This window comes from Canis lupus, chromosome X (assembly GCF_003254725.2).
Source record: "Canis lupus dingo isolate Sandy chromosome X, ASM325472v2, whole genome shotgun sequence".
Taxonomy (NCBI): Eukaryota; Metazoa; Chordata; class Mammalia; order Carnivora; family Canidae; genus Canis; species Canis lupus.
Window position 1 is genome coordinate 89,478,286 of NC_064281.1, and position 144,179 is coordinate 89,622,464.

The 144,179-nt window shown below is 36.6% G+C and overlaps 1 protein-coding gene and 1 pseudogene across 4 annotated transcripts; one reads left to right on the top strand and one right to left on the bottom strand.

Annotated features, from left to right (window-relative positions):
* The first annotated feature begins 43,521 nt into the window (after positions 1-43,521).
* Positions 43,522-105,509, top strand: LOC112649444 (protein GUCD1-like). 4 transcript variants are annotated; one of them, XM_035712210.2, is made up of 3 exons: positions 43,522-43,852; positions 90,873-90,952; positions 98,945-105,509. In XM_035712210.2, the coding sequence occupies exon 3, from the start codon at positions 98,997-98,999 to the stop codon at positions 99,855-99,857; it is 861 nt and encodes a 286-aa protein (XP_035568103.1). In that variant the 5' UTR covers positions 43,522-43,852; positions 90,873-90,952; positions 98,945-98,996; the 3' UTR covers positions 99,858-105,509. The 4 variants fall into 4 exon arrangements, with proteins under 4 accessions (XP_035568103.1, XP_035568106.1, XP_048963410.1 ...); XM_049107452.1 differs by lacking the exon at positions 43,522-43,852 and adding an exon at positions 47,716-47,874; XM_035712213.2 differs by lacking the exon at positions 90,873-90,952.
* On the bottom strand, positions 74,759-76,101 carry LOC112649443 (F-box/WD repeat-containing protein 2-like; annotated as a pseudogene).
* Positions 105,510-144,179: the final 38,670 nt, after the last annotated feature.

Consider the following 144,179-nt stretch of genomic DNA (forward strand, 5'->3'; position numbering starts at 1 on the left):
AATATAACTATTGTAAAAACTCAGAAAATATAAAAATTGTGTGAAGAAGAAAATAAAAATCAAGTAGTACCTCACTACTTAGAGATAACCCATTGTTATTTTTAGTATATATCTTTTTCAGGTTTTCTGTACTTTTTCTACACTCTTGAAAAACAGCTTTCTCCACACATACTTTTTGCATCTTGTTTTTTTTTTTCCTTCACGTGATATTGAATTTGCTTTTTCTGTTTTAGTCACACTTCAGCCTGCTCCAACTTTCCATCATCCCAATGAAACTGATGAACCAAATGGCCACTTTGTTGTCTTCATCTTTCTCCATGACTCAAAGTGCATCGTATAATATAGTAGCCACTATCCACATTTGGCCGTTAAAAGCAACTCAGTTTTTCAGTCATGGTAGCCAATTTCAAGAGAACAATAGCCATTTGTGGCTGGTTGTACATGGGTCAGACAGCACAGATCTAGAATATTTCCATCACTGCAGGAAATTCTTTTGGACAGTGTTTTTTCAGCCCTCCAAAACCTATTTTCCTCTAAGTGTCCCTTAGTCTGGTAAATGGTATCAATGTTAGTTGTTGGCCTAAAAATCAAAAGTCATTTTTATTGATATCCTTCCCTCTACTGACACAGAGAATCTCTCTCTTATTTAATAAAGGAGAAATACTTAAATCATGATAGATGAAAACGTTTAAAAATAAAGTACAAATTAAGTGACAATACAACGAATGTGATGTTCACATCCAAAAAGGTTGAAGAGTAAACTGGACAAAAAGCAATATTTCATGTTCATAAACAGACATTCTTGATGGAAAATATACTTCAGATCATAAAGGGAATACTGGTGAATGTGCAAGAAGAAACAGCAGAAAAATCTACCTCAGGGGGTGGATTTTTTTCCTCAGAATTGAAATCATCAAGGTAACCAAAAATGCATAATATTTTTGTGCATTTAGATAATTCATTTAATCATCTTGTTCTAAAATATACAGTATAGTACCAGAAAACACATTATCTGTTCAAATACTAAATATCAACAGAAAAGGAGATTTAAAAAAAAAACTTCTACTATAGCGAAAAATTATAAAATACCTCAGAATAACTTTCGGAAATGTGTAGGATCTCCGGAAATCATAGAATTTTATTTTGGCAAATAAGAGAGAAAATTACTAGTAAATAAAATATGTACTACATAATTTGACAGGAGGAGAATTTGATGAACAGATAATAACTATCATCTCTAGTGCTAATTTAGTGGTGTCACTAAGATAATTTTGAACTTAATAATGAAGGGATCTTGCACTACCAGATTGCAAATATTTATGTATTGCAAAGCTAAAATAAGTCAAGGTGTAATTGATACAAGAGAACAAAAATTCTTATCTATATAATCTGTGTCTTTATCAATGTCTATGAACTTTATTATAAAGGTGGTTTATTCCACATTAGAAAATAATGATGAGCAATTTGTTAACACTTGTTAATCCTAATCATAGCAGGAAAAGTTGAAAAAACTTTACAAAATAAAACTAAGAATTGAACTCATATGTAGAATTTAAGAAACAAAGCAGATGAACATAGGGAAAGGGAAGGACAAATAAAACTAGAGGCAAATAGAGAGGAAGGCAAACCCTAAGAAACCTCCCATTTTTTAAAAGATTTAAAAAAAAAAATAAAAAAAAATTAAAAAAAATAAAAATAAATAAATAAATAAATAAAAAATGAAAGATTTTTATTTATTTATTCATGAGACACACAGAGACATAGGCAGAGGGAGAAGTAGACTTCCCACAGGGAGCCCGATGTGGGACTTGATCCCAGGACCCTGAGATCACGCACGACCTGAGCCAAAGGCAGATGCTCAACTGCTGAGCCACCTAGGTGTCCCAACCATAAGAGAATCTTAACTCTAGGAAACAAACTGAGGGTTGCTGGAGGGGAGAAGGGTGGGGGGATGGGGTAACTAGGTGACAGGCACTAAGGAGGGCACCTGATCAAATGAGCACTAGGCATTGTATGCAACTGATAATCACTAAATTCTACCCCTGGAACTAATAATACACTATATGTTAACTAAAATGAATTCAAATAAAAACAATTTTAAACCCTAAGAATTGACCATTAAAAAAATTCTGTATGTAAAAAGCTCACAAATAATTATACTAAAAAACCCAAAGGATATTGAAACATTTGCAACACTTGAGAGGATAAGGGTAAGTACCTTACCATGTTGAGTTCTAACAAATAAATGAGCACAGCTGAGACTATCCTAACAGAAAAAAATGTTTGTAGGACAAGACATGGAATTCACAAAAGAAGGAATACAAATGGTAAACCTACAAAAAATCAATTCCATATTCTTAGTAGTCAAATTTAAGCTAAAAGAACTCTGATAACGTTGCTTCTCTAGCTTCTCTATCAAAATGACACATGTTTCTTTATGATTAGGTATCCAGTATTGGCAAGAAATTGAAAATTTTCATACTTTGCTGGTGAGATTGTAATTTACCAGAAACTTTAGGTAAGGAAGTTAAATAATATATGCAAAAAGCCTTTAAAATATTTAACTATGAAAACTTTGACTCAGAAGTTCCAATGGGCATAAATTCAATGGAATTTAAAGGATAATGCTTCATTTTTCTGTCCAATATTTTTCATAAGAATTATGAATTTATACATATATAAACAAAGCAAGTATATATATGTATTTCATTCATTTTAATCACTACATATATATATATATTTTAAGATTTTATTTATTTATTCATGAAAGACAGAGAGAGAGGCAGAGACATAGGCAGAGAAAGAAGCAGGCCCCCCAAAAGGAGTCTGATACAGGACTCAATCTCAGGACCCCAGATTTACAACCTAAGCAGAAGGCAGATAGATGCTCAACCACTGAGCCATCCAGGTGCTCCTATACATATTTATATTTATATATATGAATATATTTATTTATACATGTATATGTATATATATGGGTTAGTACACAGTATGTTTATATATATAAAATATACAGGATCAGTGTGTGTACATATATATATACACACACACAGATATATTGAACACAGCAACAATATATATTTATATGTTATATAAATAACATTTATAAATATAAACAAACAAAGCAAGATCTATCCAGACTTGGTGATAGCCATTAAATAAAGTATCTACATTATACTTGTCCCTGCTTTGTCCAGAAGAATGATGACCCAATCGCCTTTTCAGATACATCAGGGCTCTTCTCATTTCTGTTCCCACCCACAGACTTTACTTCTAGAGTTCTACCTCTCAGGATATAGTATCTACTGTAGGCTTCTTGACATGCTGTATTCTGGCAATTGCAATTCCTGTATGGAATCAAGAAGAGTGGAGAGGTTGAGATAGTGAATAGCCCTTGCCTTGTCCCAAAAAGCAGCTCCCTTGAAACAGAGAGAAGCCTATCCTGTTCTTTGACTGGTCTGATCCTTGAGTCTCACATCTAGGGCACATATAACCATGAAGACATAAAGCACTTCCCACCTCTTTACAGGTTGGCATACTTCAGCTAATTGTTGCTTGTAACTCATCCCTTGATTTTTTTAAAGCTAAGTTTCTGGTAATACTGACAGTTCAAGGTTTTATTTTAGCTTATATCTTTTGGGGCATCCTTATAGGTATTTTGGTGGGAGATTGAGAGCAGCTGATTCGGAATTTGCTGGCCAAAAGCCATTATAATCTTAAAATTATGATCAATTGTCGATCTTTTTTCCCTGACTGTGAAAGAAATCTTTTCATCTTATGGAAGTGGGTAGAATAATTAAATAATCATTAGGCATTTTAAATATCTTTTGGGGAGAAAATAGAGTATAATTTTTATATAGCTTCATGAAGATATAATTTACATTACATGAAATCCACCCATTTAAATTCTACAATTAATTTTTAGCTGTTTAGAGAGTTGTGCAACCATCACCATTATCCAATTCCAGAACATTTCATCACCCCAAGAAAGAAACCCTGTACCCATTAACAATCACTTCCTGTTTACTCCTAACCCCCAACCCAAGCTCCTGGCAACCATTAACCTACTTTCCATCCCTGTGGATTTGCCTGTTCTGGACATTTCATATAAATTGAATCACACAATACATGTTTTTTTGTGTCTGGATTCTTTCATTTAGCCTAATATTTTCAAGATTCATTCCTATAGTAGCATGAATCAGTAAATCATTTCTTTTTACTACCAAATAATGTTCCATCGTATGGATATAAAATATGCATCAGTTTGTGAACATTTGGGTCATTTCCACTTTTGAACTATTATGGATAATGCCGCTATGAAAATTCATATATTTTAGACATATTTTTTTTGTGTACATACCTAGGAATGGAATTGCTGGATCATACAGTAACTTTATGTTTAACTTTGGGGAACTGCCAAACTATTTTTCACAGTGGATTCACTAATTTACAACCCCCCAGCAATTTCAGAGGGTACCAATTTCTCCACATCCTCACCAACATTTGTTTTTTTCTCACCAACATTTGTTATTTTGTTTTTCTTTCTTTCTTTTTTTAAAAAATTCTAGGGATCCCTGGGTGGCGCAGCGGTTTGGCGCCTGCCTTTGGCCCAGGGCGTGATCCTGGAGACCCGGGATCGAATCCCACGTCGGGCTCCCGGTGCATGGAGCCTGCTTCTCCCTCTGCCTCTCTCTCTCTCTCTCTCTCTCTCTCTCTCTCTCTCTGTGACTACCATAAATAAATAAAAAAAATTAAAAAAAAATAAAAAATAAAAATTCTAGCCATCCTAGTGTATGTGAAGTTGTATGTCATTATAGCTTCGATTGGCATTTCCCTGATGACTAGTGATGTTGAGCATCTTTTCATGTGTTTCTTGGCCATTTGCATATCTGTTCTGGAGAAATGTCTTTTCGTGTAAACAGAACAAAATTTTTACAATGTATGATATTTATTGTCAGCAACCATGAGTGAAAAGCTATCTGGAAAATACTCGAAAAATAAAATAAAGTAAAATAAAATAAAATAAAATAAAATAAAATAAAATAAATAAAATAAAATAAAATAAAATAAAATAAAATAAAATAAAATAAAATAAATAAAAATGCAGGTTGTTGGGATCCCTGGGTGGCGCAGCGGTTTGGCGCCTGCCTTTGGCCCAGGGCGCGATCCTGGAGACCCGGGATCGAATCCCACATCGGGCTCCCGGTGCATGGAGCCTGCTTCTCCCTCTGCCTGTGTCTCTGCCTCTCTCTCTCTCTGTAACTATCATAAATAAATAAAAATTAAAAAAATATATGTAAAAAAATGCAGGTTGTTTAGAAGGAAATGCATCATATCTTTCTGTTTTTATTGCATTTTGAAATTCCTTGTGTAGAGACCAAACCTTATCAGAGATACCATGTGAGATCATCAGAAAACATCCTATTTTTCGTCCTACATTCCTAATTATATTGGTCTGTTGATGGTAAGATCTCTTCATTTATGTTATCTAAATAAAAAGCAGGATCAATTTCTTTACTTTTAGAATTTTGAACTGTAAAATGCATTAGATATTATTGTGAATTTATGTTAAAAACGGTTTTGTTTTGTAAATCAAATTCATTTTTAACAGAGGAGGAGACTGAATCTATATGTGGCAGGATACTTTTTTTCCCTTTGTTTTTAAGGATCCCTTATCTTAAAGGAGATAAGGAAAGTATTTGGGACTGACCAACATAATTCATGTCTTAAATCTATTCAGTGCCTATTTCTATTAAGAAAATATGTTCTTTCTACCACTTTCTTATTGTAGCCTCTTTGTTGCTTCTCCCTTACTTTCTAGCTGAGACTAGAGGTGAGCCTGATTGGGCCATGTGTTCTTACTACCCCCAAGTGGCTTCTGATTGACCTACAGCTGGACTCAATAGCAACAGGAAGTTTAAGCAATTTGAGAAGGAACACATTTCATATTTGGACCAGTTTGACCCAGAAGAGGATTATTTCTCTACTTCTTCTTTCCTTCTGATTTAGCAAGAGAATATATGGACAGGTTGTTTAGAAGGAAATTCCGTTTGGATTGGCAACTGTTTAGAGTGAAACCTATAGTGGAAGCGAAATTCTTCCTGCTTTTCTTTATACACACAGGACTTTTCACTGTGCTCCAAAGGCTGCAGGGTGGGCTCCACGGCCCACACTCTATCCATCTTCCATTTCTGGTCCCTCCCAGACCCATTCATCTGCCTTCTCAGTTCATCCACTATCTGTGGCTACTTAGCAATTAGTCAGTAATAGAAATGTTTGCTTAGAGATGAGAGTCACTGTTCCCACCATTATTTTTCCAAGCATCTGTCTAATATTTTATCTGTCGTCCTTTTTTTTTTTTCTGTCGTCCTTTTTATGCAACATGACCTTTTTTCTCATTAATCAACTTGATCATGTATGCCTTCCTAGAAATCTCTCTACTGATTCCTGGTCTCAAATAAGAAATTTAAAATAGGATCTTTTTGAGGGTAAATATTAAAGGTGGAGGGGAGTATTTGAAATCACTTTCTGAATTCTTCCTCTCTTAATATGTAGTTAGTGAAGAAGATATAGTAGAAAATTCAGTGGTTCATTATTCATACGTATGTAGGTGTGGACGTGGGTGTAACTGTCTATGCTCTTCTCAATTTGCATTTAGTGTAAAGCACAGACACAAATACTTATTAACTGGAAGATTATTATTTCCTTAGTAATAAAAAAGTTTCAATCCCAGCCTGGAGGATGGGGAATCTAGGGTCACAAAAATTATTTAAGACAAAAACTTAATTCAAATGGAACTTGGCTGCAGATCCAAAGCTCCTCTGGTGTGCTATTATATGAAGGCTTACTTTCTGTTCCCTACCATTACCTGCAGGTGGCACCCTTTCCACAAACTAATTTCTCAAGACCCTAAAAGATAGGCACTCCCACCTTGCCAACAGAACATTTAACACTGAAAAGGTCAAACCACTACAGAAAACCACCCTACATCACAGAATATACTAAACAAGAAAATTTGGGTACTTTATGCACATCTCAAAGATGACAACAGAAAGAGAAAATGAGAGAAAAAAGAAATCTCATAGAGCTGCATACTGAAACTTCAATGAGAATCAGAACACATCAACAAAGATGAGCATGTCTTAAAGACTTTCACGCTTTCTCAAAGAATGAACTAAAACGCTTCGAAACTTCTGCATGCTAATAGGACCTGTGTGCCAAAAGGAGCTACCAGGGAACAAAGCATGTTGCTTCAAAAGAACAACATCTGAAACAGAGTTCTTAAGAAGAAATTATCTTAAAATGGTTATTGCAGTCCCCTACTTAAAATGATCCCTTTTCAGAGGTTCCACACCTCCTGCAACAGTTCTGGGTGAAGAGCAACTTCTAGTGTTTCAGCACTGTCTCAGGAATGTCAAGCAGCTCATTTGTTCCTGACCTCCCTCAAATAATGTGTTTTATAACCAATGAAAAAAATAAAAGCAAGTCTGAACTTTATCTACTCTTGAAGCTAACCCTGGATGTAACATGTGGTTGTTTTTTTTTCTACTTGAACCCACACAAGAACAAAACATCAGAAGCCAGGTTTTAGGGTCGGAAGTAGACATTATAATGCTGTGCTACATAGAGGTCAACATGAAAAGCCACTAATATTGTGACCCAGAATATAAAAAGTTTGAGATCAATTTGCTTGGTAATAGCAATATAAAAGTAAGTGTCTTCTGTGACCAACCTTCCATACCTCCCTCACAAATAATTCCCTAATTCCTTTGAGTGTGTGGTTTTATATTCATGACCACTGTGCAGAATTCAGGGCCCCGAAGGAAACTAGGCTTTGCAGGCCTATTCTGGTTTTGAAATAGAGAGTGAAGGCTGGGGTAAACACGAACCTGCTTTCATATGGAGGAAAAAAAAAGTCCCATTTTGTTTCCATTCCATTCCCTTTACTTATGATTATGTATTTAGGCCAAGATTGGCAAACTACAGCCCAGGCAAAATCCAGCCCACCACCTGTTTATGTAGATAAAGTTTAATTGAAACACAGCCAGGCCACTCATTTATGTATTCTCTATGGTTGCTTTTGCATCACAACTGCATGGTTTTTAGTAGTTGTGACAGAGATCATCATCATCTGGCCTGCAAAACTGAAAATATTTTCTTTTCCTGACTCCCACACTATGTGATAATACCCCTACCCCACCCTTCCGGAAAGTAAGTTGCATGGCAGCCTGGACTATATATATCTCACCTATTACTGTATTCCCTTCCCCTGACACGATGTCTGGCACAAAATTGATGCTCAGTAAATATTAGCTGAGTGAATGAGTGAATGAATGTTACCCTGAGCATGTTGTGGCATTAAGTCTTTCTCTCCATGCTGGCAGATGACAGTGATCCCACATTTTTCAGGCACCTATGTCACGAAGCCTGAACCAGAAGATTGGAAGAGAATCAAGGCTGGAGAAGCAACAGAAGCAGAGGCTTCACATTAGAATCACATCATTTGCATAGCACATGCACGCACATCTCTCTTAGATTGTGTTTACAACAATGATGGTCATCATTTATGAAGTCTTTGGTGTGGGTCAGAAACTTTGTGTGTGTTGTCTTATATGACATTCACAGCACTGTAGCACATGCACTGTTATGATTCCCATTCTACAAATAAGAAATGAAAACTCAAAGGTTAAATAACTTGATAAAGGGCACAGATAGTACAGAAGCAGGGTGACTCCAGGCAGTTTAATTCCAGAACATGGTGTTAAAGAAGCAGAATTTGTTGTTTAATAAAAACGTCTTTTGTTTTGTTTCTTTTGTTTTGTTATGATGGTCAGAAGAGTTGCAGAGATTTTTTTTACTTGGTCCACAGATCTGCAAAAAGCCTTTCTAACTATAAATACCAACTCCCCCCACCCTCCATTCTTGTGACAAGAAACAAGAAGTATCCCTGCACTAAGCTCTCCAGAAGGTAAATGCTGATGAAAGAGTAGGTCCTGAGGAGGTAAAAACGAATAATGGTTAATAATGACAGATGCTTCAGAGACAGTGATAAAGGATGTGGACACTGGATTTGATCATCTTTGCTAGAGCAGTTTCGATGCAAGGGTGAACTTTGATACCTATCAGTGGAAGGTTAAAAGGGATTGAATGTACCCAATCCAAAGACATCACAAGAGAAAAAAAGTGAACTACAGACCAATATCCTTTATGAATAAAGACATGACATATCCTAAACAAAATTCTAGAAAACCAAAATAAATTATGCAACGTGCAAAAAAGGAGTATGTACCACAGCCAGGTAGAATTTACCCCAGTGATGCAAGGTTGACTCAACACATATAAATCAATCAATGCAATATACCATACAAGTAGCATGGAGAACAGTATTCTCACTAGACATAGAAAAAGCATCTAAAAAGCATTAACATCTTTCATCACCTTTCATCATAAAAGCATTCAACAAACTAGGAATAAAAAGAAACTTCTTCAACCTGATAAGGGGCATCTAGGAAAACCCAGAGATATCAACACAGTTAATGCTGAAAGACCAAAAGCTTTCCCCTTAAGATCAGAAAAAAGACAAGGATGCCCATTCTTCCCAATTCTATTCAACATTGTGCTGGAGCTTCTAGCCAGAGCATTAGGGAATAAAAAGAAATAAAGAGCATCCAAATTTCAAAGATAGAAGTAAAACTATCTCTATTCACAGATTACATGACCCTGTATACAAAAAAGAAAGAGAAAGAAAGAAAGAAAGAAAGAAAGAAAGAAAGAAAGAAAGCCAACATAAGAAATCCACACAAAAACTATTAGAACTAATAAACAAACTCAGCAAAGTTTCAGGGTATGAGATCAATATACACAAATAAATTATACAACTACATACATTGTATACTTTGATATTGTATTCCAATGAAATTCCTATATAATGAATAATCGGAAAAGCAAATTAAGGAAACAGTTCCATTAAAAAATATCAAAAAGCATGAAATAGTTGGGAATAAACTAAGAAGGTGCAAAACTTACACAGTAAAGACATGGTTGAAATAAGTTAAAGACATATGTAAATGTAAAGACAGCTTGTGTTCATGTACTAAAAGAATAATATTGTTAAAATTGCAATACTCTCAAAATTTACTCACAGATTTACAGCAAATCCTATTGAAATCTCAGCTGTATTTTTTGTTGTTGTTGAAATGGACAAGCTGATCCTAAAGTTCATAATGAATCATAAGGGACCTGGAATAGCTAAAACTATTTTGAAAAAGAACCAGGTTGGAGGATTAACACTTCCCAACATTAAAGCTTAAGCTCCTCTAATATTACAAGATTATTTCGTAGTGGCATAAACATGGTGATAAATGAATAGAATTGAAAATATAGAAATAAACCTATACATTTACATACATTTGATTTTCAATAAAGATACCAAGACTTTACAATGGGGAAAGAAGAATGTTTTCAACAAATAATGCTTGGACAACTGGATATCCACATACAACAGGATGAATTGAGAACCTCACCATATATTATACAAAAATTAACTCAAATTTCATCAAAGATCAAAATGTAAGAGTTAAAAATGTAAAGCTGTTCACAGAAAGAATTAAGTGTAAATTTTCATGAACTTGAATTTGGCAATATATTTTTTTGGCAATATATTCTTAGATATGATACCAAACACACAAATAACAAAAGAAAAAATAGAGAAATTGGAATTTATCAAAATTAAAACTTTTGTGCTTCAAAAGACACTATTAAAAAAGCAAAAAGGCAACCCATAGAATGGTAGAAAATATTTGCAAATCATATACTCAATAAGAATCTAGTATCCAAAAAAAAAAAAAAAAAAAAAAAAAAAAAAAAGAATCTAGTATCCAGAGTATATAAAGAACTCTTACAACTCAATAATGAAAAGACAAATAAAAAACCTAATTTTAAAAGGAACATAGGATCTAAGTAGACATTTCTCCAAAGCAGATTATGCAAATATCCAATAAGCACATGAGAAGATGCTCAATATCATTAATCATCAGAAAAACGCAATTCAAAACCACAATGGGATACATTTCACACCTACCAGGTGTGTCTGTCAAAATGACAAATAACAAACACTGGCAAGGATGTGGAGAAGTTGGAAGTCTCATATATATAGCTGATGGGGATGTCGTAATGTGCAAATACTTTGGAAAACAGTTTGGCAGTTCCTCAAATTTTAAACATGGTTACCATATGACACAGCAATTCCACTCTTGAGTATATACCCAAGAGAACCAAAAATATGTCCACACAAAAACATGCACACAAATACTCATAGTAGCATTATTCACAATAGCCAAAATGTAGAAACAATATCAATTTCATCAATTGATGAACATATAAACAAAATATTGTATATGCATAAAATGGAATATTATTCAACTGTAAAAGGAATGAAGTATTGACTTGTATTATAACATGGATGAACGTTGAAAACATTATGCTAAGTGAAAGAAGCCAAATGCAGAAGGCCACATATTGTATGATTATATTTATTCAAAATGTCCAGAATGGACAATTAGTGGTTGCTGGGCTTGGGTCAAAGGGGAGATTGGGTAGTAACTGTTCATGGGTGTGGAGTTCCTTTCTGGGGTAACATCCCAAGACTGGATAGTGGTGATGGTTATGAATATACCAAAATCATTGAATGGTACACTTTAAAAAGGCAAATATTATAATAAGTTACATCTCAATTTTTAAAAGATTTTATTCATTTATTCATGAGTGACACAAACACAGAGACATAGGCCAAGGGAGAAGCAGGCTCCCTGCAGGGAGACTGATGTGGGACTCAAACCACTGAGCCACCCAGGAGCCCTACATCTCAATTTTTACAAAAGGAGTAGATCCTGAGGAAATGGGGAAAGAGCCATATATTGCAAGTTTAATCATTCTGAGACTAGGATATGGTAAAAGACTGGAACAATTCCTCGATAGAAGATCAGGGTCAACTACACAAATTACAGAATGGGGAATCTTAGCTGTGTTTGAAAGTGTAAGGAACCAGTGGAGAACCAGAAACTGAAAAAAAATTGGATGGAGACAGGGAACACACTTCTAATGGCTTATCTCTAATTACAGCAGAGCACTAGGGATGCATAAGTGCTGTTGGTTTCCTTTCTATATAGCGTTGGTAGCTTCTGACCTCAAATGGAGAAAAGAGCCAAATTATCCAATTAATCTTCCCATGTGTAATATTTACAGTACATACGCATGACTTAGTTTCTTTGTAGCAAATGCACACAGAGATTTAACGGCTGTTACTTTGTAATAGATATAAAATTGATAGCCTCAAAATAAATGAAAAGGAGAAAAGAATGAGTCAGACTGGGTTTACTAATTTTCCAATGTTGAAAGAGAAGGAAAAAGCCCTTGCAGATGCTGTATGTTCAAGCTGTATATGATTAAAGGCAATAAAGGCAAAATATTGTTATGCATTGAGAATAGCAATTTTTCTCATACCATTTCTCCAGAAAGTATAAGTCATTTATAATCTGTTTGCATAGTAAGGCTTTTTTTTTCTGTGTATATGACATTTTATTGATTTGCCTTGAAGTTCTATGGGAGTGAGCTGAGACTCCCCACAGCAGAAAACTGAATCCAGAGCTGGAAACAGATCCTGCAAAAGGAAAGAGGAAAACACAGTGTAGCCCAAAATGATGCAGTCTGGCCTCTTTCTGCATAGTGACAACACCACCTTTTCACATTAGTGACTTGACAAGAACCAGATCCCAGAAATCTGCCTGTGTTGTGTAAGGGAGGAAAAATAATTTTCCCTCCACCCTTCCATGTTCTTGGCTGAGAGCCCTCTATAATAAAAAGACAGATTAACAGGAGAAAAACAAACAGAAGTTCAATAACATGTATACCTCCCGTATATATAGGACATACTTAGGAAAACTGAGTAATTCTCCCAAACGGTGCAAGTCATCTCTTTCTACACCATCTCCAGGTAAGGCAAAAGACATTGTGCGTGGGGGCCAATTATGAGAGGTTACCAGGAAAAGCCCAGTAAGTATGGGTAGGGTTGTTATGCAGACTTAAGTCAATTACCTTCTCCACTGATAAGAGTTTCTAGAGATTTAGAGTCATCCTCCTCTTCCTGGTACAACCAGAATGACAGACAAACTTACAAATGAAGATCTCCCTTATAAGTGTAAATGTCTCCTACAAAAGGGTATCTTCTACTCATATTTTGGAGTTTTTACTTTGTCTACGATTTCTTAAAAGTAATCAGCCTAAAATAATCCTTATGCCGAAGAGTCATATTTTGGGCTGGCAAATTCTGCTCTATTTCAAGGTTGAACAAGTGCTGATTGTGACAAATACTGCTGGAGAAACCAGTGATTTTTGGATTGTTCAAAGGACAGTAGTTAACCAATAGGTGCCCTTTGTACTTTGAATATTTAACTAAGCAGTTTTCCCTTCACACTCTTAAGTCTTCAGGTAATATAGAAATATAGATAGACCCGTTATCTTGTCTTGGATTAATACATGCTACTATTAACAGGGCATTGTGAATGATGGGAGGCTAAACCAGCATTGATTGTTCAGGTAGATTCAATTCTCCCCACAGCTCCCTTACTAATTATAGTCAAATTTTAAAAACCCTATGGTACATCAGCAGAGGGAAGTGTACATATGTGCGTGTGTGTGCACTCATGTGTGCATGCACACATACACACAGAGATTGAGAGAGAGAAAGAGAGAGAGATGGATTTTGATTGTCACTGGAGCATTCTTGTTCTATCGCCCTATAGCAGAGCTGTGTGATAGCGCAAAGCAATCTGTATGTGGGTGTGCTGCCTGTCCTAAAATAAGCCCAAATACATTTGAAGACAGAATTTCAAAATCTTGAGAAGCTCTGAAAACTCAGCAGGATTGATTTTTAAGAACTTCTGATTAAGAAATGAGTTTTGTAAAACAGATTTCTGTCTAGTTTAGAAGACACTCTGCTGTTTAACTCTATTCATTTCAGGCTAATCGAGTTTGGCATTTCACTAATTAAAGTCATTTGGAGCTTTAGCACATTTTCAGAAATTTCAACAGATTGAAAATTCAAGGCATCTATACATTACTGTCTTCCTCTATCTTCTTAAATTAGGCTCTTTCTAATTATTCTTGAACAATGCATCTACTTCACTGGTACCTCACTGATTCTCATTTGCCATTAATAATTGTGGAATTATTAATTGTAATTAAAATTAATTATAATACTCTGAATGGAGGTAGGAATGGGAGGCAAGTTGGCTTTGGTACTTTTAAAATTCTTTATTCAATGCTTTTTATTTGTCTATTATTATTTTTTCTTCTTCTTCTTTCTCTCCCATTTATCATCTATATCTCTATCTACCGATCTATCTAGTGTTGGGGAGGAAAGATTCACCTGTATCTTTCAAAAGTTCTTCTGGCTGGCTTAAGCATTACATCGAAATGAGACAGATTAACAGGAGAATAAAGGGCACTAAACAGCAAAATGTTTGGTACTTAAATATTTGCCATACCACACAGTTGGGTCAGTGAGATAAAATTTACCTCCAGTAATAACCTTTATTTGGGGAAAGACCCCACTTTGCATTCTTCTAGGTAGCTAAAGAAAGGATAAGATTTCTCTTAAGCACACAGGGTCTTGATTGCCTTCAGCTCAAACTAGTCCCCATATCAAAGAGTTGTATCTTGGGAAGGCCTATTATGAACCCCTTTATCAGCTAATTAGCTTTCTCTATATTATGTCCTATGCTTCATTCCAACAAAGATCTTTTTCTTAGCTATTAACAAAGCCCATATTCTAATGTATAAGTATCTACAGGTTGTTTTTTTTCAAGGCCTTGATTTTTAAATTATTATTTTGATATAGCACTTCATACAAAATATATAAACATATGTAAGTTGTAAAGCACAATAAAATGAGAACCCAGAGTCCTCAACTCAAGAACTAGAATATTATCAACATTATGTCCACCTACGATTCCTCCTCTACCTTAATCCTCTGCTTCTTCCATAAGAAATAACCATGATCCTGGATCTTTAATTAATATTATCTTGCTCACTTTGCATTCATGTTGCCAAATATCTAGTTTTGCATGTATTTCAGCTTTAGAAATAGTATTGTGCTTTGTCTTCTTTTTTTTCATTATTATATTTCAAAGTTCCATCTAGGTGTTTGTGTATAGTAGTTCTTCATTTATTTTTTCCTGCTGTACAGCACTTAATTATTAATATGCTACAATTTATTTGTCTAGTCTATTGTTAATAGATATCAAGGTTAGTCTAGGTTTTCATTGTTTGCTTCTGTGAACAGGGGTGTTAGAAGCATTATTGTACATATCTTCAGATGCACAAGTGTAAGAATTTCTCCAAAGTATGTACATGCAAATGAATAGATTGGCTCTGAAGTAGCTTTATAAAGTAGTACACGTTGCTTAAAATACTGCCAGCAGTGGGTATTTACTACAATTTCTTTAAATTTTTACCAGTCTAGTGGGTGTAATGGTCTTAATTTGTATTTATTATTATTATTTTTTAAAGATTTTATTTATTTATTCATGAGAGACAGAGAGAGAGAGAGAGAAGCAGAGACACAGGCAGAGGGAGAAGCAGGCTCCATGCAGGGAGCCCGACGTGGGACTCGATCCTGGGTCTCCAGGATCAGGCCCTGGGCTGAAGGCGGTGCTAAACTGCTGAGCCACCGGGCTGCCTTCATTTTGTTTCTTTATAAAAATGCAGGCTGGGTGCCTAGGTGGCTCAGTGGTTGAGCACCTGCCTTCAGCTCAGGTTGTGATCTCGGAGTCCTGGGATCAAGTCCCACTTCAGGCTCTCCTCAGGCAGCCTGCTTCTCCTTCTGCCTATGCCTCTGCCTCTCTCTCTCTGTGTCTCTCATGAATAAATGTATAAAATCTTTTTAAAAATGCTTGCTAATATCTTTCCTTGTTTTCCATTGTGTTGTTCTTTCTTTTTTATGTTCTTGAGTTTTACATATTATAAATATATTAATAATAATAATCATTTTGATTAATCTATGTAGCATATATCCGTTCCCAGGAAGTGACTTGTTTCTTCATTCATTTTATGATATAATTTGATAAATAAAAGAATTAAATTGATGTAACAAAATATACTGATGTTCTTACTTATAGTAACCAAGTTTATCATTTTTGAAAATGATCAGCAGGTTGTTTCTTATTTAAAAATCTTTCCCTATCTTTAGTCGAGAAATTTATTCCCCTATATTTTCTTCTAAATATTTTTAAATGTTGGCATTCACATTTGAGTCATTAGTCCATTTGAAACTGATTTTTGTGAATGATGTAAGGATCCAATTTCTTGTTTTCATATGGAAAACCAATTATTATAACATAATTTGTTGAATAGTTTCTCCTTCACCCAGACACCTATAATACAAATATCTCTGCCATATAGTAAAGATACATACATTTTTTATCTCTGGCTTCTCTAATCTGTTCTAGTGTTTTATTTCTTTGCACTGTGCAATTTTTTAAAGTAAGTACTGGCATATAATAGACCATGTTTTACATCTTATTCCTTTTTTTCAAATATGTCTTAGCTATCATTAGTCTTTCCTTCATAGACTTGCATATGTCCCAAAGCACATGCCAGAAGTAACTCATCAAGTACCACAAAAATTATTAATGGAGTTTTGAACAGGGTTGGACTGAATCTAGACCAAATTCAAGAGAATTGAAATGTTGATAATTCTTAATATATCCATCAATGTGATACAGCTATCCATCTAAAAAATCTTGTTGGGGCACCTGGGTGACTCAGTTGGTTAAATCAGACTTTTGATTTTGACTCAGGTCATGATCTCAGGGTCCTGAGATTGAACCTCAGATGAGCCTCATGTCAGGCTCCATGCTCAGTGGGGAGTCTGCTTGAGATTCTCTCTCTCTCCCTCTGCCCCTCTCCCCATTCATGCTCTCTCTGTCTCAAATAAATAAAGCTTTAAAAAAATAAAAAAATTAGGGATGCCTGGGTGGCTCAGAGGTTGAGTGTCTGCCTTTGGCTCAGGGCGTGATCCCGGGGTCCTGGGAACAAGTCCTGCTTCTCCCTCTGCCTATGTCTCTGCCTCTCTGTGTGTGTCTCTCATTCTTTTTAAAAAGACAAATATATTATAGAAAGGGGAGGGAAATAAGACATAAAAAGAGGTGAGAATTCTACACTTCACCCAGAATGGTAAAATAAGGACACCAGTAGAAACCTCAATCAAGGGACGTTCTACAAAATACCAGTCTTTAGGAGCCTAAGGAAACATGATGGCTAAATGTATCATAACTTCCTGGATGAGACCCTGAAATTAAAAAAGGACACTAGATTTCTTTAAAACTGAGGAATCTGAATAAAATACAGACTTCAGTTTAAAATAATGTATGAATATTATTTCTTTCATTCCAGATATGATGAAAGGCCTCATTTCGCAGACTGGTAACACTCCGCAAACTCCAAACAAGATAAACGCACATAAAAACCTTAGGTTTATCCTAGCCAAACTGTGGAAAACCAGTGATGAAGGTAAAATCTTCAAAGTACTTGGAGGAAAAAAAGACATATTACCTTCAGAAGAAGAACAAAAAGATGGAGAAATGACATTTCAGTAGAAACTATGAAAAGCCAATGCATGACATCTTTAAAAATGCAGAGAGAGGGACTCGTGGGAGGCTCAGTTGGTTAAGTGTCTAACTCTTGGTTTCAGCTCAGGTCATGATATCAGGGTTGTGAGATCAAGTTCCGTATTGGGCTCCATGCTCAGCGTGGAGTCTGCTTGAGATTTTGCCTCCCTCTCCCTCTGCCCCTCCCTCTGCTCTCTGTCTCTGTCTCTCTCATATATATATAATATTTTTAAATGCATAGAGAAACACTTCTAACATAGAATTTTAAACCCAGGAAAAGTAGCATTCAAAAATAAATGAAAATAAGGGCATTATCAAATACGCAAAAGATAAAAAGAATTCACCAATCACACACCTGTATTTCAAGAAATACTAAATGAAGTTCTTTTTTAAAATATTTTATTTATTTATCCATGAGAGACAGAGAGAGAGAGAGAGAGAGAGAGAGAGGCAGAGAGACACAGGCAGAGGGAGAAGCAGGCTCCATACGGGGAGCCTGATGTGGGACTCGATCCTGGGTCTCCAGGATCAGGCCCTGGGCTGAAGGCGACACTAAACCACTGAGCCACTAGGGCTACCCTTAAATGAAGTTCTTTTGACAGAGGAAATAATTCCAGGTAGATTGTAATCCTTTACTTCCAAATGTTTTGACCTCCAAGTTTAACTTTTAGGCCTTTAATACTTTGTGGGAAAATCTACTGTCTTTACATAGACCTTCTGATGACTTTACAGTTCCTATGCTGCCCGTGCCTGTTTAACTATATAAGGATTTTCTGTACCAAGAAGCTATAAGACACAATCTCTAATCCTCCTGAACTGTCTGGAGTGTTAATCTGTTGTAATCTTTTGGATCTTGCATGCTAGGTGTTGTCTAAAGTAGATTCCATGTTTTCAGATGAATAGGCACTAATCCTAAGGGTGCTTTCTCAGACAAATAGAAGCTAGAGAGATATCATATTTTCCTTTAAAAGTGTTTGCACTTGAGATTAATGTGATGTTTTTATGTACTGGTGATAGTAGCTAGGAGGGTGTTGAATAATCAAGACTAACCTGATAGTCCCTCTGCTGGTAAGTGGTGCAATTTGACCAGTTAGTATCTAACATTTCAAATGTTCGCTACCATACAACATTTAACATCAATAAACATTCTTTAATCTACAGCTTTGAAAGAAATAACATTTTGTAAAACAAATGTCTCACATTTGTTCTTATTTTGGTTCTGTTAAGTTTCTTCAAAGTCAATTGATTTTGAACAATTTTCACTTATTAATAAAAGCTATCATTTTCAATTTTTTTATCTTTTTTTATCATTTTCAATTTAATGTATGAATCATTCTGCTATTTTGAAACTAAGCTATAGCAAATCAGTTTTCATGTGGGCATATCCTCTGTCCCCAATGCATAGAACCTCTATCCTTTGACAGAATTGATTACCGTATTGGAGAGGACATATAGGCTGAATACAGCTGCCTGCCTTGCCGTGGTATATGAAGTAGGTATCTAGCAGCCAAAGATCCTCTAATTCTAAGAAAACCCTTTTTAAATTTGCTTTCATTTGTTTGTAATCCAGGCCATCAGCATGGGCTGATCAACTGTTTCTTTTTAAAATTATTTCTTCATACACCATTTATTGAGAAAATGCTAACATAATATTAGATACAGAAAGGCCACTTTACTTTCATATAGGGAAGATCTGGATTCAAATACCAGCTCTGCTACTTATTAGCTAGTAAGTGAGATTTTGGGCAAACAAATACTATGAGACTCAATTTTCTCTCCTTAAAGATAGGTATCGCTACTCTAAGAACAAAGACACCTTTACCTAGTATTTCCATTCCAGGGCAAGCGAAAGCCTAAGAAAGTATTATACATAAACTTTCAGTCTGTGATTTTGCGTATATCATAGCAAGACTATCTTCTTATCTTATCACTTGAATGAAATGAAAAAGAGCCACAGGATTGACAGAAACGAACATCAATATTCATGATGCTATTACATGGAGACAGAGCATTTATGATATTTTCTTAAGCTGTTATGTCTGGTTTATAATGAGTATCCCAGAATAAGCAAAAGGCTAGACTTTCAAGTCTCCAAAGAACCATTCAGCTCTATGCATCTGTCTGAATTTAAATAATGAAGCTCCGCATGCACGAAAAGGAAGCTCAAGGCAAAGGGAGCTAAGAAAATAGTGTGCTCACATGGAGAGATTTTTAGAGCAATTCTTCTGCTTGTTAAAATCCAATGTTTGTAAATTCACAGAGAGATAACACCTATGACATAAACGATTGCTGGACGTACAGTGGGAAGATATTCCCTTGTGACTTCTTGGTCCTGAAAGGGGGCCAAGGTAAAGTGAAGTTTTTGGTTCCAATTTCTGGGCTATTTAGCAGTGTCGGCAAACATCAGATCTTTTAAAAGTGTTAAGAGTTATAGTTGAAGTCCAGTTACACATTCTTTATATACAGGGCAGAGACGGGGGAAAAAAAGCAGAAGTCTATGGATGCTGTATTCAGCATGAAAATGTCCTGGCTCCTTTATTCTTGAAAGGACCTGATTAGATAGATAGCATCTAATCACAAACATAGAATTAACTCGAAATCAGGATCCTCTCTAGAGAAGACTTCTTAGAAATATCTTTAGGAAATTACATTATTTTTGTAGGAATATTAAATGTTTTTGGCATTTTTCAACATTTGGAGCTGCAGGATTCAAGGGCACAGTCAGCCTATGGCAATTTAAAGTAATCTATAGGTACATGAGTAAAGATTTATCTGTAGTCAGGGCCAGAGAGCCCATGTGAATGTTTTCTGCAGGCCAAGGATCTTAGGTTCAAACAAGAAATGATAGAGTAGATTTTTCCTAGGGTTCTTTTCACCTTGAATAACTGCTACCTAATAACAAAAGTCTTGATATCTGGCATTCAGAGCAACTTATTCATTCAAAGAATGCTACCACACACAAAATCTCATTCCCAAGTCTTTGCTGCATATGTTACAATTTTTAATATAATAAAAATCCAGGACAAATAAAGTTTACCTTTTCTACCTGTAGCAGAAACTATTTTCAGTAGTTATAAATAAAGAATGCTTTCTTAGTTACATACCACTACTCTTTCTTTCAGGCTGAACACTTAGGTAGCATAAATAAAATGGTGTAATGGGAGTATGTGTGTGTGTGTGTGTGTGTAATGGGAGTATACGTTCATAGTTTCATATCATTTTGTTATTATCATCATTGCTTCTTTTGCTAGATTATTCAAAACCTTAAGATGTATTAGTGGCCTTTTTAGGAAATTGTTTAGGGCAGTACATACCATTTCTAATCACTTTGTTGTTTTCATATATACTTCTGCACTCAATCTCATGTTTTCCCACTTAAGCACTTTACTTACTTATGAAAATTGCCCCTCTTTGTCTTAACAGAATTTTTGGTTTCTCAGTCCAGTGATTTAACTTAACAGACATTATTGAGCCTTACAATTTTCCAAGTACTGGGGCAGCCCGGGTGGCTCAGTAGTTTAGCGCCGCCTTCAGTCCAGGGCCTGATCCTGGAGACCCTGGATCGAGTCCCACGTCAGGCTCCCTGAGTGGAGCCTGCTTCTCCCTCTGCCTGTGTCTCTGCCTCTCTCTCTCTCCTCTCTGTGTATTCTCATGAATAAATAAACAAAATCTATAAAGAAATTTTTCCAAGAACTTAGGCTGCAGTGGTTAATAAAACTTGCTTCCTATCCTCAAATAGCTCAAGACCAAACTGGAGAAACAAACACATGTATATCCAACATTAACACATAAAGGCACCATTACTGGCTTAGCATATCAAAAGTATAAAATTAAATAGGAAAGTAGATTATCTCAAAGAGCAAATTTTCAGAAATGTAAAAATTTCTCCTAACAGTTGACTATCATCTGTTACAGCTTAATACAACCCTGGTACTCATTATAATTTTTTTCTAGTATGCTTTTTAATATATTTCTGTTGTGCTTTTTTTGGAATCAGATTCTTTGGGGGGTGGTACAAAGCTTAGGACCCCAGGCTTATCATCTAACAACTCCAGTAAGAGTTAACTTTTCTCAGGCTCTCTGCAATACATACATTACCGGCCCATAGTCACTATTAGGGGTCTCTTAGAGAGCCATTAGAGGTCAGTTAATCTGGCCTGTTATGAGTCAATTAAAATGAAGGTCATTAATTTTTTGGTAACCTCAGAATCAGCTCAGTCAGTGGACTCCAACATTACAATGGAGTCATCTGGGAAACTTTTAAAACTACTGATGCCTACATACTTCCACCACCATCCCCACTCCCCCACTGAGATTCTAGTTTCATTGGTCTGGAATGCTGCCTGAGCCTAAGAATTCTTAAAAGCTCCTCAGGTTTTTCTAATATGTAGCCAAGAAACATTGCCTAACTCTATATTGTTTCCTCTGATTTACATACATTTTTCTTCCTCTGTATCTAAATGAAAGATTATAAATATTGATGTTTTGAAGGCCTCCATCCTCATGTTCAGAGCACAAACATTCTTCATGATAAGTTTCTCTCAAATTATGGGCTTCCTTGTCTTCTAGTTTTGTGCAATGATATAAAAACAGGCCACTGATTTTTTTTTTTTAAACTCCTTCTACCAAGAGAGGAAATCTATGTCCCTCTGCCTTGAGTCTGGGTTGACTTTAGTTTTATACCTATTACAAGCAAGTTATAGCGGTAGTACACTGAGCAATTCTCAGTCTATGTCAAACAAAACCATGAGGCTCCTGGCTGGTTCTCTTTGAGCAACCACAGTAGAAGCCCTGAGCCACCATCTGAGAAGTCTTACCATCCTGGAGTTGCCAGTCTATCAAACAGTTATGGGGAGATTGCCTGTAGCAGTCTGGCCAATAGTTCTAGTCTTCAAATCATACTAGTTTAGGCACAAATTGTGTAAGTAAAGAAGTTTATAGCTGTTTTTCCTTTCCCTGCTCTACTACTGTGTCACTCAAGTCTTTGAATCTTCCCAGAAGAAGTCCCTGATATTGTAAAACAGATCAAGTCATTTCTGCCACTTCCTGTTCAGACTTCTGACCCATAAAATCATGAAAAGGTACAGATTTTGGTACCTGGAGAGACGCTATTGCTGAGCCAAAAAAAAAAAAAAACCCAAAACAAAAAACATGTAGTGGTGGTTTGGGACCATGTAGTAGAAACTGGAATGGTCCTCAGACTATTGGTGTGAGCCTAAAGGGGCCTCAAGGAGGCTGCCAATGTGAGTTTAAAAAAGTGTGGGAAAAATGAAGTTAATAGCAGGAGGAGGGACGCCTGGGTGGCTCAGTGGTTGAGTGTCTGCCTTTGGCTCAGGGTGTGATCCCAGGGTCCTGAGATTGAGTTCCACATCGGGCTCCCTGCAAGGAACCTGCTTCTCCCTCTGCCTGTGTCTCTGTCTCTCTTTGTGTTTCTCATAAACAAACAAACAAACAAACAAATCTTTTTTAAAAAGTGGGAGGAAATGAGATTTTTGATGTGTACCGACAAAAAGTTTAGCAAAATTATCATTTATGATTATATGGGAAATGGAGAAGATATCCCTTATGAATTGATGGTCTGGCTCAGTATTTCCATGTAAGATATCAAAAGCATCAGTTTTTCTTGTTAGCTGAGTATCATAAGGTATGTTTAGAAAAAGGCTAAAGAAGGAATTATTTATAAGTTTCAAGCACAATTTACACAAAATATAAAGAATCAATAACTTACTGTTTTTGAAAATAAGACTATAGCTACCAATTTTCTTAACAGAAGGTTATCAAAGAAAGGGCTTGTATTAGAGTTCTCCAGAGAAACAGAACTAATGGGATGTCTAGCTATCTATCTACACATATAGATTTACATGAATATATATTTATATATTGTTAGTTATATTGGCTCACATGATCATGGAGGCTGATAAGTCTCAATATCTGTAGTCAACAAGCTAGAAAACCAGGAGAGCTGATGGTATAGTTCCAGACTGAAGGCCAGTAGGCTTGAATGGAAGGAAGACCTAATGTTTGAATTTGGATCTGAAGCCAGAATAAAAACTGATGTCCCAGTTTGAAGCCAATCAGACAGGAGGAGTTCCCTCTTATTTAGGAGAGGGTCAAACTTTGTTCTAGGAGGGCCTTCAACTGATTGGATGAAACCCACCCACATGAGCTTTATTCAGTCTACTGGTTTAAATGAGAAACTCATCTAAAAAACACTCTCACAGAAACACTTACAGCAATGTTCAACCAAATATCTGGGAATGGTGCAGACCAGTCAAGTTGACACATAAAATAGCCATCACAAGGCTTCAAAGCAAAGACCAAGTTTAAGGTGCTACAAGAAAATATCTCCTGGTAAAGAAAATATCTCCAGGTAAATATTACTGTGAAACATTTTTTTATTTCTCCAAAAGACTTATGATAGCACCTCCTAGACCCTTCAGACAAAAGGACTTAGAGGAAGATACGACTTCAGATATCTTTGGCGAATACAATCTGTCATATGTCTATAACTTTCCTCTGGGATTTATGCCACTTTTCTGATCAATACCTTATTTTCCTACAACAGCTGTCCTTTGTACAGTTCTAACCACTTGTCAATAAAATGCAGTTATGCCTTTTTATTTTACAGAACATATACCCTAGAAAAATCTTAGCTTCATGTTTTAAAATGGCCAATCTTTTCCAGAATAATGTAGTATAAACCAGTAAAACCAATTCATGTTATTGTTTTCACTTTTTAAAAAAGACTTTATTTACCTATTTGAAAGAGAGGGAGAGCATGCTCCAGCAGGGGAGGGGCAGAGGGAGAAGCAGACTCCCTGTTGGGCAGGAAGCCTGATCTGGAGTCAGGCTTGATCCCAGGACACCAGGGATCATGACCTGAGCTGAAGGTGGATGTTTAACTGATTGAGCTACCCAGGTGTCCCTGTTGTTTGCACTTTTAACTCTAGCATATAGATTAAAGGACAAAATTGTTAAACAAAGCTATAGATACAATACTTTGTGAATGATACACAATATTAAATGATGTAAAATATAACAAACAACATAAAATATGGGGAACAAATAAATGTGTAGAACACCTTTATGCAATTGAAGTTGTTATCAATTTAAAATGGTCTGTTATAACTATAAGATGTATTATGGAAACCTCATGGTAATAACAAGGCAAAAACCTATAATAGATGCACAAATGACAAAGAGAAAAGAATTAAACATACCACTATGAAAAATCATTATTTCACAAAGACAGCAAGAGAGGGGGATAAAAGAGCAGAGAAACTACAAAATAATCAGAAAACAATTATCAAAATCGTGATTATCAATCAAAACTTACTCTAGATGCTAATAATTTAAGTTCTCCAGTTAAAAGACATAAAATGGCTTGAACAGTTAAAAAAAACCCACATGACCCATCTATTTACTGCCTGTAAGAGACTCACCTAAGCTTTAAGGACACTCATAGGGGTGAAATAACATATTCCATGCAAATGGGAAATAAAAGAAAGCAGAGGTCATAATGCTTATATGAAACAAAGTAGACTTTAAGTCAAAGGTTGTAACAAGAGACAAAGGTGGTCATTATATAATGATAAAGGCCCATTCATCAAGAGGATATAATAATTGTAAATATACACATACTCAATATCAGAGCATATAAATATGTTTAACAGTTATCAACAAATCTGGAGGCAGAAAGAGACAGCAATGCAATTAACAGTAGGTGATTTCAACATTCCACTTTCAACAATGGTTAGATCATCCCAACAGAGTATTAATAAAGAAATAATGGACTCGAAAGACACTTTAGACCAAATGGACCTAATAGACATATACAGAACTTTCCATCCAACAGAAGCAAAATGCACATTTTTTAAATCATGCATAGAATATTCTCCTGGATAGAACATATATTAGGTCACAAAACAAGTCTTAACAAATTTAAGATTGAATTAGTACCAAGTATCTTTTATAGCCACCGTGATATGAAACTAAATAATCAAAAACAGGAAGAAAGCTGGAATATCACAGATAAGTATTAAACAACACACTTCTGAACAACAAATGGGTTTAAAAATGAAAAGTGAAATTAAAAGATATCTTGAAACAAATGAAACTGGAGACATGACATTCCAAAGCTTATGGGATGCAGCAAAAGTAGATCTAAGAGGGAGTTTTAAAGCAATAGTTGTCTATATTAAGAAAAAAGAAAGACCCAAATAATCAACCTAAACTTACACCTCAAGGAACTAGAATAAGAACAAACTAAGCCCAAAGTTAGTAGGAGAAAGGAAATGATAAAGAACAGAGCAGAAATAAATGAAATAAAACTAGAAAGACAATAGAAAACACCCATAAAAATGAGTTTGTTTATTAAAAAGATAAACAAAATTGGCAAATCTTTTTTTTTTAAATTGGCAAATCTTTAACTAGATTAAGAAAAGAAACATGACTCAACACAATTATAAATGAAAGAGGAGATATTACAACTGATACCACAAAAGTACAAAGAATTATAAGATGTTACAATAAACAATTATATGCCAACAAATGAGATAACTTAGAAGAAATCAATATATTCCTAGAAACATACAATTACCGAGACTGAATCATGAGGTCGTAGAAACTCTTAACAGACCAATAAGCAAGGAAATTGAATCACAAATCAAAAATCTCCCAACAAATAAAACCCAGGACTAGATGGCTTCACTAATAAAATCCTTCTAAATATCTAAAGAAGAATTAATACTGATCCTTATCAAAATCTTCCCCAAAAAATGAAAAAGAAGGAACTCTCCCAAACTCATTTCACAAGGTCAGCATTACCCTGCTACTGAAACCAGACAAGGACCCTGCAAGAAAATAATATTACAGGCCAATATCCCTAATGGACATAGATACAAAAATCCTCAACAAAATACTGGCAAACTTTATTCAATAGCACATTTAAAAGATCATGCACCATGATCAAGTGGGATTGATCTCTGTGGTGCCAAGATGTTTCAACACATGCAAATCAATAAATGTGATAAGCCATTTAATAAAATGAAGGATAAAAATCATATGATTATTTCAATAGATGCTGAAAGTGCATTTTACAAAATTCAACAACTTGTCCTGATAAAAACTTTCAACAGGTTAGGTATAGAAAGAACATACCTTGACTAATAAAACCTATATAAGACAAGCCCTCAGCTGATATTATACTTGATGATGAAAGGCTAAAAGCCTTTCCTCTAAGATCAGGAACACAACAAAGATGCCTACTCTTGCCACTTCTATTCAACAAAAACTAGAAGTCCTAGCCACAAAACTTGGGCAAGAGATAGGGGGAAAAGTACATAATAGAAAGGAAGAAGTAAAATCATCTGTTTGCCAATAATATATATAGAAAAAGCTGAAGACTCCACCAAAAAATTTTTCTTCAGATTAAATTAATTCAGTAAAGTGGTAGGATACAAAATGAATGTGCAAAAAGCAGTTGTGTTTCTATCTGCTAACAATAAACTACCAGAAATAAATTAAGAAAGCATTTCCATTTACAATAGCATCAAAACCAATAAATATTTAGAGATAAATTTAACCAAGAGAGTAAAAGACTTCTACACTGAAAACTAGAAGATACTGATGAAAGAACATGAAGACAAATAAATGGAAAGATATTCTGTGCTCATGGATTGAAAGAATTAATATTGTGACCCATATTATCCAAAGCAATCTACAGATTCAGTGAGATCCCTTTCAAAATTACATTGACCTTTTTCATAGAAATAGATAAATTATCCTAATATTTGTATGGTACCACAAATGGTTCTAACAACCAAAGCAATCTTGAGAAAGAACAAAGCCGGTGGCATCATGGTCTCTGATCCTAAACTATACTACAAAACTTTAGTAATTAAGGCAATATTTTACTGGCATAGGAACAGGCACATAAACCAATGGAACAGCATAAAAGGTCAAGAAATAAACCCATGCATATACATTCAACTCATTTTTGACAACATCAAGAATACACAGTGGAGAAAGGACAGTCTCCTTATGAAGGGTGGTGGGAAAACTGAAAATCCACATGCAAAGGAATGAAACTGGACCCCTATCTCATGCGATTTACAAAAACTAATTCTAAATGGATTAAAGACTTAAATGTAAGACCTGAAACTGTAAAACTGATAAAAGAAAACATAGAGAAAAAGTTCCTTGATGTTTGTCTTGGCAATGATTACTTGGATAAGACATAAAATATATAGGCAACAAAAGCTAAAACAAACACATGAGACTGTATCAAAGTTAAGAGCTTCTGCACAGCAAAGGAAGAAATCAATAAACTGAAAAGACAACCTACAGGATGGAAAAATGTTTGCAAACCAAATATCTGATAAGGGGTTACTATCTAAAATACATAAAGAACTCCTACAACTCAAAAGCAAAAAAGCAAATAATCCATTTAAAAAACGGGAAAAGGACCTAAATAGATACTTTTCTGAAGAAGATATTCAAATGCCCAATACATACACGAAAAGGTACTTGATGTTACTAATCATCAGGAAATGCAAATCAAATCCACAATATCACCTCACACCTATTAGGATGGCTGTTAATGAGAAAATAACAATTTGGTGAGGATATGGAGAAAAGGAAACCCTTGTGTACTCTCAGTGGAAATGTAAACTGGTACAGTCAATTCGGAAAAGAGTATTGTAGATCCTCAAAAAACTAAAAATAGATCTACCATAGGATCCAGCAAATCCCACTCCTGAGTATATATCTGAAGGAAATAAAATCAGTACTTCAAAAAGCTATCTGTATTATCATGTTCATTGCAGAATTATTCAAAATAATCCAGATGTGGAAACAACCTAAGTGCCCTTCGACTGATGAATGGAAAAAGAATTTGTGGTACATATATTTACAATGGAATATGATTGAGCCATAAAATAGAAGGAAATCTCCCTCTCTGGTCTCTTCCCATTCAGTTTTTCCTCCCTTCCCCTATGATCCTCTGTATTGTTTCTTATATTCCACATATGAGTGAAACCATATGATAGTACTTTCTCTGATTGACTTACTTCACTCAGCATAATACCCTCCAGTTCCATCCACATCAATGTAAATGGTAGGATTTCCTCCTTTTTGATGGCTGAGTAATATTCCTGTGTGTGTGTGTGTGTGTGTGTGTGTGTGTGTGTGTGTGTGTGTACCACATCTTCTTTATCCATTCATCTGTAGATGGACATCTGGGCTCTTTCCATATTTTGGTTATTGCAGACATTGCTGCTATAAACATTGGGGTGCAGGTGTCCCTTCAGATCACTATATTTGTATCTTTGGGGTAAATACTAGTAGTGCAATCGAGAGATTCTTAACTATTGGAAACAAACTGAAGGTTGTTGGAGAGGAGATGGGTTGCAGAATGGTGTAACTGGGTAATGGGTATTAAGGAGGGCATGTGATGGGATGAGCACTGGGTGTTATACACAACTGATGAATTACTAAACTCTACATCTGAAACGAATGATGTACTGTATGTTGAATAATTGAATTTAAATTAAAAAGAAGAATTGGAAAGGAAAAAAAGAAGGAAATCCTGCCATTTGTGGTAATATGGATGAAACTGGATGGCATTATGCTAAGTGAAGTAGCCAGACAGAGAAAGACAAGTACTGCACAAATACTGTATGGTATCTATTATATATGGAATCTTAAAAAAAAAAAGAAAAAAAAGCTGATTTCATGGAAGCAGAAAATAGAATGGTGGTTTCTATGGGCTGAGGGGAGGGGGAAATGAAGAGATGTATGTTAAAAGGTAAACCTTCAGTTATAAGTAGAATATCTTCTGAGAGTCTAATGTATAGTATGGTGACTATAGTTAATAATAAGGTATTATGTGTTTGAAAATTGCTAACAGTAAATCATAAAGTGTTCTTCTCATACACAAAACAAGAGTTATTTCTGTGAGATGACGGCTGTGTTATCTTGATCTCAGTAATTATTCCACAATGTATATCAAACCATTACAATATACACTTTGATTACACGCAATTATATTTGTCAGTTATTCTTCAAAAACAATGAAGAAAAAAGGAAGTAAGGTTTAAGATAATTCTTTTCCATAGTCCAAATCCTATTCAGTATGTTCCATGACCTAAGATTCTAGAAGTTGAATTGTGACCAACATCGTTAACTTAAGCAGTTAGCACTCCCCACTTTCCATCCATTACAGCCATATTGAACTATACAGTTCTAAAATGCTGCACTCTCTCCAACCACTGAATCCTTGTATCTTTGTTTATACATTGTCCTCCCCTCCACACCTGACTAAACATGATTTCCTGCCTCTTGCTCACTCCTACTTATTATCTGGGACTTAGCTTAGACTTCATTTTTTTTCCTGTAATTTGGCTACTTGTTTCTAGCAACTTCTATCCTACATGGACAGTGAGGTCAGGAACTTTATCCAATTCATCAGCTGTTTTATCCCTAGCACTTAGTGTATTCTTTAAGACATCACAGATGCTGAATAAGGTACTGGTGAGTAAGTGAAATTCCTGACAGTCATCTGGGCAGAAGGGTTCTGTAATCCATTAGATATGCAGATCTCTATTTCAAAAGAGAAATATTTTGAATTATGTTGATTATATATGTGTTAGTCGAAGTCTTTAAAGTGGACATCATAACTCAGGGAGGCCACTTGATTGGGAAAACTATGGCTTAATGAAACTCAGGGGAGTACTCATGTTTAAAAACAGGTTGAACTCTGGGAAGAGACATGGAAAAAGTGGTCAGGAAAGTGTGAGAAGAAGAGAATAGAGCCTCAGAAACCAAGGAAGGAAAGAATCTCAGTAGCATCAACAGCATTATACTGCAAGAACAAAAATTTGGAAGCACCGACAAGAGGCCATTTGCTTGGGTAATCTAAAAATTAAGAGGGAAAGACACCAAGAAACAAAGTCTTCAGGATATATTTTTGAACCTCTATTTCCAGTGATCCATGTTTTTACATATTTGTGCTCTTGCAGCTTGTTATAGGTGTAATTGGGGAAAAAATCCAATAAATATTGGGATTTGAGCTTAGCAAAGGAAAGTGATGCATCAACCTTTTTACCATTACAGGCACATTTCTGTGCACTCTCAGTCATGTTATAAATGAGGGAGCCTGTTATAAATGCTCAAAGCCCTTAACTAGCTAAATAAAATAAATATGCTCAAATACTTTGGGTTTTGCATTCAAATGAGTAAACATTTTGTACATACTGGGTTTCATGTTGAAAATATTTATGAGTAAATGCTTGTTGTAAGTTATGCACCTAAAATTCTAATTATAGATCATTATTCCTTTTGCAAACAACATAAATTAAATTTTAAAGTGAAAGAAAAAGATAATTCACAGTGCCTCACTTGATATATCTTCAGTATTCAATTATACCTCCAAAACATGCTTTTAACTTTTTAAAAAAGATTTTATTTATTTACTCATGAGAGACACAGAGCGAGGCAGAGACATAGGCAGAGGGAGAAGCAGGCTCCCTGTGGGGAGCCTGATGCAGGACTGGATCCCAGGACCCCAGGATCCTGACCTGAGCCCAAGGCAGATGCGCAACCACTGAGCCACTCAGATGTCCCTGCTTTTAACTTTTTATCTCCTTCCTCCTACCAATTTTAATGTTATCTTACTCCATACTTTCTTAATCGTGCTCAACTTCAGAGAGCTTCATTAGGTAACTAGATTTCTCACATGAAGTAAATCTTTACTACTTCAGTTATTGGCAATAATGGTATGAAAATTCTCACTTGGTCAGCCCTTGGATCCATTCATCAAAGGCAGTCAGAATGGCATAATGGAAAGTCTAGGACCCTATCTCATTGTCTGTTTGTTTTTAATGTGCCTTCAAAAAACAATTTCAAATATCCAGAAAGGAACTTAGTAAGTTGAAGTTAGTAACTGTTGACAACACTTAAAACCAATAACTTCCAACTGACTTAATTATTCCAGCTTTTGTCCATATTTGGGGTCTAACATCATAAATATTACAAGAAAGAAATGAGAATGATGTTCTGTTAGGTAACAATGACACTGACTATGGCAGGAAGTTTGGATAATAATCAATAATGGAAAGACATAATTTTAATATATTTTGTTTAAGAACTTGAATCAATTAACATGCAAAAACTATATGGAGTTTATACTCATCAATTTATTTAAAGTATAACAATTTCTTGGGGTTCATCAAATTTATCCTTAAAACACACAGCCATATTTGTTTGTTTGCCCTTTGTCTCACCATACATTATCTTTACTCCATCCATAGTGACATGATTCAGTGCATAAACAATTTTTTAAATGATTTTGAATTTATGAGAGAGAGAGAGAGTGAGCAGGGAGAAAAACAGAGAGGGAGATAATCTCCAGCAGACTCTGTGCTCAGTGCAGAGCCAGACCCAGGGCTCAATCCCATGATCCCAAGATCATGACCTGAGCTGAAACCAAGAGTTGGATGCTTAACTGACTGGGCCAACCAGGCACCCCTCAGCACATAAACATTTGTTTAGGAGCTGCTTTACATTGGTTGTCAGCATGATGTCTGAATGTTTTCATTATTTTAAAGATTATTTTTCTATGTATTCCTTTACTTCTTTTTTATCTTCTTTTTCTCGGAGGAAGGGAATATATGTAATTGCTTCACATTTAATTAAGTATAGTCCATTGTAGCTCATTCCAAAACTATTACTTTGGCTTATTCTGAAATTACTACCTTCTCCACAAAGCTCACATAAATTCCAAATGCAATGTCAAGAAACAATTTTATTGGTATTCAAGTGTTTCCTGTTCATGGGGACTATAGCAAAAAATAAAAATAAAAAATCTAACATTTGTGTAATCAGAGTCCCAGAAAGAGAGAAAAAAGAGGGTGAGAAAAAAAAAGAAGAAGAAATAAAGGCTGAAGTTTTTCCAACTTTAACAAACAACATAAATCTACAACTTGAAGAAGCTGAGTTAACAGGATAAAACCAAAGAAATTCATGTCAGGAAAAATAATAGTTAAAACTTTTGAGAGCAAAAGACAAAATCTTGAAAACAGTGACAGACACTTGACCTATGGGGGGAAAACAACTCAAATGACAGGCAGTTTCTCATTTGAAACTATGGATAGCAATATGAATGACACATTATTCAGGCGTTGAGAAGAAAGAGCTGTTGATTCAGAATTTTATATCCAGTGAAAATATCCTTCAGGAATAAAGGGAAAATAAAGCCATTCTCAGATGAAGGAAAAGAAATTTGTCACCAGTAGGCTTGCTCTAAAAGAATGGCTAAAGGAAGTTCCCTAAACAAAAATAAAATAATAAGGAATGCCTGGGTGGCTCAGTGGTTGAGCACCTGCCTTTGGCTCAGGGCGTGATCCCAGAGTCCCGAGATCGAGTCCCACATCAGTCTCCCTGCATGGAGCCTGCTTCTCCCTCAGCCTGTGTCTCTGCCTCTCTCTCTGTGTCTCTCATGAATAAATAAATAAAATCTTAAAAAAAAAACAAAATAAAATAATACAACAAGGAACTTCAGAGCATCAAAAAGAATAAATACAGAAAGCAAAAAATGAATAAATACAACAGGCTTTCCTTCTGCTCTTCAGTTTTCTAAAATAAGCAAGATGAAGTAAAAATTATAACACTGTCTAACACTGTTATAACGCTGTGGTTTTAAATGTATGTAGGAGAACTATTTAAGGCAATGCTAATAGAGTGAAGGTAAAGCAACATAAAGAGAGATGAGTTTCTACACATCACTTAAACTGTGAAAATGACGGAACAAGCAGACTGTTACAGGTATGAATATAACATAGAATGCCTACAGAAACCACTGAAAAAGCTATACGAAAATATAACAAAAACAATCGATATGTTAAGACGGAATTCTAAAAAAAATTAATGTAACCCACAGGAAAGCAGGAAAATGAAAACAAAGACATGAAACACACGAGGTAAAAACAGAAAACAAAAATTAAAATGGTGGAAGAGTCTGGGTGGCCCACTCAGTTAAGTGTCTGCCTTCGGCTCAGGTCATGATCCCCCAGTCCTGGGATCAAGCCCCACCTCAGGGTCCCTGCTCAGCGGGGAGTTTGTTTCTCCCTCTCCCTCTGCTCCTTCCCCATCCCTCTACCACCTACCCCTTGCTTGTGCATACTGTCTCTCTCAAATAAATAAAATCTTTTTTAAAAATCTAATGGAAGATTTAAATTCTATCATATCTAGACTTACATAAAACCTAAAGACTAGGGACATCTGGGTGGCTCAGCGGTTGAGCATCTGCTTGTGGCACAGTTTGTGATCCCGGGGTCCTGGGATCAGTCTGTGTCGGGCTCTCTTAGGGGACCCTGCTTCTCTCTCTGCCTACGTCTCTGCCTCTCTCTGTGTGTTTCTCATGAATAAATAAAAAAAATTTTTTTAAACTCTAAAGACTAAATATGCCAATGAAAAGACAGAGATTGGGAACCTGGATGAAAAAATAAAGAACCAACTTTTACACTGTATATAAGAAGTTCACTTTATTTTTTTAAAAGATTTTATTTATTTATTCATAGACACAGAGAGAGGCAGGGACACAGGCAGAAGGAGAGGGAGAAGCAGGCTCCACGCAGGGAGCCCGATGTGGGACTCGATCCCGGGTCTCCAGGATCACACCCCAGGCTGCAGGTGGAGCCAAACCTCTGCGCCACCGGGGCTGCCCAAGAAGCTCACTTTAAATGTAATGCTAGATGTGGGTTGAAATTAAAACGATGGGAAAAGATTTATCTTACAAATGTTAATTATACCTCTACTAAGACTAACAAAAACAGAAAGAATACAAATTACTAGTATCAGGAATGAAACAAGGGCTATCACTCCATCAGAAGGTTCATAAGGAAACACTATAAACAACTTACATAAGCTTGACAACTTAAATGAAATATACCAGTTCATTGAAAGTCTCAATCTATCACAACTGATACAATACAAAATAGATAATTCAAATGGTCATATTAGTCTCGAAGAAATTGGAGAATTTTTGTTTTTAGAAATTGGAGTTTTAATTTACAAACTCTCCCCACCAAAAATCTCTAGATCTAAAGGGTTTCATTAGAAAATTCCACAAAATGTTTACAGAATGAATGCCAAATGTACACAAGCTCTTCCAGAAAATAAGAGGTGTAAATATTTTCCACTTTATCTTACACCGCTAATATTACCCTGATACCAAAACTGGACAAAGGTAGTTAAAATGGCTATTATCAAAAATGACAAGAGATGACAAGTGCTGGGGAGAAGCCTTATACATTTTTTATGTGAATGTAAATTGATACAGCCATTATGGAAAATGGAATGGCAGTGCCTCAAAAAAATTAAAAATACAACTACCATATGATCTATCACTTCTACTTCTGGGTATATGTCCAAAAGAAATGAAATCACTATTGCAAAGTGACTTCTGCACCCTGTGTTCACTGCAGCATTATTTACAACAGGCAAAACATGGAAAAAATCTAAGTGTCCATCAATGAATTAATAAAGATAAAGTGATATAATACAGTGTGTATGAGTGTATATATATATATATATATACACAGTATTATATCACTTATATGTGTAATCTAAAAAACAACTCAGAAATGGAGAACAGATTAGTGGTTTCAGGGGTAGGGGTTGGGGAGTGGGGAAAGACGGGTGAAGGTGGTCAAAGGATACAAACATCGTTTTAAGATGAACAAGTTCTAACGATGTGATGTACATCATGGTGTCCATAGTTAATATACTCAATTGTATATTTGAAAAGTGACAGAGTAGATTATTAAAATTCTCACCACGAGAAAAGTAACAATGTAAGGTTATGGATGTGTTAACCAATCTTACTGTGTTAATCATTGTGCAGTATATACATACAACAAATCATTATGTTGTATATTTTAAACTTACAGAATGTTATATGTCAGTTGTATGTCAACAAAGCTGGAGAATAATACATACATAAATTGTTGATTTTCTAAAAAATTTTTTAAAAATGACTCCAATTGTATTTAGACATTGTATTTAACAGGAAAAGATTTCAAATTAAAATATTATTATTATCTTCCTGATACTTATAAAATTAATACTGTGCCCAAAATACATTGGACAAAATTTGGTAAAATTCAAAGGATAAATAAACAAATCTAAAATAAGCGGCACAGATTACAACATCTATCTCTCAATAATCTTCTCCCTGTGTCTTCACATTTCCTTTCCTCTGTGTCTATGTGCAAACTTCTTATGAAGACACCAGTCATGTTGGACTAGCCCCCATTTCATTTTAACTTACCTCTGTAAAGTCCCTTTCTCCAGGGATCCCTGGGTGGCTCAGCGGTTTAGCGCCGCCATGGGCCCCCGGGCGCGATCCTGGGGTCCTGGGATAGAGTCCCACATCGGGCTCCCTGCATGGAGCCTGCTTCTCCCTCTGCCTGTGTCTCTGCCTCTCTCTGTGTGTCTCTCATGAATAAGTAAATAAAATCTTAAAAAAAAAGGTCCTTTTCTCCAGATACCATCATTTTCTGAGGTACAGCTGTGAGGTGGGGTGGGGTGAGGACTTTAACATGTGAATTTGGGTGGGGGAGTACACAGCTTAGTCTCTCCTAGGTGGATAATAAGGAAATAAACATAAATGAGAATGATATCACCAAAAATAGCAGAGTAGGGAACTCTGGGGCTCCATCCCTCCACAATGACAAAATGCTGGTGAGAACAATCAGAATCAAGTTTCATAGAATCTGAGATCTGATAAAAAATTTACAACAACTAGAGGAAACTTTAGCGAAGAAAGAAGCTGCTGCCCTGTGGTAAGAGAGCCCTGTGACATTTTAAGTAACTAACTACCTTGGGTTGTCTCCCATCCTTCAGATGCCCCATGGCTACAAAGATAGAAACCTATGTGCGGGGGGCAAGATTTTTCATGCAGAGAGGCAGTGAGGACCATATGCTCAAAGAATTGTGGTTGTGTTGTTCTGTGTGGTGGCTCTCTAGGAACCAGTGCAAGGACTTCATTCATTTGTTCATTCATTCATTCATTCATTTTTACAAATAAAGAGAATTCCTAGGCCTGGAGTATCCTCCAAAGTGGCATTTGCTGCCAGGTGGCATTTGTTGAGAGCCTTTGAAGCAAAAGTATTGGCCGCAGCAGCTCAGGGCAAGGGAATAACAGCCAGGATAAGCAACAGACAGGCTACAAAGTCTGAGAGAAAAGGAATTGAGAAAGGAGATACATGGACAGTGTGGGGGCGGGGGGTGGAGTTGTTAAAGGCTCCCACATACACTGGGGAATAGAAAAGACTGACCACATGCTCAGGGTTGGATGCCTGCACAGAAAAGACTTGAGAAGACCCTGAGCTATCACCCCTGACTGACCATGAAGATCCAACAAGCATACAGTGAAGGCCAAGGCAGAGTTGTAAATGGCCTAGGTAAGCACCTAAGGAGTGCCCCCCAGAGTGCCAGTCTGCCACACCTGGGAAAATACTTTATTGCTTTATTTTGTTCTCTTTTTTCCCTTTATTTTTCTTTCTATTTTTTTTCATTTGCTCCCAGAATTCAAGGAAACCATTAAAATGCTGGCTGGTCCAATAAACTAACAATGTAGAGTCCAACGGTGCCCAGGACAAATAATACAGATTTTACAAAAATTATTTAGAAAAGTAACTCAAGCAAACCAATAACAAAAACCTTTAACAAATATATGGAATTACAAGTGACCCCAAATAGCCAAGACAATCTTGAAAAAGAAAACGTTGTAGGGATCCCTGGGTGGCGCAGTGGTTTGGCACCTGCCTTTGGCCCAGGGTGCGATCCTGGAGACCCAGGATCGAATCCCACGTCGGGCTCCCAGTGCATGGAGTCTGCTTCTCCCTCTGCCTGTGTCTCTGCCTCTCTCTCTCTCTGTGTGTGTGACTATCATAAATAAATAAAAATTAAAAAAATAGAAAAAATAAAAAATAAAAGAAAACGTTGTAAAACTCATGCTTCCAAGATGTCAAATCTTAACTACAAAGCTAGTGTTGATGCAAGGATGAACAAACATATAGACCAATGGAATAAAATTGAGAGTCTGGAAAAAAACTCATACATCTACAGTTGATTGACTTTTTTTAAGTTGCAGTATAGTTAATAAACAATGTTATATTAGTTTCAGGTGTACAATATAGTGATTCAACATTTCTATACATTACTCAGTGTTGTTCATGATAAGCATACTCTTAATCATCTTCACCTCCCCTCCGGTAACCACCAGTTTGTTCTCTGTGGTTAAGAGCCTGCTTTTTTGGTTTGTCTCTTTTTTTCTTTGTTTTGTTTCTTAAATTCCACATATGAGTGAAATCATATGGTATTTGTGTTTCTCTGGCTGATTTCACTTAGCATTATACTTTCTGGATCCATCCATGTTGTTGCAAAAAACAAAATTTCATTTTTTATGGATAATAGTCTATAATATAGATATGTAGATATATAGATATCTCATGACTTCTTTATCTATTCATCTACTCATGTTTACTTGGGCTGCTTCCATAATTTGTCTATGGTAAATAACGCTTCAATAAACATAGGAGCACACATATCTTTTCAAATTAATGTTTTCATATTCTTTGAATAAATACCCAGTAGTGGAATTACTGGATCATAGGGTAGTTCTATTTTTAATTTTTTGAGGAACCTCATACTCTTTTCCACAGTGGCTGCACTGGTTGGCATACCCACCAACAGGGCACAAGATTTCCTTTTTCTCCACATTCTCACCAACACTTGTTTCTTGTGTTTTTGATTTTAGTATGGCCATCTGATTTTTGACAAAAGTGCCAAAACCAATCAATGAGGAAAGAATTGATTTTATGACAATGGTGGATATCTACATGCAAAAATATGAAGTTGGATCATACTGCATACCATATACAAAAATTAACTCAAAATGGACCCAGACCTCAACTTAAGAGGTAAAATTATAAAACTTAGAAAGAAACATGCCAAAAAATCCCTGTGATAGTAGATTTAGCAATTCTTAAATATGACAATAAAAGTGAAAGCAACAACACAACATATTGTACTTTATTAGGACTAAAAGCTTTTATTAGAACTAAAAACCTATCAAAAGACACTATCAAGGACGTGAAAGTCTGTAGAATTGAAGAAAATGTTTGCTAGTCATATGTCTAGTAAAGGTCAAATTTCCAAGATATTAAAAAAACCCAAAAACCAAAAACCTCAGCAATATAAAGATACACATCCCACTTAAAAAATGGGCAAAAGCTTTGAAGAGATATTTCTCTAAAGAAGATATGCAAATGACCAACTAATGCATGAAAAGATGTTCAACACCATTAGATAACAGAGGCATGCAAATCAAAACCGTAAGATATCACTCCATAACCATTAGAGTGACTGTAACAATAATAGTTTTAAAAGTGGGAAACAGCAAGCATTGGCAAGGAGGTGCAGATATTGGAATTCTCATACCTTAGTGGCAGAAATATAAAATGTATGAATCTTCATAATTAGTGGTGGGAATATAAAACAGTACCACAACTGTGAGAAAGGGTTTAGTAGTTTATCAAAGAGGTAAAGCTCGAAGTATGTGACCCATATATTCCATTCCTAGGTATATTTCAAAATAATTGAAAATGGGTATTCAAAATATTGTACACAAATGTTTATGGCAGAGCTATTCACAGCCATCAAAAAAAGGTGGTAACAACCCAAATGTCCATCAACTAATGCATGAAAAGACAACTTGTGGTATATACATGAAAAGGAAAATTATTCTCTTATAAAAAGGAATGAAGTACTGACACATGCTATAACATGAAGGAACGTTGAAAACGTGCTAAGAGAAAGAAGTCAGACACAAAAGGTAACAAATTGTATATGGCACTTATTGAAATTTTAAGAACGGACAAAACCGTAGAGATAGAACGTAGATAAGTGGTTTTCAGGGGCTGGGAACAGAGACAAATGAGAAGTGACTGCTTAATGGGCATGGGAATCACCTTTTGGGGTGAGGAAAAGTATTTGGAAAAGGATCACTTTTTAGAAGAGATGTTTTCTCAACACTGTCAATGTACCGAATGCCACTAAACTGTGTGCTTTAAAGTGGTTGATCTTTTGTTATGTGAATTTTTCCACAGTCAAAACAGTTGAAAAAATGAACAAAACTTAGAGGAAATCCAATGAAACCAAAAGATAGCTATTTTATTTTATTAACTTAAATTCAGTTAGCCAACATATAGAACATTATTAGTTTCAGAGGTAGAATTCAGTGACTCATCAGTTGCATATAATACCCAGTACTCATTATATCACGTGTCCTACTTAATGCCCATCACCCAGTTACCCCATCCTCCACCCCCTCCCTTCCAGCGACCCTCAGTTTGTTTCCCATAGTTAAGAGTCTCCCATGGTTTGTCTCCCTCTCTGATTTCTTCCCATTGCATTTTTTCCTTCCTTCTCCTATGATCCTCTGTGTTGTTTCTAATATTCTTCATATGAGTGAAACCATGTGGTAATTGTCTTTCTCTGATTGACTTATTTCACTCAGCATGATACCCTCCAGTTCCATCCACATGGATGTAAATGGTAAGATTTTGTTCATTCTGATGGCTCAGTAATATTCCATTGTACATATATACTACAAAAAGATAGCTATTTTAAAAAACTGATAAAGATCTACTCCTCTGTATTTACTCAAAAGGATTCAACACATAAGTACTCAAAAAGATTTGTACAATATTGTTTATTGTATCTCTATTTCGAATAGCCAGAAATGGAAAACAATGTAAATGTCTTTCAGTGGGAAAATAGATAAAAAGGGTGCAATATTTAAATAATAGAATACTACTCTGCAGTCAAAAGGAACAGACTGCTGATACAAACAACATGACACATCTCACAGACACAATGTCGAGCAAAATAAGCCTGTCATAAAAGAGTATATAGTGTATTATTCTAAGTATATGAGACAAAATTATTGCATGGTGATGAAAGAGACCAGATCAATTATTCCCTCTAGGAAATTGTGATTGGAGAAAGGCATGAGAGAACCACTTGGGGTGGTGAAAATATTTTACAACTCAATTCAGGAGATGGTTATATTTGCATATTTTTGTCAGTCATTCATTAACTTACACAATTAAGATCAGTTCATTTTAACCTATGTGAAATACATCTCAAAAATATAATATTTAGGGATGCCCGGGTGGCTTAGCGGTTTAGCGCCGCCTTCAGCCTAGGGCATGATCCCGGGGTCCTGGGATAGAGTCCCACGTCGGGCTCCCTGCATGGAGCCTGCTTCTCCCTCTGCCTGTGCTTCTGCCACTGTGTCTCTCATGAATAAATAAATAAAATCTTTTAAAAAATAATATTTAATGTCAAGTTTATATGTGCCTACCCTAAGGCACTTATGAGCTAAATCTTTTCTTCTCTTTGACTGTACTACTTTTAATTTAATCTAGCTGAGCAGATCCTGTGGGTAATGTCAACAAATCATATGGGCCAAGCAAGTTTACTAACGGCAAAATCTAGAGAAGAGATCTGAACTTTATTGGTCTTGTGAATTTTTTTTTCAAAAGCAATATTCCTTAATGAAGCCTAAATATATTACACTAAGCGTCATTCCTTTGGTTTTGCAGTCATTCTAATTTTCCTGGTTTCTTCGTAATTTTGTATTTGTAGCTATTTCTATATATGGTATGTGGGGATGGGTGGAACATGCTACAAGTGTGGGCAATAAGACAAGAAGGTACCTTTGAGAACCATTTCAAACACCTTTTTAAAAAAACCCTTGTAAACAGTTTTTTAAAATTCTGAAATGTACAGAAGAAAAAAAAGGCCTAAAGCAAATACATATAGCCCATCAAACAGTTAGAAGATAAACGTGCATCTTGGCTATCCACATCAGGGAATAGAACTTTGTAAGAGGCAATCCTTACATTACCCTGAGTCCTTTCCTGATCACGATTTCTCCCCAGCCCTCTAGAAGTAATCACTATCTTGATTTTTTATGGTAATGATTTCCTAGTTTGTAGTTCTACATTTAACCATCATTGCATGCATTCCTAAAAAATATAATTTGATTTTGCCTGGTGTTCAACTTTATAAAAATGGAACTATGTCTTGTGGATTCTATGCCCTTTTCCTCTTTTGGCTGAAGTTCACTTTTGTAACATTCATCTTTTGATGTGAGCTTAAGTCAAGCTTCTTCTTAAATCTTTAGAACTCATGCTGAGTTATTTTACATTTATGCTTATTTCATCTCTTGCTCGTGTAGTCTGTTCTCTTGTCTTTTCCTGGCCTTATACTCTGTTTTAACTGCTTTTAACTCTGCACCACGTTGCAACATTTTCTCATCGGTATCCAGAAATAGAGAAGTTTGGGAATCTTTACTATATAACTGGGAATTAAAACATATCTAGCTTTGACATTTACCTAGGGAAAAGATATCTCAGGCAACTAACACAACAAATTTTTATCTGTCCTCTATGATGGCAAGGCCTTTATTAGATTATAGAATTTCTATCACTTAATTGCATGTTTACTGGTCTCATTTCATGATATAACCATGCGGTCATTAGTGTGACTATTTCAATTATTTTGATTCAGAAAAGGACTAAATTGGAAATCAAAATGACAGAATTTAAAGAATGTGTCAATTTAAATATTTCTTGTTTAGTTGAAATTGAAGAAATGTACCAAAGCTATAAAAAGTTAGCTCATGGCTTAATGTTAAGTATTATAAAATAAAATTCAGAAATGTTAAGTGAAGTAGAGAGAACTTCTTGTTGAAAATAAGAACTACCCTTCCTTTGTCTCCCCATCCTCCCAAAAAACTTAAGGCTACTTCACGTGATAGAAGCATATATGCACATACATGTACTCTTTGCTGAGCAATCCCATTCCACCATTGTATACTAACACCAACAATGAAGGTATAAGGGGAACTTGCATTTTATGATTTTGGATGCTTTTAGAAAAAATGGTGAAATCACAAATGCCAGTATGTGTATTTTCAAATGGTTGTTGTAATGAAGGTGTATTTGGGAATAGTTGGTCATTCCATTCTGTCTAGCAATTGATTTTCGTTTAGTTTGGAGTGTGTGTGGGTGGGTGTGTGCATGAGTTTAAGTGTTTAGATTTTTTTTTAATGACTGAACGAACTGATTATCATGATGTCATGCTGGACATACACTTATTTCCTTGATGAAAAACATAATTTAAAAAACACAATAAAGCATTGTACTTGTCTTATGCAACAGAAGGCAGGTTAGTCAATAAAAGCATTCCCCTTCTATTCCCTGAATAGATTTTTGCTTGATTCATAATGGATGTTTCAGGATCAATTGTTTTCTTTTTTATGTTGTCTTGTTGAAATGATTTGAAACAACAAGAAGACCATGATATATTTCCCCAAAGATTCTTTGCCCTCCAGCCAAAGACCACCAGGCACACACCTGTAGTTTAACAAGCTGGATTTACTACTCATTGGAGTGAGGGAGGACGAACACCCTGGGGAACCACAGTGTGTCTCAGGAAGAGGGTGTTAGAAAGAACCTATTATGGCCTCCCTGCTTTGGTTGGGGAATTTGGGGGATTGGGTGCTCCTAAAACTCAGGGGCAATCCTATGTATCACAATAAACCGTCTTTAAAGGGAGGACAGACTAAAACTGATAAAGAAATAACATTCTGTCCAAGAGAGTATGTATACAATATTTTGTAGGTTGCACAGTGACCTTATTTCAGTCTGTGCTTAGATAATATTATGAAGGGACCTCATTTTGTCTTACTCTATCATGGTCACAGAGTGACCTTGTCTGATGTTGGTGTTCTGGGAAATTGCTTATGCCCAACAGAAGAACAATTTGGACTAGCTGTGTCAGGCCAGCTTCTGAAAAAGCCTGAGGCCTAGCTTGAAGTGTCAGACCAGTTCCCAGATGTCAGGGGCTAGGTTTTTAATTTTTTCCCTTTCTCACACTTTTGTTTTACTGTAAAAAAAAACAGAGAATTGAAGATACTGCTCTTAAAATAATTTTTAAAGATATATAATGAGGTCAAAGACTCATTTTTTGGTGCCATCCTTACCCGTGAGATTTTTATCAGAGGAGGAAAAACACCGTGTTCAATGAAGCTTAGATGCCAAGTGATAAAGGTAAGCAAGGATTATTTCTAATTTCAATTTTTAACTGAATCTTATTTTAATTCCCCTTTTTCCTAGTTGGTACTTTATCAGTCTTTCTCCTTCTCTCTGGCTAAGTACAACCTTAGAAGAACCTGCTACCACCAGCAAGTTTAATCTTTCTAATTTGTGACATCTCCAGCAGGTTGCCTTTGGACTTGGTGGGCACTTTCGGCTCCTCTGGGTCTCTAGTCTACTGGCTCACACTGCAGATATTGTATTCACCAGCCTCCATAATCCCCAGAGACAATTTATGAGCATCCTCATTGACAAACCCAGAAGGATGAATGTCACTGTGCACCCAGAAGTATTGGTCCTCTCTAAATTTCTAAATTCACACTTTCACATCTTACCAAGTCACTGTCCCCAGCATAAATCAACACAGACTCATGTTCTTCCGCGCCCCTGATGTGGAGTCCAACACACAGTTTCAAATACCGGCCTGACACTAGAATAGGCAAGTTACTCAAACACAGTGAGCCTCAGTTTTCTTATTTATAAAACTAGAATTATATTAATAATTCATAAAGGGGCACCTGGGTGGCTCAGTCAGTTAAACGTCTGCCTTTGGCTCAGGTCATGATCCCAGGGTCCTTGAAGGAGCCCTGCATCAGGCTCCCTGCTCAGTGGGGAGTCTGCTTCTCTCTCTCCCTCCTGCTTGTGCTCTCTCTCTCACATACTCTCTCTCAAATAAATAAATAAAATCTTTATTATAAAAAGAAGAAAATCATGAATACATTTTAAGTTCTGCATGAGATAAGGCCTGTTGGACACAATCCAGGAAGTGACCACTGCTATTATTATTACTTTTCTTATTATTAAAATTATTATGCTCACTGTCTCCATTCGCATCATACAATAGAGTGGCTGTATTTCATGTCCTTCAGACAATAACAGACAGTTCTCTGGAGTTATGTGGGCAAGGATTGTATGTTGCTAAATATAGATAGGTGTCATAAACTTTAAACACTGAAGTAGTGGTTGTATCCTTTTGCTTGAGAATTCTATCCTAGGTGAGGCACTAAAATAGCTGAATATAGACTAACCATAGTAGCAATGTTTTCTATGAAATATGATTCTGGATAATTCCTATTACACAGGAACAAATAAAACATTAAAATGACCATCAACCATTATTATGAAAGATTAGTTAATGGCTAACATATTTTTTTTTTATAAACAGACAAGTATAGCCTAAAATGGTTGCCCATCCAGATCATAAAAATATCTAGGGGTGCCTAGGTTGCTCAGTAGGTTAAGCTTCCTATCTCAGCTCAGGTCTGATCTCAAGGCCCTGGGATTGAGCCCCACATCAGGCTCCATCCACAGTGGGGAGTCTGCTTCTCCTTCTCCCTCTGCCCCTTCCCCCACTTGTGCTCTCTCTCTCAAATAAATAAAATCTTAAAAAACATCTAAGTAATGCTTTAATAAACATCTGATTTGAACAATGTGATTTTCCAGGCATCTAGGTGCAAAAATGTATCTTTAACAATAACATGTAGTAGTCTTGTGCATTTGATTAAAAGAAAAATACACTAATAACATCACCTGACTGTTTTGTTTTGAAGTATAAAAGATTTAGGAATAAATATAATGAAAAAATGGGTTTTAAAATTTTATAATAGAACCCCCCCACTCCCCAACTTCTGTGACTACCAGAGAGCAAAATACTAATCTTGTATGGAATCATAGTCAGATTGCACATAGCATTCTATGCAATTTTTCTGGTTGCAACACATAAAAGTAAGTTTTTAGAAGTACATGAATTTCAGCAGATGAAAATTCAATCAAGATGGCAACAGATTTCTTCAAAGTAACACTCCGGAAGCAAGGTCTTCAATATTTTGAAGAAAAATTATTTCCAACCTTGAATTCTTTGTCAACTAAACAGAAGTGCAGAATTTTCACATGTACAAGTTCTCAAATATTTGCCTCCATTACATCCCTTGTAAGTATGCAATAGAAGTGCTCTACCAAAATAAGTGGGAGACAGCAAGAAACAGAAAAAAATGGGATCCAGAAACAGGGGATCAATAAGAGTGACTGAGGCTTAGTTAACACTGGTCTAAGTTGAAATAGAATGATGGAGGGCTCCAGTAAAACTATCTCCAGAAAAGAGACAAAATTAATAGATTACCAAAAGTATTTTCTCAGTACATATGTACTGAGAGGAAATTTGCATTTCCAGAAAATTAGTCATAAGTACATAAATTTTTAAAGAGAAAAAAAAGAAATTTCAGGAAATAGAACATTGTACCAGGAAGGATGTGTAATTATTTTCAATTCATGGCTCAGATGTGAATCTGATTTAATCGTAATGTCTATGCTCTGAATGTTGATCTAACCGTGCCAATAGACAGTAGTGGTGGAGAATTTCTTAATTAGTCTTGTAGAAGTGTTTTAATTTTTAATAATGGTTGAAATAATTAGTAAAAAATGTAAAGTGTCGCCCAAAGGGTTTAGTTCAGAATGTCTGGGTTTCTACTGATAAAAATTAAATAGATTTGATGTAGAGATCAAAACCACAGAACCTGGTCAGTCTGGCTCAGGGTGATTATGCCTTTTTAAATAAATCCATTCAGTATCATTTCTATGTAAAACACAGATTGATCTGTATTTTTATTTGCTTAAGGAAGCAGAAATCACTCAAATGATATATGCAATAAGGGGCTAATAGCCTCTAAATATAGGGGTTACAACTCAACACCAAAAAAATCAATCCTGCTTTAAAATTAGGCAGAGGATCTGAATAGACATTTTTCCTTTTCCTTTTAATTTCTTTTTTTAAGATTTTATTTATTCATTCATGATAGACACACAGAGAGAGACAGAGACATAGGCAGAGGGAGAAGCAGGCTCCCTGTGGGAATCCCAGAATCCTGGGATCATGTCCTGAGCCAGGTGGAAGGCAGAGGCTCAACCACTGAGCCACCAAGGTACCACTGAATAGACATTTTTCCAAAGAAGACATACAGATGGTCAGCAGACACATGAAGAGACATACAACATAACTAATCATCAGGAAAATGCAAATCAAAACCAAAATGGAGATATCACCTTACAACAGTCACAATGACTAGTGTTAAAATTTTAGACAAGAAATAGCAAGTGTTGATGAGGATGTGGAGAAAAGGGAACTCTCATGCACTGTTGGTGGGAATGTAAATTGGTTCAGCCGCTGTGGAAAACGGTATGGAGGTTCCTCAAAAAATTAAAAATAGACTATACGATTCAGTAATTACACTTCTGGGCATTTACCCAAAAACCCAAAAGTGCTAATTCAAAAAGGTATCTGCAACCCTATGTTTACTGTGGCATTATTTACAGTAGCCAAATATGGAAACAGCCTAAGTATCATCTATAGATGAATGGATAAAGAAATGGTGGTATATATACATATACAATAAAGTATTGCTCAGCCATAAAAATATAAAATCAAATCTTGTCATTTGGGACAACATGGATGGACAACATAGAGGGTATTCTGCAAAGTAAAATAAGTCATAGAGAGGAAGACAAATATTATATGATTTCACTTACATGCAAAATCTCAGAAACAAAACAGACAAACAAAAACAGGAAAGAAAAAAAAAAGCCCTCCTAAATACAGAGAACAAATTGGTGGTTGCCAGAGGGGAAGGGGTTGGGGAAATGGGCAAAGTAGGTATAGGGGATTAAGTGCTACAAACTTCCAGTTATAAAATAAGTCAGTCATGGGGATGAAAAAAGTACAGCAAAGGAATTATAGTCAATAATATTGTAATAATGTTGTATGGTGACAGATAGTAACTACACTTAAATATTTTTTTTAAATTTTTATTTATGATAGTCACACACAGAGAGAGAGAGAGAGAGAGGCAGAGGGAGAAGCAGGCTCCATGCACCGGGAGCCCAACGTGGGATTCGATCCCAGGTCTCCAGGATCGCGCCCTGGGCCAAAGGCAGGCGCTAAACCACTGCGCCACCCAGGGATCCCAGTAACTACACTTAAAATGGTAAGCATTTTATAATGCACATAAATGTTCAGTCACTATGTTGTACACCTAAAAAATGATATGGGAAGATGGAAAGTAAATGATGATTTATTTTCTCCATTTAATAAAGAAATGAAAATTTCTCTCCACAAAGAGCAAAAAGGGAAAAGAGGGGGAAGGATAAAAAGAAATACAGGCATTCAAAAATCTTAGTCTATCATGACCCCAGTAGCAGTAAGAACAAGATGACATTTTTTTTCTAATAAAAATATATTTTTTAAAAAAGGAAGCAGAAATTAATTTTAGGTTATATCTCATCATCCACCAGGGCCCCTTGTTTTTGCCTTTGGATTGCTTTGTTCTTTTCTACATATCTGATACAGTTTCACTTAGAGTAGTTTATTATGTGATTTTTTTTTTTTACTTTTTAATTCTAACCAGCATCAATGGTATTGTTTAAGCATATGTAAATAGAAAGTTCATTTGCATATTTAAGCACCACTGAGCCAGGATATATAAACACAAACACCAAGTTCTTTTGTCAATATCAACTTGCATAAAATTAGAGACACAGATAAGCTGTTTATTTAGAAGCATAACCAGTAATCCTGAGGACACTCTGGGTGCTTGTCCTTTGGTACAAGTAGAGAAATTAGTAAAAATGCCCACACTTGAGGTTTTGTAATTTCATATTGCAATATGAAAGTTTAGCCACGCAAGAATATTCATATTCTAGGATTAGCATAGGAGGCAAAAAACAGAGAAAACCCTATTTGCATGATGGAACAAGTCACAACTCTGAATTTGCATAGGCAGGCATAGCCTCAAAGGTAGATATAGTCAATAATTAATGACCCATGTGATACGATTCACACCATTCACCCACAGTAGTCCTCTATCCAGCAGTGTAGAAAAAATCCACAGCTAGCAATTCAGAATTGAATGTTATTATATCACCTATGAGAAAATCTTTCTAAAAATGAGATGGGTTCCATGATTATTAGAAATTGTGCATTCTTTCTTTAGCTTTATTTCTTCTCTGACATGAAAGATGGGTCGGCAACATGGGAGTTCGGGGATTGAGACTCTGATATGTAGGAAAGGACAAGAGGACAGCCAAAATAGAGGAAAGAAAGGAAAGTCTAGGACGTTAATAATAAATTTTCCGTAATTTCATGATTTTTGTCTCCAGTTCTGATCAAACACGATCCCAAAACATGATAATAAATCATTCCAAGAGAGATCATAAGGTCAGTGGCATTATGATACAGACCTGTTCTAAAAAGAAATCATTTGAAGGCTAGATAGTTGTAAGATGGTTGGCTGCACACAGTGTCAATCATCAGGAAGTCTTAAATGGGTTGTATTTTCTTCCCATGTCCCTCCATTCTACGTCCCCTCTCAACACACATCCCACAGATATTGTGAACCCTGTTTCCCATACCCTGAAGTTACAACTGTGCCAGACTGAACTAATCCCCTAAAATACAACGTTTCTTCTTCATTTTTTTATTTGTTCGAATCCGATATGTTCTTCCAAGTTTAGGTCCGTTTCAATTTCCTTTGAGACAGGCAAAGCTGGTTTCAGAGAATTAAGCACCGTCTTACATTGTACACTGCTAATTTCACTTGTGTGAGCCTCTCCAACCTCCCATGGTTACGTTCTTGTGGGTGAAATGATGTATTCTCCAAAGCTATGGGGATCTGAATCTTCAAATCTCGTGTGAATTTCAAACGTCTTATCCCATTCTACTCTATAAATACATTCACCTTTGTCAGATTATATGTTCCAATCACAAGTTTGGAAAATATGGTTATGATACTCATTAGTGCCCAAGAATACTGATTTTCTACCCCTCTGTATGAACACAAGTATCTACCAAAGTTCTAAACATGCCCTCTTATTGTTTGTAATCCTTCTCTCTCTTGACTCTTTCCTAAGATTTTTGATTGGGTCCTCTACTCAAGGATTAACTAACCTCCAGACATGCTCAACTTTATCACTGAACATTTAATCCTCTTTGTTCTTATTTTTTTAAAAGATTTTATTTATTATTCATGAGAGACACACACACAGAGAGAGAGAGAGAGAGAGAGAGGCAGAGACACAGGCAGAGGAGAAGCAGGCTCCATGATGCAGGGAGCCCAATGTGGGACTCGATCCCGGGACTCCAGGATCACACCCTGGGTCGAAGGCAGGCGCTAAACCATTGAGCCACCCAGGGATCCCCCTCCTCTTTGTTCTTAAAAGAAGATTCTCCCCCTCCCTCATCACTCTTGTTGGATCCTGCATGTCATCCCATTTCCCATATGCGACAGAGCACAGAGCAGTGTGTGTAGCTGTGATGGGGCCAGGATTATAGAAGCGTTTGTTTGCTCTCTTTCCATTGTAGCATTTAAACCACTACTCTTCCACTGCCTAGAAGTAAAAACATCCAGGGAAGGCTACTGAAGTGAGCCAAATTCTACATGTATAGGATCCGCTAAATTAAAAAAAGTTGACTGACTTCATAAGGCAATATTTTCAACCATAATTTCAACTATAATGATTAGCAGGGGGATCCCTGGTGGCGCAGCGGTTTGGCGCCTGCCTTTGGCCCAGGGCGCGATCCTGGAGTCCCGGGATCGAATCCCGCGTCGGGCTCCCGGTGCATGGAGCCTGCTTCTCCCTCTGCCTGTGTCTCTGCCTCTCTCTCTCTCTCTGTGTGTGACTATCATAAGTAAATAAAAATTAAAAAAAAAATGATTAGCAGGTAATGTCACTTGAGTTTCATTACATAAACCAGAACTCTTAGATGGCCTGTGAATAGGTGAAATTAAGTTATTAACTTATTGGAATATGGTTATAGACATAAATCAAATGGGGATAGATGCATGGCACAAAATGGATATAATCTTTAGTTTTTCAGGAAAATATCGGGTATATGTACATTTTAAACTTGAAGGTACTATTCTAAATCAGGGTTTATATAAATTAAATAAATGTTAGAAAGATGGTTAATTAAAGTATTAATAACAATTCACTTTGCATTGCAGTTTGCAAAGTTCAAAAGGATGGTTTAATTAAATCTAAATTCAATTTATTTTCATGAAAATTACGTTTTGACCATTTCCGTGATATTTAAGAGATGAGACAAAATCATATTAATCTATTTAAGAAACTAATTCCATTTGAATAATTATGTTTTAATAAACGAATAAGCACCATCTATGCGATTGAAAATCTTGATCAAAACTGGTATCATTCTGAATGTCCCAGAAATATGGCTCATTATCTCTCCGCAATCCTCCTTACAGACAGTTTCTATTGGAAATCGTCACTTTGTAAGAAAAAAATGTCCCCTGCATCCTCCTGAATTTCATAGTAAGTTTTCTTCAATACCTATCCTACTTTGGGTTCCCGCAGAAGCAGAAGCAGTCCCAGGGATTAGTGTGTAAGTGGTTCACGAGAGAAACGATCCCCCAGGGAGTATCAGTAAAGAAGTGAAACAGGTAAAGGAAGAACGTCAATACTGTGTTTTAATTAGCAGGTCGGGGTGTGGGTAACTAGTGTTCCGTCTTCCTAGGGACCTCTGAGAATGATTCATTTAAGGTGCTCCATGCAAGGGAGAGGAAGCAGGGGTGCTCATTCTTCCAGTTCCCGGCTATTGTTGGCTTAGGGTTGTATTAGTTTACCACGGCTGATTTAAAAAGCATCACAAAAGTCATATTATCTTGCTTGTTATTATGATGCCTAAGGTTACGATCATCAATCATCTTCCAGGTCTGTTAGTCGGGAGTCCACGGTGAATCGCGGCGCGCTAAAACCACAATGTCACTGATTTTTATATTCCCCAAATGAATGAGACCATATAATGTTAGTGAAAGGGAATAAAGAGAAAGGAGAGAAAATGAGTGAAAATATCAGTGAGGGAGACAGAACATGAGAGATACCTAACTCTGGGAAACTAACAAGGGGTGGTGGAGGGGAGGTGGTGGGGGGGATGGGGTGACTGGGTGACGGGCACTGAGGGGGGCACTTGGCGGGATGAGCACTGGGTGTTACGCTATATGTTGGCAAACTGAACTCCAACAAAAAATTTTTTAAATAAAAATAAAATAAAATAAAACCACAATGTCAGCCTGCGACATTTCCCTCAGGAGGCCCTAGGGGCGAACATACTTCCTTGCATTCTCCAATTCTGGAGGCTTCCTGTGCCTCACAGTGCCCTTCCTTCAACTTCGAAGCCAGCAACGTTAAGCGAAGTCCTTCTCACGGGCCATCTGCCTGGCTCTCCCTCTTCTGCCTCCCACTTCCATCACCCAGATAATTCAGGATGATCTTCCTAAAGCAAGGTTGTCTGATTGGAAACCTTGGATTTTTCTTATTGTGTGTTACCTGACAGAGTCGCAGTTTCCTAGAATGAAGCTTCGGGCATCAGCAGGGGGCCGGTATGCCCCCTTCCAGAAGGTCTGTTTCCCAGCGTTACATCCCCAGGCTCCTGGCCACACAGGAAGTCTTCCCGCAGAGAGTTAGGGCAGCTTGCAGCCGAAGTTCCTTGGCATAGAAGGGAAGCCTATGCCTGGGGCACCAGCCTTCTCTGACATAAATTCCTTGCCATGATCGATCTTTTCAAGGAACACACTGTTTCACGAGTGGCCTTCTCAAACAGATACTGTTAATATCTGTTAATACCCACGGACTTAATGACCTATATTGTTAGCCACCGAGTTATTACGGCCTCTGCCTCTCTTCCGCCGACTTTCAGGTGCCACCGCATAGCAGGAAAGAATGGGAACCCTGGCACCAGATGGTGTTTCAATCCTAGTTCTTTTTTTTTTTTTTTTTTTTTAAATATCTTTCTCCAAGCGGAATACTTGTTCAGGATTCTTTTTTTTTTTTAAATTTTTATTTATTTATGATAGTTACACACACACAGAGAGAGAGAGAGAGAGAGAGAGAGAGAGAGAGGCAGAGACACAGGCAGAAGACGAAGCAGGCTCCATGCACTGGGAGCCCGATGTGGGATTTGATCCCAGGTCTCCAGGATCGTGCCCTGGGCCAAAGGCAGGCGCCAAACCGCTGCGCCACCTAGGGATCCCCTCAATCCTAGTTCTTTTACGTACTTGGCAGTGCAGCTGGACAAGGTACTTACCATCCCCGTGTCTGTTTTCTCATCTATAAAGTGTCAATAATGCCTTCCTAATAAGGAAGCTGTGACAATTACAGAACATAATATATAAACAGAACTTAGATCACTCCCTGTGTTTAGCAAAAGCTATATGAGTATTGCTGCTGCTGCTGCTGCTGCTGATCTGTTCATCTAAAGCACATTGCTCCTTATTTACCTTTCTCCCCACCCCCCCAACTCCTGGTCCTTTCATTTTCTAGGATGACTTGAAAACCCATTAACCACTCACAGGCCCTTGACTCCCCAAACATTCACATGAGCTGGATTTTACTAACCCATTTCCACGTGACGTCTTGAATTCTGATCCTACTCTCTGACCACCACCTTCTCTTTTTCCAGCTCATTCCTTCCCATTACACCTGCTTTATGAAACTATTGTTTTTCTGTCACATTTTTTCAACTCTCAGTTCATTAGCTCTCAACTCAGTAGACTTTTTCCCAGCCTCGATCCAATGGCCGATCACTGAAGTATTCTCTGACCAGCACCCTTAATTCTTTCTAAGCACCCTTACGGATCATCACATTTGGAGCAATCTTAAAATTAGTCTTCTCTGCTTCTGTATCCGAACTTGGGTGTTGATGGCTGCACAAATGTTCAGATTAGTTTCTCTGCAAAATATTTTACTAAGTGAAAGAAGCCAATCTGAAAAGTCTCCATACTGTATGTTTCCAACTGGGTGACATTCCAGAAAAGACAAAACTATGGAGACAGTAAAAAGATCAGTGATTTCTAGGAATTAGGGGGAAGGGAGGGATAAATAGGCAGAGCACAGAAGATCTTTAGGACCAGCGAAACAACTCTGTATGATACTATAGTGGAAGATATATGTCATTATATATTTGTCCAAACCCATAGGATGTACATCACCAACACCCTAATGCAAGCGATGGACTTTGGGTGACAATGATGTGTCAATGTAGGTTTAGCAGCTGAACAACTGTGACAAATGTACTCTGGTGGCAGATGCTGAAAATGGGAGAGGCTATGCATAGGTGGAGGCACAGAGTATATGGGAAATCTCTACATCTTAATACTCTTTTGAACCTAAACTGCCCTTAAAAAATAGAATGTATCAAAAACATTGCTTGTTGAAACATTTTTTTATGATGGGTGCTGTAAAATTCATGTCAGAAAGCTCCTACACCTCGTTAGTCTTGGTGTTGGTGTCTGTTTATTCACTTTCCTCATTCACATTGTCATTTTTTGGATCTTTGTACTATAGGTTAATTTCTCTTGTATCCTGAGTGTTTTGTATATAATAATTATGAGGCTCTGGATCCTATTGTTTCTCCTATTTCAGCAGGCAGTTACTGCGAGATGTAGCTTGAAGGCCAGGGTGGAGGCTCAGCCTACTTCTTGGCCCTGTTGCTATGAGACAGGAGGTGAAATATGGTGGTGACTGGCCCAATTCACGTCACTTCATCTCATTAAGTTTCTTTATGCCCATGGGAGTGGAGGCTCTGATCACTGCTGGTCTGTGTTGACACTCCATGGCTTGGGAATTGGAGGACCACTGTCTTCTGCCCGGTGGCAGATGAAAGTTTAGTCTCATGCTTGACTGCACTTACCACTGGTTGGGGAATGAGAACACTGCTACCGACTTTTGTCAGGGTTGGGGATAAAGTGGAGGATCAACTACTCCCCACTCGGCCCTACTGAAACCACGGGAGAGTAGTGTGTGGTTTTTCTGTTGACTGGATGGCTGGAGTACTGTGAGAGCTGCAAAAACTTTGTTGTTATTGGGTCAAGCTTTTTCTGGTCCTTGTGGAAGGAACAGATGTTTCTTGGATCATGTTTTTTTGGCCTGGGCTTGTTGGCAGTTTTAGGTTGGAGGATTCCATAGCACCTTTTCTTTGATATATAGGAGGCAATAGGAAAACCTAGAGAACTCAGGACCATGTCACTCCTCAAGTCCCCATGTCCTTAGGCAGATAATCTACGTCTTCCAACTTTCAGAATCTCCCCGTTCTTGTTTATTAATAGTAAGATGAAAAACATGGGAGGAATAGGGATGCTCCGTTTTAGCAGAAATGGGTATCCCATTCCATGGAAGTTTTGTTTATTTATTTATTTATTTATTTATTTATTTATTTATTTATTTATAAAAGATTTTTATTTATGTGAGAGAGCGCGTGCGAGAGAGAGAGGGAAAGAGCAAGCACAAGCAGGGGGAGAGGCAGAGGGAGAAGCATACTCCCCACTGAACAGGGAGCCTGACACAGGGATCATGACCTGAGCTGAAGGCAGACCCTTAACCAACTAAGCCACCCAGGTGCCCCTCATTCCATAATATTTTATTTTATTATTTTATTTTATTTTATTTTATTTTATTTTATTTTATTATTTTATTTTATTTTATTTTAATTTTATGACTATTTATTTGACAGAGATCGAAAGAGAGCACAAGCAGAAGGAGAGGGAGAAGTAGGCTCCCCGAGGAGCAGGGAGCCCTATGTGGGACTGATCCCAGGATCCTGGGATCATGACCTGATACAAAGGCAGGCACTTAACCGACTGAGCCACCCAGGCACCTTGCATTCCACAGTATTTTAATTAAAAAAATTTATTTACTGAATAACTGCTGGATGCAAAACATCATGCAGGCGATATGAAAAATTTTAAGAATGCTAAGCCATATCCAAATCCCTCTAGAAGTTTACAATATATGTAGTTGAATAGAACATAGTGACATTAAATGGAATACAAGTTTTATATAATAAAGATTCCTAGTAGTGTAAAATGTTAAAACTATCAAAGTCAAAAGAGTTTAGTGTCGGATGAGGTAGACAAGAGGGAAAGTAAAATTTAAGCTAAGGATCATTACATTAAAAGCAATTTCATTTAAAAAAAAAAGCTACTGATGTTTTTAAAGGAGTTTGGGGTTTCCTGCTATCCAATCATTATGTTATTTTCTTATGATTTGCTTGTTGGTTGAGTGGTGAAAATGGCCGAGGTGGGAGACAAAAACAAATCTAGGAAAGAGAAAGGATTTCATCCCGCATCTCCAATTTACTCTTTGATTTGGAGGACACTACTGTTATACGAAGCATTCTATTTCCATGTAGTGATGCCTGCCAGTTCCCGGCATAGCCTTTCCTACTGACTTCCCTCCCTGCCTTCCTGTTTCCTTCTCTTTCCCTCCTTTCTTTCTTATGTATATTCATTCAGTGCACATTTGCTGAGCTTTCTTTTTTAGTATTTGATTTATTTATTCATGAGAGACACACAGAGAGAGGCAGAGACACAGGAAGAGGGAGAAGCAGGCTCCCCGCAGGGAGCCCGATGAGGGACTCGTTCCTGGATCCCAGGATCACGCCCTGAGCCAAAGGCAGACGCTCAACCTCTGAGCCACCCCAGGTGCCTCCCCTGCTTTTTTATTTTTGGTACCAGACAATATCACAGGTATAGTGTCTAAGATACTTCTTTCTTGGAGTTTGTTGTCTAGCAAAAGGCATTAGCAGAACACAGAATTAGCCACAATGCCAAACAATATGTTTCTACAATACCATCTAAGCAGTATAGGCAATACATACAGTAGTAGGGTTTTTTTGGGAGAACTATTGCTGTTTTCTATGATACCTTCTGAAAGATCATAGATTTTAACTGGCATATTCTCCACTTGCATTTCTTCCCACCACCCTTCTTAGCCACTCAGCCCCACCTCTCATATCCATACTTAAATTTGCATTCCAAATGAAGATTAGTAATCAAGCATGGCCTGTAAATTCAACCCCATGTTTCAGCAGCCAAGCTAAACAGTTTCTGGAACACTATAGAAGGAAGATCACGGAATACTGAAGGCAAGGTGATAAAGCTTTTTTCCAAGAAAAGATGGGAGAAATGAAGGGATACATTTTAGCATCATCTCAAATTAATTTAGAATTTTTCACTTTATAGCCCAATCACTCAAGTATTAAAAAACCCTTCTATAAAAATTTGGTATGAAATGTTCCATTCAGTCCAGCAGTGAAATTTTTTCTTGTATTTGAGAAAAAGTGAAAAGAAAAACAACAGATGTTGAATTATAGGAATAAGAATTTTAGATGGTTTATTTTCTTTGGAATTCATGTAACTTTAGGACAGACCCATTTATTTAAATTACATTTTACAGATGGGTTGTCTGTGAAGAGATTCCTCCTGGGAGAGGAAAAAAAGTAAAAAGAAAAAAAAGAAGGAAAACCTGAGTTCTGCTATGGTTCTTCATGTCTTTGGGCAAAATCCTCCTTATGAATAGATTGTTTTCTTTAGCCTACACTTCTACGAAAAATGTCGGGGTCTTGCGCCCATCCTGAACACACATAGCCTGCCTCTCTAATACCCAGCAGGATCAAAGTCTCTCTGCTTTTGGCAATCAAGTTTCCTTCTAGGTAGGTTCTTCCTGTCTTCCTGTATGGTCTGCTTCTTCCATGACAGTCAAGTTCATTTTAGGAAGAAAACACCCTGCATGCCTACTGTAACAAACCTTCTTTCCTTCCTCATTTTTTTAAAGATTAATTTGTATTTACCTGAAAGAGAGAGAGCACAGAGGGAGAGGGAGAAGCAGACCCCTGCTGAGCAGGAAGCCTGACATGGGGCTTGATCCCAGGACCCTGAGATCATGACCTGAGTTGAAGGCAGACACTTAACAAACTGAGTCACCAAGGCACCCCTCGTTCCCCATTTTTTAAAAGAAATTTGTGGTTGATCTTGCTTTCAAGATGGAATTTGTTGGAGGTAATTGTATAAATTGTACAAATTCCAATCATATTTCCTCACGATTGTTTCTTCCTATTTTAATTTTTCTTGTGTGTTCTAATATTTTTATTTGTCTTCTTTGGTGAGGCTCAATCCCATGACTCTGAGATCATGACCAGAGCCAAAACCAAGAGTCAGATGCTTAACTGACTGAGCCACCCAGGGGTCCCCCATACCCTGCAACCCTTTCTTTTGATTCCACTTTATGATTCTCACCAATACATTTCTCTCTGTGGTAATTTGACTTAAGTATGATATATACTTCCACTTAATAACTGAGATTTTTAGATCCAGTATCTGAAAGACTGGTCTTTTCTCACATCTTGAAGGGTCTATAGAGCCTCTTTCAGGAATCTTTGGCCTCAGCAACAAAATTGTATTTTAACCAATCTGTCTCTGTCTTTTCAAGCTCATTTATTCTCATAGATTTGCTTAATTTCTTTAGTTTAAGTTATATTTCTAACCAGCATTTATTCTAAATTATTTCCTTCTCATTTCCTCTCCTCTAATTATATAACATGTTTATTTCAAAATATTAAAACTGTTCATTAAAATATAATAGACTGAATATGTACAATAGGCCAGACTATATATAAAAATAAAACTCTGGGGCATCTGGGTGGCTCAGTCAGTTAAGCAACCAACTCTTGACTTGGTCAGGTCATGATCTCAGGGTCCTGGGATCAAGTCCCATATTGGGCTCGATGCTCAACAGGGAGTCTGCTTAAAGATTCTGTGTGTGTGTGTGTGTGTGTGTGTGTGTGTATCTCTTTCTCTCAAATAAATAAATATTTTTTAAAAATAGAACTCAGATCCACAATCTGCATCATCAGCCTAGGGAAACAACCCATTATCTACAGAAATCAGCCCAGGAAGCCAGCATGCTATCTAAAAGTCAGACCTGTAGGAAATCGGGTCACTATCTATAACAACCAGTTCAGGAAGCTGAATATTGATCCCTATAAGAGTTGACCCCAGAGGGCCATAACTTGATTAATAACTGGCAGCTTCGCTAATCTTTGTCTCTGTTTCTAACTGAGGACCAACCAGAGAAAGCCAAATATGTATTCCCTAACCAATCATATGCGATGCCAGGCTTCTAGTTAGCCCACTTATGGCTTTCCCATGGCCATGGCCTCCAATCAGGGCATACTTGAAGCTGTCTCTTTTATCTACTTAGAAAGCTTTCTCACACCCCTTCCTGACTTGGAGTCTCTGCCAAAGCATACATGGTAGTGGCTGAATCTATTACTATATAACAAGCCCTGAGCAAACAACATTCACTTTAAGTTCTCATTTGGTTGGTCTTCATTTATTTACATAACATTTTGCAAGGCCCCAAGGTCAAGCAGAGTGGAGGGTTATGGGTCTTTTCAGGTCTTTCTCAGACATGTGCCCAACCCTGAATAGTTATACAGCCTTTTAGTTCTTCAAAAACTCACTGACGTTTTTCAAAGGTCCTCATGGACACTGTATTCCTCCTCAGATCTTCTTTTTAGGTTTTTGGTCAGGCTCTTGTTTGTCCCAGCTGCAATGTCACACATCATTGCCCCTGACTATTTTCACCAAACCCCAGTGGTAATGCTTTCCCCAAGAAGTGAACTTTTGGTTCAGTTCAAATAATGAAAAGGCCCTGTGATTAGGGCTTTTCTAGGGAGATGTGAGACAGGTGAAATAGGGACCATTCTCTGGGAATGGGGCTTTTCAAGAGGCTCTAGATCAAGTCATCTCCCTTTGTGGCTATAAGGCTGCTGGTTTTCACAGTGATTGTGAACTGGGGATGATGGAAGGCTGCTTTTTTTTTTTCAAGGTTGCCATTGAGCTGAGGAGAGGGACTTGGAGTAGTCTAACTCAAAATACCTCAAATCCTGCTATTCTCATGGAGGTCCTCCAGTTTTCTTGAAAAAATCCTTCTGAGATTTTTGAAAGCCTTTTTTTTTTTTAAATTTCCAGAGTTCTGAAAAAAAGTTGATTTAGACCATTTTGGGGAGTCAGTGTCTTCATTGCTTTTATAGAGGATTACATTTATAGAAGTCCTCAATCCACCATTCCAGAAGTCCTCACGTTTTTGCTGAACACTGATAGACGTAGTTTGCTTTTGTTTTTCCTTTTGTTAGAATTTTGGCCCTTCTATTTAAGAGTGAGAGTGACCTCTGATTTTCCTTTTCCTAAACTGTTCATGTCCCATTTTTGCAATTAAGTTTACATTAGCGTCATATGGAAAATATTATCTTTCTCCAGGCAAGATTTTCTTTAAGATCTAGCAAGCAGCTAGAAATGGATCAGATTATCTTAATCCAATAAGGAATTGAGATACTTTGAGGATAAGTTCAGTTTGTAAGTGTGGTGTATTTCTAGCTCTCCCTAACTCCACTAATAGAGTTCTCTGAGGTCCCAGTTGATAGTCTGGGCTGTTTCCTAGGGCCCAGGAACCATCAGGTGCCATCATCACTATTTTTTTTTTTCATCCTTAGTACTATGAAGACAGTCAATAGCTATGCTTAGCTTTTCAATTTATTAGCAGCTGCTATCTGCTTGGCTTTTCTCTTTCTTGTTCTATGCCACTTAGAAATTATTGAATGTCTGGAGAAGAAAAGTTGCTCAGAATGTCTGGCTCACTTTGTTGTGTTTTCTTCCTTTCCTTAATTTTAGTCTGGTAAATCCTGAGCCTTTTCAAAACTGGAAACTCCCACTTTTTTGGTCTTTCCTCTGCTTTTTTGCCTCTTAAGAACAACTTCCCACAGGATGTTGGGTTAACATCTCAAAGGGAGAGAAAACAAATTTTCTGGTGTTTCTTTATAGAAGGACACTAATCCCATCACAAGAGCCCCACCCTCATGACATCCTGCAGACCTAATTACCTTCCAAAGGCCTATCTCCAAATACCATCCTATTGGAAGTTAGAGCCTCAACACAGAAATTCTGCAAGGACACAGTCTAGTCTGTAGGCCCATATTTTCTCCCACCCCTAGCCACCACCCATTCTGTCTCAAGGCTTCCTTTCACACTGTAGTCTGCATTTTCTAGAATTTTATATAAATTTATTCTTAAAGTCTGTACTTTTTAATGGTTGTTTTATTTGTTCCACTCTGTATAATTATTTTGAGATTCATCCATGTTGTGGGTATCAATAGTTCATTCTCTTATATTACTGAAGAGTATTCCATTATGTGACTATACCATGGATTATTGTTTGTTGATTTGATGAACATCTGGATTATTTCTAATTTGGGTCTGTTAAAATCAAGCTGCTATAAATATTTGTGTATATCAATTTTTGTGGGAATATATGTCTTCATCTTGAGCAAATAACTAGGAATAGAAAGACTGGATCATATGGTAGGTATAAGTCTAACCTAAAACAGTTCTGTCAAACCTTTTTCCAATGTGGTTGCATCATTTTAATTCCTACCAGCAGTGTTTGAAACTAGGTAGGACCCATTTGAATTTTAGCAAGTCTAATATATGAGTAATGGTATTGTATTGTGGTTTTATTATGCATCCCTTAATGACGATTAATGTTGATCAACTTTTCATGTGCCTTTTCCACTCAACAGGTTTTTTTTTATAAAGTGTCTATTAAACGTCTTACCTATTTTTAATTATTTTCTTATTATTGAGTTTTGAGAGTGCACACTGTGTTCTGGATAGAAGTCCTGTAGCAAACATGACGACTCAGAAATATTTTATCTTAGTCAGTGGCTTGCATTTTCATTCTTTTTTTTAAGATTTTATTTTTTTATTCATGAGAGACATAGAGAGGCAGAGACAGGCAGAGGGAGAAGCAGGCTCCCTTCAGGGAGTCTGATGTGGGACTCGATCCCAGGACCCTGGAATCACGACCAGAGCTAAAGGCAGATGCTCAACCACTGAGGCACCCAGGTGTCCCTTGTGTTTTCATTCTTAATAGTTGTCCTTCAGGATAAGAGTTTTTTTATTTTGACAAAGTAAAACCTAGCCAATTCATCCTCTTATAGATGGACTACTGGTGTTGAGCCCTCCTGCAAAATTTACCTTAATGCAGACTCATACACACACAAATTCTGTGCTTTCTTCCAGAATTTGTACACGTGTAGGGTTTACATTAGGATGTATGATCCATATTGGATTAATTTCTGTATTTCTTTGAAGTATGGATTGAACTTCCTTTTTATAAGCAAATGGATATCTGATTTCCAGTTCCATCTGTGGAACTATTCTTTATCTATTGACTTCCCGTCTCACCTGTGTCAAAGATTAGTTTTCCATATATGTATGGGTCTATTTCTGGACAGTAAATTCTCTTTCACTGGCCTATTTGTCTCTATTTGTATCAACATTTGTATCATTGATTAATGTGATTTTATAATATGTCTTGAAATTAGGTAACATTGGTTCTCAATATTTGTTCTTTTTCAAAGTTTTTTTGACTATTCAAACTTCTTTGGACTTTCACATGACTTGAGGAATGTCACTTTCTAGAAAAAAAAAGAGTTCAGGTATTTTGATTTGAATTACATTAAATCTAGAGATCCATTTGAGGAGAATTGATATTGAATACCCAGCTTGCCAGTCAATGAAGAAATTATATCTTTCCATTTATTTAGGCCTTCCTTTATTTCCTTTAGCAAGGTTCTGTCATTTTTAGCATAAACGTTTTTCAAGTCTTTTGTCAAGTTTATTGCCAAATAGTTCATATTCTCGATGGTCTTTTAGATGATTTTTCATTCAGTTTACCATTGTTTATTGCTAGAACATAGAAATAAAATTGTTTCTTATATGTTGATTTTGTATCCTACAACCTTGCTAAATTCATTATTTCTATCAGCTTTGTTGTAAATTCTGTAACATTATCTACATAAATGATCATTATGGACATTATATCATGAAATATTTTTCCTGTGCCTCCAAAGGAGGGGAGGCACAGAAAAAATAATGTATTTCTTATTTATTTATTTATTTATTTATTTATTTATTTATTTATTTATTATTGTATTTTGTATGTGTTTATGTTGTATTGTACATCAGGCTCTTGAAGTTATCCTTCAGCTAACTGAGGCCATTTTCTTTGCTTTCAATACTTTTTTCTCTGTTTCATTTCTAGTTTTTTCTATCATGGTGTCTTCTAGTTTACTAATCTATTCTTTGGCAATAGCTAATCTGTCATTAACCTATCAAGCATAGTTTTCGTCTCATATAGTGTCATTTTCATTTCAAGACAGTTGATTTGGTTCTTCTTTAAAAAACTCTTGCATATTTTAACTTATTAAAAATCTCTTGCATATTTAAACTTTTGAACATACAGAACACAGTTGCAATAACTTTTTTAATGTCTTTTTCAGTTAATTCTAACATTTGCATCAGTTTCAGGTTGCTTTTAACTGATTATTCTCCTCATATCTTTCTGCCTTTTTGCATGCCTGGTAATATTTCTTTTTAAATTTTTATTTATTTATTTATTTATTTATTTATTTATTTGAGAGAGAAAGCAAGTGCACGAGAGAGAGAGAGAGAGAGAGAGCATGAGAAGATGGAGGGGCAGAGGGAGAGGGAGAAGCTGAAAGCCCAACTCAGGACTTGATCCCAAGACTCCAGCTGGGATCACCACCTGAGCCAAAGGCAAATGCTTAACCAACTGACCTACCCACCTGCTCCATGTGCCTGGTAATCTTTGATTAAAAGTCAGATATTGTGAATTTTACCTTGTTAACTGCTGAATAATTTTTATTCCCATCAATATTCTTAAGCGTTTTTTCTGGGACATGGTGAATTTACTTGGAAACTGTTTTTATCTTTTTGGATCTTACTTTAGGCTTATTTGGGATGGGACCAGAGAATTGTTCAGTCTAGGGTGAATTATTTCCAGTTATTAAGGCAAGATCTTTATGTACACTGTACCTAATGTTTCATGAGTCATGATGTTTTCTTATCTTTTTGGTAGAAGTCAACACTATTTCTTTCCCTGTGTGAGCACCAGGCATCATTATCTCTAATCTTTTAGGACAGTCATTTTTCCAGTGTCAGTTAGTTTCCTTGCATACATTAACTTTCTAGTCCTTGGCTAAATACTAGCAAGGGGTTTTCTGAGGACTCCTGAGTTTTCTCCCCACTCTGGCATTCTGTCCTGTCTAGGTGTTTTGGTCTCCCCACACTCAGCACCATTTCCTCATCTCAGGGAGTCCTGGGTTCTGAATTTGTATATGGTGGTCCAGGGAACATACATTCTAAACCCAGTGGGGGAAGGGGGCAGAACTAAATGATCCCTCTGAAGGGCCACAGGGAGACTTTCAGAGAAGTTCAACCACGGGTTGGTTGGTTAGCAGCACTGTGCCAGTCAGAACTTGGAGAACATTCTAAGGTGACTATGCAAAGTTTGCCCCTTGATCGATATAAAATTGTTACAACAATGATCAACATTCTTTCTCCTTGATTCATAGTCAAACCGAACATGGGCCTTGAATTAGTGTGCCAGAGAGCATGTGAGCAAATTGCCTTTTGATCAACCTATCAAAGAAAACAAAATGTTTCTGACAAAGACAAATCACTCCTGGAACTGAATGCCAGAATTTTGCACTATGAGTTTGATTAGATATGGACTCATATTTATTTCTGTCAGGACTTTTTTCTGAAATCCTGCTGGAAGTTCAAGGGACACCATTCAGTGGACAAAATGTTTGTTTCCCACACGCCTTAATCAAAGAGTATATTAAAATTGTAAAAAGCTTGCACATTGTGTTCTGGTTTGGAGGGTACATGAGTGATTCAGGTGTATTAAATGAATCTGCACAGCCACTCTCCATTGTCAAATAAAGAAGTACATGAAAATTACCCATGGCCTACAGAATGTAATCCAAATAATTGAAATAGTATCCTGAAAGCCTGAGGGTGAATAGAATGGCTGCCTTAAGATATTGAATGGCTGCCATGTGAAAGAGTAAAATTATTCTGTTTGACTTAGGAGACATACAGTTCATATTAATGGTTCAAAATTTTCCTATGTTGATTTTGGTTTATTTGAAGAAAAAAATTTCTACCAAGACTATGCCATCTTGGAAAAAGTTTCTTCACATAATAATTATCATTTCGTTCACTCACAAATACTTTATATTTTCAAAGCATTTTAAAAAATATTTTGTTTACTTATTTGGCAGAGAGAGAGAGAGCCAGGGAGCACAAGTGGGGGGCAGGGGGTGCAGTGGAGGGAGTTGGAGAAGCAGGCTTCCCACTGAGCAGGGAGGCTGACATGGGTCTTGATCTTAGGGTCTTGATCCCTGAGATCACGACCTGAGCCAAAGGCAGACGTTTAACCAACTAAGCCACCAGGCACCCTGATTCTGATTCTTAAAACAATCCAGTGAAGTAGACAAGAGAAATAGTGTCAGTGCCCTGATTGACATCAGCTTGTAAGAACCAATTTTGTGCATCTCTCACCAAGTCTATGTTCAGTGGTGTCATGGCAATAGCTTGAAATTGGCCATAGTAGAAGTATTAGCGCTTTGCAAATCAACAAATGCTACAGAAACGTACCTGTCCCCAACAAATGCTACAAAAACGTATCTTCCAGCCAGCTGTGAAATATTTACTAACACATCATTCGATAAAGATAAATAAGGAGTCTGAGGTTTACATAAGTGAAGTGATTTCTCCAAAGCCTAGTAGCAAATAGGTGAATGAGTAAATGAATCAGCTTTGCCTTGGGACAGAGGTCAGAAAAACCACTGTCTGAGAGCTTACATCCTGTGTTTGCATGGCCTTCAAACTAAGATTGGTTTTACATTTTAAAAGGCATATTTTTCCCTGAGAGGAAAATATGAACAATAATTTCAGCTAGTCTTACTACGGTGCTCTCCTGATATCTATGCTGGTGAGCAGAAAGGTCATGTTCATGCATTGTTATACTTTTACTGTTATAGTGGGCTTTCTCAGAGAAAATAGTAACAAAATTAATGTCTATGAGCTATTTTAAAAGTGAAGCCAGTTTCAGTGTTTCTTTATTCCACATTCTTGCCAGCTTTTGTCGTCTCATGTCTTCTTGGTGATAGCCATTCTAACAGGTGTGAGGTGATGTCTCATTGTGGTTTTGATTTGCATTTTCTCAATGATGAGTGATGTTGAGCACCTTTTCATGTACCTGTCGGTAATCTGTATGTCTTCTCTGGAAAAATTTCTATTCAGTTCCTTTGTCCTTTTTTAAATTGGGTTGTTTGGGGTTTTTTAGCTATTGAGTTGTATGAGTTCCTTATATATTTTGGATGTTACCCCTTTATTGGATATGTGGCTTGCAAATATTGTCTCCCATTATCTAAGTTGTCTCATACACTGTTGGTGAAAATGTTAACTGGTATGGCCACTGTAGGACTCTATGCAGAGGTTCCTCAAGAAATTAAAAAAAGAACTATTTGATCCACCAATCCCATTTCTGTGTATATATCCAAAGGAAATGAAACCATTATCTCAAAGAGATGTCTGTATTCCCAATGTTCACTGCAACCTTATTCATAATAGCCAAGGTATGGAGACAACCTAAGTGTCTGCCAATAGAAAAGTGAATCAAGAAAATGTAACACACACACACACACACACACAATGGAGTGTTTTTTTTTTTTCACAATGGAGTGTTATTCAGCCTTTAAAAAAAAAGAAATCCTGTCATTTGCAACAACATGAATGACCTTGGAGGGCATTATGCTAAATGAAATAAGCCAAACAGAGAAAGACAAATACTGCATGGTATCACTTATATGTGGAATTTTTTAAAAAGTTGAATGCAGTGAAACAATGAACAAAAAAATGATTATCAGGAGTAGGGGAAATAGGGAGACCTTGGTAAAATCATAACAAACTTTCAGTTATAAGATGAATAAGTTCTGAGGATCTAACGTGCAACATCATCACTACAGTTGGTAATACTGTATTGTCTGAGTGTAATTTGTTAAAAGAGTGGAACTTAAATGTACTCACCTCCCTCCAAAAAAGTGAAGCAGTGGATATGTTAATTAACTCGATGAGGGGGATTGTTTCACAATGTATACATATATCAAATCATCAAGGTTTCACACTTTAAATATATTACAATTTTGTCAATTATACTTCAGTAAAGCTGAGGAGGAAAAAAAGAGAAGCCAATTCAGTAGGCACTCCAATTTGCTCACCTAATGATGAGTATAGAAAGGATCTTTGGCCTCAAATGAAATCTTCAAATGACTTAAAATAGCTCACCATTCCAATCCTGCTCTCTGAGACCGATCTGTAAATTACATTACACCAACCTATAATGGATAAAATGTATTTAAAGTAAAGTCATGCTTGTTTGGATAAATGGAAAAAGACTTTTTGAAATGAGAAATGCAATTTTGATTTAATTTGTTGAGGCACTTAATCAATAGATTGTGCAAATTGAAAGAGCACTTTGGCCAAACTTAAAATTCAGATCTTCTAATATTTCCAAGCCCTAGTCTGTATCTTCTTTCGGGTTCTTGAAAATTTTTGCTTTGTTCCCTAGTCTCTAGTTTGGTGGAGCCTATTTCTCCTGTTGTGTTTAGGCATTTAATAGCACAGAGGACAGAACCAATCATTATCTTTCTGCTTCTCTGTCTCTGTTTCTCTCTCTCTCTCTCTCTCTCTCTCTCTCTCACACACACACACACACACACACACACACTTTTTAAAGGAGGTTGGGTTGATCATAAGGCATTAGAAACTCTTTTGCATTTTATCTAAATACACTCCTCCTGCATAATGGTGTCGAAGTAGGTCATTGAGATGATGTGACTGTCTGTTTACCTTAATGCTGAACCAGGGGAACTGGCGGTTGCTCACCTACTTCTCTGTCCTTGGAATATACATTCCACCAATCATTTCACACCAGGAGCCATTTTAAGAATGTAGCCTTGAGACAGTAACGTGATGTTGAGACACTCTGGACTGTGTATATAACTGAACCCAGCTGAGATACATATTATTAATATATAATTGTATAGAGATATAAACTTTTAATATTCTATTGGGCAGATGCAGAGATCTACTTGTCTTGTGGCCATCCAAGACAAGCCCCATATGTAAGTTCCCTTGTATATTAAACCTGTCACCTACCACTCCAGAGTGGTCTCTTTCTCCATAGTACATGCCAATTTCGAATTTCACCTGGGAAACTCCCAAGTTGTGAACCAACAAGTGTTTACTCAGAGATACAATTTCTGTGATCTGCTGAAAAATTATCTTATTTAAATCTGGTTCAGTAGATTAGATAAGGGTACAAAACCAACTCCATAGGATTAGTCTTCTGGATTAGTTGCTATCAAACAAAGCTAATCTAGACAGCAATCATCATGCTTGCTTCAAACCAAGATTATTAAGAAAAACAGGGATATAATACTCATTTCATCCTTTTACTCATTCAAAAATATTTATTCAGGGCTGAATGATACAGATTGAGATAATACTGGAAAAACAGCAGTGAAAAAAAAAAACAGACATGATTTCTGCCCGCATAAGAACTTACCTACTGTGGAAAATAACATCAAGCAAATAACATGTGAGTTGAATGAAAAGCAAAGCAAATGAGCAGTGGGATGCATAGCGGAGTTTTCTCCTTTCTCCAGGTAACCTTGTTAAAAATGAAGATATTCCTGGGAGAGCTGACAACTAATCTACTAATCAGTCATAAATGATTCAATCTTTAAAGCACTAGGATCAGCTGCATTTTCTCCTGAGAGTAGGGATCAGGAGAGAATGAACACATTGTCTTGGAGTCATGAACAACTGAAAATGAAGAAAATATTGTGTATGCTAACTTTTTTTACCAGGGATTGTGGTGACCAGCTCACATGCCAACAGTGCAAGAATCAATAAAATACCAACAAGTGAAGGAAGCTGGCTGCATGTAAGACGATATAGTGTGGGGGGTTGTAGAGAACTGGATCACGCAACTACAGAGCACAGTTGCCATCCAGCTGCCACTACAGGAGTATATATGGTCAATATTTCCAGATCTTTCAACTGTGAGAAAAGTCAGAAGTCTAGATTGCAATGTAAAATCTCCCAATTTTAAAATGTTGGCAGTTAACTCATTACATGTTTAACCATTTTTTAAATTATGGACTAAACAAAATATGTATCTGTAGCCAAGATGTGGCCTGGGAGTCACGACTTCACAATTTCTCTTCTATAAGTGAAAAGATTTGTGAAATGAGAGAGATAAGAAAGGAAAATGGACAGTTTTGAAGAGAGTGAAAAGGATGAAAAATGATGAGTTAGCAATGGTTTAAGACACTTCCCAGGTCACAGAGGAAAATATTAACTGAATGGTTTCTTTGGGCAAAGAGCACCCAGGAAATGGAGTTTTGCTAAAAAAGGTGCTAAATGAAATATTTCTGCCCAGAGTAACTACTATCCTCATTTGTGTGTTTATAGTTTCATTGCTTCTTATTATAGTGGGATTACATGTGTAGATGTGTCAGGAAAACAGGACCATGACACATATTATGAGTGTTATGGACTAAACTGTAAGAAAATAAATTTCTGTTGTGTAAGCCACCCAGTCTGTGTTATTTTGTTATTGTGGCCCTAACAGACTAATCCAATGTCAATACATGGTTTACGGTGGCAATCAGATCTTACATCCACCGGAATCATTAATAAGGGTGGATGGAAGAGAATGTCAGAGAATGTGAGGACATTTGAGAAACAGAACACATGTGGCTGCTAATTCATACCATGAAAGATTTAATGGAGAGTTCTATGGAAACTGTCATCTCTGCAATAGCTGTTCCGTTAGTGGAAACTGCTTCTCTGAGACCATGCCCAAGCCCTTGTTGATGCCCTTGAGCCTGCCACTGATTGGTAAGGCCATTCATCAGAAAGATGAGCTGGCAATGAATGGAACAGAAGAGCAGGACAAGATAGGGTCCTCTAAGCTTCTTTGTCTATCACTATAACTCCCTTCCACAAAGTTCCTAATGTATTAGCTTCTGTTTCACTTCTGCTCTCCAAATGGCCAACTCAAATGAAGAGTTATATAGGGAGGAGGAATCTTGAAAACATAGCTCCCACTTTTAATTGGGAAGAATAGTGCCATGTGGATGACACACCTCCATGCACAGAACAGATCATTAACAAGAAAGCTACTATTTACCTTTGAACTTATAAACAGTAGCATACTATATGTACTCGTCTATGACTTGGTCTTTTCAACCAACATTATGAATCTGAAATCAACCATTTATGAATGCTGCCAGAGTTGCTTTCTTTTTTATTCATATAGAATATACCATTATTTATCCATTCTCCTGCTGATGTGCATTTGGGCTCCTCCTTGTCCATGTCATATGGCACTCATGTGTAAGAAGTTTTCTAAAGGTGTATGTATAAAAGTAGGATTCCTAGATATGTGAATTTTTGAATTTTTCAGATAATGTCAAATTATTTTCCAAAGTAGTTTCCCAAATTTGAATCCCAACGGTAGTATGTAAGAGTTCCTATTACTTCATATTTTGGAAAACAATTGGAATGTGCAGGCTTTTTATTTTTGTAGTTTGGAAGGTATAAAACTGTATTTCATGTGCCTTTAACTCTCAATTCCTTGAACACTAATGAAAACTAGCAAATATTACTGTAATTTTTGAGCTTCATTTTATGTGAAATTCTATTCATAGAGTTAGTCCATTTTGTGTTGAGTCATTTGTGGTTTTCTATGTTTAATCATAGGGGTTATTTATTATATCAGTAGTTTGGCAATTATATGCACTGTTGTAAATATCTTCATTTAATTTTTGACTTGTCTTTATATAGTGTTTTTGATGAACAGACTATCTTAATTTTAACATAATCAAATGCATCTGTCTTTTCCTTTATAGAATTTGTATTTTGTAGATTTATAAAGAAATCCATTCTTACCTGAGATCTTAAAGATATTCTTCCATACATTCTTCTAAGAAAGTTTTGATTTTCACATTTAAGCATTTAATCTACTGTGAATTTATTGTTGTGTGTGTGTGGTGTATGGTTTTTGTATTTCAATTGAATATACCTTTATATTTTGTATCTAAAATGGATAAACCTTTCTCTCTAAACATTTCTCTCAGCACTATTTCATCACTTACTGAATGGTCATTCCCTTTCCTTTTACTTGCAATGGCACCCTTGTCATGTATCTATCTATCGTCCAATTATCATCTATCTTCTTCCTCCTTTCCTCCCTCCCTCCCAGACTGCCTTCCTCCTTCATTTCCCTCCTTCCTTCTTTTCCATTATGATCCACTGATCTACTTATGTAGCCCTGATCCAGCACCATATCATCTCAATTTCTGTATTTTATATAAACTTTCTAGATAGAGCAATATTTTCATTTTACTTCTTCAGCAGTGTCTTCGCTTCTAGCTTTGCCACATGAATTCCAAGATCATGTTATCATGTCTAAGAAAAACACTGCCATTACTTGCATTGGAATGCATTGAATCTATAGATGAATATTGGAAGAAGTGACATTTTGCATTGGTTTTCCTATACAAGAACAAAATTAATTTTACCATCTACTTATGTCATCTTTAGTTATTTTTCAATACAGTTTTATAACTGCCACCATAATGTTCTTAGATATCTTTTATTACTTCAACTATAAGTGCCATATATTATGATTTTTAAAAATCTTTATTGAAATATAATTCACATACTATGCAATTCACTCATATAAAGTGTACAGTTCAGAGCACCTGGCTGGCTCAGTCAGTAAAGCATGCAGCTCTTGATCTTGGAGTTGTAAGTTCTAACCCCACGTTGAGTGTAGAGATTAATGAAAAATAAAATCTTAAAAAAAGTGTACAATTCAATGGTTTTTACTATAGGCACAGAATTGTGTCACCATTGCCACAATCAATTTTAGAACACTTTTATGGGGATCCCTGGGTGGTGCAGCGGGTTAGCGCCTGCCTTTGGCCCAGGGCACGATCCTGGAGACCCGGGATCGAGTCCCACGTCCGGCTCCTGGTGCATGGAGCCTGCTTCTCCTTCTGCCTATGTCTCTGCCTCTCTCTCTCTCTGTGTGACTATCATAAATAAATGAAATTAAAAAAAAGAACACTTTTATTTACCCAACCAAAAAATCCCAGTTCTGTTAGTCTTCAACTTCTAACCTTTTCCATCTGTCTCTGAGGCCTAAGCAGTGACCGATATACTTTATATCTCCTTAGGTTTGCCTCCTCTGGACATTTTATGTAAATGGCATCAGACAATCTGTGGGCTTTTGAGTCTGGTTCTTTTCATTAGCACAACTGTCTCTGTGAGTCCATGCCTTCAGTTGCTCTGGGCATATTCCTAGAAGGGGACTTGTTACATCATGAGGTAATTCTATGTTTGTTTTTCTGAAGGGCCACCATGCTGTTTTCCACAGTGACTGCACTAGTTTACATTTCACCAAACAATTGCAAGCTTTCTAATTTCTCCACATCCTTGCCAACATGTTATTATTTTTTTCAATAACTGCCATCTGTGATGGTTAATTTTATGTGTCAACTTGTCTAGGCCACAGACAGATATCTGGTCAAAAATTATTCTTTTTTTTTTTAAATGTACCACTTTATTATTTTTTTTAATGATAGAGAGAGAGAGAGAGAGAGAGAGAGAGAGGCAGAGACATAGGCAGAGGGAGAAGCAGGCTCTACGCACCGGGAGCCCGATGTGGGATTCGATCCCGGGTCTCCAGGATCGCGCCCTGGGCCAAAGGCAGGCGCCAAACCGCTGCGCCACCCAGGGATCCCAAAAATTATTCTTTTTTAAAAAAGATTTATTTATGTATTCATTGGAAACACAAAGAGAGACAGAGACACAGGCAAAGGGAGAAGCAGACTCCCTGCAGGGAGCTGGATGCGGGACTCAATCTTGGGACTGCTGGATCATGCCCTGAGCCGAAGGCAGATGCCCAACTGCTGAGCCACCCAGGCATCCCTCAAACATTATTCTTTATGTTTCTTTGGAGGTCTGTTTTTAGATGTTATTAAAATTTAAACCAGTAGACAATGAATAAATTAGATTACCCATCATGATGTGGGTGGGCCTCATCTAATCACTGGAAGATCTTAATGGAAACAGACTGATCTCCTTTCAAGAAGAGGGAACTCTGCAGCAGAATGCCTTTGGATCCCAACCACAGTATCAACTCTTCCCTGGATCTCCATTCTGCTGGCCCACCTTGAAATTTGTGAACTCGCCAGTCTCCACAATCTTGTGAGCCAATGCCTTTAAATCAACCACACAATCACACCTGTACATCCTATTGGTCCTGTTTTCGTAGAGAACTCTGACAGAAACACCATCCTAATTAGTAGGCAATGGTTTTCATTTGCATTTCCCTAATTATTTGTGATATTGATGATACATCCGATTATATAAACTTTATTGGAGTATGATTTACATAACATAAAATATACACGTTATATGCAAACATTCATGAGTTTTGACAAATGTATATATCTGCATAACTGCTGTTATACTCAATACAGAAAACATTTCCATCACTCCAACAGTTTCCCCTTAAATCTTTTCAATCAATTCCCCCAACAATCCTGGCCCCAGAGTCACTATAGATTCATTTGACTTCTTCTAAAATTTCATATAAAGTGAATCATACTTCATATATAGCTATTTTCTTTTTTTTTTGAGTGAGTAATTTTGATTTTTTATTTGTTCTGATGAGATGGGTATTCTTTGGATTTTATTTTATTTTATTTTTTAATTATAAATTTATTTTTTATTGGTGTTCAATTTGCCAACATACAGAATAACACTCAGTGCTCATCCCGTCAAGTGCCCCCCTCAGTGCCCGCCACCCAGTCACCCCAGCATAACATTTCTAAGATACATCTATTTAATTAAATGCATCAGTAGTTCCTTCCTTTTTATCACTTAGTATTATTCCTTTGGACAGATACAACTCAATTTTCTTTTTAAGATTTTAGCTATTTATTCATGAGAGACACAGAGAAGATGGACAGAGACATAGGCAGAGGGAGAAGTAGGCTGTGAGGAGCCTGATGGGGACTCGATCCCAGGATCCAGGATCATGACCTGAGCTGAAGGCAGATGTTCAACCACTGAGCCACCCAGGGGCCCCCACCTCAATTTGTTTACACATTCATAATTTGGTGAGAAAAGTTTGGATTTTTTCTCCAATTTTTGGAAATTATTAATAAGGCTGCTATGAAATTATATCACAGTGTAGTTGATTTCTATTTAATTTTTAATTTTTTATTTAAATTCACTGTGCCAACATATTACATCCAGTGTTCATCTCATCACATGCACTCCTTAGTTCCTATCACCCAGTTACCCCATCCCCACACCCACGTCTCCTTCTGCAACCCTTTGTTTGTTTCCTAAAGTTAGGAGTCTCTCATGGTTTGTCTTAAAACATGGCAAACATATCAGGAGTAAAAGAGCTATGAAGCTCCAGCTCCTCATTACCCTCCCATGGAAATATTAAAACACAAACAGAAAATGGCTGAACGTATGTTTTGTGAGAAGATATGTATTCTTTAAACTTAGATATATGCCTAGGATTGTAACTGTGGGGTTGTATGTTAAATATATGTTTTACTTTATAAGAAATAGCTAAAATGGCATCCAAACTGGTAGTAGCATTTTATTAAAAAAATTTTTTAAAGATGGGTATGTTTTACAGGCAACCAATGAGCAGATTAATGAACCATATAACTCTCTTTACTTTAAACTAAAATTTGAGAAATATGACCCAAAATGCATCCTTCTATACTGAACAACATAGCTAAGTACAAATGAAGTCAATGGTGTACCCCATTAGCGTCCTAGGCTGTATACCAATAAAACAAGCCTTCCTTGGCCCTGAACCCCTGCCCTGGGGCAAATGCAGGTAAATGATTGTGCATTGTGTGATGATACTGTTAGGCGAGAACTTTGGTTCATGCAGTTGACTAACTGCCATCGAGGGGGCACTGAAAACCCACACCCTTAGCACCTAAGTCAGTCAGCGATGGTAAGCTTGTGGCATCAGTCATGCCACAACACCACAACACCAGGTAATGGTGTGGTCAGGCATGCTGGTGGCAAAAACCAAGCCCATATCATTGTGCCCATCCAATCCATCGAGCCAGGATGCTTCACCCGCGGGAAGCTTGAGCTTATCCTTGATTTCTGCTACTCTGGCAGAGGCCAGCAGAGAATTGGGCTCTCTGTTTGCAAGTCCACGATATACAGGGAATGGTTGTCAAACAGCAGGGCAAAGATATCTTTAAAGCCAAGCAAGGCCAAGTTTGCTACCTCAGGAGTCTTGATGACCCTGCGAATATCACAACTGGCAAAGCCTCATGGGTAGAGATGCAGTGCCAAACTACAATGTATCTGCCATCAAACTGAAATCCTGGCTGCAGGCAGATACTTCTGTCCTCAGAGACAGACAACATCTTTAAGCACTTACAATTGATTTCTCTCCCAGTTGGCCAAATCTTGATCTCATATTTGTCCACACGTGGGGGTATGTAGTCTCCAGGGCTGTGCAAAAAAGACTTCGCACTTTTGCAAAACCACCTTGGTGACCCATTCCATGCGCCATTGAGTGTTTTCAGGCTTGTCCCAGGAGACAAAGCTCTTATTTCCACAGTGAAATCTTCAGATCCATTCACCAAGGTATCTAGTTCATCATTGTAGTCAATGTTAAATACCGCCTCTGTGTGCCCCCAGAAGTGCTAGGTGCTGGCTCCAGAACTCCATTCCCAACAGGCCACAGTGTTGTCAAAGGAGTCTGTCACAAGCTTCTGCTCATCAAACCTCACTGCTGCACCACTGTGGGTCTGAATGTCATAAATGCACTCCCCTGTGCTCACATACCACAGTTTTGCAGACAAGTCATCTGACCGTGTGCAGAGAAATGCATCTTTGTAGTAGAGCACATACGCTCTGGCACTGTGTCCAATTAATGATGAGGTCTCAAAGGCTTCAAGGTCCTCCAGTTGCCTCTTTCTCAAATAGGCCTTCAAAGCTTCTACCAGTGCAAGGCATTCTGAACAGAATCATCTATGTACCAGCTCAAATTTTTACATGTGGTTTGTGACACCTCTGTATGGGCACTTATCACCTTCTTCCACTGTTTAGACATGAGGCAGCATGTGAGTCAAGCCCGAGGATTGAGCCATTTTAACAAATAAAAATGGAGCTCCTGGGGGAGGAGTTTGAAAAAGTCTCCAAGTTATTGGAGAGATGCCTGAGCTGGACTGCCCCACTCAGACTAATCGGGTGATCCAGAGTTTAATTTTTCTGCCAGTCCCTTAGAGAAAGACATGTAACAGAAATGTTACCAAGCCATGCCTCCAAGTCCCTTCTCTCCATGAAGTTATAGAAAAATTGACCTGAGCAAGTGCCCCAAGGGCCAGGGACCTCGTGCCAGGCTCACACCAAGTAGGTGAGTTGGGCTGCCAGAGCCTCCAGTAGCAGGTCTGCTGGGCATCCCTGGCACCTGCAGGTAGTAAAAGAAAGACAAAGGACTCTGGCACCAGTGGCAACATTTTTAACTTCCACCAGCAATGTACAAGAGTTCTTAATAAAGAATTGTAGAGGCACCTGGGTGGCTCAGTTGGTTAAATGTCTGCCTTCGATTCAGGTCATGATCTTGGGGTCCTGAGATGGAGTTCTGAGTTGGGCTCCCTGCTCAGTGGGAAGTCTGCTTCTCCCTCTAACCTCTGCCCCTCCCCCTGTTTGTGCTCTCTTTTCCTCTCAAAAAATGAATAAAGCCTTTAAAAAAAGAATCTTTATATTTTGGCTAAAATGTTCTTTTAAAGATATATGTATTCAAGTATATCTTCCTATTCATTTTTAATATGAAAAAATAAGCTTTATTAATCTGCCTTGCAATATATAAAATTAGTATGCTTGTATAAAAATATGCTCATGAAAGAAAAACAAAACTTTTGGGGGCCTTATTTTTTTTTTTTTTTTTTTTTTTTTTTTTTTTTTTTTTTTTTTTAATTTTTTTTTTGGGCCTTATTATTTTTTTCCTATTCAGTGGCTTAGCTTTTCACTTTCTTTATGGCACCTTTAAGTATATAAAAGTATGATTTTCAGAATGTCAAATTTGTTAACTTTTTTCTTTTATAGTTCATGCATTTTGTGACCCATTTTTGCCTGTGCCAAGAAAATCTTTTTGTTTGACTAAGGCTAGATAAAAATCGATCCAAAAAATTGTTGGATTACATATTCTGTGGGACAGGAATTAACACTGGGCTTAGTAGAAATGCCTTGTCTTACTGGGGCCCCAGTGATGTCTGGGACCCCAGTTGGAAGACCCAATACCTGAGAATTATAATCCTTTGAAGACACTTATACTAATGTGTAAGTTAATGCCAACTCTCCATTGGGACCTTAGTTTGTATTATCAGTTGGTAATCCTACATATGGCATCTCCATGTGACCTAGAGTTCCTCAGAACATGGTGTCTGGGCAACTATCTCAAGAAAAAGGAAGAACATATATAAACTATATCCATTTTATGACCTACCCCGAAATCACACAACATTATTTCTACTACACTGTGTTGGTCAGAGAAGTTACAATTCCCTACCCAGATTCAACTGGGAGAGAACAGAAACCTCAAAGACTTAAAGACTTTTAAGGAGGAGAGGAGAGGAGAGGAGAGGAGGGAGGGAGGGAGGAGGGAGGGAGGGACATCAGAGGGAGGAGACATCACTCACATTGTAATATACATGTGACATATATTTGCCATGGATCTGCCATTTACCACAATCTGTCCACTGATCAAAATAATTCACATTTCTCTTACATACAAAATTCACATGTGCCTCTTACAGAACCCCCAGACTCTCATCCCATTAAGTAACAGGTTCAAACTCAAGACCCAATTTCCCACCTAGATCTGTCCTATGTTGGATGAGGCTGCTCAGCTGTCATACCTAATCAACATATACATGTTGTCAAGTATAGCTCCTCTTGATTTGAAAATCTTGTGAATTAAAGAGATGTTATCTGTCACTCACACCCACACACAAACATACAAACGCCAACACGAAATGTTTGACAGCCACAGATTTTCCTTTGCAAAAGGAGGAAAGCATGAGGCATGTTGGAGTCACTGGTCCACAGCAATTTAGGAATCCAGTCAGGTGCATGTTGCTAGTTCTTCGGTTAGGGCTCAGTCCTCCTACTGCCCGGTCATATTTCTTCATTACAGCATCAGGAGGGGTGGTTGTGTTGGGAGCGGCCCTAGGTAAAAACACCATGGATTTCAACTGTTCTTACTAAGTACAGCAAACTTTCTTGAACACTTCTTACATTGTTTAATGCCTTTGACAAATTTCCAGAGTCTTTAAATTGTAGTTGTTTTTTTTTTTAATAATTTTGTCCATTTTTATTACTGCTTTTCCAGGACAGTAATGACCAAGATGGTCATTCAACATACTGGAAGTCCCTTCCACCTCCGCTTTCTTCATCTTCATTTTTGAAAAAAAAAAAAAAAAACTTTCACTGAGTAAGGAATTTGTGCTCCACCGTGTTCTAGCTCATATTTTCAATAAGAAATCTATCATCATTCTTATCTCTGTTCTGGTGCATATAATAAGCATGTTCTCTCCTCTAAATGCTTTAAAGATTTTCTCTTTATTGATGTGTTTACATGATTTGATTTCAGCGTAACTTAAGGTCACTTTCTTCATGTGTCTTATGTTTAGAGTTCATTCAGTTTCCTGAAACTGTAAGTTGAATATTTTCATCAACGTTGGAGTCATTGACTCAAATATTCTTTCTGTTCCCCCACTTTCTCCTCTCCTTCAGGAACTCGAATTCCACATATATTGGCAGTTTGGATTTTTTTTATTGTGCATGTATGCCCTATTTATTTTTCCCCTCTGCTTCATTTCAGATAGTTTCTATTACAACACTTGCATTCACTAATCCTTTATTTTGCACTGTCTGCTCTGCTGTTAATAACATTCCGTGTATTTTTTTTATCTTAGACGTTGGGATTTTTTTCTCTAGGAATTTTATTTGGATCTATTTATATTTTCCATGTCTCTATGTAATATATTCAATTTTTCTGTAACTTCTTAAAATATGGAAATTATACCAATAACTATTTTCATGTCTTTGTCTACCTAATGTATAATATCAACTTGGAGTCGTATATGACTGATAAATGTTTTTCATTGTTAAGTTTCTATGTTCCTTATTTATTGCATGCCTTGTTAATTTTGGCTGGATAACAGCCATTGTGAATTTCATCTTGTTTGGTGATGGATATGCCGGCATTCCTAAAAATGTTCTTAAGCTTCATTCTGGGACATATTTAAATTACATGGAAAAAGTTTTATACCTTTGGGTATTATTTTTATTGTTGTTAGGTGACACGAAAGCAGTGTTTAGTCTAGTCTTACTTATTTTTTCCCGTTCCTGAGTTAAAAACAAAAATGAAAACAAACAAAAAACTTCTGAGAATCTACTCGATGCTCTTAATTATGAGATTGTTCACTCTGGATAGTGGGAATGGGCTTTATGCCTAGCCTTGTATAAGCTCTGAAGATTGTTCTCTGTAATTCTTTTATTATGATTCTTTCTGCAACCTCACACATATGTAATGATCAATATTTAACTAAGTACTCTAGGAGAGGGGTACCTGGGTGGCTCAGTCTGTTAAGTGTCTGCCTTTGGATCAGGTTGTGATCCCAGGGTTCTGGGATTGAGCCCTGAGTTGGGCTTCCTGTTCAGCAGGGAGTCTGCTTCTCCCTCTCCCTCTGTTCCTCCCTGCCTGCTCATGCTTTCTCTCTCTTCTCAAGTAAATATTAAAAATCTTTAAACAAAATACTCCGGGAGATTGCTTTGCAGATATGGACTTCTTTGTGCAGTACTCCCTTCCCTACTTGTCCCTATGAATTCTAGCTGCCTTGACCTCCCCAGACTCCCAGCTCCATCTCTTCAACTCAGGGAGACTGCTGTATTCCACTAGAGTCGCCCATTCTATTCTCTGTGGCCTGGGGATTTGCTCTAGGCACTACTTGGGCAATATTAGGGAACAGATTATTTCTTCTCTGATTCTTGGAGATCAATGGCCATAATTACCCAGTGTCCAGTATTTGAAGGATCAATTTTAATATACTTGCATGGTTTATTTGTTGTTTCAGATGGTAAGTCAATGATAAATGTAACTACTGTATTCACCCAAATATTATTCATGTTTATTGCTTGAGATTCTTTCATATAATTTTAAATCATCACTGATATAATTTTGCCTTCAATCTGAAGAACCTCCTTTAACTAGTTTTTGTAATCCATGACCACTGACACTGAATTATCACAGCTTTTGTTTGACTAATCTTGTGTTTTCATTGTGCCTTCTAACATTTTTTTGTTGTTTCTTTCAGCACTTACTGAGTTTCACTGTCTTCCGGTATACATTTCTTTTCTGATCCTATACCTGCCATCTTTTAAAAAGAATCTTTTCTTGGGGTACGTGGATGGCGCAGTTCGTTGAACATCTGACTCTTGGTTTTGGTTTAGGTTGTGATCTTAAGGTAATGAGATGGAGCCCCACATGGAGCTCTGCACTCAGTGGGGCATCTGCTTGAGATTTTTCTTTCTCCTTCTGCTTCTTCCCTTCCTGCTTATACTATCTCTCTCTCTCTCTAAAATAAACTAATTTTTTAAAAATAATTCTTTCTCTTTGTGTATTTATCCTTCTTTTGGTTGATTGAATGACTTTTTTCCTTGTTACTGGTTTTCAGTTATTTGATCATGATGTGCTTTGGTGGTGTTTTTTTTTTTCCTGCTTGAAGTTTGCTGAGATTCTTGGATCTGTATTAATACTTCTTTTCAAACCTGGAAAACTTCAGCCATTATTTTCTAAATTTTTTGCCCTTGTTCACTTCTGATATTACAGTCATACATATGTTAACCAGATTCCCTGATGGTCTGCCAAATTTATTCATTATTTTCTAACATGGTAGCTCAGTTTGGATAGTTTCTGTTTCTGTATCTTAAAGAGTCTATCCTTTATTCTCCAGTATTTAACTCACTGATTTTCTCATCCAGTAAGATTTTCATTCTCAATAATATATTGCTCACCACTAGAATATTCATTTGGCTCTTTTTGCAGCCCTGGTTTCTCTCCTTATTTTCCTGTGTTTCTGGAATTCCTTGGGCATCTTTACAACAGCTGTTTAAAATGTTTGTCTGCAAATTCTACCATCTTTCTAATTTCTGGGTCGGTTCCTATTGACTTATTTTCCTTCAAGCTATAGGTCACATTTTCCTGCCTCTTTGCATGTCTATTAATAGGAATTGGATGCTTCAAGAGTGTGAAGTTTATGCTGCCAAATAGTGGAAATTTGTTATCTTGCTTTAGCCAGTATTGGATTGTGTTATGATTGGCATTAAGTGTACTTTTGGATCAGCCTGATTCTTTTGAAGCCAGTTTTAGGCTTTGTGGCATGAGTTTGGGGTGGCACTTCTCTAGGGCTTGCATAGTCCTGTCTCTAAGGTATGACACCAGTGGGATCTCAACTGAATTATTTAGATGCATGGCAAATTTCACACTAGCTGCTTAGAATCAGACTATTTTGCTGCCCTGGGAAATCTCTGAGAATTGTTGTCTCAGAGCTATTTTATTTTGATTTCACCACGGATTTTCACCTTCTTCATGGGTGTCAGTATTGTGCAACAGACTCGGGGAATCACCTACAAATACTCTAGAACACTTTCTTTGAATAGATCCCTTTTGTTCACAAATGTCAAGTGCCTCAGCCTTCCCAAATGCCAATATCTATCTTCTTAAATCAGTGAAATGTCTATTCTGTGCTTAGCTTTCCACTCCTTGTGCTTTTGGTCCAGAGAGTGTCTCCAGGAAGAGAGACAAAATGATCAGAAAGCTCATCTCATTATTTTCACTCCTCCCCAGGGTAAAAGTCATTCCCTTTCTATTGTCTAATGTTTGTAAACAGTTGTTAAAAATACTTTCCAGCTTTCTAGTTGTTTTAGAAGAACTAGTACCTTTTACATTTATTCCATCAAAAAAACCCACATTTATTCCATCATACTAGAAGCAGAAAATGGAAACTGACTTGTAAAAAATTTCTCTTATAAGTTGTTTGATATTGAATTGTACTTTCTAGTTTTTTGATACTGGTATATAGAAATGAACTTCAATGTTTTACATCCAGTAGCCTTACTTTTCTAAGCACGTTCTGATACTTTATCTGTGGTTACTTTTTTAGTTTTTGATATAGCCCATTTTATCATGTATAAATAATAACTTTTTGTTTCAAGCTTTCCAAAACTTACACTTTGTGCTTCTTTTCATTGTTTCCTACACTGCAAGGACTTCTGGCCCATGAAAAATACAAATACTGATAGTGAGCTATACTATCTTGTTCCTGATTTTAAAGTAAACACTACCACCGTTTTTGCCATAATGTCTGATATGCTGTATAAAGTTCTCTTAAATACTCTATACTGCATTGAGGAAGTTCCCTTCTATCCCTTTGTGTGTCTCAGGTGTGAGTCATATGGCATTTCAGATTACCAGGGGTCAGAAACAAGCTCAAGACCAATTGCTTAGCAAGTAAAGGCTGTAGTACAAACTCCTAATTATACTTAAATTAACCAAGACAAGACAAGTAAAAAAAAAAATCAATGAATCAATATCAATGTCCCCAACAGCAGTGTTCTGAAGTCATCAATTGTCTTGAGCCTGATACTAAATTTATTTCCCAATGGAGGTGTTTAGGTATCCCCAGTTTAGGTCATAAGTAGTATCAGAGTAAAGGTGTCCCTAAACTACAGAGGCAGTCATTGTTGGCTCAGAGAGCAGTGCTTGTGAGCTACGATATAATCAAACACAGTCTTTACATTTTAGATGGCTAAAGACAAGAAGTGCAATTATCAACTTTATTTGCCAGCTGACCAAACTGAACTATTGAGATAATGCTAGAAAAAAGATACCATTCATTCTTCCTTCAGAAAATGTTTGCTCTGTCAGAAAATATGCTAGAAATGGAGAAATCACAAGAGAATTAAATTCACATAGTCTCTGTCTTTCCTCACAGAGCCTGAAGTCTAATGGACTCATGGCTGTTTTAGGTCTATAGTTTTTCTTTAGAGCTGCTCCATTTCTGTTTTGTGACACTTTCTTCCCATTCACATGCCCATTCAGATGGTGCAATGCCTGCCTGCCCAGATATTGGACTGCCCCTCTTTCTACTTTCTACTCACAAAATAAATGTGTGCTATAATCTGTTCACAGAGGTTCCCCAAATTCCTCTGTTCACAGATCACTTAGTGTCTCAATAATTATGTTCACTTTCCACCCCCACCAGACCAAAAGATCTCAATTTCAAACAAATTAGTAGTTAATTTCAAACAATTTGGTAAGTGGTATTTTTTGCAGTTTGTTTCTAATTTCAGTGTAGTTAATATACAGTGTTATACTCATTTCAGGTGTGCAGTATAATGATTCAAAAATCCCCTAAATTACTCAGTGTTCATGAAGATAAGTGTACTCTTAATCGCTTTCACCCATTTCACCCATCCCCCCATCCACCTCCCCTATGGTGGCCATCAGTTTGTTCTCTATAGGTAAGAGTCTTTTTTGGTTTGTCTCTTTTTTATTTTATTTGCTTTTTTTTTCTTAAAATTCCACAGCTGAGTGAAATCGTATGTTTGCCTTTCTTTGACTGAACTATTTCACTTAGCACCATACTCTCTAGATCTATCCATGTCATGGGAAATGGCAAGATTTCATTCTTTTTTTATGGCTGAGGAATATTTCATCATATATTATATATATATATATATATATATATATATATATATATATATACACACACTATACATATATATGTGTGTATACATATATATACTCCATTACATATATATGATATATATCACATCTTCTTTTTCTATTCATCTACTGATAGACTCTATAATTTGGCTATTGTAAGTAATGCCACAATAAACAGAGGAATGCATTTCTTTTCAAATTAGTGTTTTCATATTCCTTGGTTAAATACCAAGTAGTACTGGTATTTAGTAGTGGAACTACTGGATCATATGGTAATTCTATTTTTAATTTTTTGAGGAACTCCCTACTGTTTTCCACAGTGGCTGCACCAGTTTGAATTCCCACCAACAGTGCATGAGGGTTCCTTTTACTCTACATCCTTGCCAAAACTCATTGTGGTTTTTATTTTAGTCATTCTGTCAAGTGTAAGATGATATCTTATTGTTGTTTTGATTTGCATTTCCCTGATGATGAGTGATGTTGAGCATCTTTTTATGTGTTTGTTTGCCATATGTTCGTCTTCTTTAGAGAAATGTCTGTTCCTGTCTTCTGTCCATTTTTAAATTTTAAATAGATTGTTTTTTGGTGTTGAGTTGTACAAGTTCTTTATATATTTTGGGTACTAACCCTTTATTGGGTATGTCATTTGAGAATATCTTCTCCCATTCAGTAGGTTGTCTTTTAGTTGTGTTGATTATTTCCTTGCTGTGCAAAGCATTTTATTTTGATGTAGTCCCAGTAGTTTATTTCTGCTTTTATTTCCCTTGCCTCAGGAGACATATCTAGAAAAATGTCACTATGGCAGATGTCAGAGAAATTACTTCTGGTCTCACCTTTCCAGTCAGAGAGTCCCCTTTACCATTTCTTGTAGTGCTGGTTTAGTGGTGATGAATTCCTTTAACTTTTATTTGTTTAGGAAACTATATGTCTCTTTCTTTTCTTAAAGCTAGCCTTTTAGATAGAGTATTCTTGGCTGCAGTTTTTTTCTTTGAGCACTTTGAATATATCATGTCATTCCCTTCAGGCCTGCAAAATGTCTGCTAAAAAATTAGCTTAAGGTATTTGCCTTGTATGTAACAGTTTTCTTTTCTCTTAGTGCTCTTAAAACTCTCTCATCATACTACTATTTGCCATTTAAATTATTATGTGTATTGTTGTGGACCTCTTTGGGCTGATTTTGAAGGCTGTCTGTACCTCCTGCATCTGGATTTCTGTTTCTTTCGCCAGATTTAGGAAGTTTTCAGCTATTGTTTCTTTAATAAATTTTCTCTCTCTCCTCCTTCTGAGAACTCTATAAGGCAAATGTTTTTATGCATGATGTTCTGGCTAAGTTCCTTAAGTCTATTCTTATTTTTTATTGTTATTTTTCTCTCACCTGTCAGCTTGATTGCTTTCCATTACTCTGTCCTCCAGGTCACTGATATTTTCTGCTTCCTCTAGTCCATATATTTCATCTAGTGTGTTTTGAATTTCAATTATCAAGTTCTTCAAGTCTAATTTATTCTTTTTTATGATTTCTATTTTTTGTTAAGGGTACCATTGACATCCTCCACTCTTTTCTCAAATCCAGTGAGGGTCTTTATGGCAATTACTTTAAATTCTTTATCAGGCATATTACTTATCTCCATTTCATTTAGGTCTCTTGCTGTGATTATTCCCTGTTCTTTCATTTCAGACATTTTCCTCTGTGTTCTCATTTTTCCTGTCTGTGTCTCTGTGTTAGGAAATTCAGCTTTGTCTTCTGCTTTTCAAAGTACTGTCCTTATGAAGAAGAAGTCCTATAGTGCCCTGCAGCGCAATGTCTCTTGTTCACCAGAACCTGGAGCCTCAGGATTGTCTGATATGTGTGTTGAAACACAGCGGAGGGATCACTGTTAGCAAGTTAGGCAGTGAGTGCTAACATTGCATTAGTTCCTACAGATGTCCATGTGTCTAGGCTGGGGGGTTAGAGTGGGAGACGGTGCCCTAAAGTTCCTTTGTTCTTGGAGAAGTGTCCCAATGATCCCTATTCCTATAGCATGTGCTCTGAGATTAGTAAACAAGTCTTCCTCTCATACCTCCAAAGTGTTTTTCAAACTGCTGTTTCCGTGCTGTATCTCTGCAGGGCTGTTTGTTATGCTGTCTCTTTAAGTGCAGGACTCAGTTTCCTCTTGCCCTCCTGGCTCTTCCATGGGCTTGATGATTTTTTTAAGAAAGATTTTATTTATTTATTTGAGAGAGAGAGCATGAGCAGGGAGAGGGGCAGAAGGAGAAGCAGACTCCGCACTGAGCAAGGAATCTGATTCGGGGCTCAATCCCAGGACCCTGAGATCATGACCTGGGCTGAAGGCAGATGCTTAACCAACTGAGCCACCCAGGTGCCCTGAGCCTGTTGATTTTTTAAGGTTCTAGCTTTTAAGTCCTGCTAATTGTAAGAACTCATGAAATTTGGCCCCTCTGGTTTTCTTTTTTTTTAAATTTATTTATGATAGTGAGAGAGAGAGAGAGAGAGGCAGAGACATAGGCAGAGGGAGAAGCAGGCTCCATGCACCGGGAGCCCGACGTGGGATTCGATCCCGGGTCTCCAGGATCGTGCCCTGGGCCAAAGGCAGGCGCCAAACCGCTGCGCCACCCAGGGATCCCCGGCCCCTCTGGTTTTCAAAGCCAAATGTTATGGGGATTCATCTTCCCATGTGGGCTCCCCTGTGTGAGAATCTGTTTCTCTCCTCTTTCCATGCCTGCAGTGTCCCTACTCCCATAGATGGACCTGTAGGTCCATTTATCTCCTGATAGCTTTTGTGCCCTTCCTGCCCTCTTCAGTGTAACTCTTTTACATTTAGAGGCAGAGAGTTGGTTCTGCCAGTCTTTAGGTTGTGTTCTGGGCTATTTACACTATTTATGGGTGTTATCTAGTTGTATCCATGGAATGAGGTGAGCTTACAGTCCTCTTGGCCATCTTCCCTGGAAGTCTTAGAAACTCTTTATGTCCTAACAGCTTAGTGGCAACCTGAAAAAAAAACTGTATACATAAATTGAGGAAAGTATATTTATATTTCACTTACTTATTATATTGCTTACTTATGTGATACATGTTCCTCCTCAATGTTTTAAACTTTTAAAATCAGCTTGGATATCATCATTTCATGTTCAACATGGTTTTCACATAGTACTTGCTTTTCAATCACAAGAATTGCCAAAATCCCAGCTTAGTAAATGTCTGATGTCATCAGAAACAATGTAGCACAATCTAATGTTGAAATTGTGAAATATCTTGAGCTAGTACTCAGTGTGCTGACTGGTATGTGTCAAATATCATACTGTTTCCCTTTAAGTTTTAAAATATCCCACAGCGCCCCTGTGAATTTCCTGTATCTTCCTGTGGTACACTGGTGTAATTTGGAAACCATATCTCGTGTCCTTTTCCCTGTTTTGAGTGTTCCTTCATTTTACTAATAAATCTGATGAGTAGCCAACTTGGTAATGGATGGCCATGGTTTTAATATACTACCATTCTTGGGTAAATTCTTGTTATAAAAGCAACCTTATGATCCTATTCAAAGTAAAACAAACAAACTCCAAGTATTGTAATTGGGTGGTGAGGAAACAATTTTAGATGTGGCTAGTGCATATCTTGACTCCTTCATTCCTACCTAAAAGTAGGCAACCTATTTCATCCTTCAAAAGAACCACTTCTGTTCAGGTCTACTATTATCACCAGAGAATGTCCAGATTTCCTCTAAAGATACAGTTACTGTAGGGACCAGACCGCTGCACTCAAATCATTGGCTCTGTCTGTTACTAACTCTGTGACTTTGCAGGCTACTTAACTTCCTTGTAACTTAGTTTTCCCATTTTTAACATGAAGACAAAAATAGCACTTATTGCATAATCCAGGGGAAAAGATTAAATGAGGTATTGCATATATAACATTTAGAACAGGGATCCCTGGGTGGCGCAGAGGTTTGGCGCCTGCCTTTGGCCCAGGGCGCGATCCTGGAGACCCGGGATCGAATCCCACATCAGGCTCCCGGTGCATGGAGCCTGCTTCTCCCTCGGCCTATGTCTCTGCCTCTCTCTCTCTCTCTCTCTCTCTCTCTCTCTCTGTGACTATCATAAATAAATAAAAAAATTAAAAAAAAAACATTTAGAACAGTTCTTGTCCCAATTAAGTGCTCAGTAAGTGTCAATCATTATTATAGGCAGAAATAATAGGGATCAGCGGTCTCCCATGAATGAAAGCTATATGAATGAGTGGATCTATGCCTTCCCTTTATCGTTTGCCTAGATCCAATAATAGGATAATGGATATTATCCAGTATAGGATAATGGGGAATCTGTAGTCTTTAGCTATAAAAAAGTGATCTCAGCAAGTGTTTCTGGTTATATGGGTCATCTTGATTTTTCTGGCTGTTTATACTGACCAAGTTGTTGGCAATACTAATTCATTTTGAGTTATGGGGATAGGACTATAGATATGTGTACCAGTACTTGATGATCAGCCATATTTGGCTTTGAGAGAAAGAGAGAAAGGGAGTGAAGAGAGGAGTGAGGGGAGAGACAGAGAGGGTGAAAGAGCTTATTAAGGACTGACTGATTGGCATTCAGTTGAAAATAAAGGAGAGGAGAAGGTAAAAATGTACAGATTTTTGAATCCTTGAAAGGGTCTAATGCTAATTGCTCTATCTTTAGATCATTGTTCAGTTTACATTAAAACTATAAATGTGAGGGAAGAAAAAATAAAACAAACTTTGTAACTTGAAAGTCTTGAGTAATATGGTATTTCTATTTTATAATACCCAGGAGTAGAAAGAATCATAAAATCTCTACCAGCTGATATTGGTTTATTCAAAACAGCACACCACCCAAGACAACTGATAATCCCCGGCCTCCTGGATACCCCACTGAATTTTTTAAAGAATTTCCAATAATTTAGCTATATCTTCTTTTTTTAATCACTTGCATATTTCCAGAGAATATTTCAGAGACACTTTTAGGGGAAAAGGGCTACCTTCAGAACATTCTAGTTTCAATTATCTCTATCAAGAAAAAAAAGCACAAGGAAATGTCCCCAATGTCCTTAAAGGCTTGCCCTTATCAAAAATTGTTATATTCTTTTGGGTTAAGGCATTGAAAGTGATGCTAAAACACAAATAGATTCTCTGATAGCAATATTATTGACAAAAATTCACTTAGAAAATCTATGAGGAAAAGGTGAATTGTAAAAGATGTCAGTTTGGGAAAGAGAGAGTTAGAAAAAGGAGGAAATCAAAGAAAATTCTCGGATCCAGTTAATTTCTCTGGATGTATCCTGAAGGCAATTAGGACGTCGTGGTGGGAGGAGGGTGATGGGGGACAAAAGAGTTATTAATTTTGCACCTTTGTTTCTGGGGAAAAAAGAAGGCTCCTCATTGTCTCTAAATTGGCTTCATTTTAAGGCTATTGCTTTCAGGACTTGATTAATGAATCCAAAACAGATATTTTTTAATCAGTTTTTTAAACAGTCTGTAATGCTTTGGGAAAAAACTCAGTATTTCCCAGAAACATTAAAAAAAAGCAGTTTGTACATTATCAATAAGAATAACTGACAATGTTCCTCCTTCAGTGACTTGACCAAATTACCAACCTGATAGGATTTTTCTTAAAGAAAGCTGAGAAGATGTGTGCTGAAAACCATTATGAATATATTAGCAGAAAGTTCCAAGCCAACTACAAAGTTGAATATTCTATTGACCTACTCGTGTTTGGATCATTAGGATGCATCTACTGAGGAAGAGCCTGGCTGACTATAACAAAGGGAGTGTTTTCCATTCTCTATGGGAGCTTTCACAGGCTCCATTAAAATGAAAGCCGCTTTATGGAAGATGCTTGACCCCTCAAATAAAGACATCTCTGCAAAAGAGACAGGGCAAAGCATGAAAAAGAGGCAGGGCAAAGTCACCCAGGTGCCTCGTCCTAGGCTGCCCTCTTATAAATGTTTAAAGGAGGTGTAAGTTTATTGATAGTGTTCTGTAGTTGCATCATGCTGACATTGGTCTCTGGAGCAGACCTTCTGCGGTTACCTCTTCTTTGAATGTTTATCAGTAGGTGTGGCACTAGCGTCACGAAGGCCTGCCATCTGACTTCCTGCATCATACCAAGCATTTGTAGAGGACTGCCATGGACTAAGCACTGAGCTAAGCACTTTACATGCATCATAGAGCTCATTTCATCAGACCCACAGCTACATAATGTAGCCGCATGATACTTCATATTGGTCTCTGTATTACTGAGGAAGAAACCAAGGTGAAGTCATCTGTTCAGGTCACAAACAAACCGGTGGCAGGGCAGGGATTTAAACCCAAGAAGTCTGGTTGCAGAACCTATTCCGCTGACCTCTCACCTCACTATATCAGAATACATAACCAAATCAGTTTGATTTCTTTGAAAAATGGGATTTGAATGTATATATCACTTTTTTAGAGATATAAAATTCAGAAGTTTAGAAATCTAGAACGTAGAAATGATTTAATCCACCCCTACTCTCTGTTCTTTTACAAGTAGGGAAAAGGAGGCACAGAGAGGAAAGGTGGCTTCATTTGGGGTTGAAAATATATGGTTGCTATGGCTTGAATGTTTGCATCCCCCCAAATTCGTATGTTGGAATCTTAATGCCCAATATGATGGTATTAGAAGGTGGGGCCAAGGCACCTGGGTGGCTCAGTGGTTGAGCGTCTGCCTTCGACTCAAGTCATAATCCTGGGATCCTGGGATCGAGTACCACATCAGGCTCCTTGCAGAGAGCCTACTTCTCCCTCTGCCTGTCTCTCTCTGTGTGTGTCTCTCATGAGTAAATAAATAAAATCTTAAAAAAAGAAGGTGAGGCCTTTGGAGGTGCCCAAATCCTCAAGGTGAAGTCCTCATGAAGAAAGTTAGTAGTGCTCTTATATGAGACCCCACAGAGCGCCTTAGACCCTTCTACCACATAACGACATAATAAGAAATCTGAGACCCAGAAGAGGGCCCTCATCTGAGCACACTGGCACCTTGATCTCGGATTTCCAGCCTCCAGAGCTATGGGAAATTAATTCCTGTTGTTCATAAACCACCTGGTGTGTGGCATTTTGTTACAGCAGCCTGAATGGGCTAAAACAATGGGAGAGCCAGGATTAGATCAGACTTATGGCTCTTGATGTTCTCTGTATTATTCTGTCATGATTTTCCCCCTTCTTCCCTTCCTCTATTCCTCCTTCCTTTTCTTCCTTCCTGTTTCTCATTCTCTTTTATTCCTTTTTTCCTTCTTCCGTGTGCCCTTTGAATTTGTGTAAACCAGCATGTTTAAATGGCTGCACTGAGTACACTATAATTTCTTTTCTAGGTGTCTAGTTCCAGGTAAAGGCAAGTGATCCAGGGTAAATGGAGGAGCAGGAATAAGCAGTGTCCCTCAAAGGACAGAAGGTACACAGATCGATCTTATTACTGAGAAAAGCCACCATATCACACAGAACCATAAAATACTGTTTTATTTTTTCACTTTTAAGAAACCATCTTCTTCTTAACCTTATTAAAAGATTATTTACTTACAATGTTGTGCCCCCATTTGGATCACAGTTTGAGGCATGTTGAGATATATAAACTTGTATACCAACCTCCACTGTCAAGATATGCAGTACTCCCATCATCATGGAAGATTTCCCTGTGCCCCTTCTAGTCAACATCCTTCTCCAGCCCTCAGCTCAGAGAATCACTGTTTTTTCTGTGATTGCAGATTAAATTTGGCCTTTAGAGTGCTTTATAAAAAATGGAATCATAGAGTAGTATTACTTTTTTTCTGGTTCCTTTACTTGAGCATAATGGTTTTGCGGTCCATTTATGTTATTTTGTGTATCAGTCACCCATTGTTTTTTTTCCTCAGCATGATTCCATTGTTGTCTAGACCACAATTTGCCTATCCATTCACCATTTGATGGATATTTATTTGGGTGGCTCACAGTTTTTGGCTAGGACGAATCAAGATTTCATGAACATTCATGTTCAGATTTTTGTATGAATATGTATTTCATTGCTTTCCAATAGATTTCCTTACAGTGGAATTGTTGGGTTCCATGCTATTCATTTAACATTTAAGGAGCTGTCAAATTGTTTCCCAAAGTGGTTGTATCATTTTATGCTCCCACCATCAGTGCATAAGAATTACCTTTGCTCAAAAAAAAAAAAAAAAAAAAAGGATTACCTTTGCTCTACATACGTGAACACTTGGCATTGCCATTCATTTTTTATTTTAACTATTATGAACTTATCTTCTTATTACTGACTTGTAAGGATTCTTTACATATGCTAGATACAGATTCTTTGTCAGAAAGAAGTATTGTGAATAGCTTTGGAGCTTTTCTTTTCAGTATTATAGGTGTTCTTTGAAAAACAAAGTTTTCAATTTTGATTAGATCCAATTTGTTAATTTATTTTTCAGAGTTCATACATTTTGTGTCCTTATAAGAAAACTTTGCCTTCTCTAATAAGACTTTTCTCCTAGGTATTTTTTCCAGAAGTTTTATAATTTAAGCATTTACATTAAGGTCTGTGATACATTTGAGATAACTTTAGCATATGGCGTTAGGTAATTTTCAAAGTGATTTTATTTCCATATGGATAGCCAATTGTTTCAGCACCATTTATTAAAAAGACTTTCCTTTCCCTACTGATTTATATTGGCACGTTTATTGAAAATAAATCAACCATAAATGTAAGGGTTTATTTCTGTACTTTATTCCATTTATCTGTCTTTCTATCCTTATGCCAGTATCATTAACGCAACTTTTCATAAGTGTTGAAATTTGGGAATGTAAGTCCTCCAACTTTGCTTTTGATTCATCTCTTTATCCTCTTTTCAATTTCCAGCCTTCATTTAGAATAACTAATTATTTATTTAGGATTTTATTTGTCTCCACAATTAGCTTATTAATTAACCATCTGTGTTTTACTCTTATAATCATTGCTCTAAGTTTTATAATATATACCTTTACCTTATCATTGTCTAACCTCAAATAATACTGTATTACTTCATGTCAAATATAAGAACCTTTCAAAAGTAGGCTTCCATTTCCCCCTTCCTTCCTTTGTACTAATATTAGTACACATACACTAATTAAGATACATATACTAAGATACATATTATATACTGTATATATGTACATATAGTATAAAGTAATATATGCTCTATACACATAGTATATACTATTCTATACTATACTATATGATGCTATACTATAGTGTATATACTATACTATATTATGTGTACTATATACACATAGTATAATATAGTATATATTACTATATTATATTAATTAGTATATATTATATATATAATCCAGTCATGCGTCTATTAGAATACTTGATATTGTGTCATGTTTTACTTATGTTATCTTGACTTATAAGTCTTTGTACTGTGCTTTGTGTTGGATAATTTTTATTGCTAGATCTTCAAGTTCATGTATCTGTTTTCCTATAATGTCTAATTTGATATTAATCTCATTTAGTAAAATATTAATTTCCAATATGGCATTTTCACCTCTAGATTAAAAAAAATAATTTGCTGTTTTCTCATTTTCTTTATATCCTTCTTTAAATCACTGGATATATTAAGCATATGGCAGACATTTTAGTAACTTGCAGATACCTTGCTCCTTTCTCTGATTGTTCTATAGTTTTTTTGTGGTGGGTCTACACTATCCTTTGGACCAGAGCTAATTTTGTCCCACTACTAAAGCCTAATCCTAGGGCCCATGCTGAATGCTCTGTGTTGTCAGTGAGGTCTCTTCACCTTGCTTAATAGGAACTCAAATGATCCCTTGCCCTGTGTGAGCTCCGGGATAGTTTGGCTTACAGCACTTGTAATTATTTTTTCTCGAGAAGTTGTACTTTCCAGACATCGGGGGATTTCACCTTATATGTATGCAAATGAACATTCAGCTACTCATACAAATCTCTAGATGTCTTTTTCTTTGTAGCTCCCTCTTTTGCAGTATTCTGCCTTTCAAATCTAGCTACCTCAGCCTCTTAAAACTCATATATTATTTTATTGAACTCAACAAGTACACCAGGCTCTGTTTGAGTTTCCCCTCCCTGCACTGAGGCCCAGAAATTTCCTCCTGATAGAAAGCCAGGTAATTTTAGGGCTTAGCTAAGCTCTTTTTCTTTTTTCTGGGATCATAATCCTATGTTATCCATTTCGGTCTAATAACTGAAAACAGATGTTGCATATATGTGATCCAATTTTCTAATTTTTTTATGGCTGGAAGTTAATTTTATATACCTTTACTCCCTTATAGCCAGAAGCAAAAACTGACATTATCTTTTGGGGAAAAATTGAAATGCTCCAATATGGAATGTATATATTAGTTTTAAAAGATGCCTTCTGGAAAATGATGGAGTAGGGAACTACAGGATTTCATCTCCACAATAACAACTAATGAGCTGGTAAAAACTGTCATGATCAACTTTTACAGAACTCTGGAATAGAGTAGAATTTTTGAAACAACCAAAGTAAGGCTTAATGAAGTAAGAAGGTGCTGCCTTGCAATAAGACAGTAATGTGGCATTTTAAATAGCCAACTCCTAGACTGAGAGTGGCCATGAGGTAATGGTGCAGGTTGCTAGTATCAGAGTGAATGATAAAGACCTTATTCTTAAAGAATTGTGGTTGTCTTATTTGAGCTGCCTGATGGTTCATGAAGGACAAACCCATGAGCTTGCATCTGTTTTGCTTAATGAGGAGTGTTCCCAGGGCAGGGATGGCTTTTTGACTGGAATTTTCAGAAGTATTTAAAGGTGCAAGTTTTAGGGATCCCTGGGTGGCGCAGCGGTTTGGCGCCTGCCTTTGGCCCAGGGCGCGATCCTGGAGACCCGGGATCGAATCCCATATCGGGCTCCTGGTGCATGGAGCCTGCTTCTCCCTCTGCCTGTGTCTCTGCCTCTCTCTCTCTCTCTCTCTCTCTCTGTGTGACTATCAAAAATAAATAAAAAAAAAAATTTAAAAAAAAAAAATAAAGGTGCAAGTTTTAGTTCTTGGCAGATTGTGGCGAGAAACAAGAGTTGGGGCAAGCAGCAGGCAGACCAGAAAACCTGGGAAAGATGATGTTAGGAAAGAAGATATGAGATGGAATAAGGGATTTTTAAAAGGCCCTATATATACCAGGAATTAAAAATGGCCATGGGTATGACCAAGACTGCCCACTTCCTCAGGGAAGTCCAGAGAAAACCTAATCATCACCTTTTGCTGATCTAAAGACTCTGTGTAAGCAGGAAGTGAAAGCTAAGGCAGAGTTATCAATGGCCTAGAAAAGTCCTAACACTTATTCAATCTGTAAAGACTGGAAGATTTATTTATTTATTTATTTATTTATTTATTTATTTATTTATTTATTTATTTATGCTTCAGATTTTTTTTAATAAAAAAAACTGTCAAAAAACTGTAGCTGACCATATGACTAATGGAAGACAGACTTCAATGATCACACATGACAACGATTACAGATTTTACCAAAAAAAGTTTTAAAAAGTCACTAAACAAGTAAAAAAGCCATTAAAAATGGCAAAACAAACTCCAGAGAGGGAAGGAAATGTGATTTCTACAGTTTCCACATTATAATGTTCAAAATTTCAATTTTCAATAAGAATAACAGGGTATGAAAAGAAATAAGAAACTATGATTCATTCACATAAAAACATATAGAAATAAAAACTGTGAGGAAACCCCAGCACTGGACATATTAGAAAAGGAAATTAAATCAACTGCTTATATACATTCAAGGAACTGAAGGAAACCATAAACAAAGAACTAAAAATAAGCCAAAACAATGATGTCAAATAGAAATTGTCAATAAAGATATAGAAATTATTAAAAAGGATCGGAATAGAAATTCTAGAGCTGAAAGGTAAAACAATTAAAATTTAAAATTCGCTACAGGAGCTCAACAGCAGATTTGAGCAAGTAGAAGATAGCAGTCTTGAAGATAAATCATTCAGCTATCCACTAAGGAGTAGTGCTCATGCACTGCTGGTTGGAATAAGAATTAGTGCAGCCACCATGGAAAACAGTATGGAGATTCCTCAAAAAATTAAAAATAGGAGTGCCTGTTTGGTGCAGTCAGGTGAGTGGCTAGCTCTTGGTTTCGGCTTAGATTGTGATCTCAGGGTCATGAGATCAAGCCCCATGTGAGGCTCCACACTCAGCACAGAGTCTGCTTAAGATTCTCTCTTTCCTTATCCCTCTGCCCCTACCCACAACATGCACTCTTAAAATCTCTCTATTCTATCTATCTATCTATCTATCTATCTATCTATCTATCTATCTATCATCTTTAAAGAAAAATTAAAAATAGAAGTACTATATGAACCAGCAATTCCACTTCTGGGTATTTATCCAAAGAAAATGAAAATGAACTAATAAAGATATATGCATCCTCATGTTTATTATAGCATTATTTACAGAAACTAAGACATGGAAGCAACCTGTGTCCATTGATGGATGAATGGATAAAGAAGATGTGGTATATATATTTAATGAACTATTATTCAGCCATGAAAAGAATGAAATCTTGCCATTGGCCACAACATGGTTGAAACTTGAGAGCAGTATGTGAAAAGAAATAAATCAGATAAAACAAATAACCTTATCATCTCACTAACAAGTAGAGTCAAAAAAAATAGCAAGCTCACAAATACAAAGAACAGATTTGTGGTTGCAGGTGTGGGGAGTGGGTAGAACGGGTAAAAGTAGTCAAAAGGTAGAAGATTCTAATTAAAAATAAGTCACAAGGATGCAATGTACAGCATGGTGACTGTAGTTAATAAAGATATAGAAATTAATACTGTATTGCCTATTTGAAAGTAGCTAAAAGAATAGATCTTAAAAAGTTCCCATCATAAGAAAAAAATTGTAATTACCTATGCTAGTGTAAATTAACTAGACTTATTGTGGTGATCATGTCACAATTTATTCAAATATTGAATCATTATGTTGTACATCTGAAAGTGATGTTATATGTAAATTATACCTCAATTTTCTTAAAGGTGAAGAAATTAAAGGGTATATTTAGATACTTTGGAAAAAAACTCAGTTTATCTGTTTTTTCATTGGTAAATTTAATGTTACAATTTCTTATCATAATATGAATTTGTGTTAAACTTTTAATCTTTCCATATCAAGTATTTTGATATATTGATAATAGTTGAGTTTGTACACTGCACATGTATTGTCAGAGCTGTCACTGTGAAGCTAGCTTAGATATTACTAAAAGTGTACTGCAGCCACAAGCAGAATTACCATACACACGTGAAGACAAAAGATTATTTAGGGTGTTACCTCAACCTTTAGTTAGCTTGATCAAGAAAACAGAGAAGACTCAAAACTACTAAGGTCAAGTTGCACCTGGATGGCTCAGTGGTTGAGTGTCTGCCTTCAGCTCAGGTTGTGATCCCAGGGTCCTGGGATTGAGTCCTCCATTGGGCTCCCCGCGGGGAGCTTGCTTCTCCCTCTGCCTATGTCTCTGCCTCTCTCTATGTATCTCTCATGAATAAATAAAATCTTTTTAAAAATGATTTTAAAAATTGCTAAGATCAGAGATGAAAGCAGGGACATTACTACCAACCTTATGGAAATATAAAAATGAAAATAATTTTGAGGGTATCTATGAATAACTACATGTCAACAAATCAGATAGCCTGGAAGAAATGGACTGATTCTCAGAAAGACACAAACTACTGAAACTCACCCAAGAAGACATAGGATGTTGCTCCCATCTGCACGTACTAGAATGACCTACATGCTATAACAAGGGTTTAAACAAAGTGCTTGGGCAAGGGGTTACTTAAAAAAGACAGATTGATTTCAACTGAAAGAATCAGGGTGGGTTTAATAAAAGTGGCATGGAGGTGAGCTGCAATGAATAAAATGAATTTCGTTAGATGGAAAATGTACTTCAGGTAGTGGGAGTAGCTGTGAGTAAATACATGGAGATTTGAGCTTATGCTGCTTGCTTGTTAAACTTTGTGGGCAGTGTGGTTGTAGTCTGTGTGTGTAGAGGGCTCCAGTTGGAGATGAGATTTAAAAAAAAAAGTATGTTGGGACTAGTGGATAAAGGGAGTTAAAGTGCTGTATTTAGAATCAAATCTGAATGATATGGTGAGCAATCCATACTTTTTTTCCTCAGGGGAATGAAGTGATATGATTTGTATTTGTAGACACATGCTTCTATAGGTAGTGTAGAGGATATATGATATATTTAAGGGGACAAGACACAGTAAGAGGTATTAGATTAACATTAGTGAGAAATAATGAGTACTTGACACAAGACGATGGTAGTATGAATGAAAAAGATAGTTTTCTTTATTTTTTCTTGTTTTATCTCATAAAACAATGCTTGAGAGATTGCTTTCTCTGGAGACAAACTGTATCTTTGTGTCATCTACAGAGTGATTATGCCCAAATGAGTTTGGCCTTATATATTATGAGTATGTGAAGGAAGTCTTATTCCTGTCTACTTAGAGGTTAGCCTCCAAGAAAAAATAAGATGAAATGGAGATCCATTTGTACCTTGTTATTCTGAGCTTGAGGACATCAACCATGACACTTTTGAACATGATAGATTAAAAATAAGAGCCCTATGGAGGCTTTGGCTGGGTCAGTAGAGCATATGACTCTTGATCTTGGGGTTGTGAGTTTGAGCCCCACGTTGGGTGTAGAGATTACTTAAAAATAAAATAAAAAGTAAAAAAAAATAATTAAGGGCCTATGAATACTTTGAAGGTACAGCCTGTATTTTATATTAATAATTTAATGCAAAGCTTGTTCAATAGTATGAGTATAGTAATTATTTTTTCTTAGTGAATAATTAAAAACTATGAACTTCTCTAATGGTTGTGGTTTATAATTACAGTAACCACATGTTATAGGTTTTCTGGAGCAGTTCCAAGTAAGGCAGCCAAAGTTCAAAACACCTTTGCAATTTTCCTCAGAAACCCTGCATATCTGGGCCTTCCTTTTGTTTTTTGTTTTTTTTAAATTTTTTGTTGATTACATTACTAAGCACAGAACCAGAGCAGTAAACATCAACCCCCACCCCTTTGTGGACAGGTACATCTAAAAATGATCAAAATGTATAAATGAATTAATGTGCCACAATTATTTGACTTATACTAGGGGAACAAACAAGTTCCCTACGTCATCAGAACTACCCACCAAGCTCAACAGAATCCAATGATGATAAATCAAATTTAGAGTGGATAGATCTCAAGAAAGAAAAACACGCAAGTACCTAGAGGTTTGTTGGGCATCTGTTATTGTTTTGTTGGTTGTTTTAGTTGTTTTTGATGACTTGCAAACACTAAAAATGATTGATATGAAAGAAAGTAATAGGACATCTTACCTACGATATATTCATTTTCCTTCAGCCTTACATTTGACAATCCTTCTGATGGAAATCAACTGAAGACAAATAAGACCATGAATGCCGTCTTCTCCCCGCCACGCTGGCGGCGGCGGCTGTGGCTCTGGCTGTGGCGGCGGCGGAGGAACCCGCCACGCACCAGCCTTGCTCCCGCCCCACTCGGAGCCGAAGCTGCAGCCGGGCGGGGGCCTTGGGGCCTGAGGACGGAGGTGGAGGCAGCGGGGCCACCGCTGGAGCCGGGAGACTTTGTGCAGCTGCCCGTGCCCATCATCCAGCAGCTCTCCCACTGGGACTGCGGCCTGGCCTGCTCCAAGATGGTGCTGCGGTACCTGGGCCAGGTGGACGACAATGAGTTTGAGAGTGCCCTGCGGGAGCTGCAGCTAACCAGGAACATCTGGACCATTGATCTGGCCTACCTGATGCGCCACTTTGGTGTGAGGCACCGCTTCTGCACACAGACCCTGGGTGTTGACAAGGGCTACAAGAACCAGTCCTTCTACAGGAAGCACTTTGACACAGAGGAGACCCGGGTGAACCAGTTGTTTGCACAAGCCAAGGCTTGCAAGGTGCTCGTGGAGAAATGCACAGTGAGCGTGCAGGACATCCAGGAGCACCTGGCACAGGGCCACGTGGCCATCGTGCTGGTGAACTCTGGGGTACTGCACTGCGACCTTTGCTCCAGTCCTGTCAAGTACTCCTGCTTTGCCCCCAGTGGCCACCGCTGCTTCTGTGGCACCCCTGACTACCAGGGCCACTTCATCGTGCTGTGCGGCTACAGCCGGGCCACGGGCTGCATCTTCTACAACAATCCAGCCTACGCCGACCGAATGTGCAGCACCAGCATCAGTAACTTCGAGGGAGCCAGAACCAGTTACGGCACAGATGAGGACATCCTCTTAGTCTACCTGGATAGCTGACAGCAGGAGCCTGGTGTGCCCAGGCCCTGGCTCCCCACCCTGCCCCACCCTAGCCTGGCCAACTCAGGAGGCCTTGGCCCAGGCCCCGAGATGCTCGGGCTTAGATGCAGAACTGCAGCCTTGGCCTGTGTGACAAAGCCCCAGGAAATTCTTGACGCTGGAGGCATGCCTGCTTTGTCTGCCAGCATTGCGTGTGTCATCTTGCCACTTACCTTACGCACCTGCTGGTTGGTGGAGGTGTCCCCAGAGCATCTGAGTAGAGCTTCTCCTAGGACCCCAAGCCTGACTTGAACTGTGCCCAGGGGACTTCCAGCCCTGTGGGTGCCCTTGTTGCCTGCATACCAGATCCAGGGCACAGGAGAAGCCTGAGCTTGTCTCCCCACAGATCTGGGGGCTGAACGCTGGAGATGCCACTTGTCAGGATGGTATCCACGTGTTTGGAGACCATGTAGCCAACTCTGGCCCCCAGGACTGTGGGCTGCTCCAGGCCTTGCTAAGAACTGCCTACCCCCAGAAGTGCTACAGACCTCCCTGGGCCCTTTGGTGGATGCCACCACTCCCTCCTGCCACAAGATGGGAACCCACCCAAGTTCCTGTGGCTGGTTGTGAGGCCTCTGGGCCCTGGAGATGGCTGGGCCTCAGGCCAGAAGGACCCTGGGCCCCGTACCCCTCACCCTCTAGGTACCATAGCACTGTGGAGTAGAGGGCCCTCAGGGGAGTAGACAGGGCCCTGACTCTTGCTAGCTGGAAGTGCTGAGTGTACAAGAATGCCTGACCCAGAAGGCCAGACACAGCCAGCCACCTGTGTCCCAAAGATCCCCCCTAACCCATGAGGCCTCCTGACACTAGCATAAGCCCTGATAGTGGGGCCCATTATCCGGGCATGGGGAGCCCCAGGCCTCACAGGGCTGAGTGCTGGGGTGCTAGGGCCTGCTGTTGAGGCCATGGTGGGAGACAGCCGTTGGCCTCCCACTCACCCTAATATTCATGCCAGGACCTTTTGCACAGAATGTTGAGGCTTTTCCGTCTTGACAGAGAAGGATGGTACCTGCCCAGGATCACACAGCACTGCACATAGCATGGACTAGAGCTGTTTCCTACTTTTTAAATTTTTTTTTCTTTTCTTGGGGGGTGGGGCTTGTTTGGTTTCTTTGAGAATTAAGTTTTTCCACTTGTGGGGAGTGAGAGTTACCCTCAAGTAAGACAATAATAGATTACAGGTACTTCGGAACCACTGACACCTCTCTTCACAGAGCAGAGAAGCCAGCCCAAGTTCCCTTTCAAAGAGAAAGGGACTCACAGCTGAGGATGCTGAGTGCCAGGGCCCCTCACCCTACCTTACAGACAAAATCTGGCCATCAGTCTGGAGAGAGTTTGTCCAGGACAGTGATGGGGTTGGGTTTTGAATCCAGATCTGCTCTGAAAAACAAAGGGAACTGGATCATTCCCAAAGGAGACAAGGACACCCACCCCTCATGAGCTGTCTGGTAGAGGAGCAGGGCTGCCCCAGCAACCACACTGCCCCGTCCCCCTGCGTCTTGGTCTCTTGTTGGCCAAGGCATGATGCAGTGGCAGCTGCTACCCCTCTGGACTGCAAACAGGCTCAGCATCTTCTCCCAGCAGCCAGCTGGCACCTCCCCACCATGGCTGCTCTGGGGGCCAGAGACGGGCTTTGCTGAAGAAGGCCGTCAGACCACCCAGCCTATTTGCTCCTCAACACCAGATGCAGCCTTTGGCCCAGAGGGAGGTGCTGTTAGCTGGTTAGCTAATAGGTTAGCCACCTTGGTGTCGGAGATTAGCAGTGTCTTCAGACTGTTCTTACTCTTTTGCCTTAATGTTGGGTGGCCCGAGATCCCAGGGAGCTCCAGTTTCATACCCAGGAATACCACGTGTGGCAGCTGTGGGATTTGGAAATCCTCAGGAAGGGTCTGGCTAAAATTGTGGTGAGAATAGACGCATCAAGGAAAGCCATGAAGAAGTGACGCTTTGGATGACTGGTGGAACTGTCATGGAAAGCAGCCTCCACAGAGGGTGGTCACAGCATCTGAGTCCCCGGGGCCAGCCACATATTAGAGGTCACCCTCTAGAAGATTAACAAGAAAGCTACCTGTGCCTGCGATAGTACCGTCTGCCTGGGAGGGTCATGGGAATGGGATGCAAATGCAAACCTGTTCTTGCACATGTCATGAAAACAAGGCTGGAGAAAACCCAGGCTTCAGGAACGTCTGCCCATGGCACGTGGCACCCATGACCCCTGCCCACATGCAGGGAGCCCAGCAAAGCCACACTGGACAGTTGGTTTTGTTCACTCCAGCCACACAGGGACAAAAGGGATCTTTTGCATTGCAGAGATTTTCTACATATATATTTTTTGTTTGTAATGAGCCATTCTCAATAAACATTATTCTCACTGCAAAAGAAAGAAAGAAAGAAAGAAAGAAAGAAAGAAGAAAGAAAGAAAGAAAGAAAGAAAGAAAGAAAGAAAGAAAGAAAGAAAGAAAGAAAATGAATGCCTGTACTTTTGGTCCTGAATAATCTTGTTATTTCTGAAAGCATAAAAATCATGGCCATTAGTAATACCATCTCTAGGCAGCTCTAAATTAAAAAATGAAAAACACATTTTGATTGGTATGTAGGCTGAAAGTTCACATTTGGGGCTCTGTGGAAGACAGAGAAGGGTTACATGAAGAGGAGAGGAGGATGAGAGTTCAAGAGGTATCTACCAATGACATTTAAATGATGGCAAAGCTATTTCTGAAACAACAGGGTAAAAAAGACGTGTTGCAGACCGCGGAAGAGAATGAAAAACCCTGTGAAGAATCTAACTCCTGCATTTCCAGAATGAAATGCAAGAACTAATTGACTCAATGAAGAGCTTGCTTTTCAGAATACTAACGGAGACTTCTCATTTTCTGCTTCTCTAGCTGACAGATTTCACATTTTTACTCAACTGGTGTATTAATAAAACAATGTACTGTGTGGTCTCACTTTCATGGGCTTCTTGTTGACATGTTGACATGAATTTTCATTATTCTTATTATTATGCAACCTGAACACACCTTTGGTTCTTTTCCATGAGTTCAAGCTGACAAGAAAGATTTCAACTGTCTGAATGTAGATTCCCAGAAAGGGAAAAAAAAAAAAACTTTGTCAATAAGGGTTATAGAGGGAAGTTTAACTTCAATGGATAATTGGAAAAGAGAGGGAGTGTAGCTGCCTTATATATGAAAAATGAAAGGAACTTAGAAATAGAGAGAGAGAGACAGAGAAACAGGGACAGAAGAAGTGGGAGAGAGAAGAGAGGGAGAGAGAGACGGGAAAGGAGAGGTAAGAAAGAACAGAAAGAAAATGAAGAGAAAGAAGGAAGACGGCAGGAGAGAGAGCGAGAGCGAGAGACAAGGAAGGGAAAGAAAGAGCTGTTAAAACTGTCAAGGGGGTAAAAAGGGAAGGCATTGCCTTTAAAACAGCAGAGTTTCATCTTCCTTTGGCAGGAGGATGTAGTAGTCATTGAGGAGGATTTCTCCACGGGAGGCAAATTGCCTGTGGATTCTGAAAATTACACTGTACTTATAAAACATTGAACATATCCCTGGTTACAAGTACTTAAGTATGCAATTTGGTACTTCTTAGGGAAAGTTTCACATTACATAAATTTGTGCTTCAGAGGCTTCTTCCCATCCTGGGTGCAGGCTGAAAAACTGAGTGAGAGGTGATGTAGCTTTTATACCAATCGTTATGTAAATCTGCCTTTGGCTTTGCCTCAGGTGGAAAACATTCTCAAATCTGTAAAAATTAGCATAGTTGGGGAAGTCATGTTTTGCCTAAATAAATGCTCTTCCTCTCAAATCAACATGCACTCTCCATTAACAACAGGCTTTCTCTGAAAATCAAAGGAGGCAGGATGGGTGAGTGGTGGTGGAAATGACAGATTTGATGTGTATTTCCTTTACTATCTGGAGCTAGAAGAAACTCTACTCCTAAGAAGGTACAGAGCTTGAGGCAACTCCTCTAGGAACTCACATCGAATAAGTGACAGAGATGAAACTAGATCTCAGGTCTCATGGCTGCCAGACCATTGCATTACACAAGAGCTCACAAACAGCATACAGTCTCTCCCTTCCATTTACCTGCTTCCCTACCCTTGTTTGTCACCCTCACCACCTACCAGCCTGGAGATCCAGTCAGAGCCTAAGCAAAAATTTACCTGTTTTGTGAAACTTCTGACTAACTCCATTCTCCAGCCCACACTGATCATAGACTTACTCCTCTGGCTCTCGGCACAGCATTTCAGTTTTAATTTTTATGTGTGGTTACGCCCCTAATAATGTAGTACTTGGGAATTATTCTTGATTATTTCATGGGGCTTGTTTTGTCCCTTCAATGTAATTGTGGACTCTTTAAGGGACAGGAGCCTGTCTTCTGCCTGCTTAATAACAACTCCCAATCCTTTGCCACCCACCCACCCACAACCTTACACGGAACACATTCATCATATCAGCAAGAGAAAAACCAAGAACCATATGATCCTCTCATTAGATGCAGAGAAAGCATTTGACAAAATACAGCATCCATTCCTGATCAAAACTCTTCAGAGTGTAGGGATAGAGGGAACATTCCTCAACATCTTAAAAGCCATCTACGAAAAGCCCACAGCAAATATCATTCTCAATGGGGAGGCACTGGGAGCCTTTCCCCTAAGATCAGGAACAAGTCAGGGATGTCCACTCTCACCACTGCTATTCAACATAGTACTGGAAGTCCTAGCCTCAGCAATCAGACAATTGATCTATCTTGTTATAACCAGAGTTTTAAGTGAATCGCAGGCACTTTCAAACCCATTTTTAAAGTGTGTGGTTTTCCCCTTTGTACATTTCTCAATTTTTCAAATTCTATACAATGACTCTGCATTACCTTTAAAGTAGAAAATTAGGTGTTATTAAAAAATGGAGAGGTCCGCAATTTTTAAAAAATGATTCCTTTTCCTCACAGCATTGGCTGGCACCTCTATTCCAAGGCCTCCTAAAACTACAACTCTCCCTGGACATTTCACCGAAGTCACGTACATGTATATCTCACTGTTCATGACCAATAGGTCTCTCTTCAAACTCTGTGTCTTGAATCTATTCCATTGTAGTGTTTATTCAATCAGCTGACCTTTATTTATCAAGTGCTGGTAATCACTAGGAACAGCTCCGGGTCTTGGGTCTACATCAGAAGTTAAAACAGACAAGGTTATCCAAGGAAGCTTAGTGGGCAAAAAGGTATGACAAACGGATGAAAAATCAATAGATCTGTGATTTCGAATTGAGAAAAGTAAATAACAGATTCAGGTTTTAAGTCAGAGCTAGAAGGAATGTGAATGAATTTCCAGTCTTTCAGTATCTGTACTAGGTTCTAGGGGTAAAGTGTTGGGGGAAATGATTAACAACATCGAAACCACACATGTAATCTCTGTGGTCATGGAACTTCTCTTAGAGAGTTTGAATCTTGAAAGAGAAGTTTTTCTCTTTCAGTAGACCTTTCAGAGAACCAGCATTTGGTTTTGTCAGTTTTCTCTTTTTGTTACTATTTGTGCATGAAATTGATTTTCTTTTATCTATTATCTATTTATCATTTCCTTTTTCCAGTTCTTTGAGTTGACTCTGTTGTAGTTTTTCTACCTTCTTAACTTGGGTACAAATGCAATTTTTATTTTTAAAATCCTATCTTGAAAAAAAAATAAAATAAAAAAATAAAATCCTATCTTGTAAGCAAAGATTTTAAGAATATACATTTTTCTTTTATGTACCATTTCAGCTTCATCCCTAATCTGAAATGGAGTGTTTTTATTATTGTTTAGTTGCAAGTGTTTTATTTCTATTATGACTTCTTCTTTGGGCTATTAATAGCCTAAATTTTTTTGTTTGTTTTTTATTTTCTAGATATTTGGAAGTTACTCTCTTTTTGTTGATTTTATCACATAGTCATCAGCAAAAATAGGCTACATATCTTGTTTTTAGACCTGTTTTGTGACTTATAGGTGGTCAATATCTGTGTTATATGAATGCGTATCATCTAAGTGATGGGAGCAAATATATATTCTCCAGATAGAGATTTTAAACTGTTTTTCGTATCTTTCATATCCTTATTTGTGTCTTGTCTGTGTGATCTATCAATTTCTGGGAAAATTTGCGCTAAAATCTCCTAGTATAATTAGGTATAATTACAGATTTGTTTATTTTCTTATGCAATGCTCTCCATTTTTCCTCTATATTTTAAGCCTCAGTGACTACAGAGACCTGTTAAATTTTCTTGTATCTTGTCTTTCCTTATAACCTCTAATTTGAGCACATTGTTCTTCTGCTCAGAATTCATTAATGATGCATTTGTCAGTGCATCAATCTTGAACACTTTTGCATGATTTCCATGTTTGGGATCTACCTTATATCCCCCCTCCTATTTCTACTAATTCTTCATTGTGAGATTTCCCCATGAATTGTTCTTTCACACCAATCTCATTTCTGGACATTTCCTCCACAGAGTCTTCCTATTCATCCAAACCTGTACTTATCACTCTTTTCTTAGACTTCCAGAGAACAATGCTTTTGAAGGGCATTTGATGGTTTTGTGATTTCACTGGACTAGAAAATCTTTGAGGGAGAAGCTATATATTTTGCATTAAAAGGTATATTATATAGTTGGAATTTAATCCATCTATTCTGCTTAAGAGTTTTATTGGCACTGTATTCTAAATGAAGAAGTTGATGTTTATTTGCCAAGTTAAATGGAAACCAAGACTGAAGATACAATATATTCAAATACCTGGCATGGTAGCTTAGTTTGGTCTAACTATGCAAATACTATTAACCTTATGTTTTGTGGGGAGGGATAACGATTTTTCCTACTGTTGGTATATTAATTCCTGTATTTAAGACAAATAAAAGAAAGACTTTTATCCATGTAATAAAATAAACTGAAAAGAGAATAGCAATACAATTCTAATAGCTAAACCACAGGTGACGCACACTTCTGCATGCTAGATATTACATTATCACTTATAATTCCTGCTTATATTTGACCTGCATCCAAATCAAGAATAAAATGTTAAGAAATAAGTCTTTTCACCTTCTTTTTTATGAAAAAGATCAAGTAAATTTAAAGGGAATTTTCAAAAGGTTAGTTGCTGGTTCAATTTGTTTCCTGACAGTTTATTACATGCTTCAGTACACAGGATGTTTTCTGCAGAGTGATCACTAATCAATGTCTTATTAAGAAATGGTATTTCTTGTAAATCACAGAAAGAGCATCTGTCTCAATACCCTAAATCCTTTTCTCAAAGTTTGATTTTGGGAAGATCAATTATCTAGCATGGAATATCCTCCATAAAAAAAGACTACAATGGGGGCTATGCCATTATAGTCAAAGCCTTATTATCTGAGAGTACATCTTCCACAGAAAATCTTACTTTTAATTTCTTCGAATATTCTGATTGGTGTATATATGATTTTAGGATAGTTCATACAATTACTTCTTCTAATCTAACTTGGAACCATTAAGAAATGAGATTTATAATTCAACTTGAATACTAGGCAGCCCTTACCTGTCTGTTTATTCCAAAAGTTGAATGCTTTTTTGGAGGTGGGTGGTTACTTATCCTCCACTCCACTTGTTCTATGTGAGAGGACTTTCCCTAGTGTAATACTCTTGGCCTTTCTCCCATCAGAGGAGAAGTGGCTTAGCTGACCAGTAAGCCTGTTAGAATGAACTGTGCAAGCATGGTTAAGCCCTTCTCTCCCTCAGCACTGGATTTATTATCAAGTTGAGAACATGTGCTTCCATGTCACCTCTACATCATGAAGTAATGACTATGTCCCAATACAGGACAGACCTGAAGTTCACCAGACGTGCTGAATATTCTCTCCCACTTTGTTGAAGATTAGTTGACCATAGAGTTTTGGGTTCATTTCTGGGTCTCTATTCTGCTCCATTGATCTCGGGGTCTCTTTTTTGTGCCAGTTTCACACTGTCTTGATTACTACCGCTTTGTAATATAGCTTGAAGTCCTGAATCGTGATGCCTCCAACTTTGCTTTTCTTGGTCAGGATTGCTTTGGCTATTTGGAGTCTCTTGTGGTTCCATACAAATTTTAGGATTGCTGTTCTAGCTCTATGAAAAATGCTGGTGGCATTTTGATAAGGGTTGCATTCCATGTGTACATTGCTTTGGGTAATATAGACATTTTAACAATGTTTGTTCTTCCAATCCATGAGGATGGAATTTTTTCCCATTTCCTTGTGTCCTCTTTAATTTCTTTCATAAGTGTTCTATAGCTTTCAGACTTCAGATCTTTTACCTCTTTGAGTAGGTTTACTCCTTGTTATCTTATTGTTTTTGGTGCAATTGTTCGTGGGATCAATTCCTTGATTTCTTTTTCTGCTGCTTCATATTGGTATGTAGCAATGCAACAGATTTCTGTATGTTGATTTTATATCCTGTGATTCTGTTAAATTTGTGTATTAGTTCTAGCAATTTTTAATGGACTCTGGGTTTTCTACGTATAGTATCCTGTGGTCTGCAAATAGTGAAAGTTTGACTTCTTCCTTGCTGATTTGGATGCCTTTTATTTCTTTTTGTTGTCTGATTGCTGAGGCTAGGACTTCTAGTACTATGTTAAATAGTAATGGTGAGAGTGGACATCCCTGTCTTGTTCCTGACTGTAGAGGAAAAGCTCTCAGTTTTTTCACGTTGAGGATGATATTTGCTGTGAGTCTTTTGTATATGGCGTTTATGATGTTGAGGTATGTTCCATTTATACCTACTTTGTTGAGTGCTTTTATCAAGAATGGATGCTGTATTTTGTCAAATGCTTTTTCTGCGTCTATTGCGAGGATCGTATAGTTCTTACCCTTTCTTTTATTAATGTGCTATACCACATTGATTGATTTGTGAATACTGAACCACCCCTGCAGCCCAGGAATAAATCCCACTAGACCATGATGAATAATTCTTTTAATGTACTGTTGGATTCAATTTGCTAGTATCTTGTTGAGAATTTATCTGCTCGAGTTTCCAAGCTTTTAAGCAGAGTAGGACAATTCAGGTGGGTTAACTTTGGTATCCCTGAGATAAGAAAATAGAGCTGAAAGTCTAGAGAGGAGCAGCCCAGGTGGCTCAGCGGTTTAGTGTCTGCCTTTGGTCCAGGGCATGATCCTGGAGTCCCAGGATTGAGTCCTATGTCGGGCTCCCTGTGTGGAGCCTGCTCCTCCCTCTGCCTGTGTCTCTGCCTCTCTCTCTGTCTCTCAAGAATGGATGAATAAAATATTAAAAAAAAAGAAAGTCTAGAGAGGACAAGGGGACCAGAGTTCAAAGAACAGAATACCACACAAGAAACTTTCACAGACGGAGAATACTAGGGATTTTCAGAGGATGCCCCTATGGTATTTGGCTGAGAACTGGTAAGTGCATATGTATGAGGAAATTACATGAGGTGGGGGCAGTGGGAAATATAACAAAAAAAATCCGGGACGACTGACCCATGTTCATATGGGGCCAGTAATAATGCCTCTTTTCATCAGCCAGATTGGAAAAACACATATTCCATGTGGCAATGGGTATAGTGTTTAAGAAGTTCTTGCCTCAGCAGATGGGAATAATTAGCCCTAGGACAATGTTGTTGTCCCTCCTAACAAATTATAAAAGACTCAAAATGATCAAACTGATTCTGAGTATTTTAATTTCATCCCAAGATAAAGTTCAAGAATATATACAGGAATGCAAAAAATATCCAGTTCCCAACAAAGTAAAAATTCCAATGTCTGACATATAATTAAAGACTACAAGATCAGCAAACAAATGGGAAAACACACAATAATAAGAAAGTAATCAATTGATTAAAACTGATCCAAATGTTGGGATTAGTGGAGAAAACATGAAAAATTATTGTAACTATATTGCATATGCTCCAAAAGTTAAGATTCATATGAAATATCTGGAAGTGAAAATGAAAATATATAAGATAAAAATATACTGAAGGAGATTGACAATAAATTAGACATTGCAGAAGATAAGGTTATAAAGATACAACAATATAGGGCACCTGGGTAGCTCAATTGGTTAAGCGCCTGCCTTCCACTCAGGTCCTGATCCCAGGATCCTGGGAGAGAGCCCCACATTGGGCTCCATTCTCAGTGGGGAGTCTGCTTCTCCCTCTGCCTCTCTCTCTCTTTGTGTGCTCTTGCTCGCTCTCTCTCTTTCAAACAAATAAATAAATCTTTAAAACAAAGGTGTAACAATAGAAACCATCCAAAATTAAACACACAGACAAAAAATAATTTAGTGAAATTAAAAGAGCATCCACACTGAACGACTACATTGTACACCTGAAATTAATGTAGCATTGTGTTTCAACAATACTTCAATTAAAAGAAAGATCCAACTAGGTGCAGTCTGTAAGAAACTTGCTTCAAATATATATAATAATTAAGGCAGATTGAATGTAAAAGAATGGAAAATAATAAACTCTACAGACATAAAAAAGAGCATCTGTGATCTGTGGGACTATTTCAAGTAACCTAATATACATGTAATTAGACTCCTTAATGGAGATAGTGGTGATACAAAATATATTTGAATAAATAATGATGGGCATAATCTCCCCAGATATATGAAAATGTTCAGTCTGGAGAAGCTCACAAACACCATGTTTAGGAACATGAAGAAATCTATACCAACTCACATCATAATCAAGTTCCTGTAAATCAGGGGTAAAAAGTAGAGGGAGAAGCATCCAGAAAGTTTAATACTGCCATTAAAGCAGTACTTTTGAGAATTTTCTAGCACTAAATGCCTACATTAAAGGACAAAAATATTCTTCAACATTAAAAACTTGTAAGAGAAAGAGCTAATTATATATCAAAGTAAGCAGACAAAGTAAGCAATGGAAATAACAGTTAAAAGGGGAACTCAATAAAATAAAAAAAACCCACAAAAACAATAGAACCAAAAACTGACTCTTTGAGAGGATCAATTCAATTTATAAACCTCTAGCCAGACAGATGAGGAAGAAAAAGAAGGAAGACACAAGTTACCAGTATTAGGAATGAGAGAGGTACCATCATTACATATTCTTCTAAAAAATGATAAAAATGAACATTATGAACAAATTTATACCTACAAATTCAACAACTTAGATGAAATGGAAAAATTCCCTGAAAGCCATGAACTACCAAAGCTTAGTCAAAAAGAAATATACAACCTATCTATCAAAAGTAATTATTTTTTGGTTAAAAATCTTTCCACAAAAAAAAAAAAAAACTCAAAGCCTATTAGCTTTACTGGTGAATTGTACCAATGACTTACAGGAAAAAATGTCATTTCTACATTTACATATACACATACTTTTCCAAAGCATTGAAGAAGAGGGATATTTCTCACTCATTTGATGAAGCCAGCATTATCCTAATAGCAGAAACACACACATGCATTACAAGATAAGAAAACTACAGGCCTCTGTGAGATTTCTGTTCATGCCAATATACCTTACAAATATTGATTCAAAAACAAGTAAAGATGTAAAGAAACAGGAAATAATTTTTAGCAAATTGAATCTAACAATATATGAAAAGATAATAGATCATGACCAAGTGGAGTTTATCCGAGGAATGCAGTTTTGGTATAACATTACAGAATCAATCAATGTAATTCACTATATTAACAAACCAAAAAAGGGAAACCATATGATCATCTCAATAGACATAAAAAAGAACTTGACAAAATCAAGCATCCATTTGTAATGAAGAACAAACTCTCCAAGCAAAATAACTCAGACAGAGAAAGATAAATACTATATGATATCACTTACACATGGACTCTAAAAAAAACAAATTCACAGAAAGAGAGACCAGAATGGTGGTTATCAGGGGGTTGGGGATGGGAGGGGCTGAAAGGGAGGTGCTGGTCCAAGAGGACAAACTTCCAGCCAGTAAGATGAGTAAGTTTTGTGGATCTACTATATAACGTGATGATTATAGTTAATAATATTGTATTATATACTTGAAAGTTGCCGAGAGTAGATCTTAAATGTTCTCATCACAGAAATTCAATGATAATTATGTGACATGATGCAGGTGTTAGGTAATACTGTGGTAATCATTTTGCAATATATGTGTATCAAATCAGCACATTGTTTACTTTAAACCTACACAATGTTATGTGACAATTACAGTAGTCCCCTTTATCCAGGGTTTCTGTTTCTGCAGTTTCAGTTGCATGTGGTCAACCATAGTCTGAAAGTAGATGATCCTCCTGCTGATGTATCTTTAGAAGGTCATTAGTAGCTTAAAGCTATGTAACAATGCCTACGTCATTCTCATTTCATCTCACCATATAGGTATTTTATCATCTCACATCATAGGAAGCAGGGTGAGTACAGAAGAGTAAGATATTTTGAGAGAGTAAAAGTGATCATGGTTACATAGCTTTTATTACAGTATGTTGTTATAATTGTTCCATTTTATTATTAGTTATTGGTGTTAATCTCTTACTGTGCCTAATTTATAAATCACACTTTGTCATAGGTATGTATGTACAGAGAAAATATAGTATGTATAGGGTTTGGTACTATTCAGAGTTTCAGGCATCTACTGGGCAACTTGAAATGTATTCTCCATGGATTGGGAAGGTTAGTGTCTATCTCAATAAAGGTGAAAAAAAACCTCTTATCAAACTAGGAATAGAAGAGAACTTTCTCAACCTGATAAAAAGCATCCACAAAACCTACAATTATAATCATACTTAATGGTGAAAAACTGAGTGCTTTCCTCTTAAGATTAGAAGCAAGGCAGAGATGTCCACTCTCATTCTACTCAACATTGTATCAGAGGTTCTGATTGGTGCAACTAGACAAAAAAGAAATAAAAGGCATAGGGGGATCCCTGGGTGGCTCAGCAGTTTAGCGCCTGCCTTTGGCCCAGGGCGCAATGCTGGAGTCCCGGGATCAAGTCCCGCGTCCGGCTCCCAGCATGGAGCCTGCTTCTCCCTCTGCCTGTGTCTCTGCCTCTCTCTCTGTGTATCTCATGAATAAATAAATAAAATCTTAAAAAAAAAGCCTGTGTCTCTGCCTCTCTCTCTCTATGTCTATCATCAATCAATCAATCAATCAATCAATCTTAAAAAAAAGAAATAAAAGGCATCCAGATTGGGAAGGAAGAAATAAAATGGCATGTCTACGTAGAAAATCCATTAAAGTCTACAAATAAATAAATAAAATCTTATTTTATTTAAATAAATAAGGAGGAGTCTTTCCTCCCCACTCATGCCCTATGTCTATCAAATAAATAAATAAATCCTTAAAAAAAAGAAAATTTGAAATATACCTTACAAACCTATGAATCAAAGACAGTTCCATGGAGATAAGACAGTCTTTTAAATAAAGGGTATAAAGAATTGGATATTCATAATGCAAAAATATAAACTTTGATCCAGATCATATACAAAAATTAACTCAAAATGGATCAGAGAGCAATTTACAACATAAAACTTTAAAACTCCCAGGAGACAACATACCACCTGGCAGGGAATTTTTGTGACTTTGGATTAAGCGTTTTCTTAGATACAGATCCGAAAGCATAATCACAAAATGACAAACTGAACTTCATCAAAATACCCACTTTTTGGGCAACCCTGGTGGCTCAGCGGTTTAGCTCCGCCTTCGGCCCAGGGTGTGATCCTGGAGACCTGGGATCAAGTCCCACGTTGGGGTCCCTGCATGGAGCCTGCTTCTCCCTCTGCCTGTGTCTCTGCCTCTCTCTCTCTGTGTCAGTCATGAATAAATAAATAAAATCTTTAAAAATAAATACCCACTTTTTGACACTGCTAAGGATGAAAATACTAGCTGCAGCCTAGGAAAGAATACTTGCAAATCATAATCATATAAAAGACATATCCAGAATATATGAAGAACCCTCAAAACTCAATAATATGAAAAGAAATAACCCAATTTAAAAATGGGCAAAAGATTTCAATAGTCACTTTACTAGAGAAGATATACAGATGGCTAATAAGCGATGAAAAGACCCTAAGCTTTATATTCATTAGGGAAAAGCAAATTAAAAGCACCATGAGATACCATTGCACTTCTAGTAGATGGTGAAATTTAAGATATCTGTCCTTACCAAGTTGTGGAGAAGATATGGAGAAACTGTAATTCTCATCCACTGGTAGTGGGAATGTAAAAAGGTGTAACTTTGGAGAACAGTTTGGCAATTTTATAAAAAGTTAAACATATACGTACCATATGATCTAGTCATTCCATTCTTAGATATTTACTCAAAGGAAACAAAATCCTATCTTCATGCAAATATTTTTCATGGGGGTTCAAAGAAGTTTTATTCATAATCACCAAAAACTATACAACCACCATGTTCTTGAAAAGATGAATGAATACTCTTGGTATATTTATACAATAAAATATATATAACACTACAATAAAAAGGAATGAATCATTGATACACACAATAAGGACAAATCTCAAAATGATTATGCTGAGTGAAAGAAGCCAGATGTAGGAGTCCATACTGTTTGATTACACTTATATAAAATTCTACACAGTGCAAAATAGTCTATATAACAGAAAGGAGATTGATAGTTGCCTTGGATAGGGTGGAGGGGCTCACGAGGAACAAAAGGGAGAATCAAGATATATGAAGAAATTGGGGTATTGACTATCTCAGTACCTTGATTATGGTGATGGTTTTACAGGTGTTTTTGTATGTCAAATCTTATTAAAATGTACAACTTAATTATATGCAGTTTATGTTATGTCACTTATACCTCAACACTATTAACAAATTCAAATAATAAATCAGTCAAAAATCAGGAAACAAAATTGTAACCTCAGAATGAATGAGTTTGCATCATTGAATGGTATTTATATACTCTGACCCGATCTTGCTTCATAGCTGTTCCTTAAGTTTTCCAGTAGTGTGGTATGATGTCATTAGGCTAGTAAACTATTTTGTAGTATCTGTTCATAATGGGCACGGGAACAATTCTTTCTGTTAAAAAAGTAATTACACTTTTATTCTTTTATGCTAATAGGTGGCACTTTGCTTAGTCCAGAAAGGAAATAAGCAAATCACAAACTAAGGACATTATTTAAACAACAGCTGCAAATTATATCCCCAAATAGGTCACCATATTACTCGGTTGAGCTGCAATAACAAAATACCATGGGCTCTGGGGCTTTAAAAAATAAAAATGTATTTTTTTCTCTGTTCCGGAGGCTGGAAGTCCAAGATCAAGACATCAGTAGGGTTGGTTTCTAGTGAGACCTCTCTCCTTCGCTTGCAGACAGCACGTTCTCATTGTGTCCTGACATGTTTTTTTCTTTATGCAGGGCAGGGCAGAGAGAGTTCTGGTGTCTCCTCCTCTTCTTATAAGGATTCCAGTCATATAGGATTAGGGCCCCACCCTTATGACTTTAGTGAACCTTAATTATCTCCTTAAAGTCCCTACCTCCAAATAGGAGATATCGACAGTCACATTGGCAGTCGAGCTTCAACATGTAAATTGGGAGGATATAATTCAGTTTATAAGAATTACTATGTCCTTAACAATAATAACAGTTCACATTTATTGTAGATGGCCTATATTCCAGGCACTCCACTAAAAGCATTCCACGTTAAGTTATTTAACTCTACTAACAAGCCTATGAGGTAAGCACTATCAGCACCCCATTTTATAAATGAAAAAAAAGAAGCTCAGAAAAGTTCTATCACTACATTTCCTGAAGATCTCTGCACAATTGAATTACATGCCATAAATTGCATGCAATTATTCTATTAAAATACACATCTACTAGAATGTAAACTTTACCAGACAAACATATTTTTCTACTTTTTTTCATTAAGATATTTCAAGTGTTTAGAAAACTGCCTGGTACATAGAAGGTGGTTGATAAATATTTATTGAATTGAATCAAATTGAGCTTGTTCTTAGTCAAATAATTAGCATATCATAGAGCTAGATTTTGAACATAAGTCTGTCTTATTTGGGTCCAAATTCCTAATCAATGTTTTATACTTATTTTTTATTAAACAGAAGAATAAAATCTTAAAGTCTGAATATTCAGAAAAGCATGAAAGGAATTCTTTTCAGACAATATGTTTGGTAAAAGATTAAAAAAGGAACTTGACATCACCGATCTCTCCACTAGATATACTGTGTCCCACCTCTGGCATTTAATCTTTTCTCCAATATAGAGTAACTACTTGTATAATTGTCTTATCTTCCTAGCTAGGTTGAAAACGCTTGGATGGCAAGAACTGATTCTTACATAACTTTTTATAATGTATAATGTAAATTCTTGCATCAAATGTTTGCTAAATAAAAATTATTTATTTATTTATTTATTTATTTAAGAACTATATGAAGTAGACCTCAGCTCCAGTCCCAAAACAGTCTCTAAATTAGTTTGTGACTTTGGGTAAATCACATCACTCCTTTAGATAGTCACTTAGATTTCTTTTAACTCTAATATTCTGCAACTAAATCTAAGTCCAGTCTTGGTAAACCAGACTTAGAGCTAAATATCTGAGATAGAGACAAATCATAAAAGACATTCATTGAAACAAACAGATCAGTGCCACTAAGAAATAAGACTCATGTCAGAAATAAGTTTCATAAACATTTTATTTCCTCAAATGTAATGGATGTAATAGCTCTCCGAAGCACCCTATTTGGGGGACTTAATAAAGAGAACACTCTTATACTTTTTTCCTAAGTAACAAAAAAATTTTTTAAAGGATTTTATTTATTTATTCATGAGACACACACACACACACACACACACAGAGGGGTGGGGCAGAGACACAGGCAGAGGGAGAAGCAGGCTCCATGCAGGAAGCCTGATGTGGGACTCAATCCTAGGACTCCAGGATCACGCCCTGGGCTGAAGGCAGGCGCTAAACTGCTGAGCCACCCAGGGATACCCCCTAAGTAACAAAAGTATTAAATATTGACAGAACTGGGATCCCTGGGTGGCGCAGCGGTTTGGCGCCTGCCTTTGGCCCAGGGCGCGATCCTGGAGACCCGGGATCGAATCCCACGTCAGGCTCCCGGTGCATGGAGCCTGCTTCTCCCTCTGCCTGTGTCTCTGCCTCTCTCTCTCTCTCTCTCTCTCTCTCTCTCTCTCTGTGTGACTATCATAAATAAATAAAATTAAAAAAAAATAAATATTGACAGAACTCTGATAAAATCCTTTCAGACATGTCCACAAACTGGAAAAAAGTGAATCGTACTTATTCAACTATGAAGAGACAAAACCACGAATAATTATTATAGGCACACATAAAACGTTTGTATTTGGTTTGGTTTATGAGACACACTTTTACTACTTTCTCAGCAATCTGGTCCAAAGTAATCTCTCCAAATCCATTATGGAGAGAGCACTGACATGCAAGTCACTGGTTGCAGGTTGCAAGTCACTGCTCCCATCCTTACAAGAGAAACGCTGAACAAACTGAAAATCAAAGAAACCCATCAAAAAAACATGGTTCGCAGGAAAACCACCCCATTAATAATAGATAGCCAAGCGATCAGGAAAACCATCTGATATCTGCTTTCTTGAAGCAGAAAGTGCTGGAGCCATAAACTGGCAAGAATACCTCAATGGTCATTCTGATAAACTGTTAGAGGCTAAATGTGGATGGATGTGAAAGGAAGAAATAACTGAGGGCCGTAGACTTAGGAGGGACTTTTATGAGTTTGACCTTCAAGACCTCTATCAGTTTCTCTATTAAAGAGCCAAGAAAAATCCCTCGATGTCTCTGGCAGGAATTGGGGAAAGTAACCATTTTGAAATATGCCCAGAGCATTCCCCATAAGAAAGGCCAACTCTCAGGGGGAGAAGACCTCACCAGAACCTTCTCCGACCTGAAGGGATGATATATCTCCCATTGCAACCCACTCTAGTATTATAGTCTCACCAAAGAAAGAGTGGGAGAACTTTACAAGAAGAAACACTTGTGAAGATCATAGACCAAAGTCATAAGCCTACTGAACAACTAAATTTAATCAGAAAATTCTAGAAAGCTCTGCCTCCCCTACACATTACAATAACACCAATAGGACTTTAGTATACTAACAGTGGATTACCACTGAAAGAGTTACAAAACAGAGTATCTCTCTGAGAAGTTGTCCCCAACTCAAGAAGACAAAAAATGAGGAAATTATAGGAATTTGATGCTTTTGGTATCTACACTAAGCTACACTAAGCATACAACACAGTGTAATTCTTAGAAAAATTAACAAATTCTCACACTAAAGGCCTGTGTATGTCAGTCCCTCTTACCCAATGCATCCAATCTGATTTTTAACAACACAAAATACCAGGTATGCTGAAAAGACAGAAGGAAAAACATAGTCTGAAGAGATAAAGCAAGCATCAGAATCAGACTCAGGTATGAGACAGATTCTGGAATTATCAGGGAATTTAAAATAACTATAATTAATATGCTAAGGGCTCTAATGAAAAAAAGCAGACATTCAAAAAAAAAAGAAAAAAAAGCAGACATTCAAGAAATGATGAATAATATAAGCAGGGAGATGAAAATTTCTAAAAATAAAAGAATCAAAAAGCAATGCTATACATTAAAAACTCCAACAGAAATGAAGAATGCCTTTTTTGGGCTCATCAGTTGAGTAGACATAGACAAGAAAAGAATTAGTGAGCTCAAAGATAGAGTAAGAGAAACTTCTCAAGTTGAAATATGAAGGAAAAAAGGAGAAAACAACTGGAACATCCAAAAATTTCAAAGGAAATAACTGAAATACCAGAAGAAGAAGAAAATAAAAATAGAAAAAAATATTTCAAGTAATAACATCTGAGGAATTTCTAAAATGAGTCACTAAATCATAGATCCAGGAAGTTCAGAAAAGGCCAAATAGAATAAATACCAAAACACCACACCTAGGAATATCTTATTCAAAGGACAGAAAAACAAAGACAAAGAAATATAATTTTAAAGGTGCTAGGAAAATTGGACATCCACATGCAGAAGAATGAAACTAGACCACTCTCTTGCACCATTCACAAAGATAAACTCAAAATGGAGGCAAGATCTAAATGTGAGACAAGATTCCATCAAAATCCTAGAGGAGAACACAGGCAACACCCTTTTTGGACTCGGCCACAGTAACTTCTTGCAAGATACATCCAGGAAGGCAAAAGAAACAAAAGCAAAAATGAACTATTGGGACTTCATCAAGATAAGAAGCTTTTGCACAGCAAAGGATACAGTCAACAAATCTAAAAGACAGGGGATCCCTGGGTGGCGCAGTGGTTTAGCGCCTGCCTTTGGCCCAGGGCGCAATCCTGGAGACCCGGGATCGAATCCCACGTCGGGCTCCCGGTGCATGGAGCCTGCTTCTCCCTCTGCTATGTCTCTGCCTCTTTCTCTCTCTCTCTCTCTCTCTCTCTCTCTCTCTCTCTCTGTGTGTGTGTGTGTGACTATCATAAATAAATAAAAATTAAAAAAAAACTAAACTAAAAGACAACCTACAGAATGGGAGAAGATATTTGCCAATGACGTATCAGATAAAGGGCTAGTTTCCAAGATCTATAAAGAACTTATTAAACTCAACACCAAAGAAACAAATAATCCAATCATGAAATGGGCAAAAGACATGAAGAGAAATCTCACAGAGGAAGACATAGACATGGCCAACAAGCACATGAGAAAATGCTCTGCATCACTTGCCATCAGGGAAATACAAATCAAAACCACAATGAGATACCACCTCACACCAGTGAGAATGGGGAACATTAACAAGGCAGAAAACAACAAATGTTGGAGAGGATGTGGAGAAAAGGGAACCCTCTTGCACTGTTGGTGGGAATGTGAACTGGTGCAGCCACTCTGGAAAACTGTGTGGAGGTTCCTCAAAGAGTTAAAAATAGACCTGCCCTATGACCCAGCTATTGCACTTCTGGGGATTTACCCCAAAGATTCAGATGTAGTAAAACGCCGGGACACCTGCACCCCAATGTTCACAGAAGCAATGTCCACAATAGCCAAACTGTGGAAGGAGCCTCAGTGTCCATCGAAAGATGAATGGATAAAGAAGATGTGGTTTATGTATACAATGGAATATTACTCAGCCATTAGAAACGACAAATACCCCCCATTTGCTTCGACAGGGATGGAACTGGAGGGTATTATGCTGAGTGAAATAAGTCAGTTGGAGAAGGACAAACATTATATGGTCTCATTCATTTGGGAAATATAAATAATAGTGAAAGGGAATAAAGGGGAAAGGAGAAAAAATAAGTGGAAATATCAGAAAGGGAGACAGAACATGGAAGACTCCTAACTCTGGGAAACGAACTAGGGGTGGTGGAAGGGGAGGGCTGGGGGTGGGGGTGACTGGGTGGTTGGCACTGAGGTGGGCACTTGACAGGATGAACACTGGGTGTTATTCTGTATGTTGGCAAATTGAACACCAATAAAAAATTTATTATTAAAAAATAAAATAAAAATAAGAATTAGGGCCAGCTTATCTAAAGATGGAGAAAAATGTACAAACAAAAGGAAAGTGGCATGAGATATTTAAAATGTTAAAAGAAAAACCCCAGAATCCTATATCTAGTGAAATTACCCTTAAATATGAAGACAAAATTAAGCGTTTTGCAGACCGCACCTTAAAAAATTAACAGAATTTATCTCCAGGAGACTGGTCCTCCAAGAAATGTTTAAAGGAAATCTTCATGGAGAAGGGAAATGTATTAGGTCTACATAAAAGAAAGGAAGAGAATCAGAGAAGAAATAAATAAAGGCAAAATAAAATCTATTCCTTTTCATATTCTTGGCTTTTCTTAAAGATAACTGTTTGCTGAAAATAGTAATAGTCACCATGTATTGGGTGATTATAGCCTATGAATAAACAAAATGAATGGCAGCAATATCATACAGGCCAGGAGGTAGGAATGGGAGTGCTTGGTTATAAAATACTAACACTATGCAAGAAATGGCATCATGTATTTTAAAGTAGACTTAGGTTAGTTTAGATTGTATATTGCAATCACTAAAATATTTTCAAAAAAGTATAATTGATACACTAAGAGAGTGTATCTATATAAAATGTAATAATATAAATGCTCAGTTAAAAATCAGAAAATGTTAAAAAAATAAGTTTCTCGTAATAAATAGAAACCAGTTACAGATATAGATAATATTAATTCAAATCTATCAATAAGTATTTTAAATATTTGTGATCCTAACACACCAATGAAAGATAAGATTGTCAGAGTGGGTTAAAAGAACACTCAATTATTTGTTTCCTACAAGAAATTCATTTCAAATATAAAGACATATAGATAGAAAATAAAGGGATGGAGAAAGATATACCATGCTAATACCAATCATAAGAAAGCTATAGTACTATATTAACGTAAGACAAAGAATTCAGAAATAAGAAAAAATATTGAGGATAGAAAACGACACTACATAATTTTGAGGGGGTCAGTTCTCCAAAAAGATCTAAGAATCAAGTGTATGTGCACTTAAACACTGGGCACCAAAATATGCAAGGCAAACTGATAGTACCAAAAGGAGAAATAGCAAAAACCACAATGATAGCTGGACATTTTAATACTTTCCATCAGTTACTAATAGGTCAAGCAGGCTGAAAAACCAATAAGCACATAGTTCACCTGAATAGCACCATCAGTCAAATTGATATAATTGCAATTTATAGAATACACCAACAACAGCAAAATATACATTTTTTTCAAGTTCACATAGAACACACAGAAGACAGATCAGACCTATGCCATAAAATACACTTAATAAATTTAAAAGAAAATAAATTTTAGGAGCACCTGGATGGCCCAGTTAACCATCCAACTCTTTGTTTTGGCTCAGATCATGATCTTGGTCATGAAATTGAGACCCGCACAGGGATCTGGGCACAGAGTCTGCTCGAGTTTCTCCCACCTTCTGACCCTCCTGTACATGCTCTCTCTCTCTCTCTCTCCTAAATAAATAAATAAATAAATAAATAAATCCTTAAAAAAGAAAATAAATTATAAGAAGTATGATCTTATACCACATTGAAATTAAATTAAAAATCAATATTGGAAACATAGCTGGATTCTCACGTATTTGAATATTAAACCATATTTTTTATTTCCTTCTTTCTTTTTTATTTTTTTACTTTTTAAAATTTAAATTCAATTTGCCAACATATAGTGTAACACCCCGTGCTCATCACATCACATGCCCTCCTTAATGCCTGTCACCCATTTACCCCATCCCTCCACCCACCTCCCCTTCTGCAACCCTTTTGTTTGTTTCCCAGCGTCAGGAGTAAATCATATACAACAAATGGGTCAAAGAAGTCTCAGAAGAAATTTATAATATTTGAAAAAAATAAAAATACTTAAACTAAAAATGTCTATATAAATTTGTGAGATAAAACAAAAGGAGTGCTTAGAGGGAGGTGTATAGCACTAAGTGCATATATTATGAAAAAATCTAAAACCAACAACCTAAGCATATACTTTAAGAAACTAGAGCAGAAACAGCAACTGAAGCCTTATGCAAGTAGGAGAAAATAAATAATAAACATTATAGCAGAAATCAATAAAACTGAAAGCAGGAAAATGATAAAGAAATTCAAAGAAACCAAATGTTTTTTGAAAAGATATATAAAAATTATGAATTTCTAGCCAGGCTAAGCAGGAACAAAAGAAGACACAGACTTCTGATGTAAGACATAAAAGAGAGGTTATCATTTTTGGTCTCATGTGCATTTAAAAGAAATGAATATTAAGAAAAAAAAGATGTTCACAATTTGATAATTTAAATGAAATGAATCAATTCCTTATAGACACAAACTACCAAAACTCACACAACGAAAAATAGATAACCAGAAACTGTCTGAAATAGATAACTAAAAATGAATCAATAATTAATAACCTAATAACCTTCCAAAAAAGAAATCACCTAGTCCAGATGATTTCACCAGTAAATTCTAGCAAACTTTTAGGGAAGAAATGACACTAATTCTTCACAATCTCTTACCAAAAAATAGTAGCAGAATGAACATTTTAGAACTCATTCTATCAAGCCAGCATTACTCTAATGCCAAAATCAGATAAAGAGATTACAAGAAAGAAAAGCAACAGACCGATAAACGTGATGAACACAAAAGTAAAAATCCTTAAGAAAATATTACCAAAAATGAATCCAACAGTGTATTAAAAAAATATACATCATTACTAAATCGTCTGTGGGGCTGTTTCAACATTTAAAAATTAATCACCTAATGTAATCCACCACATCAACAGAGTAAAGAGGAAAAATCATATGATCATATTAATTGATGCAGAAAAAGCATTTGACAAAATCCACCACCCACTCATGGTAATAACTCTCAGCAAACTAGAAATAGAGGGGAAATTTCTCAATTTGATATGAACATCCACAAAAAACCTACAGGTAATATTATGCTTAATCAGAAAAAAATGGACACTTTTCCCCTAAGGTCGGGACTAAGACAATATGTCTTTTTTCAACACATCTATTCAACATCATAATGAAAGTCTTAGCTAGTGCAATAAGACAAATAAAAACATGAAAACTATACAACTTGAAAAGGAAGAAATAAAACTATGTTTATTCATAGACAACATCTTTGTTTATGTAAAAAATCCCCTAAAGAAGGACAAAAGATTTCTGGAACCACTGAGTATAACAAGGTTGCAGGATGCAAGGTTAATATATTAAAGTCAATTGCTTTCTTATATACCGTAAATGAACAATTAGAAATTTAAATTCAACAAAACAATATGGTTATTAATAGCACATCTCCAAAATGAAATACTCAAGTATTTACCTAACAAAATATATATAAGAACTATACGCCGAAAGCTACAAAACACTAATTTAAAAAATCAAAGATCTAATTAATGGAGAGATGAACTGGAAAATGAATTGGAAGACTCAATATTGTTACAATGTAAATTCTCCCCAAGTTGGGGCACCTGGGTGGCTCAGTGGTTGAGAGTCTGCCTTTGGCTCAGGTCGTGATCTCAGGGTCATGGGATTGAGTCTTGCATCGGGCTCCCTACAGGGAGCCTGCTTCTCTCTCTGCCTATGTCTCTGCCTCTCTGTGTCTCTCATGCATAAATAAATAAAATCTTAAAAAAACCTCTCCCCAAGTTGATCTATAGATTCAACACAGTCTGATTTAAAATCTCAGCAAGATATTTTTAAATTATTGACAAACTTAAATGGTAAGACAAGGAACCTAGAATAGCCAACATAATATGAAGAAGGATAGAGTTGGAAGACTTACACTAAGGCTACAGTAATCAAAATAGCATAATGTTGGGTGAAAGAATAGATACATAGATCGATAGAACAGAATAAATTGTCCAGAAATAAACCTATACCTATATAGTCAACCAATCTTTGATAAAAGTGGATAGGCAATTCAATGGAAAAAAATAGTGTTTTCAATAAATTGTGCTAGAACAATTAGACACCCATATGTCAAGAAAAAAACCTAGATATACATTTTAAATCTTACATAAACATGAACTTAAAATGGATCCTGGGACATCATTAAAAAAGAAAAACCTCTGGCATTTCTAGAAGAAAACATAAGAGAAAATCTATATGACCTTGGGTTTGGTGCTGAATTTTCAAATAGAATACTCAAAAGAGGAGTCATCAAAGAAACAATCAATTAGATTTTATCAAAATTCAAAACACATGCTCTGTAAAGGACACTGTTAAGAGATTGAAAAGTCAAGCCACAGCCTGGGAGAAAATATTTGCAAAATGCATATGTGATGAAGGGTTTGTGTGTAAAATGTACAAACACTTAAAACCCAATAATAAGAAAACAAGCAACTTGAGTAAATAATGGGGAAAAAAAGCATATTAGGGAGAGAATAAACAAATCTCCCATGCAGAAGAATCCCGATAATTTATGTAGGTACTCTGCCTTTGAGGAGATGGAGAAAAATACCCAACTCCTTAAGCATAAGCTACACCTTGTGACTTCCTTCCAAAGAGCATAAGATAGAGAGGAAAGGCAACTTTATAGTGGAGACAACTGACAAACATTACCTCAGCCCGGTGGTCAAGGTTAACAAGAGTGATATGTCATGTTGGTGGTCTGTACTCTTGATACAATGTGATGAGAATGTCACTTGGCTTTGTGTTCTGCCCTGAAACTCAAAACCCCAATGAGAAAAAATATCAGACAAATTCCAATAGAGGGAGTTCCTATAATATTCCTAACCAGTATCCACTCCAAACTCTCAAGATTATTAAAAACAAGGAAAGCCTGAGAAACTTTCACAACCAAGAAGAGCCTTAGGAGATAAGACAACTAAGTGTAACATACAGTTTCCTGGATGCAATTATCGGTTAATAAAATCCATGGAATATCAATATTATAACTAATAACACTAATTATGGAAATACTAAATATGGAAAATTAGTAAAATCATGGAATGACAAAATAACTTTAATTTAAAAATCAGGAAATCTGAATAAAGTATGGACTTAAATGAATAATATATCAATATTTGGCCATTAATATTGACAAATAATCATACTAATATAAGATGTTAATAATAGGGGAAACTATATGGTATGTGGGAACTCTGAATGATCCAGTCAATTTTTCTATAAATCTAAAACTGTTCAAAAAATAAAATGTATTAGAAAATCAACATAGAAAATTAACATAGGTAAGAATCTAGCCTGAACAGAGAGCCTCTTCCCGCCACCACAAAATAAATTCCACAAAGTCCACCTCTTCAAAACAGTACCGCCAAAAGGAAAAAAAAAATCCTTAGAAGTTAGAAATTCCCCAAGAGAATATTCCCACAAGAGTTCATAATGTTGAATTTTTGCTCCATCTACAAGGCATATTTTGAGTGCATACATTCTTTTCTAATTCTTTCACCCCTTTCAGGTCAGTGGAACTTATTCCAGATCCTTTTTTGATGGTTTCATTTTCTGGAAAAAAGAGAGAGAGAGAGAGAGAGAGAGAGAAAGAGAGAGAGAGAAGAACTGACTTTAAATCTAACTTTTGCCACATTTACTGGTTCTATGCCCTTGGAAAATTGATTCAACCGATCATCACCAAAATAATAATAATCCCCTTGCTTGCAGTATTATCATTGTGATTGGGGAAAATAATTATCCTTTCTCTTCATCTAATTTCTAAGGACAATCAATTCCCTTTAACTAACCAGTTAAAGGTAGCAATAATGAATGAGAAAACAAAGCAAAACAAAACAGTAAAGCCACAGAGATTCACCAGACACCCACAATGGAGTTGGGGAGGAGACCAGGGAGCAGCTGCTGTTTGTATGGTATTTTGTGAATAAAACCTCCCATTGACAATTCATCAAAAGGCTACATAAAATTTTTAATGGCTTTTCATTTATATTTAGATTCCTGATTGATGTTTCTTTGAATGAAATATGAAGCAGTATAGATTTTTATACATAATAAGTCCTCAGAAAAGTACAACTTAGAAAAAAGAAAAACAAAACAGGGTCATGTTAAATAAGAAGCTGGCAACAGGGGTGCCTGGGTGGCTCAGTGTTTAAGCTTCAGCCTTCAGCTCAGGTCCTGGGTTCGAGTCCCACATTGGGCTCCCGGCAGAGAGTCTGCTTCTCCCTCTGCCTATGTCTCTGTCTCTCTCTGTGTGTCTCTCATGCGCAAATAAATAAATCTTTAAAAAGCTGGCAACACAGTGGGAGAAAAGTTACCATTAGAGAAAGCCACATTTATTAAGTTGTTAATTAAAAGATGCCCACTAGGAAATGAATTGATCTAGTAGTAGATAGCACAGCAACTCTAGTTTCTAGGGCAGAAAAACTCTGGCCTTTACCCTTTAATATCTAAGTTTATGGACATACTCCACCCTCAATGAATATAAGAGTTTTGTGAAGCTTTTTGGCATTGATCTGATATCTATAGTTTTATTTTTGTCATATGTGTGCATTTTTTTCTGTTCATTCATGTTCAGAGGACTCCCTTTTACTGGACTTCAGGTTTCTATGTGAAAGGGAATTAATTTCCATAATACTTCTGCCCTCTCTCCTAGAGGAGGAGGAGTTATTTACTTGGTTAGTGAGTTTAGCAGAGAACTGGATGTTTTTGGCTCCAACATATCTCTTTGGGAGATCTGTCTGATTACAAAGTAGGGACATTCTGCTCTGCTCTCAACCATATAGAAGAGTAAGTGGTCCAATCTCTACATCTGTTAGGGGTGGTCTGGAGGTGTTTAAGCTGTGCCTGTGATCTTTCCAGGATGTAATAATGAAAGTCTTTGTCATTAGGCAGTCTAATGCATGCTATCCAGTTTCTCTTTTTCGTATGTCTCCATTGATTTAAAATTTAGGAAATTGTTAAAAACAAGACAGGCCCAAAATGGAGTCACTTGTACTAAGCCACGTGTCATCAAACCAAGGCTTAATACTTAATGTAATTACAGTTTTGACTCTCCCAGAAATAGAATTTTAACCAGTCAATCAGGAATCATCTGGTCAACACTAGTGAGATAATCTGCCTGATAAGACTGCCATCCCCTAAAGGAAAGTGAACTTGCTACAACCAATCTGCTTTTTGCTAGTCTTCTTTTTCCCATTCCCTTCTACTTATAAAAGTCTTTCATTTTGTACAGACCCCTGTAGCTCCTTTCTATCTGCTAGACAGGCTGCTGTCTAATTGTCATGAGTCATTGAATAAAGCCAGTAAAATCTTTTAAATTTACTCAGTTGAATTTTTTTTTAAAACAAAGGTAAAAAATGTGTCATTTATTATTTCTATTCCAATGCAACTCTCCCCAAAATTACATCTTCATAAAAGAACTCTTGCATCAAGTGTGCTAGCCAGAAATTGAGCCATGACTCGGCATTTCCATTTAGCAAATCATTCCAAACTTATTGGCAAAGGGTATTATGCTGTGAAAGTTGACACTTCTATTGGTGGCATAAAGACTGTCATGGGAAAGATGTGCCAGATAGAAGTAATGCATAATATATATAACTATAGATGATTGTCTATTAAACTAGATACCATAAATATAATTCTTGTCATCCAAATTCATCACAACATATAAAAGATACTATTATGAGCAATGCGATAACAGTGACAATGAAATACTATACTAACAAAGTCCTAAAAGCTACTAGTAAGAAACATTTCTGACCTATTTCTTTTTTAAAAAAAATTATTTATTTAAACTAAAAAACAAAAACCAGTTCACCCATTTCTCCCACTCCCTTGCAACCACCAATCTATTTTCAGCTTTTTTTTTTTAAAGATTTCACAAATAAGAAAGATATATGGGATTTATCTTTTACTGTCTGAATTATTTCACTTAGCATAATGCCCTCAAGGAACATCCATGTTGTCACAAATGTCAAGATTTCATTTTTTTATGGTTGAATAATATTACATGTTCTTTATACATTTATCCATCAATGGACACTTAGGTTGCTTTTGTATCTTGATTGTTGTAAATAATGCTGCAATTTAATACGGGGGTATATATATCTTTTCAAATTAGTGTTTTTATTATTTTAAAGTAAATACCTAGAAGTATAATTCTGGTATCATATGATGGCTGTACTTTTAATTTTTAAAAGACATTCCATATTGTTTTCCATAGTGGTTGCACCATTTTACATTCCTACCAAGAGTGCACAAGGGTTCTCTTTTCTCCACATACTTGCCAACACTTGTTATTTCTTTTTTAAAAAAAAGATTTATTTATTTATTCATGAGCGACACACAGAGAGAGAGGCAGAGACACAGGCAGAGAGAGAAGCAGACTCCCTGCAGGGAGTCCGATGCAGGATTCGATCCCGGATCCTGGGATCATGCCCTGAGCTGAAGGCAGGCCCCAACCACTGAGCCACCCAGATGTCCCAACACTTGTTATTTCTTATCTTTTATAATAGCCATTCTAACAAGTGTGAGATGATATCTCATTATGGTTTTGATTTGTAATTCCCTGATGATTAATAATGTTAAGCATTTTTCATGTACTTGTTGGCCATCTGCATGTCTCCTTTGGGAAAAGAATGTTTATTCAGATCTTCTGACCATTTTTAATTCGATTGTTTGGGTTTTTACATTTGTTTTTGTGCTATTGAGTTCTATGAATTCCTTATATATTTGAAATATTAGTCCCCTATATGATACATGATTTGCAATTATTTTGTTCCATTTAGTATGTTGCCTTTCATTTTGTTGATGGTTTACTTTGATGTACAAAAGCTTTATAGTTTGATGTAGTCCTGCTTGTTTATTTGTTTGTGGTGTTAGATTTTTAAAAAAATCATCACCAAGACCTATGTCAAGGAGCTTACTGTCTATATCTTCTTCTAGGAGTTTTATGGTTTTAGGTCTTAAATTTAGGTGTTTAACCCACTTTGAGTTGATTTTTATATATGGTACAAGATAGTCATCCTGTTTCAATGTTTTGTGTGTGGCTGTCCAATTTTTCCAGCACAATTTATTGAAAAGATTGTCTTTTTCCTGTTGTATAGAGGCTTCTGTTATAAATTTATTGACCATATATGTGTGGGTTTATTTCTGGGCTCTATTCTGGGCTATATTCTGGGCTCTATTCTGTTCCACTGATCTATGTCTTTGTTTTTATGTCAATACTATACTGTCTTAATAACTATAGCTTTGTAATATAGTTTGAAATCAGGGACATGATGCTTCCAGCTTTATTCTTCTTTGTTCAGATTGCTTTCGCAATTTAGAGTCCTTTATAGGTTCCATGTAAATTTTAGGATCGTTTGTTCTATATCTATGAAAAATATCATTGGAATTTTGATATGATGTGCATTAAATCTGTATATTACTTTGGATAGCTACCAACAAGAGACATCTCTGACCTATTTAGAATTTAGTATTGCATCTCATTCTTCATAATCCCTAGTACAGTGCCAGGTACAAGATAATCCTTCGAAACACATCAAATTGGATTGCTTTGCCTCTATTAATGCACAATGATTTTATTTATACTATTTCTGAAGCAGCATATCCAAGTTCTTAAGACTAGAAGTAAATAATTTATCAATAAAAAGCCAAAGACATGCAACATGCTGTTGTGTACATTTGAACAATGATGGTTTCTTACTGTCTTTTTCCATTCTTACCTTCATGGTAAATGCCTACTCATCTCTCAGTCATGCTCAGATATCACTTTTCCTATGCAGTCTTTCTTTTAGACCACCCCCTCTCAATGAATTGTTATCTATACTATATTATGTCAATATGATGTCAATATTATATGCATATATTTATTATCACATTATCCCTTTGTGTTGTAATGAGTTATTTACATTGTGCTTTCTACAGCAGGCAAGATATGGAAACAATCTAAGTGTCCATCAACAGATAAATAGATAAAGAATATATATACACATATGTATATATATATGTGTGTGTGTGTGTATGATATGTATATCATTTTAAAAATAAATTTAGCGAACCTATGTTTTTGGTGGTCATTTTTTTCAAGACAGTCATTTTTCAAATGGCTGGATTCCCCAACCCACCCCAAACTAAACACCAAGTTTGATTTTCAGCTCCTCTGTTGGATATAAATAAATGCATCTCTTCTTGGACATAGACATAGTATCTTGGCAAATTCCATTTCGGTTATTTCTTAATGATTTGAAAGTCCATTGCTTGGGAAGAAATTCCATCATACACATTTATGCTTAAAATAACCTGGGGATTTTTTTGCTTGCAAATGCTTGTCCCTACTATGCAACAGTTTTCTATGTTAGTAACTGTGAAAGAGAACCAAGGTGGGGAGTAATACTACAAATTAAGTAATGGTATAAGTATATGCCACAAGTCTAATGGTAGTAAGTTTTATTAATCAGAATAATACTTTGTTATGGAAGTGACAATGCTAAATGAATCCTTATTATTTTTTATTAGCTAATTTCTCACCTATAGACAAACTGTCAGCCTGCTAGTAGTTAAACTTTATTATTATACTTGTTTTTCCAAATTGAAGGAAAAAGAAGTACCATTTTTCTGTTATATGTTGGATTATGTAGGGAATGTTTGTGAACAATTCATAAAAATGATGAAAAGAGTTCCTGTGGTTGTTTTGTGTAGTATCTTGGCATTTGTATTGATAGTTAAAATTTCACTTCTAAATAAATAAAACTCCCATAGTGCTAGATTTAATGTGTGCCCAATTTGAACAAGAGTTGATTGACTACCTGTAGAATTTGTTCAAATGTTTCTCTTGTAAGGAAATACAGTAATCTTAAATTACAAAAAGAAAAGAAAGAAAAAGAAAGAAGTCAGACTAAGAAAGACAAATACCATGATTTCACTCATAAGTGTAACTTAAAAAATGAATAAACAAAAAGCAGAATCTGACCTATAAATACAGAGGACTGATGGTTGCCAGAAGGGAGAGGAATAGGAGTTGGGCAAAATGGGTGAAGGGGAGAGGGAGCTGCAGGCTTTCAGTTATGGAATGAGTAAGTCATAGGGACACTAGGCAAAAGATAAGGGATACAATCAATGATATTGTAATAGCTATGTAATGGGACAAATGGGAGCTACACTTGTGGTGAACATATATGTATAAACTTGTTAAACCACTGTGTTGTATATCTGAAACTAATCTAACATCATGTGTCAACTCAAAAAACAATGAGATGCCAACCATTTTCCATTTTCCATATTAAGTCAGACAACACATTTTTCCTTTGACTTAATAGTTATTTGATTGATTGGCAGCTATATCTGATTGCTAGGTGTGATAAATATAAATAAAACTTGTTAAATTTGTATGAATAAAATTCAAGCTTTTGTGAATATCATTTATATATAGTTATATTTTTGTGATACTGAACTTATGTATTCCTGTAAGATAGATTTCAGTGATTAAACCACATTATTCTAACTAGTCTCCCTAGTGACAGGATTGTTGCAGTGCAACTAGTGCAAAATAGAATGAGGCAAAAGCAAAACATGCCACAGTAGAATTAAGTCCAAGATTAGGCCATGATTACTTTACAGCTTTAGCTCAAGGGTCACCAACCAAATGGTCAATACTTATCAAGTGCTTACTACTTACTTTCTTTTCATTATTTTATCCATAAAATAGAGATATTAATCCATTTCATAGATTATTGAGACGATTAAGTAACATCATACTTGTACTTAACAATAGTACTTATATGTGGTAAAATTTGTTTTATCATTTTTTATACTGAGTGATTCTTTAAGTTGGTGGCAATGACTTTGCTTTCTTTTATAAGCTTTTTGAAGATTTTCAGCAAGGAGAGAAAACTCCAGAAAGAGTTCCTACCCAAACCCTTCTCCTTATGGAATTTGCTGTCTATGTTCAATCCACACTTTTAGGACTTAGCTCAATATCTACTCATAACTCCAAATAAGCTCAAAGATTTAGGTTAGGGTCTGATGATCTAACTACTCTTCCCAAGCACAAAGTTAAGCCAATTATTATATGCTTGACCTGAAGAAATTTAATGCTCAATAACTTACTTAGAAAAGAAGGCAGGAACATTGAATTTAATTAATTGAATTAATTAAGAATTGAAGAAGATAGGGATACTGAATTAATTTAATATTGATGGAATCAACCATAAAGTTGCTTATTTGCATATCAAAATAGAATTTGAGAATCTTAGAAGCATGTCAGTTGCAGTTGCTGCCTGGTAAATGAGCATGCAATGCTACTCTTGATTAAAATGTTCAAATCGAGACATTAATTAGCCATATTCCAAGGTAGCACAAACCTCTCCTTGTTTCAGGGAAGATATTGGCATTATCAAAATAAATGTGATATATTTCTTTAAGCTTAGTTCTTCAAAGAGTAATTTTACATGGTTATTAAGTATATCGCAATAAAATGGTATAAGTACCCTGATTACCATGCTACTTTGAATAAAATTAATTTAGTATGTCTTAAGCATATGGATCTGAAATAAATTAATGCCAACATTATTTATATATTGCCTTTAATACATTCATTCTGGCTAATGTTAAATTTCTCCAGAAGCTTTGAAAATTATCTAGAGGTGCAATATTAATGGTGACATTTTGTTTACTACAGAAGCCCATTAAAACACTGTTGGTCATTTCACATCAAATAGAAGAATGTGGGGAAGGAAAACAGAGAGATACATTAATTAGTAGCTTATTAGAAAGGTTCTAGACACCGAACTTGAAAAATTTTTAGAAAAATCAGCTATCTTAACGCTGCAAATGGTATTGGGAATTCCAAAAATAGAAATAGTTAGTTTAAAAAAAAAAAGAAAAGAAAAAGAAATAGTTAGTTTGCTAAATGGATAATGTATAAAATATCAAAGAATATTCTAGTCCTGTATAGTGCTGGATTATGCAAAGGAATAAGGCAAACAGATTATTATTGCATTTTTAAAATTTCAGTGACAATTGGGTTTTGTTTAACTTATGATAACTAAATCCTCAAAAAAATGATTTGTTCAAATAGGTGTGTTGTGATAGAGTGATAACCAGTTTTAAATCATTATAGAAGCAGTTTAATATTGTTTTACAAATATACTGAGGTTATTTTTTTTTTTTACTGAGGTTATTTGAATGCATATTTTGCTCAAGCACAAAACCCAAAAGCTTTGTAAAAACATGATGTGATGACAGTGACAAACAGATAATTACATATACTGTTCATTTCTTAATCATTTCATCACTAAAAATAGCAATTTTAAACATCTTAGTAAAGCAAAAATTAAGAAGGTGACTTGTGCTATTGCACATGTGTATTTTTCCATTCATGTTTTCCAGGCTTTCTAGGGCAATGAATGATCATACAGTCCCTTGTTTCTTTTATCCAACAAACATTTTTTGAGGATTTACTATACACCAAGTTATATATTATTATATATTCATATGAAGATTATATGAATTTAAATCAAAATTCTTGCTTTTTAAAGATCTCATGATCTAGTTTTATGTCGTTAAAAAATGGATAGCTAAGTTTGGTCAAAATCAGTCAATACTTTATTGTCTAACATACCAATTGTGCTTTAAATATCTAGCAAAGAGAGGTGCAATATAAAAAGAGAAAGACAAAAGGACATAGCTAAGAACCAGAAATATAACAACAATGAAAGGCAGTTAAATTTGCTATTCTCGGGCAGCCCGGGGGACTCAGCGGTTTGATGCTGCCTTCGGCCCAGGGTGTGATCCTGGAGACCTGAGATCCAGTCCCACATCCAGCTTCCTGCATGGAGCCTGCTTCTCCCTCTGCCTGTGTCTCTGCCTCTCTCTCTCTCTCTCTCTCCCGTGAGTAAATAAATAAAATCTTAAAAAAAAAATTGCTGTTCTCTGGAGCATGTAGTGTGGGCCAGGAGTTTGGTTACTGAAATGTATTAAAGACTAAACATTTTCTATCTGAAATGAGATCAATGTCAGTCTCTTGTTATAAAGCCAGAGGTCGAGGGTGTGGCACACTAATCACTAAAGGTAGGACAGATCTCTAAGTACCTCCACCAAATGTATTTAAATGCATGCTTGTACAGGCTGGTTCAAAATGGCAATGTAGGATGACCGAAGTCACCTCTTCCACAGAACACACCAAATTATACCTTTTAATAGAATGATCCTCCTGAAGAACTCAGGGCTGACTGAGCAGCTACTGATCAACCAAAGACAGAGAGAATGCCAAGAGAACAGCAAGAGAGATGGAGACACAGTAAAAAAAAAAAAAAAAAAAGAAGAAGTCCTGTACTCAACACTGAAAATGTCAATGGGGAGGAAGAGTATTCAGGGACCAGAAACAGATCCCTTTGTCCTTGAGCACAGAAAAAAACCTGTGGTTTAAAAGAGCAACTAGTATTTTTAAAAGACAACACTAGAACCCTGCCAAGTGGCAGAATTGCTGTGGAAAAGCTCTCCAGGTCAGAGAGACTGGAGGATACAGTCTGCTTTCTCATTCTACCTTGGAAACCTGATATGAAGAAGAGTCTCGACACAGCGGTGGGCAGGTCCAGTCATCTCGGTGGGCTTCCAACTTCAGGGAGTCTAGAATCCACATGCCCACACCAGCCGTAGATGTGCTGAGATGCAGAAGAAAAGCTGTGGTTTAGAGGGGCCAGAGGACTGAGGCAATGCTCTCTACCCTCCATTTCAAGGGCCCAGACTGGAGCAGGATCTGACTGCCATAAGGGGCAGGTTCAGATGCCATAATTGGAAAGCCTAATGCCATAGGGTGGGTTCAGTAATCAGAGGGAGCTTTCAGCCTCAGCAAGCCCAGGGTCCTGAAGCTCATGCCAGCCCCAGTCACCCTGGGGCAAAGAAAAAAAAGCCAAATTAAAAGAGTTTAGGAACTGCTGGAATGTTCTCTCCCCCCTCCATCTTAAAAGCCCAGATGTGAGCCAAGTCCAGCTCACAGTGAGTTTGTGACCTCACTGAGCCCAGGATCTACAAGCCCACACCAGCTGCCCTATGGTGCTGGGGCACAACAAACAAACCATGGTTTTGTGTTTTTTATTTTTGTAAATTTTTCTGCTTTATTATTTTCTTTTACTTTTTAAATTTGTCTCATTTTGGTTTTGTTTTTTATTTTATTCTTTTCTGTTCTCTTTTTTCTTTTCTTTTTCTGAATTCCTTTTCCTTTTATTATTATTATTTTTCTTTATTCTATTTGTAAAAAGCCACAGTTTAAAAGAGTAACTAGCATACACAGCCACAGCTCCAGCCAGCAAGCAAGTCATCAAACACCCAAAGTCTGCATAGGGGTTACCATACATAAAACCACTCCTGCAACTTTAGGAGAAGTAGCCCTTTTGCCTAATCCATAAAAACAAACACAGAAAGTCAAGCAAAATGGGGAGACAAAGGAATATGCTACGAAAGAAAGAACAAGAAAAAAATCTCAGTAAAAGAATTAAATATAACAGAGATAAGCAATGTGCCTGATAAAAGAATTTAAAGTATTGATTGTAAAAATACTCATTGGGCTGGGGAAAAGAATGGAAAAACTCAGTGAGAGCTTCAATAAGGGGATAGAAAATATTGAACAGAATCAATCAAAGCTGAAGAATACAATAATTGAAATACAAAACACACTGGAGAGAATTCATAGTATATGAGAGGATTCAGAAGAATGTATAAGGGATCTGGAAGACAGGGTAATAAAAAGCACACAAGCTGAGCAGCAAAAAGAGAAAAGAATTTTTAAAAATAAGAATAGATTAAGGGATCTCTTGGACAACATTAAGCAAAAAACATTGGTATTATAAGGGTCTCAAAAGAAGAGAATGAAAGAAGAATGTAGAAAACATATCTGAAAAAATAACTGAAAACTTCCCTGAAGCCCATAGAATTCCAAGCAAGATGAACCCGAGGAGGTCCAGACCACATCACATAATAATTAAAATGTTGAAGATTAAAGATAAAGAGACACTCCTAAAAGCAACAAGAGAGAAATAAAAAGTTACCTACAAGAGAAAACCTATAAGATTATCAGTTGGTTTTACACCAGACATTTTGCAAACCAAAAAAGATTGGCACGATATATTCAAAGTGATAAAACGAAAAAACCTACAACAAAAATACTCTACCCAGTAATCATGCAGATTCACAAGAGAGATAGAGTTTCCCAGAAAAACAAAATATAAAGATGTTTATCACTAGTAAACCAGTCTCACACAAAATGTTAAACGTACTTCTTTAAGTGGCAAAGAAATGGCCATAATCAGACATAAGAAAAATATGAATAAAAAGATGTAAAATATGACAACATATACACAAAATATGGAGCATGGAGTAAAAAGAGAAGAGAAGGGAAAAATAAAAGTAAGGGGGTATTTTTTGTTTATTTTTAGAAAGTGTTTAAATTTAAATGACCATCAATTTTTTAAAAGATTTTATTTATTTATTTATTCATGAAAGACATGGAGAGAGAGGCAGAAATGTAGACTGAGGGAGAAGCAGGGTCCCCCACAGGGAGCCCAATGTGGGACTCGATCCCAGAACCCTAAGATTATGTCCTGAGCTGAAGGCAGATGCTCAACCACTGAGCCACCCAGGCATTCCATGACCATCAAATCAATAACAGACTGCTATTTACTTAGGATGCTATATATGAACCTCATGGTAAACATACCCCAAACCAGTCATAGATACACAAAGCACAAAGAGGAAGAAAGCCAAATGAAACACTAAGGATACTGATACTCATCAAGTGCAAAGAAAGAGAGCAAGGAAAGAAGAAAAGAACAGAGAGGAACTAAAAAAACAACACAAAAACAAATTTTTAACATGGTAATATGCACAAAGTTATCAATAATCACTTTAAATGTAAATGGCCTACATGCTCCAATCAAAAGACAGAGTGAGGGAAAGATAAAGAAAAACAAAAGATGAGATGAGCACAGGGTGTTATGCTATATGTTGGCAAATTGAATTAAAATAAATTTTTAAAAAAAGAAAAACAAAACAAGACCCATCTATATGCTGCCTACAAGAGACTCACCTCAGACCTAGAGACTCATACAGAAGGAAAGTGAAAAGATGGAAAAATATTCATCATGTAAATAAAACCAAAAAAAAAAAGTCAGAGTAGCAATACTTATATCAGACAAAATAGACTTTAAAAAAAGACTGTCACAAGAGACAAAGAAGGGCATTCCATAATGATAAATGGGTCTATCCAATAAGAAGAGATAACTATTGTAAATATCTAGTCAGCCAACACTGGAGTACCTAAAAAGATAATGCAAATATTAATGGACATACAGAGAAAAATTGATAGTAAGATAATAATAATAGGGGACTTTAACATTCCACTTACATCAATAGATGGATAATCTAGTTAGCAAATCAATAAGGAAACAATGTCTTTGAATGCACACTTAACCAGATGGATGTAACAGATATATTCCATCCCAAAACAGCAGGATACACATTTTTTTCAAGTGTACATGGAACATTCTCCAGAACGGATCACATATTGGACCATAAAATAAGCCTCAATAAATTTAAGAAGATTGCATCATACCATGCATCTTTTCTGACCACAATAGTATGAAACCAGAAATAAACCGGAAACATGTGAAGACTAAATAATATGATACTAAACAACCAATGGGTCAATGAAGCAGTCAAAGAAGAAATAAAAAGCTACATGGAAACTAATGAAAATGAAAACACAATGATCCAATATCTCTGGGACACAGTGAAAGCAGTTTGAAGAAGTAAGCATAGAGCAATATAGGCTTACCTCAAGAAACAAGAAAAAAAAAAGCAATAAAAACTAATCTAATGTTATGCCTAAAGGAACTAGAAAAAAGAACAAGCAAAGACCAAGGTGAGTAGAATAAAGAAAATAATAAAGACCAAAGCACAAATAAATAATGTAGAGACTAAAAGAACAAGGGAGGGATGCCTGGGTGGCTTAGTGGTTAAGTGCCTGCCTTCGGCCCAGGGCATGATTCCGGAGTCCAGGGATCGAGTCCCGCATCGGGCTCCCTGCATGGAGCCTGCTTCTCTCTCTGCCTCTCTCTCTCTCTCTCTCTCTCTCTCTCTGTCTCTTATGAATAAATAAAAACTTTAAAAGAACAAGGGAAAAGAAATCAATGAAACCAAGAGCTAGTTCTTTGAAAAGGTAAACAAAATTGACAAACGTTTAGCCAGACTCATCAAGAAAAAAAAAGAGAAAGGACCCAAATAAGTAAAATCAGAATCAAGAGAGAAGTAACAACTGATACCACAGAAATACAAAGGATTATAATAGAATACTATAAAAATTATATGCCAACAAATTGGACCACTGAGAAGTAGATAAAATCCAGAAACATACAATATTCTCAAACTGCACCAGGAAGGCATAGAAAATATAAATAGACTGATTACAAGTAACGAACCTGAATTGGTAATTAAAAAAACCTACCGAAAAATAAAAGTCCAGAATTCACAAGTGAAGTTTACCAATCATTTAAAATAGATTTGATACCTATTCTCCTCAAATTATTTCAAAATACAGAAAAGATAAATTCCAAATACACTTTATGAGGCCAGCATTACCCTGATACCCAAACCAGACAAAGATGGCCCCCAAAAAAGAAAACTAGAGACCAATATGCCTGATTGCCACAGATGCAAAAATCCTCAACAAAATATTAGCAAAGCAGATACAGCAATACATTAAAAAGATCATTTACCACAATCAGGTGGGATTCATTACTGGGATGAAAGGATGGATCGATATTCACAATATTCCACTAAAAAACTACTAGAAGTAATTAATAAATTCAGTAAAGTGGCAGGATACAAAATCAATATCCAGAAATTTGTAGCACTTCTATATACTAACAATGAAGTCACAGAAAGAGGAATTAAAAAAAAATACCATTTAAAATTGCATGAAAAAGAATAAAATACCTAGGAATAAAATTAACCAAAGAGGTGAAAGTCCTGTACTCTGAAAACTATAAAACAGTTATGAAGGAAATTGAAGATGACACAAACAGATGGAAAGATATTCCATACTCATGGATTGGAAGAATTACTATTGTCAAAATTTCCATATTACCCAAAGAAATCCACAGATTCAATGCAATCCCTATCAAAATACCAAAGGTATATTTTTTAAAAACTATAACAAAAAATATTCTAAAATTTGTATGGAACCATGGAAGACCCCAAATAGCCAAAGCAATTCTGAGAAAGAAGAACAAAGCTTGAGGCATTAAAATCCCAGATTTCAAGATATACTACAAAGCTGTAGTAATCAAAACAGTATGGTACTAGCCCAAAAACAGACACATAAATCAATGGAACAAGATAGAGACTGTAGCAATAAACCCACATATTATATGGTCAATTAATCTATGAAAAAGGAAGCAAGAATATGTAATGGGAAGAAGACAGTGTCTTCAGCAAATGATATTGGGAGAACTGGACAGCTACATGTTAAAGAATGAAATTAGACTATTTTCTAACATTATACAAAAGAAAACCTCTCAAAATGAATCAAGGACCTAAATGTGAGGTCTGAAACCATAAAATTCCTAGAAGAGAGCACAAGCACTAATTTCTCTGACATCAGCCATAGCAACATTTTTCGAGATATATCTTCTAAGGTAAGGGAAATAAAAGCAAGAATATACTATTGGGACTACATCAAAACAAAAGCATCTGCACATCAAAGGAAAATATCAACAACAAAGAAAGACAACCTACTGAATGGGAGAAGATATTTGTAAATGATATATCCAATACAAGGTTAATATCCAAAATAAATAAGGAACTCATACAACTCAACACCAAAAGAACAAACAATGCAATTAAAAAATGGGCAGAAGACCTGAACAGGCATTTTTCCAAAGAAGACATACAGATGGCCAACAGACACACGAAAAGATGCTCATCATTACTCATCATCAGGGAAATGCAAACCAAAACCACAATGAGATGTCATCTAACACTTGTTAGAATGGTAAAGAGGAGAAGAAACAAGTGTTGGTGACGATGTGGAAAAAAAGAAACCCTTGTGCACTCTTGGTGGGAATGTAACTTGATACAGTCACTGTGGAAAACAGTATGGAGGTTTCTCAAAAAATTAAAAGCAGAAATGCCTTAAGATTCAATAATTCCACTTTTGGGTATTTCGCCAGCAAAAATGAAAACGCTAATTCAAGAAGGTATATGCACCCCTATGTCTACTGCAACATTATTTACAACAGCAACCTAAGTGTCTGTCAATAGATGAATGGATAAGGACAATGTGATATATATACACAATGGAATATTACACAGCCCTCAAAAGGATGATATTACCCCATTTGAGACAACATGGATGGACCTAGGTGGTATGGTGCTAAGTGAAATAAATCAGACCAAAAAAGACAAATATTCTATAATTCCACTCATGAATGGAATCTTAAAAAATGAATAAACAAACACAAAGCTGAATCAGAACTATAAATGCGGACAACAAACTGATAGTTGCCCGAAGGGAAAGGGGTGGGAGTTGGTCAAAATGGTTGAACAGCAGAGGGAGTTACAGGCCTCCCGTTATGGAATGACTAAGTCACAAGAATAAAAAGTAAAGCATAAGGAAAACAGTCAATAATACTGAAATAGCTATGTAATGGGACAGATGGGAGCTACGCTTGTGGTGAAGAGCATAAGGTTTAAACTTGTCAAATCACTAGTACACCTGAAACTAATGTAACATTGTGTCAACTCTACTACAATAAAAACTAAAATAATAATTATAAATAAGTCACTAGAGGACAGAGAGAATATTTAATAAACGGAGCTGAGAACATTTGTTATCTATTTGCAAAAAATCAAAGCATATGTTTATATCTCACCATCTAGAAAAATAAATTTCAGTCGATTAAGCCTTTTAAAATTCAAGGAACAACTTTAAAACTTTGGAATAAAATACAGGTGAATATCTTTCTGACCTTAGGATAAGGAGAAATTTTCAAAACGAGTCACAACACCAGAATTGAATAGTTCGGTAAATGTGACTATAGTAAAAGGGTGAATATCTGTCCATTAAGAGATAATGTAGAAACTGAGAGAAGATACTACAACACAAGTAACTAGCAAAGGATTATGTCAGGATACATAAAGAATTCTCATAAAGTCAAAAGAAAAAATGATGCCAAAATCTGAACAAATATTTTGTAGGATAGAAATGCTTGTGAGGAATCAACATATAAGGTATGTTCAACTTCAGGGGCACCTGGGTGGCTCAATCGGTGAAGTGTCTGCCTTCAGCTCAGGTCATGATGTCATGGGTCCTGGGACTGAGCCCCCGCGTTGGGCTCTCTGCTCAGCCAGGAGTCTGCTTCTCCCTTTCCTTCTGTACTTGCTCTCTCTCAAACAAATAAAATCTTTAAAAAAAAAAAAAAGATATGTTCGACTTCACAAGTAAGGGAAATACAAGTGCAAACTACAATGTGATAACAGTATGTCCTCATTTTGATTTACAAAAAGTGAGAAGTGTTGGAGAGGATCTAGTGTCACATGCACAGGATCTCTTATATATTGCTGTTGAGAGTATAAATTGGTATAGCTACTTTGGAAAACACTCAGGTATTTCTATAAAGATGAATATTTACATACTTTATAAATCGACAATAACATGAGAACTCTTGTACACGTGTGCCAGAAACATTTGCAAGAATATTTACAGCAGCACTGTCACAAAAGATGAAATATCCAAATGCTTAGTGACTGAAGAATAGATAAATTATGGTATATTTATATAATAATATTCTAGAGATATGCGCAACAAAATGCATGACTCTTAGCAACATAATGTTGAATGACAAAGCAAAATTTTATATGGTGCTGTATCTTTTAAAATATACCAAAAAACCAAATGCATAAAACAATACAACTTTAACAAACAGAAAAGCATTCCAGAGTACTGGCTACTTTTGGATTGAAGGGGATGGGACAAAAGAGTAGCATGCAGTGTATATTATAATTGTCAAATAAACAGATAATAATAAATACAACTCATTGTTTCTACATTAGCAAATGAAAGAGAAGGAGTTCATATAGAACATTATAAATCTAAGCTAAGGTAAGGAATGGAGAATGAAAAAAAAATAAAGGGATGATAGATTGAAAAAAATTTTTAATGTTAAAATATAATTCAAAATAGGGATGCCTGAGTGGCTCAGTAATTTAAGCTGATGACTTGAGTTTGGCTCAGGTCATAATCTGGGGTTCCTGGGATCAAGCCCCATGTCATGCTCCACACTCAGTGTGGAGTCTGCTTCAGGATTCTCCATCTTCCTCTCTCTCTGCCCTCCCCCTGCATGCACATTCTATCTCTCTCTCAAAGTAAATAAATCTTTAAAAATATATATGTAATTCAAAACATATCCACATTAAAAATAAATGCAAAAGGATTAAACTTGCCTATTGGAAACAAAGATTAATTGATATATATATTTTAAAGCCAGAAATCCATTGCTATAAGGAAACCTACTAAAATAAATGGTCACAGGAAGTTTAAAATTAAGAATAATTTTTAAAAAGTTATACTAGGTAAATACTAGCCAAAAAAAGATGGCACAAAAATCTTAACACTAAAATATATAAAATTTGAGTTAAAAAGCATTCGTAGTGATAGAGGTTTACCATCTGATATTAAAAAAATAAAACCAATCAGAAGGATATTATTAGTATGAACCCAAATACATATAATACCATCATGTGTGTGTTTGTGTATTAGGTATGTGTGTGTTGATAAAACTGGAAGCAAAAGTTGACAAACTCATAATTATAGTTGAAGATATTTAAGTCACTTGTATAAAAAAGATAAATCAAACAAAATGTAAGTAAAGATATAAAGATTTTGAGCAGTAGCAGAAATAAAGTTAATCTAAAATACAACTCAACACATATTATCTTTCCCAGTACTCAGTGAACATTATCTTTCAAAAAAGAAAAAACAATTTACTGGAGTTAAGTGGAAATTTCAAAGAGTTAATATCATGTAAATTATAGTCTGAAAACATTGCATTAAATGAGAAACACAGAGTCTAACTATAAGGAAAAAAACATGTTTAGTGAATTTAAAACTCCCTTCAAAACAATGAAAGTTCTACATATCAAAACTGAAGTGGTACTTACAGGTAAATATGCAACATTAAGTATATATACTTAAAAACAAAAAAATAGAGAAAATAATTGAGTATTGAAATAAAAAAGCTAGGAAAAGAACCAAAGACGAGTGGGGTGGGGGAGCATGAGGGAAGTAAAAAAAAAAAAAAATTAGAAAATTCAACTACTAGAAGCATCACCAAAACCTCTTGAGAGAATCAGTAAACCAAGGGTGGATGACATTTCAAAAGTGTTAATAAATAAACACATCAAATATGATTTGGAGAAAATTCTTGTGAGCTGAAAACAGAATTACCTACATCCAATTAGGAGAGATACCCAGGTAACCCCTCAAAGCCTTGAGAATAACTTTATAACTTTTTTATGCCCAGAACCATTAAGAATAGAGAATGAACCCGTAGTTTAAAAAAAAAATCAGTATTCTGATAAAGCCATCATATTGTCATCTCACACCTTCAATATATCTAGGACCTTTAATATTTCACAGAGTGATTTCACATAGATGATTTCATTTTTAGAAATTTAGAATCACAGGATGTGCATCTGTCATAGGTGTGAAAATGCTTATCGGGTACTTAGAAGAGAGTTACAATCAGCTGCTGGTTCCTGCAGCCTTCCTGAAGAAAGGGCAGCAATCCAGTATTTATAAATATGC

Excerpts from the sequence above, each read along its gene's own strand:
- LOC112649444 (XM_035712210.2), top strand. The coding sequence starts at position 98,997 with ATGAATGCCGTCTTCTCCCCGCCACGCTGGCGGCGGCGGCTGTGGCTC.